The sequence below is a fragment of the Carcharhinus amblyrhynchos genome, chromosome 4 (assembly GCF_965287045.1).
Source record: "Carcharhinus amblyrhynchos chromosome 4, sCarAmb.v2.hapA, whole genome shotgun sequence".
Taxonomy (NCBI): Eukaryota; Metazoa; Chordata; class Chondrichthyes; order Carcharhiniformes; family Carcharhinidae; genus Carcharhinus; species Carcharhinus amblyrhynchos.
The window spans coordinates 100,919,417-101,054,889 of record NC_137327.1 but is presented as its reverse complement, the minus strand read 5'-3'; the positions used below and the strand labels follow the sequence as shown (position 1 = coordinate 101,054,889).

General features: G+C 42.3%; 2 protein-coding genes across 2 annotated transcripts; both read right to left on the bottom strand.

Annotated features, from left to right (window-relative positions):
• Positions 1-50,393: 50,393 nt before the first annotated feature.
• f8 (coagulation factor VIII, procoagulant component) lies at positions 50,394-131,303 on the bottom strand. The gene is made up of 25 exons (XM_080187677.1): positions 131,044-131,303; positions 130,226-130,329; positions 106,401-106,523; positions 103,195-103,407; positions 101,428-101,610; positions 97,844-98,065; positions 96,041-96,302; positions 95,222-95,402; positions 93,109-93,190; positions 90,777-90,988; positions 88,915-89,065; positions 87,535-87,744; positions 81,189-82,368; positions 74,995-75,163; positions 69,811-70,050; positions 69,269-69,497; positions 68,075-68,257; positions 67,225-67,341; positions 65,590-65,661; positions 62,191-62,276; positions 61,389-61,544; positions 57,349-57,493; positions 54,877-55,022; positions 54,463-54,645; positions 50,394-52,412 (listed from the first exon to the last, which is right to left on the bottom strand). The coding sequence occupies exons 1-25, from the start codon at positions 131,193-131,195 to the stop codon at positions 52,257-52,259; spliced, it is 5,157 nt and encodes a 1,718-aa protein (XP_080043803.1). The 5' UTR covers positions 131,196-131,303; the 3' UTR covers positions 50,394-52,256.
• Positions 120,404-122,129, bottom strand: ftsj1 (FtsJ RNA 2'-O-methyltransferase 1). The gene has a single exon (XM_080187676.1). The coding sequence runs from the start codon at positions 122,095-122,097 to the stop codon at positions 121,087-121,089; it is 1,011 nt and encodes a 336-aa protein (XP_080043802.1). The 5' UTR covers positions 122,098-122,129; the 3' UTR covers positions 120,404-121,086.
• Positions 131,304-135,473: the final 4,170 nt, after the last annotated feature.

The following is a 135,473-nucleotide window of genomic DNA, read 5'->3' as shown; positions in this document are numbered from 1 at the left end:
GCACCCCTCTCAATATCTTCCACTGCCATTTTATCATCCCCTTGCCTCCCAGTCCATTTCCAAAGGGCTGGTAAAAATTTAGCCCAATGTTTCAGGTTGATGACCTGATGAAGGTTTACCAGCATCTGCAGGATTAACTCTCAGTTTGAACCAGTGCTTGATTGAGTTCGGCAAAGACGTATCAAACCTGGAACTTCCCTGCTTTGAATGACTCTCCAGTTATCCTTGCATTGAACTCTACAAAGGTTTGAAAATAATTTCATATTAGGACAAAATTCCTTTCCAGCTGATTTTGGATTTCTCAAATTTTAGATCAGACACTTCAGAAAATAAGTCACATTCTCACATGCAGATGAATGTCATTCTTCCTAATGAAAAGGCACCTTTTACTAACCCTCTTTTATTGCTTTCCAAAAACATAATGACTTTGTAACCATGATAGCCTACACTGAAATAGCAGTAATGTCTTTGCATTTTCAATTAAAAAATCATTTTAGGGTTCAAGTAAATGTATCGGTCGCATATCCTGCAGCTTATTATTAAATTGCTACTCAGTTGAAGACTGAAAGGGAATTGTTTAAAAGATATTAATAATTATACGCTTTAAGGCGTACTGCTTAGTATCCTCCCCTACACTTGCCCATAACCTTTAGTACAGGCAACGATGCAGTAAATCATACAGCTTACGTAAAGCACAGTCTGACACAGCTTGAGCTCAGTAATGTGGGCGGGTTGTAGTGGGGGAAGGAGGGCTTGCATTAAAACCATTGTAAACATTTTGGCAATATTTGTCTGTGTGACCATAGGAGTGTATATCATAAAGGAGTACTATTGCACTGATGAGCGCCTTCAAACAACACTGGATTAGAATCTGAAGGGGAAATATTGGCTTGTGCATTGCCGTACACAGATTTACATGGTTTCACTGGGGCAGCGTGGCATACTTCAATCATACCAATGAAAAACACCACATAGCTTAGGACCTGTAATACTGCCTGTCCCAAGTGAATCAAGTTTAACAGCATGACGCAAACAAATTTCACCTCTATGTATAGATCCAGATTTTGTTTCTTATATTTGTATCACTACCTTTTTAAAAAAATCTTCCCTATCACTCCTTTCATCGCTTAATGTCTCTTGCCTTCCATTCTGTGACAGACCTTCCCTTTTGTTCTTCCCTCTCCCCCCACCTTTACCTGCCTGTAACATTCTTAGAAACCTGTTATACCGCTAATGTCTTCCAGTTCTGATGAAGGGATATTAGCCTGAAAGACTAACTTATATTTCTGACTTTACAATGCTTTACGGACCACTATGCATTTGCAACTTTTTCTGTTTTTGTTTCAGGTTTCCAGCATCCACAATATTTTGCTTTCAGATTACTAAATTGTTGGAACGGAACATTATATAAGTAGGTTTGGATTGAGATGATGAAGTACTTTATTGGATCTAACTTACGTAAGACAGTTCTGTAAATTTACTTTTTGTTTAACTCTTTATTTCGGTCCTTACATCCACAGTGGGTAAATGCTCTAACACAATAGGAAACATAAAAAGGGGAAAAATGCTAAGAAGTCTCAGCTGAAACTTTTGAACTGACAGCAAGGGAATCTGTGAGAACAGGACTGATTTTCACACTGACATTTTTCTCCCTTCCAATAAGGAAGTTTCTAGCATCCAGTCTGTGTTTTCCCTGATGGGTAATTAAGTCAGGGAATCACTTCAAGCCTCAACTCTTATCTGCGCAAACATGAATCAGATGGGTTGGTAGAGTGATAGAAGTTTTTGAAATGAATGAAAAAGTTAATTGAGCTAAAGCAACCACAAGGAAGTATCACACCACTTCCTGAAATCAGTAGATTGGGAACACACAGAGTCTTTAGATAGAGAAATACTGCAAAGGTTGCCAGGGGTAATAGCACTTACTAGTCATCTAATTCCTGTAATGTCACACCGCTACATTTTTATGAGCTTTATCAGAGGCCTTACCTGATGGGCCTGGTTGAAATGGCACCCAAGTGTTTGGGCAACGTTCCTTGTGCCTTATTTTAACAAAATCGACCCATTTATTTTGAAAGAGTAAATTAATTTGTTTAAATAACACACATAGATAAGCAGTAACCAACCACAAAAAATAATGCTCAGCTGAATTTCAATCCTCTGGATGCTTTCTGTATCTTTTTCTTGCTCATTGTTATATCTGCAATTTTTTTTGTTCATGGGATGCAAATGTCACTGACAAGTTCTCATAACACCAGGTTAAAGTCCACACTTGATCGTCAAGTGAGACTTCTTACTGTGCCCATCCCAGTTCAATGCCAACATCTTCACATCATTGACAAGGTCAGCATTTGTTGCTCATCCTTAATTGCCCTGAGAATGTGGTGCTGAGCCACCTTCTGGAACCACTGCAGTCCTCATGGAAAAGATACAATCACTGTGCTTTTAGAGAGCTCCAGGAATATGAGCCCGTGAAGGAAAGGCAATATTGTGCCAAGTTAAGATGGTTAGGAGGGAGCTGAAGCTGGCATCAATCAGCCATGATCATATTGAATGGAGGGGCAGGCTTGTAGGGCCTGGTGGCAAACTCCTGCTTCTATTTTTTGTGTCTTTGTGAGTGGCTTGGAAAGGAACATGCAATTAGTGATGTTCCAAAGTGCCCGCCTGGTCATCTCTGTCACGGGTTTGGAAGATGTTGTCGAAGGAACCTTGGTGAGTGCATCTTGTAGGTGGTACAAATGGCGGCTGTGTTTTGTCGATGTGGAGGGAACGAATGTCTAATGTGGTGGCTGGGGTGTCAGTTAAGTGGACTGCTTTGTCCCAGATGGTGATCAAGTTTTTATGGGGCTGCATTCAGGCAAATGTAGGTTATTCCATCACACTCATAACTGTGCCTTGTAGATGGCTTTGGGGAGTCAGAAAGTGAGTTACTTTCTTCACTCAAACATCTGTAGAAAGAGGCCATTTGGCTCATCGAGTCTGCACTAACTCTCTCCATCCCCGCTAATCCCCCTAACCTACACATTTTTGGGATACTAAGGGGTAATTCAACATGGTCAATCCATCTAACCTGCTCATCTTTGGACTGTGGGAGGAAACCAGAGCATCCGGAGGAAATCCATGCAGAAATGGGGAAAACATGCAAATGTTCTTTAGAGTCATAGAGGTTTACAGCATGGAAACATGCCCTTCAGCCCAACTTGTCCATGCTGCCTTTTTTTAAAATCTCTAAACTAACCCCAATTGCCTGCATTTGGCCCATATCCCTCCATACCTATCGTACCCATGTAACTATTTAAATGCTTTTTAAAGGATAAAATTGTACCTGCATCTACTACAACCTCTGGCAACTTGTTCCAGACACTCATCACCCTCTGTGTGATAAAATTGCCCCTCTGGACACTTTTGTATCTCTTCCCCCATGCTCTCCAGTTTTAGACTCTCCTACCTTACGGAAAAGATATTGACTATCTACCTTGTCTATGCCCCTCATTATTTTATAGACCTCTGTAAGGTCAACCCTCAGCCTCCTACACTCCAGAGAAAAACGCCCCAGTCTATGCAACCTCTGCTTATAACTCAATCCATCAAGTCCCAGCAGCATCCTAGTAAATCTTTTCTGCACTCTTTCTAGTTCAATAATATCCTTTCTATAATAGGGTGACCAGAATTGCACATAGTATTCCAAGTGTGGCCTTACCAATGTCTTGTACAACTTTAACGAGACGTCCCAACTCCTGTATTCAGTGTTCTGACCGATGAAACCAAGTATGCCAAATGTCTTCTTTACCACTCTGTCCACCTGTGACTCCATTTTCAAGGAGATATGAACATGTACCCCTAGATCTCTTTGTTCTGTAACTCTACCCAAAGTGCTACCATTAACTGAGTAAGTTAATGATCTAAGTATTTTCCCAATTTCATTATTGTTCACATAAACAAAGATTATTTCATGTATAAAATAGACTGTACCTCTTTAACATAAAACCAAGAAATCCTGCGTCAAGGAAAGCAATCAGTGAAGGACGTATGGTGAATAATGCAAAATTAGATTAGTATTCTGAAGATCTTGCTTCAGGTCTTGTTGAAGGACAAGGAAAATACTTGCAGAACATTCTCTCAGGGAAATAAATAGGTATAATGAAAACCACAATGTATTATATTCTACAGGGTGCGTGGAAGAAGTGGGTTTAAGGGGCACCCACTCTTTTCTTTCTCATGTGCAGTAATTATTGAAAAGATTTGACCTTTAGATCTGAATTCGTGCATGTAAATCCTGTAAATTATTACAATCCTGTTATTTATTACATGAAACTGTTGCCTCAGGCAGAAGTTATATGTTCTTTTTTTCTGACTATATTCACAACGTTTGTATGTAAGTATTTACCCTCAGAGTGATTGCCCCAATGAAATTATTCCAGTAGCAAGCATTTTTGTGAGTTTGTAAAGGAGGAAGTTTACAATACAGTTACAACTTATAGTTATCTCTGTCTCTTTCACGGCAGGCTATATTTCTTGGATGAGGTGGAGGATTCAGTTGAAGTGAAGGCTACAAGACTTCTTGAGATTGAATATCCAGGATTCTTCTCAGGTGAGCTCAAAATATCGCCGCTTGGATGACCTGTAGTGGGTTCAATGGCTTTCAGTTAATTTGTGTTTGTAGAACAGCTTCTTGCTGTTTTAAAAGCAAATAGAAAATATGACTTTCTCATCATGTGACAATTCAAAATCCTTTTCCAAACAAAATGGGTGGTTACATTGATCTTGGATCCCGTGTTGTGGAGTTCATATCTTGAGAATTTGGGACAGCCAGTGCCTTTGTATTTGAAAGACCCATTCAATTAATAATACACTTTTGAATAAGTTTCAGGAAAGGGATTAATACAGCATCAGTCAAAATGGTTCATAGAATCCTACAGTACAGAAGGAGGCCATTTGGCCCATCAAATCTGCACCAACAACAATCCCACCCCGGTCCTATCCCCATTACCCCACATATTTACCCTCCTACTCCCCCTGATGCTCAAGGGCAATTTATCATGGCCAATCAAACTATCCCCACACACCATTGGGCTGTGGAAGGAAACCGCAGCACTAGGAGAAAACCCACGCAGACATGGAGAGAATGTGCAAACTCCACACATGCAGACACCCAAGGCCTGAATTGAACCTGGTCCCTGGCGCTCTGAGGCATTAGTGCTAACCACTGTGCCAAGGTGCCATTCCTTTTGTTTCCTCTTGTGACAGGGAACTGCAAATCTACAAGAGAAGTCGGCTGATCCTTGGGCAGCCTCTTGTGATTAGTGTTTAAAATATAAAAATTAGTTTGAGGTTCAGAATGTATTGGGATGTGACAAAGCAAAGATTATACAATAAATTCCACTGAGCCTTCAATCTGACAAGCGGCGGAATTTACCCAAAAAACATTCAAGTTTCATAGTGTGAAAACAGGAATCCTCGGCCTGTGCTGGTCTTTTGGGCGAACTCGTCACCGCAATCTTCACGCACACTGTCAATATTTTTGTCAACTGGGAGCTTTGTGCCAGTCCCGGGGGAGGGGGGTGGTCATCATGGACCTATGTATGCCAGTGAAGCCAACTTTAGAGTGCTTGATTGCCCTAATCTCCTCGTGAACTGGGAGGCCTCCTCTCACCCTCCATGGACATCAGACACCAACCCCCACCCCCCCCACCACCACCACCACCATCATCAGTGGCTTTGTCCTCCCCCTTCAAACCAATATAGGACACCAGAATCCTCCTGATGAGTTCCCTGGCGGACCCCTGATAAGCCCCCCCATCATCATGACCCACTTTGCGAACCACCCCTCTATGCCCCCCCGATCAACCATCCCCCTTGCAGAGCTTGCCCTCTTACCAACCAGCCCCCTTGCAAAGCCCTCCCCTTGCAGTGCTACCCCCTGCATAAGTCCGCCATCATTCTGCGTACCCCCCATCATAGCCCTACCCCTTTTTTCACACAGAAGTTGGTGAGTATCTGGAACAAGCTGACAGAGGTGGTAGGAAAGGTGGGTACAATTTTGTCTTTTAAAAAGCGTTTAGGCAGTTACGTAGGTAAGAAGGGTATAGAAGGATATGGGTCAAATGCGGGCAGTTGGGACTAGCTTAGGAGTTTAAAAAGAAGGATGGCATGGACAAGTTGAGCCAAAGGGCCTGTTTCCATGCTGTAAACCTTTATGACTTTATCTATGGCTCTAAGACCCCACCCCAACTTAGGGCCCACCCCTTGGGCACTATCTTGGCACTCTCATGGTGCCCAATCAGGGACTGCCAAGATGCTAGGTGGGCACTGCTTAGGTGCCAGGTGGGTACAGCCAGGGTGTCTCTGCCTGGCCATGGCCCAAACCACCCAAGGGCTTCAATGGCTTCTGATGCCCTGGTCTGGCCATGCGCCTGATCTCCGTTATTGCAGAGTAGTAGTGATTCTTGCTGTTGTGATGTTTTGCCAGCGAGCAGGGAAGTATACAGGAGGGTGGAAGCAGCAAACAGTGACAAACCCAGTAAGTATGTTTAAATATAATCATTTCTATGGAAATGGGCTTCATGCCCACTAATAAGAAAGAGGCCTGGTGCTAATCCAATTTCTGGCCTCTCACACTACCTTCCCGGCTCACCATGTTGATTGATTGGTGTGGTGAGCCGGTACAATCACACCCAAAGACAGGATTAGATTTCATTCACAACCAGTTTACTTGAAACTCTGTCAATTCTGCTTTTAAACAAAACTCAGCGAAGCAAATTGTCTGATGAAACTTAAAATCTTGGAAGTTCACACAAAAAACACCATCTAGTTCGAACATTACCCTTTTGTTGTGCAGATAAAGTGTCACTGTGTATTAAAGTGACATGATGTGGAGATGCAGGTGTTGGACTGGGGTAAACACATTAAGAAGTCTCCCAATACCAGGTTAAAGTCCAACAAGTTTATTTGGTAGCACAAGCCACTAGCTTTCAGAGTGCTGCCCCTTCATCAGGTGAGTGAGAGTCGTGTTCACAACTGTTTGTGAACAGAACTCCCATTCACCTGATGAAGGGGCAGCGCTCCAAAAGCTTGTGGCTTGTGCTACCAAATAAACCTGTTGGACTTTAACCTGGTATTGGGAGACTTCTTAATGTGTGGTGGAGAAAACAAATGAATGACCTTTTGTGCTCTCAAGTCAAAGTGAGGAAGCTAATTATCAATGTACTGACATAATTAATGGACGGTGTGCATGTTGTGGGCCTGGGAGAGACCTCCCAGAGGTGTGGTTATGTAGTCCCTGCGCACTGTGAATTCCAACTAAAGTTTCTGCACCTGCAAAGCTCTGGCGGGTTGGGATGGGATAGTGACTACAAGGACAGCAGTGCCACAATGTGACCAGAGGTGATGCGATCTGCTTGAGTGGCTGAACCATCCAGGTATGGGACTCATTAACTTACTACTGGCTTCACAAAGGGCCCACAATTCTCAGGAAAGGGGTGGAACATCCATCTTGCCAGTGCCAACCCTGATGGAGGAGGAGGGACCCTAGAGCAAACCAGTCAGTAGAGGCGCTGAGCAGCTGGCAGAGAGGTTGAAGTTGTGCTGGGGCTGGTGAGTATCATAGGAACCCTCTCTCAGCAGTGGGAAAGAGCGAGTATGGCTGGGAAATGGGGGGGTGGGTGGCAAAATGGTTGTATGTGGTGTAGTGGAACTGAAAACACTACATAAGGACCATGCATCATTTGTTGCATGTCTGTGTCCCTCTTTATAGTTCATGTACACTCACCTGTCTTATTCCCCCAGCAGGTCATTCAGTAAACTGACCAGGGGTCAACCCTGAAAGTCTAGGGTGGAATTCTCCCAAAAAGATTCTCAGTGCCAAATTCACGTAAAGATTGGAGTAAATAGCGCTGCTTTTTTCAGCCGGATTTTCAAAATGAATTTCCCTCACTCTGTGCATCATAGAAAGCCCTAGCATGAATCCCATTAAAAAGCTGTGGGTGGGGCCTATTCCCACTGAAGAGGCTGGCAGCTCAGTGCTGAGTGGGCCACTGCGCACGTGTCGATCTGTCAGCACCCAGATTGGCAGGCCGATAACACTCCCCCACCCCGATGTCCACACCAATTGCTCGCTTCCCTCCCTCTGTCACTTTTGAGTATAGAACGGCAGTGGGACACCCCACCTCCACTGACTTCTTCCGGTGAGGCCTTGCCCCCATTAGGCCCTGCCCCCTCTGGCCCTGCCCCCTTGGCACTGCCTGATGCCAGGTGGGCAGTGCTAAATTGCCCATGAGCATTGTCACTTTGCCCCTTGGGCAGCCCCAGAGGGCTAGGCTGGCACTGTCAAGCTGGCAATGCACAGGGAGCCTCGACCTTACCCCCAACTCATGGGCAACCTCCATTGCCCCCCCCACTTCGCTCCAGCGGGGTCAGGCTGCCAGTTCCCTATGTTAGTGGGGAGCTGTTGTAAACCCCATTGGAGTGAAACGCTCCTGGAGGGTGGGGGGAGAGGCTAGCGGACCAGGAGACTTCAATCCAGGGGCCACTAATTAAGTGTAAACTGTATTAAAATTAGCATTAATATAATTTATTCAGCTCCATGCCGATTTCTGGCACCGGAAATCTGGTGGCCAGAGACACGAGGAGGTCATGGTGCTCAGCGGGAAGCTGGCTACATGGCCTTTGCTTGAGTCCCCCCCCCCAGCCCTGCCCACTGAGGTGGGCAGCAGAGGCCACTTCTGCTGACACCCCCCCATATCCTGGAATTGCTCCCCACCCCCCCAACGGTGTTGATATCTGAGAAGTTCTGATATCTCAGAGGGTTCACCACCCTATCTTTGCTCCACACCTGGCATCAGCTTAGATACTGGCATAAGTGCACAACAGTTGCACCAAGAGGGCTGAGTGCTGTCAAATTACTGGTGCAGCTGCCTAAGGTAGAGACAGACCAGGCCTCTGGCACTCAGAGGGGGGCAGGGCGGGAGGTTAGGTTGATGCTGAGCCTCATGGCTTCAACCAGCGGATGACCACTAAGATCATTCAGGCTACTGGAGCATCAGACATCAGTGGCCAATGGTGACAGAGGACCATTGTGCACAGCACTCGGAAGAAAGTTAAAAAGATATTCCAACACAGAAAGGGCATTAGACAGATGTGTAACATGAGTAACACGTTGCTTGACTGTTCTTTATTAGGTCATTTAATCACACAAGAGATGTTTGTTCACTGTTGTGAGTGGAATGTAGACTTTCTTGCTCAGACAACAGCTGGAAAGGAAATACATCTCTGAGCTCAAAATCAGAGGCTCGTGTATGACAAGTGTGCAGAGGCAAGCCCACAGGCTATTCCTGACAGGGCTTTATGCAATACTGGGCTGAAGGAAGTTCCTCTCTAATAGCTGGGAGAGAGGCCTGTGACTGTTTACTGAAAACACCTTAAGATCAGGGCCTCCCTCATTACCCATGCATCCAAATTTGCTCGTTGTCAGGTTATTCCACAGCAACTTGAGTCTGCTCATAATCCTCCTCATCAAGGTCATTGGACTTTCCATCTGGTGATTCTTGGTGTTTCTCCATGTCCTCATTCTCCATGTATTCTCCCTGTGACGGAACTAGGTTGTGCAGACCACAACACAATCAAAGAGACAATCTGGCATGTATTGCAATGGCTGCACGGGGACAATTAGGAGCACCTTACATTTTTACAAAACCCACAATTGTCCAGCATCTCACACTCTGTCTGATTCTATCTCTTGATGTGAACTTGAAGAATGCCTTCTCCCCCCTGAGCAAAGAGTCCATTACTACTTTGATGTGGCGGTGGGCAGAGAAATGCGATATTCTGCACAGACCTCCCACTGATAAAGTGCCTGAAGCATTGAAATTCTGGGGTCCTGTCACTTTCAATGATACAGCCATTGGGTGGCCTTCAACAAAGTTTGATGTGATCTTCCCAGCAATTAGTCACGTATAAAAGTCACTGCCTCCCTTGAAACGTATTGTTTTCTTCAACACTGGTGGTCGGTCATATCCAAATAGTTAATATATTGCCTATAGACTCTGCCAACAGGGAGTTGGCACCTCTGCTGGCACCTTGTTCACAGTACCCTCGCTAGTTTTTAATCCCTTCAGTATCTCCCTGAAGCACATGCTGATAGGGTGGCTGCTGCTGGTCCTGCCCAGCAGCCCAGTCCCCTCCCACCTTGTCTCCTCCTCTTGGACAAGCCTCCACTTGAACGGATAATCCCCATGGAATGCTCAAAGTCCAGCTGCCTGCCTTGGGAAGAGCCCACCCTAACGGATATCCCTCTAATCAACGTTGTATAGAACGTTGGTTAGGCCTCACTTGGAGTACTGCGTCCAGTTCTGGTCGCCGTACTACCGGAAGGATGTAGAGATCCTGGAGAGAGTGCAGAGGAGATTTACCAGGATGCTGCCTGGTATGGAAGGGCTGTCTTACGAGGAAAGATTGAATGAACTTGGGCTGTTTTCCCTTGAGAGACGTCGGCTGAGGGGGGATCTAATAGAGGTTTATAAGATTATGAAGGGGATAGATAGAGTAAATGGTGGTAAGCTTTTTCCACTATTAGAAATGGATAGAACGAGGGGTCACGGGCTTAGGGTAAGGGGGGCTAGGTATAAGACAAATATTAGAGGGCAGTTTTTCACGCAAAGGGTAGTGGGGGTGTGGAATGCACTGCCGAGTAAGGTGGTGGAAGCAGGCACGCTAGGGTTGTTTAAGAGTCACTTAGACAGCCACATGAGCGGGCTACATATAGGGGGATATAGTAGGCCTTACTAAACATTGTAGGCTTGGGAATACGTTTTGCCTCAGGATGTTACAGTCTTTGCCTGTTTAATAATGAATTTTTTTGTCTCCACAGGCATTTAAGTCCAGCAAGGGGCATGCATGCGGCAGGTTGTAGTGGGCTGCTGTTGGACGTTACTTCGGGAGTTGCCTATTGCTTCATGTCGTTGGTGTGCTTAAACTGGACCATCTCGAGGGCAACATGACAGCTCAGAGACTATCTCTGTTGCTGTGCGGACACATGGATTTGGGCCTGTGTCTGTGGGAGTTTGCACGTTCTCCCCGTGGTTGCGTGGGTTTCCTCCGGGTGCTCCGGTTTCCTCCCACATCCCCAAAGATGTGCTTTTAGGCTGATTGATTGGGTACTAAATTGTCCCTAAATTGGACCTCCCTGATCCTCGCACATTAGGCGTAGACTAAAATCACGATTAGGACACTGAGACAGTGGGACGGCAGCGCGGGCTCGTTGGGCCGAAGGGCCTGTTTCCTGTGCTGTGTTGTTCTTTGTTCCTTGAGCCTCTGGCAGATTACAAATCCAAGTGCCAAAGAACAAAAGTAAAGTTTATTCATCACAAGTAAGGCTTACATTAACACTGCAATGAAGTTACTGTGGAATTCCCCTTGTTGCCACAGTCGGCGCCCATTCGGGTCAATGCACCTAACCAGCACGTCTTTCTGAATGTGGGAGGAAATTGGAGTACCTGGAGGAAACACACACAAACATGGGAAGAACATGCAAACTCCACACAATGACCCAAGCCAGGAATTGAACCTGGGTCCCTGGCACTATGAAGCACCAGAGCTAACCACTATGCCATCGTGCCATCCTGACAAAGTGCAAATTCAACAAGAAACCTTCTTATTTAAACAGTCCTGTAGCCTCAGCTGCAGCATCCTCAATCCATACTGCTCTCTGCTGCGGTGGGATTTTATCTCACCTTTCAACTATCAAACCCCCTGCCTGAGGAGCCCCTTCCGCTCCATTAAATTTCATGGGTTGTGCAATATCTTCATAGAAACATAGAATCATAGAATTTCTACAGTGCAGAAGAGGCCACTTGGCCCATCGAGTCTGCACCGACTCTCCGACAGATCAACTTCCTCAGGCCCTATTCCAGTAACCCCTTGTATTTACTGCACTAAATTCCCCAACCTACACATCCTGGGACACAAAGGGGCAATTTAACATTGCTAATACACCTAACCTGCACATCTTTAGAGTGTGGGAGGAAACCAGAGGACATGGAGGAAACCTACAAGGAGAAGGTGCAAACTTCACACAGTCATTCAAGGTTGGGATTGAACCTGGGTCCCTGTTACTGTGAGGCAGCAGTGCTAACCACTCTGCCACAGTGCCATACCCAAGGATGGATCTTGACCCATTAGCACTTCAATTGATGAGATTAGTTCATAACTGGCCTTAAATGGAAGGTAGGCAGGCTTTTGAGCCTGTTCGCCTTCTGTAATATCAGAATTGGTCATAATAATGGCAGGAATCTATCCCTACATCATTAGATTTGATATTGCGATGCTTGCTCCTGGACTGTTAAATTCTGCCCCATTATCTCAGATAAGAACTGAAATAAAAAAACAAAACGCCATTGGTTGGAATCACTAATTGTACAGAGTTAAACTCTATTAGGCACAACTGAATTATGTCATGGGAATTTGATTATATTCTATCCTTTCACCTGAGTCATCTGATGTCAGCAAGGGTATGAAAGAGTTACTACTACAATTGGTCAGTGTGCTCATCATCATTTTACAGCAAGCCTCACTGGAAAGTTTGTGTGGATGTGAATGTTGAAATGTATCCGCTCATTTGTAGAGAGCATTTGTAGAGGGCTCATTACCAAATTCAGGGAATGTAATTATTGATTGAGCCAACATCCTTGGAATGTTAAAATAAACACCTAGAGAACTTCCTCCTGCCATTGTCACTGGGACACTGTCAGCTGAAGATTTTTTTAAAAAGTAAATTTAGATTCATAGCTGACATTTAAATTTGTCTCCCAACAATAGCCGATCCATTTACAATCAATGATTAGACAATAATTCCATGCACTTACGAATTCCACATTTGCTCAGATTAGGCCCTGGACCATTTCTTCTGTGCCGCATAGATCCGCTTTGCTTTGAGGTCAACAGATATGGAAAACATTTTGGCAGATTAATCCAGCTGACCGCCTCCTTCAAGGAATCTATCCCTGTTTAATCTGAATTTGGACTGGGGGAGAAGGGGGGACAACCATTTGCCATCCCATCTCCTCAGCTCAGCTGTTGGTGGTTTGTATTTCATGGGAACTTGGGGTTCTCTGGCTGTTTGGCAGACTGTTGGTTGCTTAGTTATTTTCCTTGATGTTGCTGATCATATTAAAAAATTAGTTTCTAAGTCCAAGACAACGTTTGTTCACAGAACTGTAGCCTCAAAATTCTGTTTTTGCCACTTCATGGGAATAGAATAAATGTCATGCATTGGTAGCTATCCAATAATTATCTAAACTGATAAATGTCTGGCATATTTATCCTTTCTAACTTTTATTGGTATATTAACTCATAATATGCAAATTGTGGCAGTGACGATTGACTGCATGAATTGTATGACAATGTAGAACATTTAAAGATTCACAATGTGGAGACCCTGGAGAGAGTGCAGAGGAGGTTTACCAGGATGCTGCCTGATATGGAAGGACTGGGTTATGAGGAAAGATTGGGTAAACTGTGGCTGTTCCCCTTAGAAAGACGGAGATTAAGGGGGGATCTGATAGAGGTGTATAAAATAATGAAGTGGCAGGCTTTTTCCTAGATTGGAGACAAATATCACGAGGGGTCACGAGCTAAGGGTGAGGGGGAAGAAATATAATTTGGATACTAGAGGGAGTTTTTCATACAGAGGGTCGTGGGGGTATGGAATGCACTACCAAGTAAGGTGGTGAAGGCAGGCAAGCTGGACTTGTTTAAGGTTTACTTAGGCACATGAATGAAACAGGGATGGAGGGTTATAGGAGACGGTTTTAAAAAGGGTCAGAGCCTTGGGACGATACTGGAAATGTAATGCTACATGTTAATGTCTTGTCTCTTTTAATCCGCAGGTGTGTCGGTCCACCTTGTTGTCTAACAAGGGGCATGCACGCGGGGGCCGTGCGTGAGCTGCTCTTGGATGTTTCGAGAGTGGCCTAGTACTTCGCGTCGATGTGTGTGCTTAAAACTGGACCAGCGGATGGGCACCACAACAGCTCAGTGACTATCACTGCTAGCTGTGCAGACACATGGACTTGGGCCAGTGTCTGTGGGAGTTTGCGCATTCTCCCTGTGGTTGCGTGGGTTTCCTCCGGGTGCGCCGGTTTCCTCCCACACCCCAAAGATGTGCTCTTAGGCTGATTGGTGTAACAAATTGTCCCTAATCTATTCTCCCCTGAATCTGGTTTCCAATGGGGGTACCATACTCATACACATGGGTCAAGGTAGGCATAGGAAAATGCTTTGTTAAGGTGGCGACGTGGGCTCGTTGGGCCAAAGGGCCTGTTTCCCGTGCTGCGTTGTTCTTTAATTCTTCTTCATGTTTAAAATTGTCCCTAAATTATTCTCCCCTGAATCTGGTTACAATAGGGGTACCATAAGCATAGACATGGGTCAAGGGAGGTGTAGGAAAAATGCATTGTTAAGATGGCGGCGTGGGCTCGTTGGGCTGAAGGGCCTGTTTCCCGTGCTGTGTTGATCTTTGTTCTTTGTTTGTTCTTTGTACAATGATGGGCTTCAATAAAAATTTGATTTATAAAGGCTTATAAAATTTATGGAACTCCATTGATACGCTATCTAAAATAAGTTACTGTTCGATGCAAAATGGTTGTGCTTTTAACTTTGTGATTTCCAGCACATGATCTGCTTATGGGAAGCTTATTTTTATAATATATATTTACTGAGATAATCAGTAGCAACAAATACGTAGTATATAGTGAATAACATGGATCTGACTATTGCATTGCACTGATCTTTTTTAAAAAAAAAGGCAGGGGTAAATATTCAACTTACACACCATTCAACGTGTATCTGAAAGTCATAGAAACGTAGCCTGCAATTTTTCTGGCCATGAGCGAAAATGTAGCCTGTCTTGCAATCTGGATTCTTAAATTGGATTACACAAAACTCAAACATTAACACTTTCAGTGTAGAGCAAACAAGTACTTTGAGATGCAGTGACCTGCCACACCCAACCTTACATACCTCTATGCTTCTCTGCTGCAATATCATTCAATATTATAAGTTGGCACTGGCCAGACTAATTAAAGTATATCAAACGAGAATCTCAACAGGTCTGGCAGCATCAGTAAAGAGAGAAAAGAGCTGACGTTCTGAGTCCAGATAACCCTTTGTCAAAGCCCTAAATATTAAATAGAGTATATTTTTGGAAAATAAATAGATTGTATCTGTTGCTGTGAAAATACTGGTTTCTCAACATATTGGAACAGCAACAATTCACTAGTCTTACCAAACTACTTGTGCTCTAGCTGTTTTTCAAAACTAGCTTCTCAGATGACGTACATGCCTAAGTTCGTAAATAGGAACACAATTAGACCATGTATCCCCATCAGCCAGTTTTGCCATCCAATGACCTGGATGATTTATGATCTAACTCCTGCCTTTAACCCATGTCTCTGAAGGACTTTTTGTTAATAAAAATCTAACTCAAATTTAAAATTAATAATTAATCTAGTGTCATTCCTAAATACCTACACAAACAAATTGGCTGGAAATGTTCTGTCCGACCCCTGTGGGAACGGTAATGGGCGGGACAGAAAATTTGGCAGATCATATTCCTGCCTCAGGCAGGAATTTCCAGTCCTTGGCTGCTTGTGGTTGGAAAATCCCACCCATTATTTACACCTTCATCTGAGGAGACAATAAAAATTGTATTTTGAGCAAAAGTAAGAAGAAAGTTCAGAGAAAAAGAAAACATGGACTCCTGGCATTAGAGACACACCATCTGAGAGGTACAGATTATGAAGCATTGCTCGTTCTCCAAGAAGCAGAAACATGTAAGTATGTAAAATAAAAACATGGATAAATTCAGCAGGCCTGGCAGCATCGATGGAGAAAGAAAGTGAATTCACATTTTAAGTCCATATGATTCCCTACAGAACTGAAAAGGGATAGAAATGTAATGGATTAGGTGGTTGGAGAGGAAGGTGGAGAGGTAACAGTCAGGGATAGGTGGGAGCTAAGGAGAGATTGATAAAGATATCAAGTTTTCTCTCTCTCGGGAGACTAAACAGACTGGATGACCACTTTGCAGGACATCTTATCTCCATCCACAAACTTGACCCTAACCTTCCAGTTATTTGTCATGTCTACTCAGCACCTTGCTCTCATGCCCATATATCCATCTTCAGCCTGTTGCAATGCTCCAGTGATGCCCAACGCAAACTTGAGGAACTATACCTCATCTTCCAATAAGGCACATTACAGCTCTGTAGACTCAACACAGTTCAACAGCTTCTGACAAGGTTCTTTCCCCTCCATCTTGAGCCTTTTTTCTGTTTTTAGGTTACCTTGGCTTGCCTATACAACCCCGCCACCTCCCCCACTGGACCATCTGTCCTTTGGCTTTCAGTTTTGCTTCGACTGAGCACTGGCCTTTGCTCTCCTATTAACATATCCTGCTATTTTACCTTTGTATTATTAACACTCCTTCAGTTCTGAGTGGCACCATTCACACCCTCTTTGTCTTTTGTCCATGACATCTTTGTCAATTTCTCTCCAGCTCCAACCTATCCCTAGCCTTCCACTCTGTCCCACACTCTTGTCTAATTACATAATTCATTACATTTCAATCCCTCTTCAGTTCTGTAGAAGGATCATATGGACTTGAAACATTACATTTGTTTCTCTCACCACAGATGTTGCCAAGCCTGCTGAGTCTGTCTAGCATTTTCTGTTTTTATTTCAGATTTCCCACATCCATAGTGTTTTGCTTATTACGCCTATGGGTTCAAATTCCATCACGGCAGATGGTGGAATTTGAATTCAATAAAAAATATCTGGAATTAAGAATCTACTGATGACCATGAAACTGTTGTCGATTGTCAGAAAAACCCATCTGGTTCACTAATGTCCTTTAGGGAAGGAAATCTGCTGTCCTTACCTGGTCTGGCCTACATGTGACCCCAAAGCCACAATAATGTGGTTGACTCTCAACTGCCCTCTGAAATGGCCTAGCATATCACTCAGTTGTAACAATCACTACAAAGTCTCAACAAAGAAATGAAAGCTGTTTCACAGACTAGTCAAGCGACTGCCTGACATAGTCATTCTCACAGAATCAAATCTTACAGATAACACCCCAGATACCACCATTGTCCCACTGACAGGGCAGATCCAGCAAAGATGGTGGCACAGTGGTATACAGTCAGGAGGGAGTTGTCCTGGGAGTCCTTAACATTGACTCCGGAACCCATGAATCCCATGGCTTCAGCTTAAACATGGGCAAGGAAACCTCTTACTGGGTACCACCTACTGCCCTCCTTCGGCTGATAAATCAGTACTCCTCCATGTTGAACAACACTTGGGGTAAGCACTGAGTGTGGCATGGGTGCAAAACATACTCTGGATGGGGAATTTCAATGTCCACCACCAAGACTGGCTCGGCAGCAGCACTATAGCTGGTTGGGTTCTAAAAGATACAACTGCTAATCTGGGTTTGCAGCGAGTGGTGAAGGAACCAACAACAGGAAATAACATACTTGACCTCATCCTTACCAATGCAGATGCATCTGCCTATAACAGTATTGGTAACAGTCCTTGTGCAGATGAAGTCCCACCTTCACATTAAGAATAACCTCCATCATGTTGTGTGGCACGATCACCATGCCAAATGGGACAGATTTTGAACCAATCCAGTAGCTCAGATGCTGTGGGCCATCAACAGCAGCAGAATTGTACACCAGCAGAATCTGCAACCTCATGGCCCGGCACATCCCCCACTCAACCATTACCATCAAGCCAGGGGATCAACCCTGGTTTAACGGAGAGTGAAGGTGCGCATGCCAGGAGCAGCACTAGGCATACCTAAAAATGAGGTGTCAACCTGGTGAAGCTATCAACAGGACTACTTGCATGCCAAATGGCAAAACCAGCAAGTGATAGACAGAGCCAAGCGATCCTACAATCAACAGATCTGATCTGAGTTCTGCAGTCTTTCCACATCCAGTCGAGAATGGTGGTGGACAATTAAATGACTCACTGGAGGGGGAAGCTCCACAAATTTCCCCAACCTCAATGATAGAGGAGTCCAGCACATCAGTGCAAAATATAAGGCTGAAGTATTCGCAGCCATTTTCAGTCAGAAGTGCCAAGGGAATGATCCATCTCGGCCTCCTCTGGTGGTCCTCAGCATCTCAGATGCCTTGTGCTCCAGAACTTGCCACTCCCCTGGCCAAACTCTTATGTTACAACACTGGCATCTACCCAACAATGTGGAATATTGCCCAGGTATGTCTTGTGCACAAAAAGCAGGACAAATCCAACCTGGTCAATTACTGCTCAGTCTACTCGCGATCATTAGTAAAATGATGGAAGGGGCCATCAACAGTGCTATTAAGCAGCACATGTTCAGCACTAACCTGCTCAGTGATGCCCAGTTTGGGTTTTGCCAGGATCACTCAGCTCCTGACCTCATTACAGCCTTGGCTCAAACATGGACAAAAGAGCTGAATTCCAAAGGTGAGGTGAGAGTGACAGCCCTTGACACCAAGGCCAGCATTTGACTGAGTGTGGCATCAAGGAGCCCTAGCATAACTGGAATCAATGGGTATCAGGCCTGGTTGGAGTCATACCTGGTACATAGGAAGATAGTTGGGGTTGTAGAGTGTCAGCCATTTCAGCTCCAGGACATCGCTGCAAGAGTCCCTCGTGGTAGTGTCTTAGGCCCAACAACATTCAGCTACATCAGCGCTGTTCTTTCAGTCGCTGGGTCAAAATCCTGGAATTCCCTCCCGAATGGTATTTTGGTCGAGTCACTGAAAATGGACTGCAGTGACTCAAGAAGACAGCTCACCAGAACCTTCTCAAGGGCAACTATGGATGGGCAATAAATGCTGGCCAGCCTGCAATGCCCATTTCCCATGAATAAATAAAAAAAAGCGTCTTGATCACAGAGCGTTCCATGTGAGAAACAGGGTGATGTATTTAGTCATGTTGGCCAGATTTCCATGGTTCCAATTAGGATTGAAATGGAGGTAGGGCTGGGATAAAATAGTGACCAGGTCCCAGAGCCGGAAATCCCACACCCATTGCCAGCACTGGCTATTTTCACTGGCATAGTGGAAGGGGCAGGTCGTGACTCCTGGCTGCCTGTTTAAAATTGCCGGCACAGTTTTAGAGATGTCCCATGATTTTCATGGAGGTGGCCATGATTGGGAAGGTGTTGGGGGAAGAGTGGTTATGGAGGGTTGTGAAGAGGCTGAAGGTCAGTGAGGGTGGGAGTGAGGGCCTATAAAATTGATTTGCATTACTTTATTTATTGTTTTAAGCCACTGATATTCTTAACAAGGAAACAAGTCTCGGCACAGTGCCGCCTCCACATTTGGGACCAATTCCAGCTCCATACAGCGGGCCTGTCTATTGCCCAACCCTACCACCTGATACAAAAATAGAATGGGCTTATTCAAAGTAGAGACAGGATCACAGGATCAGGAAACTTCCTGACTCTTGTTAACTATCTCAACCACGAAAATCTGACCCGGAATTTCTGACTGTGAAAATTCTTTTAAGAACATTAGCAGCAAACTGGTTCCAAGGTAAACATTTTATTAAATGACAGATTTTCACAAATCTACTTAGACTTCTTACTGAATTCACAAAAATTTTGATATTTTCCAGTATTCAGGATGATTTCTTTGCCAGCAATCAGACATGCTGAAAGTTCCCTCGAATGCCAGGGTCAGCCAGTATCACTTAGTTTAAGCAAAGCATCATTTTAGACACAATAAATAATGGGAGGCTCTATTTACAGTGCAAAGTGATACATCTGATACACTCTGAAAAGTGTTAATTAACTGATGGAGATTTCTGCTCATCGGTGAGGGACATCACAATAAAATCTGAAAAAAAATCAAATATAATTTTATTTTAAAGTGAGCTATTTAAAAGAGTCAAAATAAATTGTTCCGGTTGCTAACTGAATGAATGAGAAACACAGTTGGGAAAAGGTATAGGGTGAGGTACAGGCTTTGTCATGGGTACAGGGCATAGAAATTGGAAAGTAATTTTCCCAGACTGCATTTCTTCATATCTAATAATAAAGTCACATTGGTATCGGGTCAGGATACTCCTCAGCATCTTCTGATGGCAGCGACATAAACTGGAAAAGGAATTTAAAAGATGGAGAACGTACCTAAAGTATTTAGTGCTTGAAAGGAAGATAACATTTCAATAAATAGAAACAAAAAAGCAATAGAGAACTGCAGTCTCAAATCACTGCAGGATGCCCAGTTTTCTTCCATTTGCAGAGTTACTGCTTATTATCATAGAGTAGAGACCAAAATTTCTCCAAAGGGAGCCCATTGTATTTGAACTGTTTTCATGCAACTGTTTCACCTGAAGATAGGTGGCAATCCATAGAGATCAACTGTTCATGATCTTAATAGAGGATGGTTTGAGATGTAAAAATACCAAGAAGCACTTGAACACAAGAATTTACTACTCAATGTCAGTAAAGAAAAATGTATAATCTTTTTGGGATAGGCATGAAACCCTCTTACTTGCCCTAACCTACCCTTAAGTGTCCTGGTGCTGGTGAAATAGCATTGGAAGCAAATGATGAATATATATCTTGTTAATAAGAATGCCCTTGTCAGTGATACATTAATCCAGTCTATTGGGAAGTCCAATGCACTGCTAAATGCCACAGGACTGCTAAATGGAGCACAGAAATTAAATTTTAGTGCTGCTCTGAACCTAATAAAGGGGGATGCCCTTGGCACTGGAAAGGTGCCAGGGAAATTGGGCAGAATGCTTGGGTTTTAGAACCTTAGAACCATAGAAAATTACAGCTCAGAAACAGGCCTTTTGGCCCTTCTTGTCTGTGCCGAACCATTTTTTGCCTAGTCCCACTGACCTGCATCTGGACCATATCCCTCCACACCCCTCTCATCCATGAACCCGTCCAAACTTTTCTTAAATGTTAAAAGTGACCCCGCATTTACCACTTTATCCGGCAGCTCATTCCACACTCCCACCACTCTCTGCGTGAAGAAGCCCCCCTAATATTCCCTTTAAACTTTTCTCCTTTCACCCTTAACCTATGCCCTCTGGTTTTTTTCTCCCCTAGCCTCAGTGGAAAAAGCCTGCTTGCATTCACTCTATCTATACCCATCAAAATCTTGTACACCTCTGTCAAATCTCCCCTCATTCTTCTACACTCCAGGGAATAAAGTCCTAACCTATTCAATCTTTCTCTGTACCTCAGCTTCTCAAGTCCAGGCAACATCCTTGTGAACCTTCTCTGCACTCTTTCAACCTTATTTATATCCTTCCTGTATCTAGGTGACCAAAACTGTACACAATAATCTAAATTCGGCCTCACTAACGCCTTATATAACCTTACCATAACACTCCAACTTTTATACTCAATACTCCAATTTATAAAGGCCAAATATATCAGCATCCTCCTGGCTTCGCAAGGGAAGAAAAGCAGGAGGCAAAGCTACAAAGGCCAATTGATGGCCACCTGCCCAGAACGAAGGCTCCAGCTGGCAATGAGGACACAACTGTCAGGTCTTGGCCAAGTGGCATTGAGGAGTTAAACCCTTTGCAGGAAGTGTAGACCTCTGACCATTGGAGGATATAGCACGGAATAGAGGGGTAGGAAAGCAATAGAGGCCAGACCGTCAACACAAGATCTGCTGCTAAAGATGGAGCTACCAGGAGATGACAAAGTCGCAATGCCACACAAGACTCCAGACAGACAGTCACAGACTTCTGTGTCCCCATTGCTGAAGATCCCATGCCTTACAGCACTGGTTGCCAAGCCCTGACAGTATATGTCAATGTCACTGTGGTCTTGAACTTCTTTGCTCCTGATTCCTTTGTTAGTGGCATCTCAAAAAGGGCTAAATGTCACTGCACCTTGCTGGCCACTGATTTTCACTTTGCCAGAGTTGGACGGTACATTAATTGCACGGCAGTCATGGCTCCCCCAGCGACAGCAGGCATTGGGTTTTCCCTCCATTACTGGAGTCCCTCAGGTGTGGTCTACAATCGATTGGCCATCAAGGCACCGAGTGACTGGCTAGTGAGATCCATGAACTAGAAGGGTTTTCATTCTGACAATGCATAAGTGGTCCACAAATATAACAAGAGCTTCCTCCATGTGTATGCTTGCTTCCATAACTCCTTTATCTTCCAACAGTCCAGGCTGCCTCAAATTTTCACTCTAAATCCTAAAGTGCGTGGATGTCATGATCCATGAAAAGGACCTCCCTTCCCTCCCTTACAGCCTTCCACATGAGATCCAGGTTGACAGCGATGAAGTGAGGGACAGCACTGCTTTGGTGCCAGGTCTCTGATTGCCCTGAGACATCCTACATCTCTCTGCTGCACTGGAAGGCTGTAGTACAAGGTTCAGATCTCTCCTTCAGTACATCCAGCAGCACGAATCCTGGCTGTCACTGGAGTTTCAAATTTCCTCTGTTCCCATCCCTGCTGGCTTTAAGTGGACAGGGAAACCTGCCTCCATGTTAGGGCTCACCTGTGAAAATCTAATCTTGAATCAGTTTCCCACCCAATGTGGGTTCCTGATCTAAAAACAAACCAGTCTCCTCTTTCCCACCTCTGTGGTGAAAATTCAGCTAAAGGAATTCTCAAATGGAGAAGGAAGAGAACTTTACTCTGGATAATTCCCAATGCTCACAATAGTCAGGTTTCACAATAGCATGGCCATTGTTGCCACATATGGAGATACCCACTTAACTACTTAGTAATGATACTGTAAAGAAGCATGGGGAAACAAGAGAGAGGAGGAAAGCAAGGTGAAAATTCCTTCAATAATGGAAAAGTATTCCATCTTATTGCAGCTCCAAGTTTTATAAAGGCAAAGTGTATGTTGCAGGTGACATTTGCTAAAATATCATGTTCATAAAACAGCAAGAAATCACTTGATTATAAGGTCATGAGAACTTGGAGCTGGAGTAGTCCATTTAGTCCAGCAAGCCTGCTCAGTCATTCAATAATCATGGTTGATCTGATTGTGGCCATAACTCCACTTTCCTGTCAGTCCTCCATAACCCTTAACTGTCCGGTTGATCAAAAATCTGTCTAACTCTGTCTTAAATATATTTGATGATCCAGCCTCCACTGCTGTCTGCAGAAGAGAATCCCAAAGACCAATGACCCACCGGGAGAGGAAATTCTCCATCTCCATCCTAAATGGGAGATGCCTTGTTTTTAAAATGTTCTGCCTCATTCTCAATTCATCCACAAGAGGAAACATCCTCTCTGCATCTATTTCTGTCAAACCCCCCTTCAGGGTGTTCCAGTAAGATCACCAGTTATTCTTCTAAATTCCAATGAGTACAGGTGAACCTGCTCAACCTTTTCTCATAAGGCAGCTCCTTCAACCCAGGAATTAGCTTAGTGAACCTTCACTGAACTGCTTCCAATGAAAGTATAGCTCTCCTTAAGTAAGGAGATTGTATTTCAAGTGTGATCTCACGAGTTGCAACAAAACCTCCATACTTTTATATTCCAATCACCTTGCAATAAAGATCAACATTCCATTTACTTTTCTAATTACATGCTGTACCTGCTTGTTAATTTTTTAAAAATTCATTCATGGGACATGGGCATCACTAGTTGGCAACATTTATTGCCCATCCCTGGTTGCCCGAGGGCACTTGAAGTCAACAACATTGCTGTGGCCCTGGAGTCTCATGCAGGCCAGACAAGGTAAGGATGGCAGGTTTCCTTCTCTAAAGGACGTTAGTGAACCAGATGGTTTTTTCCAACAATCCACAATGGTTTTATAGTCATCAGTAGATTCTTAATTCTAGATAAGTTTTATTGAATTCAAATTCCACCATCTGCTGTGTTGGGATTCGAATCCAGGTTCCCAGAATATTAACTGGGTTTCTGAGTTAATAATCAATCGGTAATACCATTAGGCCATCACCTCCCCTTGTATTTTGTGCACAAGTATCCAAATGCACCGTTGTATTCTGCAGTCCCTTGGGTACAACCCACCAATAAATGGTATATCTTGATAAGCAAATGTTAAAAAAAGCAAGAGAGACTAGTTTTTTTCTGCAGCATTCTTCCGATTTTCCTAACCTCCCAACTTCATGGATTACTTATATGCAGACTTCAACTTCCCAAAACAAGATGTTTAACGACTTTAAGGGACCTTAAGATGCAGCTATACTGAGGCATGCAGAACCCACTGGAAATAGTCTTCTAGTCACCATTGTCATTTTACTTCCTGCCATTGAGCTAATTTTGGTTCCAACTTTGTTCTTTACCTTGCACTCCATGAGCTTTTACGTTTCAGGCAGTCGGCCATGTTGGAAATTATCAAAAGCCTTGCTAAGTTCTACACAGGCTACGTCAAACATGCTACCCTCATTGAACCCCCTTGTTACCTCATTAAAAATTTCAGTCAAGATTGTCAGACTCGATCTACCTTTAACAAACGCACATTGACTGTCCTTTATTAACCTGTACTTTTCTAAATTATAATATATGGTGTCTCTCTGAATTATGTCAAATAATTTGGTTATCCCATCCAATAATTTAGACTCCTCCCTTCATTTACTTCATTTCCCTCTTTCGTGAAAGAGATCACAAAGTATTCAATACAACCCTTATGCACACATAGGTTATCTTTTTGCTTTCTAATCAGGCCTATTCTTTCCTTAGTTATCCTCCTTCTCTGCGTATATAAACAAAATATTTTTGAATTTTCCTTGATCTTGCTTCCTAATATTTTTTCACGCTGTCCCTTTTCTTTCCTAATTTCATTTTAGTTTCACCCTTAGACTTCCTCTCCTCCTCTTGGTGTTACGCAGTATTAAACGTTTGGCATCTGACATAAGCTTATCTTTTTTTCCTCTTATCCAATGTGCTCCTTTGCTTCGAAGGGGATGGAGACTAGGTGGGCTGGTATCTAGATTTGGAAGTGAAACCTCTTAATATCTTCCTTGAATGCTTCCCATTGTCTTGGACACTGATTTACCTTCAAGTCCTCTTTTGCCAATGCACTTATCAAGTTAGTAAAACTGGCCTTTACTTGGTCCTTCTTAATCTTTTTTCATAACTACTCTAATCCTATGACCATGTACCACTAAAATTCTCTCCCGCCAATATCTCTTTCACCTGTCCAACTTCATTCTCTAAAACTATGTTCACAGCTACCCTTTCAAATGCACTGTAACACTATTCCAACAAACTCCTGAGCATCTCTAAAGTTTTACCCTCCATAAACCTGATGATATCCAAAATACTAAGTGTTCTAATTTGTGTCACATTCCGTTCACCCATCATTCCTTGCACATATTGATTTATACAAGCTCCCAGGTAAGCAATGCCTTTTAAAATTTTCATCCTGGTTTTCAAATTCTTACGTGGCCTCATTCCTCCTAGCTCTGTAATGTCCTTCAGACCTATAACTGTCTGAGAATTCTGCAGTCTTCTGATTCTGACCTTCTTCCCATCCTTAATTTCAATTATTCCATCGCTCCCTAAAATCAGGGTTCCTTACCTAAACTTCACTAACACATTTTCTTCCTTTAAGATGCTCCTTAAAACCTACCAGCTTGATCAAACTTTTAGCTATTATTTCCTACATGGTTTGGTGATATATCTTGATTTATAATACTCCTGTGAAACACCTTGGAATATTTTATTTGATTAGTTGAGACTGCTTTCCTCAAAGAAGTCCTTTCCTCAGTGGAAGTGAGCAAACATTCCCCTTAATACTTTATAGAATGTTAAGCACTCTTACTGCTACTGAGAAATGTTTCCTTTAACTTGCCACAAACAACCTTACAGAAGATCAAACAATATACAACCAAGTCCTCTGTGTGTGCCAAATTCCCTGGGAATGGATTCCTTCCAATTAGTCCTGGCTATGTACATTCAATTCTCTTTTTTAAGCAATTTTCCAACAGGGGTAAGAAGCAGTGCCTGGAATGGTTGCAGTTAAATGCAGCCAAACAGTCAGATTAACCTAGAAATGCCCGAATCTCTCAGTGCAGAGCTTAACATCTTTGTTCAATTTTGGAATGTTCACCGATTTTGACTGCCAGTTTTGAGGTAATTCCTTTTTTCCATAAATGAAGATTGTTGATGAGTTATCCAATTCAGACGGAGAAACAGAATGGCAGATATTATTTAAATGGTGATAGACTGAGAAATGTTGATGTACAAAGTGACCTGGGTGTACTTGTGCACCAGTCACTGAAAGCAGGCATGCAGGTGCAGCAAACGGATAAGAAGGCAAATGGTATGTTGGCCTCCATTGCAAAAGGATTTGAGTGGAGCAAGTATGGCTCACTGCAGCTGTACACGGCCTTGGTGACATTACACTTGGTGTATTGTATGCAGTTTTGGTTTCCTTACCTAAGAAAGGATATAATTGCCATAAGGAGAGTGCAGCAAACATTCACCAGACAATCCCTGGTGTGGCAGGATTGTCATATGAGGATAAGTTAGGTCAACTGGACTGGGGTTTAGAAGATTAAGAGGGGATCCCATTGAAATTCAGAGAGGGCAAGACAGACTGGATGCAGGGACGATGTTCCTCCTGGCTGGGGGAGTTTAGAACAAGAGGTCACAGTTACATGATATGGACTCGGCCACTTAGGACTGAAATGAGGAGAAATTTGTTCACTCAGAGGTTGGTGAATCTGTGGATTTCCTGACTACAGGTGTCTGTGAGGCCAAGTCACCAAATATATTTAAGAAGGAAATTATTAGATTTCTAAATACTAAAGACATCATGGAGTTTGGGGAGAGAGCAGGAGTATGGTGTTGAGATAAACACTGGAATTCTACCACCCCACCCGCCATGGAATCAGGTCAGGTGAGGGCGGACAATGGAAATATCCGTTTGACTTCATAAGAACATAAGAACATAAGAAATAGGAGCAGGAGTAGGCCATCTAGCCCTTCGAGCCTGCCCCGCCATTCAATAAGATCATGGCTGATCTGTCGTGGCTCAGTTCCACATTCCCGCCCTCTCCCCATAACCCTTAATTGCCTCGCTTATCAAAAACCCATCAACCCACGTCTTAAAAATATTTAGCGAGGTAGCCTCCACCACTTCAACGGGCAGAGAATTCCAGAGATTCATCACCCTTTGAGTGAAGAAGTTCCTCCTCAACTCCGTTCTAAACCGCCCCCCCTTTATCTTGAGGCTGTGCCCCCTAGTCCTACTGTCCTTTTTAAGCGGGAAGAGCTCTCCACCTCTATCCTATCCATCCCATTCATCATCTTATATGTCTCAATGAGATCTCCCCTCATTCTTCTAAACTCTAACGAGTACAAACCTAGTTTATTCAGCCTCTCCTCATAGCTCAACCCCCTCAACTCCGGCATCAGCCTAGTAAACCTCCTCTGCACTCCCTCCAAGGCCAAAATATCCTTGCATAAGTGCGGCGACCAAAACTGCACACAGTACTCCAGCTGCGGCCTCACCAATGCCCTATACAGCTGCAGCAAGACCTCCCTACTTTTATATTCAATCCCCCTCGCTATGAAGGCCAGCATCCCATTAGCCTTCCTGACCACCTGTTGCACCTGCAGGCTGGGTTTTTGCGACTCATGCACAAGGACCCCGAGGTCCCTCTGCACCGTCGCCTGCTGCAGTTTTTCGCCACCTAAGTAATAGTCCTTCCTACCATTATTCCTACCAAAGTGGACTACCTCACACTTGCCAACATTGAATTCCATTTGCCAGTTCCTGGCCCATTCGCCCAGCCTATCTAGATCCTTCTGCAGACTCTCCACACCCTCCGCGCAATTTGCCGTTCCACCAATCTTGGTGTCATCAGCAAATTTCGACACCATACACTCGGTTCCCTCCTCCAGATCATCTATATAAATGGTGAAATGACTTCAGGTGGGACTTTCCAGTCTCGGGTTGAGCAAGGCTGTAAAATCCCACTCAGAGGATCAGCTATGATCATACTGAATGGCGGAGCAGGCTTGAGGGTCCAAATGTCCTCCTCAGGCTTATATTTTCTATGTTTCTATTGATCCATTTAAAAACTTTGAATGCATATCTTGTACTGCTCAGAGACGCCCTTTGTCTGTGGTATATAGGTACAGGTCCATAATTTGCTGTACAGTAACTGTACAAACGAATGCTAATCTCACATTGCTTTAATTAACACCCATCGGAAAGCAAGTTCATTGTTCGCAATTTTGATTTTTGCAAGATATCGCAGAACTGTAACCCTTGCAAATGCTGGACTTTACTGTATAAGCAATGAAAATATCTCCCACTCAATAGGTTGAACTATAAAGGATTAATAAGTATATTACTTACGTAATGAAACACAGAAAACCAATAATGGCAATGACAGCAGGGATCGAGTACAGCACTGACCGAGGCATTTTAATTTTGGGGGATTGTGAGAGCATGTTGAATTTAATTTTTCCAACTGCAAAATATATTCCTCGCTTTGTTCTGTGATATGCTACGAGGGAATTACAAGGGTATATAGCTGTTACATCAAGAGCAAAATGACTGTCACACTTATAAAATAAAATATTTCCATCTTGTAACAACTGCAGGAATATTTAAATATATCTGTCACTTTGTTGGCACAATGACCACTGCGTGTAAGATTTGCTTTTTTTTTGCATGTTGGGTGACACAGAAATCGATGAATCTGGAAACAACTGTACTGAGGACTGTCTCACAAATTTTGTTCTGGTGTGTTGACACCAGAAATATTTTGAATTGGGGCATGTCCTGTTCATATGATCATGCTTAAGCCTACACCAATATGCCTCCTCAAAGGAAGAGAGCCTAAAAACAGTGTTGGCAAGGGCTTGACAAATAGGAGAAATGGAGATGAAGCATTGTCATTTAGTGTTCTTTATGACCTACGCACATTGACACATGACTGTGGTTCATCTGTTGCAGATGTTGTGTTCCAGAAGGATCCAGCTTGTAAACCAGCATCACTTGTGTCACTTTCTAATTGAATCTTGCAGAGGACTGATGGATCAGTCTCAAATCTTGGAAAGAGTGAACTCTGCTACACTATTGAATATTCTTACTAAGTCCACTGGGACACATGGTAATCAGATTCATTAGGCTTTGAAACAATTTTAGCCTAGCAAACAAAGCTACAATACTCCATCAGTGTGTAGACATAAACAGAGTACAGTCCTGAAATAGTGAAGATTAAGATGAATAATTTTACTTCTAATCTAGTTTCTTCACCCATTTGTACATCCCTATTTATTTTCATTGTGGACAATGAGAATTCTTGAGCAAGCTATAATTTGTTATACTGTGGATTTCTCCTTTTTCCTGTGTATTTCAGAGGGGATGGATTTTCAATGAGCACACAAGCCTCTGCTCTTACTGCTTTGAAATACTCTACTCTTATCAATTGTCTTTGCCAATTCCTTGCTTGCCATTTCTCTCCTGAAGGGTTTGACTCCGTGTTGTGCTATAGTTCTACTGGAACTGGTCCAACAAATCTCCCATATATGTTGTTTATGTATAAACCTGGACAGAATCGCAAAATTATTACAGTGCAGAAGGAGGCCATTTGCCCCATCATGTCTGCATTGACTCCCCAAACGGGCATCATGGCTTAATGCCATTCTCTGCCTTTTCCTAATACCCTTGCACAATACATGTTGATAAACTAACTGATCACCAAATGCATCAGACCTCCACATGATTCAGCCCTCATCCAATGTTGACAGATGTGCACTTCATGGCTGTTCACTTCTTTTTTGGGCTGAAGGGCCTGTTTCCTGTGCTGTGTTGTTCTTTTTTAACCTAAGATCAATGCAACCATCCATAATGCCCAGAGCATTGCCAAACCTGCTGTAATAAGCAACTTTTTACAAAACAAGCTGTCCTAGTACAGCTGTTACAGCTACAACACTGATATTTACCTGATAAAGTGGAAAATTGCAGAGATAAATCACAAAAAGCATGCTAAATTCAGACAGGCCATCTCATGTGAATTATCAGCAAAATAATGGAAAGAATTATCAACAGTGCTATCAAGTGATACATTCTCACTAATAATCTTCTTACTGATGCTCAATTTGGGTTCCACCAGGCTGATTTAGCTCCAAATCTCATTTCAGTCCAAACATGGACAAAAAAGCTGAGTTCCAGAGGTGAGATGGGGGTGACACCAAAGCAGTTTTTGACTGACTGCGGCATCCAGCAATCCTGATGTTAATGGGGTTGTGGGAAGTGGCTGGGGAGATGTGAGGGGTTGGCTATGATGGGTGCAGTGGCTGGGTTGGTGGTCTTCACTGACTAGAGTCATACCTAGCACAGAGAAAGGTGTCTGTAGTTGTTCAAGGTCAATCATGTCATGACAATGCCACAGATGTTCACAGAAGTTCCTCAGTGAACAGGCCCAGCCACTTTTAACTGCTTCATCTCTAACCTTTCTTAAGGTCAGAGGTGGGGGTGTTCACTGATGACTGCACATTGGTTCCATTCACAACACTTCAAATAGTGAAATATTCCATGAACACATGTTCCCACCAACCCATCCATCGCACCCCCATTTCATGAATACACATGCTGCAGATAGCTCAGGCTTGAGCTATTAGGTGGCCAGTAACATTCACACTGCTTAAGTGCCAGGTAATGACTTTCCCTTAACATTCAGTAGCATTGTCATTGCCAAAATCCCCTACCATTAACATTTGGGGGTTACCATTGACCAGAAACATAGCTAGACCAGCCCATAAATGTTTAGCTACAAGAGCAAGTCTGAAGTTTGATATTTTCTGGTGTGGCACACCTCCTGACTCCTCAAAGCTTTTAGCCCATGAGCAAAGTTCAAATTAGGCATGACTGAATAGTTGCCTGGATGAATGCTGCTCCAACAATTCTAAGGAAAACCAACACAATATAGGACAAAACACCCTGTCTAATTGGCATCCCATTCACACATTAAATGTTCACTCCCTCCATCACTAACCTCAGTAAAGACCAACAAGAGGATGCAATGCAGCAACTTCCAAGACTGCTTCAACAGCACCTTTCGAAATTGCAGCTTCAACCATCTAGAGGGGCAAGTGAAACAGGCGTGTGAGATCCACTATCACCTCCAAGTTGCCCCTTCCAGCCACACCACTATCTGGACTTGGACCCATATCATCATTCTTTCATTACCATTGGCTCAAAATCCTCAAACTCCCACCCTAACAACATTGTGGATGCACCTACATCACAGACTGCAGTAGGTTCAAGAAGGCAGCTCATTACCATTTTCTCAAGGGTGATTAGGGAGGGAAAATTAATGCTAGTTTTGCCAGTGATGCCTAGATACCATTGATGAAAACAGTGGGACAGGCTGGCCATGTATTTTTCACCTGAAGCTTTGTTTCTCTTTGATTATATGCCAAAGTTAGGAATCTTGCACAAATTTAGATTAATTTTCAAAATAATATTTTAAAAAATGCATGGTAAACAACCTGAATGAACTGAATAGGTGATGTGGGCTTGACTCATTACATGAGTCATTCTGCATACATATTAAAGAGTCTCCCCGTAGCATTACTCTGGTTATCTGGACTGTATTAGTTTTTTTTGGGAAGTCTGTCCCTCTGCATCTCCTTTATCCTGTCCAGCTCGTTTTTTTCCTGGCAGGGTTGAGAGATATTCCCTCCCTGATTTACTATCTTCAACTGTAAACAAATTAAGCTAAAACTAAATTCAAAAAGTCTTTCTACCTTAAGTGCCCCCAGTTACTCAGTAATGCTCACATACTTCTACTAGCTTATTTACTTTTCATGTCATAAACCTCTCTAAGCATAATCGAAGCATAGTTGGAACTGAACCAACCTCCACACATATAACCATCTCTATCTAGCATGAATCTAACTATAGATTTTATCTTTCCTTACACAGAAACATTAAATTAAACCCACTTAAAACCATACCTTATTTATAATGTTTACCAATACAAATATAAATCCCTTAGAATTACTTTTATTTTCCAAACACATTGAATTACAAGATGTTATTACCCTGATGCCAACAAGGAACACACACCACCCAGTGAGGAATATAGAGCTGATTACAAGAAAATAGAAGATTACAATTACAAGAAGACAAAGATAAATAAAACATTATTTTTTCATGGATGTGCATCCTGCTGGCAAGGCCAACATTTGTTGTCCATCCCTAATTGCCCTTGAATTGAATAACTTGCTAGGTCATTTCCAAGGATATTTATGAGTCAACTGCATTGCTGTGTGTCTGGAGTCACATGTGGACCAGATCGGGTATAGATGGCGATTTCCTTCCCTAAAGGAGATTAATGACGCAGATTGTTTTTATGACAATTGATAATAGCTCCATTGTCTTTCAATTCCAGACTTTATTAATGGAATTAGACAAGCTGGGATTTGAACCCATCTCCTCAATGGATCAGCCTGGCATCTAGATTGCTAGTCCAGTGATGTTACCACTATGCCATCATCCCCCTACTACAGAGAAAGAAATAACAAAGACACAGCTTTGGAGGATACAGCCGTACTAAAAGCTTTGTGTTGTGCCTGAAATATTTGTTTGAACAGACTTACTTTCAGATGGACAGGCCAGATCCCTTGTCTCACAGGTACCACAGTGAATTAAACGTACTGCAAAAGGCAAAAAAGGACTTTAGGCTGCATTCGTATATCTTGAAGATCCATCAGTCCTCATAGGATGTCACAAGAAATTTGGAAATTTACAAATAATCAAAATTATCAAGTAATTTCTGCAGTTAATTGTATATTTAAAAATATGTGCCCAGATGTCAGATTCAGTTCTGAACAGTGTTGGCCAGCCAGCATTGGTTCTGGCTGGGTTACAGTGAAGAAAGGTTTTTAAGTAGGTTAGCATGAGGCTGGATAGGTTAGAAAGAATGAAGGTGCTGATGTTAAACAAGGTATTTCTATAGCATTCCTTATGTAAGGAAAACAGAGATTAATTAGGATGGCAACAGAGAATTTATCGTAAATTTGTTTGTTAGAGTGATCCCAGGTTAAAGAGGTCAAGCTGTAGGTTTTGGTTAGATTACATTACATTGGTTAGATTGGATTCTGGTTAGGCTTAGATAGTAAGAGGAGGATTTAGACACTTACAAATCAATATATTTTGATTACTTACTATTATTTGCACAGACACACTGTTGATCTAAAGAAGAAAATATACTGTTGTGGAGAATTGCAAGAACATTCATACATTCATATTATTCATACCTATACAGCACATGCTACACCATGTTTACAAGGGAACATGATAATGATAATGTATTGCCACAATGTTTTTTGGTAATTATATTAAAGTTAGAGTATATTTTTGTGAGTTTTAAAGAATATTGTTTTATTCCCTAGTCTGCAACCCTGAGCTTGTGTGAGACAGTGCCCAGTAATCTTTGTAAGGGCCTTTGCTGGCGCTATGGGGCAGGCTTTCCCAAACTGTGGGACCGTCAGTGGAGATCTGAGTCTGCAAAGGTGGCTATGGAGAGGAGATCATATCCTGGGACAGGCTCTGAAGTCCCATGATGAAAGCTCCCAATTATTTTTTCCCACCTCACCAAAGGGCTGTGACCAAGTTTCCCATGGGCTACCTCAATGGGAATCCTGATTAGAGGAACAGGTAAGTGGTGAAGAGAGGACACGCAGCGATTGGAGGGTTGTGATGAGAAGGTGAGGCCAGGAAGTAGCCATTCTCCATGTAGAACTCACAAACACTCATTGGCGTAATGCTTCTTTGATCTGCAGCTGAGTAGGTTGACAGTGATTTAATAATTACTTGTAGGTTATGGTTTAGGCAATTTATTTTAGTAGAGTTTGCATCACAAGCAGCAAGCTTTCTGACTCTTCTGCAAATGAGAAACAAGAAGCTAGAAAATATGATGATGCTTTTCTTTAATACCAGTTCACGAGTATTTCAGTCATTTGGAAGAAAGATTAAAATGCTTCATTTGCCTAAAAGCGGTGCCAGCGAAAGCATAGTGCCAAATTACCTTAACCTGGAAGCCATTCACAAAGAATATATTGGGAAACAAAAATCGAACCTCAGAAAGAGAAGGTTTGGCAATAGCAATCTAAATTTAAGAGGGCCATAACCATCTCTGATCATGCTCAAAGAGCATCTTTGGAGGTGAACAAACAACAGATTGTGCAGATTAAAAAGCCTCAGACAGTTGCAGAAACCTTGATTTTAACTGTTGCAATCAAAATGTGTAAAATAGCTGCTCAGTGGCACAGTGGTTCGTGCTGCTGCCTCACAGCGCCAGGGACTCGGATTCAATTCTGGCCATGGATGATGATTGTCTGTGTGGGGTTTGCCCATTCTCCACATGTCTGTGTGGGCTTTCTCCAAGCATTCTAGTTTCCTCCCACACTCCAAAGGTGGGCAGGTTAGGTTGCTTGGCCAAGATAAATTGCCCCTCAGTGTCAGGGGGATTAGTAGGGTAAATATGAGGGGTTATGGAGATAGGGCCTGGATGGAAGAGTTAGTGATGGTGTTCCTTGAGTTGGCATTGAGTGAGATCTTTGTAGATGTGTGATGGAACTGTGAGAGTGTGTGGATTGTGAATGATGAGAAAACTGATTTACCACCTCACCCCCACCCCTCCAATCCCCCTGGCAGACAGAGAAGATCAATCATTCTCTTGGAGCACCGGATGGCATTTTTCTACTCATTCATTGGACATGGGTGTAGCTGGCTGGCCAGCATTTATTGCCCATCCCTGGTATCCCTTAGAGAGTAGCTGAGAGTCAACTGCATTGCTGTGGCTCTGGAGTCAGATGTAGGCCAGACCAGGTAAGGATGGCAGAGTTCCTTCCCTAAAGCAGCAGCGACCAGAGCAGTGGCACCACAGCTTGCTCTGTGTTAAGCAGGGAGGGACAAAGAGCACTAGTTACAGGAAACCTGAGAGTGAGGGGTACAGATAGGCACTTCTGTGGACGTGAAACAGATTCCAGGATGGTATGTTGCTGTCCTGGTACCAGGATCCAGGATATCTCTGAACAGACAGAAAGCATTCTGAAGGGAGAGGGTGAACAGCCAGTGGTTATGATACATATTGGTACTAATGACAAATGTAGGAAGAGTGATGAGGTCCTGCAGCAGCAGTTTAGGGAGTTAGGTAGAAAGTTAAAAAGCAGGACCTCTAGGGTTGTAATCTCAGGATTACTCCCTGTGCCATGTGCCAGTGAGGCTAGAAATAGGAAAGTAGTAAAGCTTAACATGGTTAAACAGCTGGTGTAGGAGGGAGGGTTTCAGATATTTAGACCATTGAGATCTCTTCTGGGGCAGGTGGGACCTGTACAAGAAGGATGGGTTGCATCTAAACTGGAAGGGCATAAATGTTCTGGTCGGGAGGTTTGCTAGTGTCACATGGGAGAATTTAAACTAGTTTGGCAGGGGGTTGGAAACAAAAGTAAAGGTGAATTAACTGAAGGGGAACCAGAGAGAAGGGCCAGAAGACTTAGAGAAAGAGCAGGCGGGAGATGGTTGCTAATCAAAGAGGGTCTGGTGGACAGAAGTGCATTTGTTTCAATGCGAGAAGTGTAACAGGTAAGGCAGATGAACTTAGAGCTTGGATTAGTACTTGAAACTATGATGTTGTTGCTATTACAGAGATGTGGTTAAGGGAAGGACAGAATTGGTAGCTTAATGTTTCAGGATACAGATGGTTCACATCTCTATGAAATAGAGGATAAAGGGGGATGTAAAAAGGGTGGGGGAGTTGCACTACTGGTTAAGGAGAATATCATAGCTGTACTGCGGGAGGACGCCTCAGAGGGCTCATACAGCGAGGCAATATGGGTGGAGCTCAGGAATAGAAAGGGTGTAGTCACAATGTTGGTGGTTTACTATAGGTTGCCCAACAGCCAGCCAAAGATAGAGAAATTGATATGTAGGCAGATTCTGGCAAGGTGTAAAAATAACACAGTTGTTTTGGTGGGAGATTTTAACTCTTCCTATATTGACTGTGACTCACTTAGTACTAGGGGTGTGGATGGGGTAGAGTTTTAGGGAGCATCCAGGAGGACTTCTTGAAACAGTATATAGATAGTCCAACTAGGGAAAGGGCCATACTGGGCCTGGTATTGGGGAATGAGCCCAGCCAGGTGATCAATGTTTCAGTAGGGGAGCAGTTCGGGAACAGGGGCCACAATTCAGTAAGCTTTAAGATACTGATGGATAAAGATAAGTGTAATCCTCAAGTTAAGTGTTAAATGGGGGAAGGCTAATTACAATAATATTAGGCAGGAACTGAAGAATGTAGATTAGGGGCAAATGGTTTGAGGGCAAATCAATATCTGGCATGTGAAAGGTTTTCAAGTGTAAGTTGATAAGGATTCAGGACTGGCACATTCCTGTAAGGGAAACATTTGTCAAGGCTAGGAGGCTGGGAACACATGAAGAAAGTATGGAATACAAAGAAAGTAGAAAGAAATTTCAGCAAGGAGTAAGGAGGGATAAAAGGGGTCATGAAAAGAGATTGACCAGCAGGATTAAGGAAAATCCCAAGGCTTTTTATACATATATAAAAGCAAGAGGTTAGCCAGGGAGAGGGTTGGCTTACTCCAGGACAGGGGACGGTATCTATGCATAGAGCCAGAGGCAATGGGTGAGGTATTAAATGAGTACTTTGTGTCAGTATTCACCAAAGAGAAGAATTTGGTGGATGATGAGTCTGGGAAAGGGCGTGTAGATAATTTGGGTCATGTTGAGATCAAAAAGGAGGAGGTATTGAGGATCTTGAGAAACATTAAGGTAGAGAAGACCCCAGGGCCTGATGGGATATACCCCAAAATTCTGAGAGAAACAAGGGAGGAAATTGCTGGGGCCTTGAGAGAAATCTTTGTATCCTCAATGGCCATAGGGGAAATCCCAGAGGGTTGGAGAATAGCCAATGTTGTTCCTTTGTTTAAGAGGGATAGCAAGAATAATCCAGATAATTACAGGCTGCTGAGCCTTCTATTAGTGGTAGAGAAATTACTGGAGACGATTCTTTAAGCCAGGATTTACTGTTATTTGGAAACAAGTGAACTTAGTAGCGAGAGGGAACATGGTTTTGTGAAGGGGAGGTTGCGTCTCATTAACTTGACTGAGTTTTTCGAGGAAGTGATGAAAATGATTGATGAAGGTAGGACAGTGGAAGTTGACATGGACTTCAGCAAGGTCTTTGATAAGGTCCCTCATGGTAGACTGGTGCAGAAGGTGAAGTCACATGGGGTCAGAGGTGAGCTGGCAAGGTGGATACAGAACTGGCTTGGTCATAGAAGACAGGGTAGCAATGGAAGGGTGCTTTTCTGATTGAGAGGCTGTGACAAGTGGTGTTCCTCAGGGATCAGTGCTGGGACCTTTGCTGTTTGTAATGTATATAAATGGTTTGAAGGAAAATGTGACTGGTTTGATGAATAAGTTTGTGGATGACACAAAGCTTGGTGGATTTGCGGATAGCGTTGAGGACCATCAGAGGATACAGCAGGATATAGGTCAGTTGGAGACTTGGGCGGAGAGATGGCAGATGGAGTTTAATCCGGACAAATGTGAGCCAATGCATTTTGGAAGGTATAATACAGACAGAAAATATACAGTAAATGGCAGAACCCTTACCAGTATTGATAGGCAGAGGGATTTGGGTGTACAGGTACGCAGGTCACTGAAAGTGGCAACGCAGGTGGAGAAGGTAGTCAAAAAAGTATACAGTGTTCTTGCCTTCATTGGCTGGGGCACTGAGTTTAAAAATTATCAAGTCATGTTGCAGTTTTATAGAACCTTAAGCTGCACTTAGAATATAGCGTTCAATTCTGGTTGCCACACTACCAGAAGGATGTGGAGGCTTTGGAGAGGGTACAGAAAAGATTTACCAGGATGTTGCCTGGTATGGAGGGCATTAGCTGTGAGGAGAGGTTGGAAAAACTTGGTTTGTTCTCATTGGAACAATGGAAGTTGAGTTGTAGATGTCTACAAGATTATGACAGACATGGACAGAATGGATATTCAGAAGCTTTTTCCAGGGTAGAAGAGTCAATTATTAGGGGGCATAGGTTTAAGGTGCGAGGGATAAGGTTTAAAGGAAATGAACGGGGCAAGTTTTTTTACACAGTGGGTGGTGGGTGCCTGGAACTCACTGCTGGGGGAGTTGTGGAAGCAGATACGATAGTGACTTTTAAGGGGTATCTTGACAAATACACGAATAGAATGGGAATGGAGGGATATGATCCCCAGAAGGGTAGAATAAATTAGGCTTGTACTTGTTAGAGTTTAGAAGAATGAGGGGAGATCTCATTGAGACGTATAAGATGATGAATGGGATGGATAGGATAGAGGTGGAGAGACTCTTCCCGCTCAGAAAGGATAATAGGACTAGGGGGCACAGCCTCAAGATAAAGGGGGGGCGGTTTAGAACGGAGTTGAGGAGGAACTTCTTCACTCAAAGGGTGGTGAATCTCTGGAATTCTCTGCCCGTTGAAGTGGTGGAGGCTACCTCGCTAAATATTTTTAAGACACGGGTTGATGGGTTTTTGATAAGAGAGGGGATTAAGGGTTATGGGGAGAGGGCGGGAATGTGGAACTGAGCCACAACAGATCAGCCATGACCTTATTGAATGGCGGGGCAGGCTCGAAGGGCTAGTTGGCCTACTCCTGCTCCTATTTCTTATGTTCTTATGTTATGGTTGGTGCAGGTTTGGAGGGCTGAAGGCCCTGTTCCTGCGCTGTAATTTTCTTTATTTTTTGTTCTACGTTCTAAAACACATTAGTGAACCAGATGGGTTTTTCTGACAATCAACAGTTGTTTCACAGTCTTCAGTAGATTCTTAATTTCAGATACTTTTTATTTAATTCAAAATCCACCATCAGCCGTGGCGGAATTTGAACCTGAGTCCCAGAACTTTAACTGAGTTTCTGGATTAATAGTTCACCTATAATACCACTAGGCCATCACCTCCCCATATCACTATGATGTACAGTACCCATGCTCTGGGTGAAAATCAGGGGAGACAACTCCAGCTTGGGAGGTGATGGTGGCACTGGTGGTCAGTGCCAATGGCCTGCAGAAAAGGGCAGCTAGGTGTTAGTCTACAATGCTTCCACATTTCCCATACAGAAATAATTGACTTCCATTCAACATCATCTTCCTGATAGCAGCTTCTGCTTAGGTTAGGAAAGCGATAGGATTTGGTTAGGTTAGATTGATAGGATACTTCGGTTGGGTTTGGAAGCTTAGAGTGGTTTCTGCATAAATTAGGTGAGCAGAGTAGGCTTGGATTAAACATGTTAGCTGTGTGTGTGGACATCAAAGTGCAAAGCCAAGTAATGCGACTCACAAAAACTTCAAGCTAATTTATTAGTCACATGTAGGCTTACATTCACACTGTGATGAAGGTACTGTGAATATCCCCTAGTCGTCTATTCAGGTACACTTAGGAAAAATTTAGCTTGGCCAATTCACATAGCCTGCACATCTTTGGACTGTGGGAGGAAACTGGAGCACCTGGAGGAAATCCACGCAGACATGGGGAGAACATGCAAACTACACAAAGTCACCCGAGGCCGGAATTGAACCCAGATCATTTGGTTCAAGCACTGTGCCATGGTGCCGCTGACAGTGATACATTCACTGGAAGGCAGCGGTGCTGAGCACTGTGCAAACTTAATTACTTTACATAGAATTTTCTACTCAAAAAATATACTTTATGTGTAGTTTGCCAGGCAGATGAACCACTCCTAAAACATTGTCAATTGGAACTTCAGACAGTCAACTGACAGCAGAAACAGACTCTCTCCTTCAGTATTCCCAATTCTATTGCAGGGAGACGTCTTCACTCCATGGCTCTGATTGGTTGTGTTCTAACCCTCAACATCGTTACACGGTCCCCCAAAAAATAATTTTACACTTTATAAGTGTTTAGCTAGTCCCTACAGAACAATAAGATCTGAACAACACAGACCTGGTGTAGCAGCTGCCTGAGTGAGCTGTGCATATCGCCTCACCACAGCTGTGATGGTGGTCCTCTCTGCAGGAAACATTTATCAAAATGAAAACTCCACAAATTAACAAGTAAAAATGTTTAAAAATCTGTTTTCAATGATATTTTTGTAAAAAGGAGAAAGGGAAAACTCGGAACTTACTTTTATTCTTAAAATTATTTTTCAGAAAATTATGTATTTCATTTCTAATGAAAGAAAGAACGTTTGTGGCTGGGACAAAAGAAAGTGGAAAGAAATAAGGATCAAATCAACAAGCACAGCAGCAACTAATTAAACAGACTCCAGTTACTTCTGACTATAGAATGATCTGTATAGGACAATTATTTGCAATGGAAAAAATTCCTACTAGTTGATATAGAATTTGGTACTAGGCCAAGCAGACTAAAAAGTCAAACGTTTGTTTGATTGGCTGTGGCTGTGTTTGCACAAATTAGTAAGAAGTCTTACAATATCTGACGAAGGGGCAGCGCTCCAAAAGCTAGTGGCGTTTGCTACCAAATAAACCTGTTGAACTTTAACCTGGTGTTGTGAGACTTCTTACTATGTTTACCCCAGTCCAACGCCAGCATCTTCACATCATTTGCACAAATTAACCAGGATGATCTTATGGATAGTAGGGTTGGACTCAGCTGGCATTCCGGTGAAGTTGTATAAAAGATATATGAAGGACACAGGCGAGGAGTGGATCAGAATTAACTCTAATGGATCCACAATGCAGCCTGCTGTTACTCTGCCTGAGCTTTTTGGGTGAAGTACAGCAGGGCTGCTGGGTGCAGTGGAAAGTAATTACCCAGACAATCTTGATGCTGTCACAGCAGTCTCAAAATGGAACTGTTCTTTCTCCAACATTAACATTGTTTGTCTTCATGAACATAACATGAACAAAAATATCCTTATGGAGTTGATTCCCATTTGATTTGCGTGAGTGATTCTGAGAAAAAAAATCATAAGTTTATTCTTTCCTATCACCTCCTGATTTTCAACTATCTTTGTAAAGTTTCCTAAATCTTCTACTGTGATGACAGACACAAAACATCTGTTCAATGACACCACCACTTCCATGTTTCCATTTTCAGTTCTGAGCCTCATTGTCTAGAAATCTAACACGGACTTTAATTATTCATTTCCTATTCAAATACTTGTAGAAACTTGTACTTTTTTTATATTACAAGCTAGCTTTCTCTCATACTCTTCTTTCTACCTCTTTGTTATATATTTACTCATTCTTTGCTGGTCCTTAACATCTATCCAATTTCCTGGCCTACCACTAGTCTTTGCTGATTTTGACATTTTTTTTCAATTTAATACTATCCTTGACTTCCTTAATTAGCCATGGATGATACAAATGGTTTGTTATAACAACAAACTTTACTGCAGTGACTGATTTGGTCTTCTATTTATATTAAATACCATGAAATAATACAATCTGATTTCCAGGCTCTGACTAGTGCACTCTCTGGTGTGAGAAAACAATCCAAGTTATGGAGTGATCAGCTTCCACCTTCTACACCCTTTGTGTGGCTGCATTTCTTCTGACTCTCAAAAATGCTCTGCCTTAAAGGGGACCTGGTCCTAATCTTACATGACTTTATGTAATATGCAGATATTCAGCAATTCAGGCCATATTTTTAGGCTGGAGGTCCTGTGGCACTATGGGTAGTGTCTCCTGCCTCTAAACAAGAAATTCTGTGTTCAAATACCACCCCAGGACTTGATGGACAAAGGAAGTGTGTTCACAATGTGTTTGAGATCAACCCACAAATTTTTCCAACACAAGCATGGGACAGACTCCTGGTCAGCTATTTATTGATAAAACCTCTACCATCACTCTCCTCATTTCCAGTCTATAATATGTACATATACATGAAAATACAAAGCCCCACTTGTGTTGGGCTGGTGTTCTCAGAAGCGTCTGAAGGGTTGAAGCATTGACAACTTATGCAAGATAAGAGAAGCAGCTGAACAATTTCCGTCTCCAGTGCCTCAGAATGCCTCAGAATGGACATGTACTGACAAGACAGAGGGCCGAATATGGAGTGCACCAGGGCACACCAACCTCAGCATACTTGTCCATTTGACTCTTAGCTGGGTTATGTGAGCCAAATCAATGATGTCTACATTTCCAAAGATATGCCCTATAGTGAACTTGCTATTGACATGAGACCAAAAGGTCAATCACATCTGTGGTAAAAGGGGATCTGTAAGCAAGAACTCAAGTTTACTGGGATCAGAGTCAATACATAGGAAACCTTCGCTGCTGACTTCCCAAACAATCAGGAAGGGTATGGAAAAAACAGAGGACAGAAGAAATAACCAGGTAGTAGAAATGAGAGCCCGCCAGACGGAAAAAAGCATCAGTCAACCTAGGGCTGATGTTATTCATCTGACCCAGCTGCAGAATGGACTGACATTCATGAGCCGGCCTCTACAGCTACAATGGACAATGTTGAATACAGTGACATAGACCCTGGGAACTGTCTATCACCCTAAAAGATGAACAAATGCAAATGGTTGGTTTTGGTTACAAAACGCATGAAAACATGACTTTTTCCACAGCAACTTGGATTTCCTGATGGAACTGTCACTTATCATCACATTTTTATGTGTTTATTCAGCCAATAATCATTTCAACTTTTGCCTTTCTGTTAATATTTCAGGGAATTTTGTAGACAATATCTTATCTTTTGCTGTGGTATGTGCTAACACTGGAACTGTTTGTCATACATAACTAAAGTTAAGATTAACATTAATCCTTGTCTTCCATTTTGCTATAAAAATACATACCTACCTGAAATGATTGTGGAATAGACTCATTTTTAAAATAATAAAGTATTTTAGCACACCCTATCTCTTGATTCTGTTGCTGCCCAAAAATCTATTGATCCCAGTCTTGAATATGCTCATTGACTGACAATTAATAGCTAAATTAGTACTTTGTGAGGTGTAAGTAACTCATTAACAATTTTGAACTCAAATTTCTGATCAGTAGTTTACTTAACTGAAACACAGTTCAGGGTGAGGTAGAGGTCTTCATCCTGTTTAAAGTTATTACAATCATGAGAGTCTACAGAAGGATCTAGATAGGCTGGGCGAATGGGCCAGGAAATGGCAAATGGAATTTAATGTTGGCAAGTGCGAGGTGGTCCACTTTGGTAGGAATAACGGTAGGAAGGATTATCACTTACGTGGCAAAAAACTGCAGCAGGCGACGGTGCAGAGGGACCTTGGGGTCCTTGTGCATGAGTCGCAAAAACCCAGCTTGCAGGTGCAGCAGGTGGTCAGGAAGGCTAATGGGATGCTGGCCTTCATGGCGAGGGGGATTGAATATAAAATTAGGGAGGTCTTGCTGCGGCTGTATAGGGCATTGGTGAGGCCGCAGCTGGAGTACTGTGTGCAGTTTTGGGCGCCGTACTTACGCAAGGATATTTTGGCCTTGGAGGGAGTGCAGAGGAGGTTTACTAGGCTGATACCGGAGTTGAGGGGGTTGAGCTATGAGGAGAGGCTGAATAAACTAGGCTTGTACTTGTTAGAGTTTAGAAGAATGAGGGAAGATCTCATTCAGACGTATAAGATGATGAATGGGATGGGTAGGATAGAGGTGGAGAGACTCTTCCCGGTCAGAAAGGATAATAGGACTAGGGGGCACAGCCTCAAGATAAAGGGGGGGCGGTTTAGAACGGAGTTGAGGAGGAACTTCTTCACTCAAAGGGTGGTGAATCTCTGGAATTCTGTGCCCGTTGAAGTGGTGGAGGCTACCACGCTAAATATTTTTAAGACGCGGGTTGATGGGTTTTTGATAAGAGAGGGGATTAAGGGTTATGGGGAGAGGGCGGGAATGTGGAACTGAGCCACGACAGATCAGCCATGATCTTATTGAATGGCGGGGCAGGCTCGAAGGGCTAGATGGCCTACTCCTGCTCCTATTTCTTATGTTCTTATGTTCAAAATCATTTTTAATAATCAAGTTTTGAATAATCAAATTAATCACATCAAGCAAAAGGGGAGAGGAAAAATGTACGTTTTAACTGAAAAAGCAATCAGAACAATATTTGCTCTGATGGAAGGGACTGAATGGACCATATATTTTCTCCAGCACGACTTGGGAGAACTCAAGTAGCATTTATCAGTGCAAATTTGCTGGTCTATGGAGGGGAATAGTTGGAGGACAGACCTAGATGCCAAACCTATCAGACAAACTAGATGTCAAAACCTATCAGATACACCATTTATTTTAAGTGATTTAACAATTGCAACAAAAAAGGTGAACAAAGAACAAAGAAAAGTACAGCACAGGAACAGGCCCTTCAGCCCTCCAAGCCTGTGCTGATCATGATGCCCGAACAAAACTAAACGGTCCATGTCCCTTTATTTGCTTCCTCATATGTATCATACAAATATATAAGTATTAATTATTATTATCAACAGTAAGTTATACATCATATTTTGATTTTAGAAACAGAAAATATGTGAAGTCCACAGTAGGTTGAAATTGCAGACTTGTTTTTATTCCTCCTGAAACTTCCTTCTAAATAGTAAAATAATCAAATTTATCTTGGGTCAAGGTGAGTGTTCTATGAATTCCTGATATTGTACGAAACATATACAGTTCGGAAAAAAGGTCCATACTCTGAAATATTAACTCTTTCACTCTCCATAGATATTGCCTGACCCGCACATTTCAAAAAGTTCTGTTTTTATTTTAGATTTCCAGCTTCCACCGTATTTTGCTTTTTGCATCATCAGCAGCATACCTTTCCACATTCAAGATTCTATTGCATAAGATTTTTTTCCATGTATATAGGTTTCACACAACTAAAAAAGACTTGAGCCTCATAAATGCTCAATCAGGTTAGTACTAGGTGTAATCTTACTGCAATTCTGTGCTGCAGGGAAATTTCAATCTTAGATCATCTTCTCATTGAGCATTTGGACATGACCCTAAAAACAAGCATTTTCCTAAATTGACATGCAATGAGGAATATAACAGGGACAACTGATTTAATAGGGAACATCATAGGTGTAAAGTAAACCAACATATTTATTCGCTAAATTTACACTAATCTCTAAAGTCTGAAGCAGTGCACAACACGGTGGTCCATTCCTGTACCCTGAAAATTATAAAGGAATTCCTGCAAGCTAAAATTACTCACACAATTCTGTAACATTGGGCATTTCCTCATGAATGTTTCCAATGAACGACATGTCCTGTGAAACTGAAGGCATTTTGCTCCCTTGGAGGAAAGTGTTAATTAAGGTAAGATGTGCCACATGACTACTAGCCTGTGGATATATCTGCATTTGATAATTAATGAGCTTCAAGGTGGACTGAATTTGCTTTTCACATTTCAAACAGGAAGTCCCCACGGTGGAGATTGAAGATAATCCAATCAGAGAAACCCACAGCAAAGGTAGGTGGCCAGTGCTAAAAATAATCATTATCTCCTGGTAGTTCTGAGCCAATGGATGCAGTCACATAGATCTATTTCTCCAAGATTAAGTCTAAGTAAATACTTCCTGCCAATTTATACCTGTTACCAATCTTGCTTTCAATCAAAGGGAGCTATAAAGATCCATTTTACTTTTTATGATTCAAAGGCAGTCATAGCTAGAGGTGGTCTTGGTTCTGTTCCTTTCTCCCTCTTTATCAGGCCATAAATGTGAGTAAATGACAATAAATTGATGAGCTAAGTTTGCAGAGCACTGTTAAGCACATCCAGCGAATACTCCCAACTGCTTCACACCAGACACTGTCCGCACATGTCCCCTTGTGATGTCACAGAGTCCCAAACACGTGATCACACTGGGTCAAACCATCCCGAATTCTGGGAGGGGGGGATTACCCAGAATGGCATTTTCATGTTTTGTGCAATTAGATTGATAATTGTTGGGAAAAATAAATGTATTATATTTAGGTTATACAGACCAAATGAAGTCTCACGTGAACAAATGCAGCCATACCAGTTTCTTATATGCCTAAATGTCACATTTTATAACCAACCTCTGGTTTTGTTCCAGAGTATAAGCTGATTGGCAGAGAGGGATGTTGCAGTGCGTAGCAAGTTTGTCCACTGAGAAATGGGATGCTCAGTGTGTAGTGAGTTTATCTGCGGGAAATGGGATGTTACAGTGTGTAGGGTTGGAGACAGTTGCCTTGACTCAGATTGAGAGATCATTGCCTATAATTTAAAAGGTCATTTTGGCCTCTTTAGCAGCACAATGTGAAAGCAGACTGAGATTCTTAAAACATTAATTTATGTCAGTATGCATGTATTTCATCTATGAAGCACTTCCAACAATCAAAGAAGACTGAACAGCGATGATGTAACTCTGCCATTAAATAGCCCGCCAAAGCCAGAAATACTTCAATCCAATCTGCACATTTTCTGGCAGTTGATTGTCTTTTTACTGAACACATCAAGTCTATTACCTTCAATTTGTGTCGCATAGGCAAGGCCCACACCCCCTGCTAACTATATTCCAGACTGGCATGATGGAGCCGGAAACATGATTGTCTTTGTGTCGGATAATATACACATGTGCATTTTGTTCTCATTTTTGCAGCGTATTATTCAGATTGCTGTCCACTAATACAATGCTAGTTAAATTTAGACATTGTTTGCAATTGTAAACTTTCAGTTATTGGTGCATAACAACAAGTAGATCTTTCGCTTTCATTGTGGAAAATTGCTCACATGTGTCTTGTACACAAAAAGCAGGGCAAATCCAACCCAACCAATTACTGCCCCTTCTGCCTACTCTTGATCAGCAGTCAAGTGATAGAAGGGGTCATCAACAGCGCTATGACTTGCTTTGCAATAACCTGCTCGCTGATGATCAGTTTGGGTTCACGCAGCTCCTAACTTCATTACAGCCTTGGTTCAAACATAGACCAAAGAGCTGAAATCCAGAAGTGAGGTGAGAGGAACTGCCCTTGACAACAAGGCAGCATGTGAACAAATGTAGTATTTAAGAGCCCTAAACAAAATTGGATTTAATGGAAATCATGAGCAATCTGCTGGTTCGAGTCAATTCTACTGCAAAGGAAGATGGTTGAGGTCAATCACTTCAGTTCCAGGATATAACCGCAGGAGTTCCTTGGTGTTGTGTCCCAGGCCCAAACATCTTCAGTTACTCCAGCATAAGGTCAGAAGTGGGGATGTTTGCTGATGATTGCAAAATTTTAAGCACCATTCGCAACACCTCAGAATGGCACTGTGGGTGTACCTACACCACAGGGACTGCAGTGTCTGAGAAGGCAGCTCACCACCTTTTCAAGGGCAATTAGAAATTGGCAGTAAATGCTGGTCTAGCCATTGATGCCTACATCTCATGTATGAAAAAAACTTAGCATTTTTCTGGCAAATGAATTTCCTTCTGTATTGGTCCTACCAAGGTATTACCAAGGTATATGACACTGTATTTATCCAGATTAAGTGGTATTGCCATTGTGTGACTCACATTGCAGAGATAAATAATTTTGCATTTGATTGCAGTCATTTATTGTCTTGAACCCTACACAGAGTTTAGTGTTATCTCCAAATTTACTGACCATATCAGTGTCCAGGACATTTTGCTAACAATGTTCTTCATCAAATTGTCACATATTAGACTTGTTTTCAAATTAAAGCTCATGAGATAAAATGGACAGTGGCAGCATACAAAATTAGTTCAGGGGCAGAAAGCAAAGATAATGGTGAATGGTTGTTTTTCAGACTGGAGGGAAGTATATAGTGGGATTCCTCAGGAATTTACTCTTTGATATGTTAACTATATGTTAAATTGTGCCCTATTTAGCACTTGGCTAAATAGGGCATAATTTGCTGATACCACAGACCTCAGAATGTATGTTGAGAATAGTAACAACTTGGTGAGGACATAGAGAGACTGGTGACACATAAATGAAATTAAATACAGAGGTGTGTAGTGATACATTATTAGGAAGACTAAAGAGAGGCAATATAAATTACGTGATACAATTTTAAAGTGGGTACAAGAACAGACTGACTGGATGGGAGTATATTTATAAATCTTTGCATAGGCAGGATGAGTTGAGAAAGCTGTCATATTGGATTCGATTTTCATGGTGGAGTACAAGAACAAGGAAGCAACGGTAAATCTTTATAAAACACTTGTCAGGCCATATGTTCAAGCAGTCTGTTCTGGACGCCACTTTAGGAAGAATGTGAAGCAGGTGTAAAAGAGATTAACTTGAAAGGAATGAGGGATTTCAATTACCTGGAGACACTGGGGTTGTTCTTAGAGCAAAGGTTGTAAGGGTATCTGGTAGAAATGTTCAAAGTCATGAATGGTTTTTATAGAATAAATAAAAATAAACAGCTTCCAGTAGCAGAAAGATCAATATCCAGAGGACACAGATTTGAGGTGATTGCCAAAAAAGCCAGAGACAAAATGAGGAGAATTTTTATTTTTACATAGTGAGTTGTTATATCTGGAGTGCACTACCCAAAAGGGTGGAGGAAGCAAATTCATCGGTACTATTCAAAAGAGAATTGGATAAATACTTGAATGAATAAAAATGCTGGACTTTGGGGAAAGAATAGGGAGTGGGATTTATTAAATAGCTGTACTAAATGTTGGCACAGTCACAGTAGGTCAAATGATGATCTTTCTCTGCTGTATCATTCTACCATTGAAATTCTATGATACAGTAATCAAGCACAATTTGGCCTTGAACAAACCTGTAATGGCTGTAATTTATTAACCCAGATTATTTATCTCTAAACATCGTCCCTGACATTGACACAGGCTGAGTTGCCTACAATTGCCAGGTTTATTCCCTTCCCCTTTTGGAAAATATGTTCAAAGCTGCAGTAATCTGGCATCATACCCATTTCTAAGGAGGATTGGAAGATTATGACTAGAGCCATTATTATCTCCACCTATACTTCCCTCGGCAATTTAGGAAGCATCATCCTCACCCAAACTTTATAAGAGACTTTTAGGTTCCCTTTTCTATTACCTACTATTTACTTTCATGCATTGTCTTTGCCCCTTTTATTTCCTTTTTCCATTCTTTCTCAGTACTTCCTGTATTAGCTTGGTTTCCCACTGTAAGTATCATAAGCATCCTTTATCTATTTAATTTCAATCTCTACAACCATGATGTGGAGATGCTGTCTTCAGACTGAGATAGGCACAATAAGAAGTCTCACAACATCAGGTTAAAATCAAACAGGTTTATTTGGTAGCACAAGCTTTTGGAGTGCTGCCCCTTCATCAGGTGAATCACCTGAAGAAGGGGTAGCACTCTGAAAGCTCATGAATCACCTAATGAAGGGGCAGTGCTCTAAAAGCTCGTGATACCAAATAAATCTGTTGGACTTTAAATTGTGTTGTGAGACTTCTTTCTGTGCCAATGTCTACAACAGTAGTCATCTAGAGAGCCAAAGCTTCAGATAAATACATTTTCTTCTTATGAGAATATCTCAAGTCTATAATTCCAACTAAATTTTCACTGAAGGCCTTCCATTGCTCATTTACTGATTTTACTGTAGTCATTGACTCCAATTCACCTGGGCCAGATTCTACTCACTGAAGTTAGCCCTCCTCCATTTCTTTACACATGATTGCTCCCTGTCTTTTTCTTTAATTACTGTGAACTCTATTTTTTTAATCAATGGGTTTCTCAAAACCAGATAGATAGTGTCCACGTGATTTCCCTGCTTCACTACATCTTTAATTTTCATGCCTGGAGACTCCAAGGACAAGTCCTATATGTGAACAACAGTATAGCAACTTCCAGGATTTCCATTACGTCACTGAGAAAATGTACACGCTATCACAACACAAACAGCAGGCAAATTTCAAAGTAGCAACACTGAGACTGAGGTGTTCTTTATCTAAGCTAATGTTCGTTAATGTTAGGTATTAACTGTTATTTTGGGCTTTTTATGAACATATTTCAAGGTTTGAAGTAGAAATTTCAGGATATTTGTTCAATATTGTCATTCACTTCCCTTGTGAGATTAAATGTGTTGTGGTGAATTCTTGATGATGTAAGAAGACCATAAGACATAGGAGCAGAATAAGGCCACTTGACCTATCGATTCTGCTCCGTCATTCAATCGTGGCTGATATTTTTCTCATCCCCGTTCTCCTGCCTTTTCTCCATAACTCCTGATCCCCTTATTAACCAAGAAGCAGGATCAATTGGCCATTTTTTTCCATATTTAAGGAAGTGATTTTTTTGGTTTAGAAAAAGCTGTATGCTTCTTCTACCTTGTTAGGGTTGTCATTCCTCACTAGCAAGTTGCAGCAGGTCTCTATTGATAAATGACTTACAATGCCTATCACCCTCACTGACACAGAGGGGATTAGGGACCAGGTGGGTTAGAAGTGTACTTAAAGAAAAAAATCAATTGTCAATTAGAAAGTTTTAGGGTATTTACTGAAAGATTGGAATATTTTAACACATTGTCAAAACACATCCATCCAGATGACATGATAAGTATCTGTCCATGTCTATATTTAGGTGATACTGAGGTGGATATATAAACATGTACTATGCATATGGAGGAAATACATTCACATGTGTAGGGCCATTTGAGCAGATAAACACAAGAAATTATACTCTATACAAGGAGATGAAAGAAAGTTAAATTTGCCAGTACATCTTGAAATACACAAATTGGATGACTTGTTTTAGCTTTATGAAGAACTTCAAATATTTGATGGTACTAGTTGGCAGTAAACTAGGAAACTGGACTGGATACCATAAAGTAAGTTTTGTTTGTTTCTGAATTGACTCATAGAACACATTAGTTTAAATCTGTGTAAAAAGAGAAAATGCTGGATAACCTCAGCAGCTCTGGCAGCATCTGTGGAGAGAAACAGTTCTCAGTCTTATTAAAAAATGGCGAGAAAACCATGGCTGGAACGTTAGGGCCGTTCATGCTGGTGGGATTTTCCCATCCCACTGCAGCAAACGGAGCTTTGGCTGGGCATCAAATTCCCTGGCCTCACTGCAACGGGAGCATGACATGAATGGCCCATAAGATCATGTTCCATGAGTCTCTCTGCAGAGAAACTGGTAGGTTTTCTCTCCAAATCTTACAACACCGCTAAAATAAATCGAAGGGATTTATTTCACAGTATCGTATGGGGGTTGGGGGGAGTGTGGTGGGGAGGTCCAAAAAGCCGGCAAAGCCTGGCAGCTCAGATCGGGCCGCCAACCTATATATAATCTGCCTATCCGCCAGCCCCCCACATCCCCTTCTCCAGTCGCCACGGATGTCTCAGGGGCCCTCCATCCCATCCTCGATAAGGGTTGGCACTTCTCTACCCCCATCCCAATCTTTGACCCCTTCTCCCTTCCCCCCCAACCCAATCATCCTGGCCATGCCCCTCTCCCCCAGGGGCCATACTCACCTTCGCGCCCCAGGGAGGTCCTCATGACAGGTTCATGTCTTATGTAAATGTGTTGTAAATGGCACCAGTGCCGGCACCCACTGAATGGCCAGTGGGGGATGGGGGGCAGTGGGGTGGATATGAAGTCCCAGGGACAGTGCTTGCTAATGACATGCTAATGTTTTAAATAGTGCTTTCTGCCATCCCACAGTGTGTTTCACACCAGTCCACCTTCAAGGGTCTGGTAAGATTGGAACGTGGAAACTCGCCGGTGTGAATCGCGAACCCGGATTTTAGGCACACACTGCCATTCCCACAGAGGGAGCGTGTGGGGTCAAAATTGCTCACGCACAGTTTTGGATCTTAATCCAAAGGTCCAGCACTTTCTATTTTTATTTCAGATTTCCAGCATCCACAGTATTTTGTTTTTTATTTAAATAGAGGACTGTGCAAAATAGATACAGATTGAACCTTCAACAATTATGGTATTTTCTTGGGAAGAGCAAGTAATCAGTCTTTGCTTCATAATTATTTCTGAAATCCTTAAACACATGTATAATGGAGAGGTTTTATAAAGTCTGGATACTTCTGGGAGCATCTAGAAATATTGATTTTTACATGATTGTTACTCATGGCTCATTCTGGGGAGAAACAAAGAGTGAATATAATGCATTATAACTTTGTGACCAACAGCAAGGGAATGGATGAACACGTGATCATAATCTCAATAAACCCTAGCTAACTGCAACATTTACATATATACCTTGAAATGATACACTGGAAGAAAAGCAGAACTTGGAATTCTGGCTATTTATTATTACATTTTCTTTCAAAATACTTTTTACTATATTTAGTTTTGCTCATTTTTTATACATTTATTTTCTCTTTAAAATCTCTGTTCTGTTTCGCATCCCAATACCTCGACACGTAAGGCAATATTTCGTTGCCAGGTTCGTGGAAGAATTCTCAAATACTGAGCAAATATGGGCGGATCAAAGGAGTTCTGAACATGGCTGTTACTGTCCACATTCCCTTCAAATATCTGTGGAATAAACAATTTGAGATGTACATCAGCATCTGGTCAAGGAACAGAAAATTAATTGTCATTAACACAGAGAAATCTTGTAGTGGAGCTGGGAAGAAGAGTTTACTGGTGTCCGATTGTGAAAATGAAAGAATTTATATAACACTTTTCACAACATCAGGACATCTCAAAACATTTAATAGCCAAAAAAGAACTTTTGAAATGTAGTCACTGTTGTAATGTGGAAAACATGGCAGCCAGTTTGTACATTCACACAAATGGCATTATCATTGCTGAAACCTCCACTATCAACAGCCTGGGGGTTAACCATTGACCAGAAGATGAATCAGACTAGCCATATAAATACTATGGCTATCACAGCAGGTCAAAAGTGAGGTATCCTGCAGCGAATAATTCACTTCTTAACCTCCAAAGCCCGTCCACCATCTATAAGTCAGGAGGATAATGGAATACTCTCCACTTGCATGGATTTGTGCAGCTTCAAGAAACACTCAAGGAGCCATACACAATCCAAGACAAAACAGCTCATTTGATTGCTACCCATCCACAAACATTCAATTCCTCCACCACTGACAAACAGCAGTTGCAGTGTTTGCCATCAATAAGATGCACTGCAGGAACTCACCAAAGCAGCACCTTCCAAACCCACAATCACTACCATCTAGAAGAACAAGAGCAGCAGATACCTGGGAACACTGAAGGTTCCCCTCCAAGTCACTCACCATCCTGACTTGGAAATATATCACTGTCGCTAGGTCAAAATCCTGGAACTCCTTCTCTAACAGCACTGTGGATGTATCCACACTGAAGGGACTGCATTGGTTCAAGAAAGCAGCTCAATGACAATGTTTCAATGATAAAGGACATCAGGTTGAAAACATTTGAACAATATAGTTGTTCAGATTGGAGGGAGTGGTTTTGATAGATGCTTCATGTAATGTCACAGAATCATTATGGTACAGAAGGAAGCCATTTGGCCCATTGTGATTGCATCTGCTCTCCAAACGAGCATTCCCACTTAGTGCTGTTTCCCTGCTTGTTCCCCATACCCCTGCATATTGGTTCTGTTCAAGTAATCATCTGATGCCCTCTTGATGCCTCAATTGACCTCCACTACCAGACAGTGCATTCCAGACCCCAAACATTGTGTGAATTTTTGTATCTCTCACATCAGATTTGCTTTGTTTGCAAATACTTTAAATTTGTACCCTCTTGTTCTTGATCCTTTCATGGGTGGGTACAGTTCCCCCCTATTTACTCTGTCCAACCCCCTCATGATTTTGAACATTTTGATAAAATCTTCTCTTGGCCTTCTCCTTTCACAGTAATTTCATTGCAGTGCTAATGTAAGCCTTGCTTGTGACTAATAAATAAACTTTAAACTCCCTTTTCCAAGGAGAACTGTCCCAACCTCTCTAATCTATCCTCATAACTGAAGTTTCTCATCCCTGGAACCATTTTCGTGAACTTTTCTGCACTTTCTCCAATGTGTTCACATCCCTACTAAAGTATGGCACCCAAAATGATACACAATATTTCAGCTGAGGTCTAATTAGTGTTTGATTTGTATCATTCCGGCCTCAGAATGTCTCAATTCCTGTACATCTGTCCCTTACCTCAATTAAACATACAGCGGTACTGGTATTTAGTTAACAATGTGAACTATTTTTACATTTGCTGTTTATTCATTCAACCTTGTGATTTAAGGTGCCCTGAATGCTTGCTATTATAAGAAAGCAAATGATAGTGGCCATTTTAGGAATGCAATCTCACTTCCATGTACTGATGTCAAGTTAAGCTCACTCCCGTGTCTGCTTTGTTTGGTTGGAGAGGGGGGGGAAGTGAAAATGAAGATAGGCAACAATCTCTTGGGGTTAGGAGGAGGTTGAGTACATGAAGATAGCTTCATTATGATACAGAAGGAATTCCTCAGACCACATGCAGTTTTTAATAAATGAGAACCTTGGTCAACAATTATACACACATTCCAGAAATTGCTACGAGTTTGACTTGAAGATTCTCATTATGATTTGTTTTCAGAACCTACCTTTTCCTTGAAGTTTTGTCTGTCTTTAATTACTGTCCAGTGGTTACGATTGTCACTGTATGAGATAATATACTCCTTCACAAACATTGCCCGCCCCAAGTGGCTGGCGCCTTGAGTTATAATTCCTGTAATTTTTTTTCTGTTTTGAAAGTTGATCTGAAACCATTCATGTGGATTGTTTCTCTGCAAGCAGAAAACAATTTGTGGAACTTTAATTTCACAAAATTGTCCTTCTTTTGATTACATACTGCAGCAGAAATAATATAGTAGCAATTCAAAGGATACAGTTTTTTTTTAAAAAATGCAGCCAGTTAGGAATCTGATCTCTGTGATATAAATCATTTTATAAGATTCCAGTGTGTGACTCACTCCCCAATACCCAACATGCTTTAGTTTATTTGTTTTTGATGTTACCTTTGGCACCCATGCATTTGTGAATCCCTCTTTGTTGAGACGAGCCAGTGATGGAGTCCAAGCACTCATGCTAACCCAGAAGGAGGAGGCGCTGAGTTGATGGTCTGCGATGATTCTGCTCTCCATCCCTAATGGCATCGAACAACCTAGGAAACAAAGGAGACACAGCCTGAGACCACTCTTGTCATGTTGCTGAGAAAGCTTGGTAAACTCACCATAACCTTTTAAGCAAAGGAAGAGTTTGTTTCCCTTATTGGAAATATAGGCGGGTGCAAAACAAAATGTACCTTTTGCCTATAGATTGTGATCACAGCTGCAGGCAGCTTCAAACCAGCTAAGTGTATTTCACTTCCTCTTTTATGGTTAGGAACAATGGGAGTACTTGAGGTACATTCAAGTGTGAAAGGAAAGGTAAATAAACACAACCTACTGGAGGCTGTGTGGAAAACCATTAAGCTGTCAATCAAATGACAACTAAAAGGATTGGACCGAAATTAAATAGAAAAAGTTTTTCAAAGGGTTGGAAGGTAATTCAAAGACCGGGCCACCCTTTGTAACCATTTTACAATGAGCGAGTTTGCATAATTTTCGGGTTAGTACTTCTGGACAACTGCCATGCAAATACTTGCCTGGGAAGTTCTGACAAGGATTCCCCAGTACATCTTTGGAGTACCATCCAAATCTGACACTGGGGAGCCCCGATGTCCTGGCCCAATTTGTCCAGCCAGAATAAGCTCTAAGGGCCAAATGAACTATGCTCCCATTTCTTTTGTTACATCAATATGGGTTTTGATGAATGATCATTCTTAACCCTATTTCAGTAAATCTTTTAATTTTAATCCTTTTTTCCCTCCCATAGCAATCCAATTTCTTACTAATTAGAGCAATGAACAATCAGATGATGCTTTACAAAGTCGTGACACACCTTGTGAAGGTCAATGTCTCTCAGACCTCTACTTTCCTTTATTTTTTCAAGAGGCATAGCAGAGGGAGAAAGGAAGTTAATTTATGAAGTTTTGTGAACACAACCCAAATCCTACAACCCGTCATTTGATTAACAACCTCCCATTGTTATGTTTTATCACAAAGGATTATAGACCTGTTGGTTGAGGATAGCAGAGCTATCTTCCTAATATTTAAAAACCCTCACCTGAGTTACAGGTCAAGACTATCTGTGCCTTCATTTGATTAATGTTATTTTACTAGACGCCGAAAGGGGAATTTTAAGTCAGCAGAGATTCAAAGCTGTTACCTGACTTTACAAGTAGTATGGGTTGACTTAAGGAGAGGCGATAGTCTAGTGGTATTATCACTAGATTACTAATCCAGAAACTCAGCTAATGTTCTAGGGACGTGGGTTCAAATCCTACCACAACAGATGGTGGAATTTGAATTCAATTAAAAAAATCTGGAATTAAGTATCTACTGATGACCACGAAACCATTGTCGGAAAAACCCCTTTGGTTCACTAATGATTTTCAGGGAGGGAAATCTACCATCCTCACCTGGTCTGGCCTACATATAACTCCGGAGCCACAGCAATGTGGTTGGCTCTCAACTGCCCTCCAAAGTCAACTAGGAATGGGCAATAAATGCTGGCCAGCCAGCGACACCCATGTTCCATGAATGAATGTAAAAAAAAAATAAATTTTTGTTGATGACTCAGTTGAGAAGATGGATGGGATTTTCTGGCTGTGTGTGCCCCAAGACTGGAAGTTCCTTCCCAAGGTCTATGGATCTTTAAACGGTTCTTGCTGAATTTTCTGTCCCACCTGTTGCTATTCCTGTGGTGGGCGAGGTGGTAAAGTTCCGCCCGATCAATTTGAAAACGCTGGGGAGTTTATCTCTGTCCGTGTTATTGCATCAACATGTTATATCATTAAGTCCATTCCTTAAATTTGTTGCAGAAAAAACAGCTATCTCAAAGAAGAAAGGTTGTATCTAATGTGGCAAAAGGAAGCACATGAGTGCAGTCCAGGGCAATATAATGCTTTTACCAGGTCACCCTGTCCGTTTACATTTAAAACATGTCAGATACTTGTTTTGGAAGCTCTGCCCCCTTTTTGTTGAAATTTTCTTAGTTAGTTTTAGTTTTACTCTTTTATTTGCTTTCAGACAACTCTGAACAAATGATTTATTTCTTTAGTTGTCTGATTACCGCTCCATTTGGTTCTGTGTCACTAAACCCGCTGCCATTTAATCTTGATTGCCTCCTACCATATTTTACTCTTTCCTTTTTCTTCCTGGCATTCGATTTGCTTTAAAATCAATTATATTTCAAACTTTTCTCTGTTCTGATGAAAGATTATAGCTGTGAAACTCTAACACTGTTTTTCTTTCTCCACAGATGCTGCACGAGTATTTGCATCAGTTTCTGTTTTTATTCTGCAATTGTTTTCTCATTTTTACTTCCAGTTCTGACCATTCTGGAATGAGCTTTCGTAATCACTGGGATTATATCTCTGAACTTACTCTGTAGATCGCAACCCAGCAACTCCATTCGCAGTGCTGAGGATCCCATGCTTGGCTTTGGGTATACTCTGATATACCGGGCTACGATTGGTGGATTGAAATTGTTTCTCACCTGCCCTGTTCCATCAGTGTTTCCTTTAAATATCTGGAATTCAGAAGTGGAAATGTGAAATCTTGAAAGTACTGATGTATATAGGGTTCTTAACAAAGACATCTGTTTATTATTAAATATGCTGTTAGATTAAGTCCACCATGGTTTTTCACTAATATTGAAACTACAAAAATGATCTGAAATAGATATACCGCTTACAACGCCACTTAAAATAATGTCTATTGAACCTTGGAGAAATTTATTCTTCACATTTCTTTTTCTATCAAGTTCCAAGTTTAGGAGTTTTATTTCTAACCATGTTTAAAACAAGAAAATCTCATGGTCATTATTCTTTGATGGTCATTTAACATCATCAGCTGCTGAAACTATTTGATGTATTTTTTCACCAGAGAGACTGTGGGAAAGTTAGATTACTGACCTATGAAGCTGGGCTAGCGCTTAATATAAAAAAGGATAGCAAGAGTTTTTATAAATATATAAAAAGGAAGAGGCTGGCTAGGGTGAACGTTGGTCCTTTAGAGGATGAGAAAGGGGATCTAGTGGTAGGGGATGGGGATATGGCTAAGGTATTGAATAACTTTTTTGTTTCTGTCTTCACGGAGGAGGACGTGAATAATTTGCCGGGTGTTAGTGATGGAAAAGTGGTAGGACTGGAGGGACTTAATGACATTACTGTTACTAGAGAGGCGGTGCTCGACAGACTGGAGGGGCTGATTGTGGACAAGTCCCCAGGACCGGATGGAATGCATCCGAGGGTTCTGAAAGAAATGGCGGAGGTGATAGTGGACGCCTTGGTGGTTATTTTCCAGACGTCGCTGGATTCCGGGGAAGTGCCGGAAGATTGGAAAACGGCTAATGTTACGCTGTTGTTTAAGAAGGGTGCCAGGCAAAAGGCAGGGAATTATAGGCCGGTTAGTTTAACGTCTGTGGTAGGTAAAATGTTAGAATCCGTCATTAAGGAGGAAATTGCGAGGCATCTTGAAGGGAATTGCTTGATAGAGCAGATGCAGCACGGTTTCATTAAAGGGAAGTCGTGTCTGACAAATTTACTGGAGTTCTATGAGGATGTGTCTAGGGCAGTGGATAGAGGAGAGCTGGTGGATGTGGTCTTTCTGGATTTTCAGAAGGCGTTTGACAAAGTACCTCATAAGAGGTTATTGCAGAAGGTCGGGGGACATGGAGTTGGGGGTAGGGTGTTAGCATGGATAGAGGATTGGTTGTCAAATAGGAGGCAGAGAGTGGGGGTCAACAGGTGCTATTTGGATTGGCGGATGGTGACTAGTGGAGTGCCCCAGGGGTCGGTGCTGGGGCCTCAGCTTTTTACCATTTATATAGATGATCTGGAGGAGGGAACCGAGTGTAGGGTGTCGAAATTTGCTGATGACACCAAGATTGGGGGAACGGCAAATTGTGCGGAGGGTGTGGAGAGTCTGCAGAAGGATCTAGATAGGCTGGGCGAATGGGCCAGGAACTGGCAAATGGAATTTAATGTTGGCAAGTGTGAGGTGGTCCACTTTGGTAGGAAGGACCATTACTTACGTGGCGAAAAACTGCAGCAGGCGATGGTGCAGAGGGACCTCGGGGTCCTTGTGCATGAGTCGCAAAAACCCAGCTTGCGGGTGCAGCAGGTGGTCAGGAAGGCGAATGGGATGCTGGCCTTCATAGCGAGGGGGATTGAATATAAAAGTAGGGAGGTCTTGCTGCAGCTGTATAGGGCATTGGTGAGGCCGCAGCTGGAGTGCTGTGTGCAGTTTTGGGCGCCGCACCTGCGCGAAGATATTTTGGCCTTGGAGGGAGTGCAGAGGAGGTTTACTAGGCTGATACCGGAGTTGAGGGGGTTGAGCTATGAGGAGAGGCTGAATAAACTAGGCTTGTACTCGTTAGAGTTTAGAAGAATGAGGGGAGATCTCATTGAGACGTATAAGATGATGAATGGGATGGATAGGATAGAGGTGGAGAGACTCTTCCCACTTAGAAAGGACAGTAGGACTAGGGGGCACAGCCTCAAGATAAAGGGGGGAGGCGGTTTAGAACGGAGTTGAGGAGGAACCTCTTCACTCAAAGGGTGGTGAATCTCTGGAATTCTCTGCCCGTTGAAGTGGTGGAGGCTGCCTCACTAAATATTTTTAAGACGCGGGTTGATGGGTTTTTGATAAGAGAGGGGATTAAGGGTTATGGGGAGGGGGCGGGAAAGTGGAACTGAGACACGACAGATCAGCCATGATCTTATTGAATGGCGGGGCAGGCTCGAAGGGCTAGATGGCCTACTCCTGCTCCTATTTGTTATGTTCTTATGTTCTTAGTCTAATCCTCCTCATTGTTTGACTGGAGTTTATCATGAGAACTTGCCCCCGAGGTTACCAACATCAGCCCCCCAACTCCCATATCATAAAATCATTGAATCCTACAATGCAGAAGGAGGCCATTCAGCCCATCGAGTCTGCACCAACCACAGACCAACCCAGGCCCTATCCCCATAACCCTATGAATTTATTCTAGTTAGTCTCTCTGATACTAAGAGCCCAATTTTACCATTTTCATTGTAAGTGCTGAATCTGGGCGCAATTCCGATCCAACTTGGCAATTAGCTTTCAGGCGTCCCCATACGCACTCAGACTAAAAAAAAATTGCGGGTCTGAATCGTGCTGTGGGTGGGGCTTATTGTGCCTGAAACTATTGGAGCTCTGAACTGCACATGCGCAGTTAAAAAAAAGTGAAAATTGCACCGTTGTCACATTGCTCCCAGGCTGCAGGATAAAGCGGCCTGGGAGCAATGATCCCAACAGACATTACCCCCATCCCTACAACATAACTGTCCTCCTTATTCACTCATCCCCTCTGCTACCCAGACCAATTGCGACCCTCTGCTTCCTCCTCCCCCTCCTCCCCCCCTCCACGATCGCCCATAGAGTGGCAGCGGACTCTACCTGCCCCTCAGCAGCCAATGTATAACTGTTGTGGGTCTTTGTTTGTATAAGTGTTTTCCTTTCCTTAGGCCATCTCCTTAATTACTTCATCTAACCCCTTTGTGATTTTAAACACCTCTCTTAAACTTCAGGACCCAGACATCAGGGTCAAATTGGAATTAAATGCTTGCACTGTGTGGAGAGCTGTGAATTTCCCCAAATTGGTCACATGACGGCTAGAGGGCACACTTGTTATTCAATTCAGGATGATAATGGGCGTATTATGGTGAGGGCATTAGGAAAATAGGATGCCTTTACAGGTAAGTGAGAGAGATGGTGCCCCAAGATGGAGGTGTGTTCTCTCTAACTATTTAAAATTTTAAAATAAATCAAGCCCTTAGTTATCAGGCCGGCTACCATTTTTGATGGGGAACACCAGGCAGCCTGCAGCTGCAGATGAAACCAGACAGGTGGGGAAGGCCTCATATCCCATCTGGCCAGTCCCTGGAAGGCCCTTTGCAAGCAGCTACACTGCTCCTTCAATCCAGAGACCTGGGGTCCATCGGAAAATCCCAGTTGGCCTCTGTTAACAGGCTTTAATGGGCCAACAACGCTGAATTAACTTTCTGCTTGTGAGCTGACAGTTCGACTATACCACCCAATCCAAGAGGTGGGACATAGCTAGGTATTAGGTACACCAACCAGCAGTGGAAATGCACGTGTCCATCGGACCCCATCAAAAATTCAGCCTTTTCATTCTCATACGGAAAAGTCAGAAAAACTGTATCCCATTTTATAGATTTTCATTTCCATTGTAGTGAATGGACATGGCAATTAGGATAAGGAGGGGCTGAATTGATCCTGTCCATTTTGTAATTATCATCCACATTAGCACCAGTGAATCCATTTTCCAATACTAAGGAAAATGTCCGCAGTATAATAACTTAGAAAAGGTAAAATTCAAACCTTATCTCTGAGGCATCAATTCATTTTGCTTTTGTTGTAAGAAAAATATTACTTACTTTAATGTCTAAGGTGGTATTGCTTTTGTAGTTTTTCCAGATGTAGGTGTCCTGGCTATAGGAAACATAAAAGTGATCCACATAGAGATGCTTAAAATAGTGGCGGACACCCTGTGTAATTATTCCGTGGACTAACATTGGTGTCTTTAAATCAACCTGGAAGCATATCACCAAGTCAAAGGTTAGAATTCAACAATCAATTGAAAAACTATATGTTGTTTAAGCATTTGATATCTTGAGATACTAATTTGTGTATAAAATAGCCGTAAGTGCTTATCCCATATTACAAATGGAAGGGATTCAAGTATGGGCAAAGGCAGGACATCCAAACATACCTCAAAATTTATATTTTTAAATCAGCTTACTCACTTTTTTAGAAGAACGTGTCTGAGATTAAAACAGAAAAACAATTAGTGTCCTTCCTGGATTAGTTAGTTCTCCAGTTCAAAGAGTGGAAAGTGATTATGCATCTAAATGTTCACTGGATATGTCAGTGAATAGTCACAAAGTTAGTGATAAGACTAGTGCCACAAAACTGACACCTGGACGTGGCGTTAGTGTTTTTGTCTGACAAGACTTGTTTCTTGTCATTTGCTGATTTTGAATTGGTGTATCAGTGGAAGTAGTAATGTTTCTATTTGAACTTACTGCTCCTTTAAATTTAGATGTTGCTCCTAGTTGTGTTAGCAATCTGACATTGTCTTCTCTTGATAACAAATTGTTGGGCGCAGGTTTATCATATATGTCTGAATAAAGCTTGCAATGAAATAAGTTCAGTAAAATCTTCTGGGGGCAATTGTACCTGAATCCATGGCCGACTTCCTTTGCTCCGCCAACCATTGGTGAATCCAGAGTTGTGCAACCTTGCCAATTGTGGTCCCCATTTCCCTATAAAATCCAGTAAAAGAACATAAGAACATAAGAAATAGGAGCAGGAGTAGGCCATCTAGCCCCTCGAGCCTGCCCCGCCATTCAATAAGATCATGGCTGATCTGTCGTGGCTCAGTTCCACATTCCCGCCCTCTCCCCATAACCCTTAATCCCCTTGCCTATCAAAAACCCATCAACCCGCGTCTTAAAAATATTGAGCGAGGCAGCCTCCACCACTTCAACGGGCAGAGAATTCCTGAGATTCACCACCTTTTGAGTGAAGAAGTTCCTCCTCAACTCCGTTCTAAACCGCCCCCCCTTTATCTTGAGGCTGTGCCCTCTAGTCCTACTGTCCTTTCTGAGCGGGAAGAGCCTCTCCACCTCTATCCTATCCATCCCATTCAACATGTTATATGTCTCAATGAGATCCCCCCTCATTCTTCTAAACTCTAACGAGTACAAGCCTAGTTTATTCAGCCTCTCCTCATAGCTCAACCCCCTCAACTCCGGCATCAGCCTAGTAAACCTCCTCTGCACTCCCTCCAAGGCCAAAATATCCTTGCGTAAGTGCGGCGACCAAAACTGCACACAGTACTCCAGCTGCGGCCTCACCAATGCCCTATACAGCTGCAGGAAGACCTCCCTACTTTTATATTCAATCCCCCTCGCTATGAAGGCCAGCATCCCATTAAACTTCCTGACCACCTGCTGCACCTGCAGGCTGGGATTTTGCGACTCATGCACAAGGACCCCGAGGTCCCTCTGCACCGTCGCATGCTGCAGTTTTTCGCCACGTAAGTAATAGTCCTTCCTACCATTATTCCTACCAAAGTGGACAACCTCACATTTGCCAACATTAAATTTCATTTGCCAGCTCCTGGCCCATTCGCCCAGCCTATCTAGATCCTTCTGCAGACTCTCCACACGCTCCGCACAATTTGCCGTTCCACCAATCTTGGTGTCATCAGCAAATTTCGACACCATACACTCGGTTCCCTCCTCCAGATCCAGATATATAAATGGTAAATAGCTGAGGCCCCAGCACCGACCCCTGGGGCACTCCACTAGTCACCAACCGCCAATCCGAATAGCACCCATTAACCCCCACTCTCTGCCTCCTATTTGACAGCCAATCCTCTATCCACGCTAACACCCTACCCCCAACTCCATGCCCCCTTACCTTCTGTAATAACCTCTTGTGAGGTACCTTGTCAAACGCCTTCTGAAAATCAAGAAACACCACTTCCACCGGCTCTCCTCTATCCACTGCCCTAGACACATCCTCATAGAACTCCAATAAGTTCGTCAGACACGCCTTCCCTTAACGAAACCGTGCTGCATCTGCTCTACCAAACAATACTCCTCAAGATGCCTTGCTATTTTCTCCTTGATCATGGATTCTAACATTTCTCCTACAACAGACGTTAAACTAACCGGCCTATAATTCCCCGCCTTTTGCCTGCCACCCTTCTTAAACAACGGTGTAACATTAGCCGTTTTCCAATCTTCCGGCACTTCCCCGGAATCCAGCGACATTTGGAAAATAATCACCAAGGCATCCTCAGATATTTGGGACAGCCTTATTGTCAACTTGCCAGTTGAACAAAGATTAAGAAATAGAGCTAGATAACAAGCTACCTCTTAAACCAGGTAGAATGGACATAGCATTTATGTTTGTAAATTAAAATGTAAACTAAAACCAAGAAACTTAATTAAGGGAACAAGGATTTCACTCTGAATCCCTTTCAATCATAGGAATGAATACCCACACATGACTGTTTAATAGTTTTACAAATCTAATAGTATTTTCAGTGAAATCAAAATATTTCCAACTATCTTTGTTTGAGCTTGAATGTATTTGATCTTTGCATTTGTGAACAGATGCACATAGTAGCTTCTTGAGTCTGTTATACAGACACAACTGTTCTCTCTCCTTCTCCTGTTCCATGAGGCTGCTGCCTATGTCCAAAAGTGTTTGCTCTTCACATTCAAGTCTCGATGGTGCGTACTAGTGGACTATGAAAATTCGAAGTGTAGTAAGCAATGAGGAGACTTCATGTAAGAGACTTCCATGAGGAAGTAGGCAGGCTGGAGGATTGGAACAGGTAATGTCACCAGATCAATGATTTTAAAGTTCATTCAAATTCATATAAAGCAGGATCACACCCATTTAGGGCGTAAATCTAATGATATCACTGGCAAGAACATTGTACAAACAGTGAGCGTGGGCACAAGATCACCCCCATATAAGATATGGAAGATATTTGACAGTTGGATGCTGAGAGGATGCTTCCCCTTATGGGAGTGATTAGAACTAAGGGACTGGAGTTTTATTTTCTCTTAGAGGGTTTTAGTCCCCAGAATTCTCTTCCCAGGGAGCAGTGGAGGCATGTTTTTAAGGCTGAGTTTGTCTCCTTGCTAGTCAAGAACCCATCTAAGTAGAGTCAAGATCACAGTCAGATCAGCCATGATGTTATCAAATGGTGGAGCTGGTTCAAAGGGCCAAATGGCCAACTCCTGCTCCTAACTCATACGCTTGTAGGCTTTTACTAGAAAAGATATCACAGCCAGACCTGATCTGTCCACACATGCTGTTTCTTAAGTGTGATAAATTCAACATTTTGTTCTCCACAGTACTGTTGCTGACCTAGAAATTGAACCTGACTGGACCTATTTTACCTGGCTCCATACTTACAATGCCATTTATTATACATAGCAAATCTTTTATGTATGTTTTTTAAATTTAGTTTACCAGTGTCATGATCAATTTTATGAACGCACAGTTATCCAATAAACAGAACTCACAAGACTGAAACGACATTATACTATTTTTCCTCGGCAAAGTGGTACTGAAACATAGCTCATGGAAAATAAGTTGTGTACATAGCAAATTCGAGTAGATTTTCTCTGTGAAACTGTGGGAGTCAGTTTACCAGCCTGGCAGCACCAGCATGAGGCCAGGTTATTTAACAACTGGACCTGGTTATTGTGTCGCCAGCATATCTGGGATGGCTTGCCTGCTCAGGCCTGATTTAAAATGCCATTGGGGTTTGATTGATGGCATCAGATACTGATTAGCACGTTTCAAGAAATACCCCACAGACTTCTGCTGTCTGTCTTTATCACCTGATCAAAAGAGCAGGTTAATACCAGATAGGTGGGGGTACTGGATGGTTTTCTAGTGGACAAGTAACTCAGGTCTTTGTAATTGACCTCCTGTTCAGCTTCTGTCAGGCAGGTAGGGTTAAATAAACACCCCCCTCCACTACTACCCTTCCTTCCCCCTCAGTATACAGGATTCAATCTTGTGGAAAGTAGGAATTTCACTGACCTATTTGTCCAGATGCTGAAAGTTGTGAATTTACTATTCTTCCAGTTCTTAGACCCAGGGGCATTCTGCAGTCTGAAATATGATGAACATTATTACAGTCTAAGCACAAAAGCATTATGATACTTCAGTCCAATTCATATCTCACTTGTTGATGAGAAGAACTGTTATATTCACAATTTGATTTCAATTAATTTCTTTCAGTCACTTATGCCTGGAAATTGACCTTCATGTTTAGGGAGATTAGAGGTCACTTCCTTCTCAGTTAGGAAGCTAAAACGTGGGGAAAAAAGTTACCTTGAGGGCTATTATGAACTTCTTACTTTTTGATGTCAAGAATCTGTTAACAATCTAAAGCATTTCATTAAAAAGTGATGTTTTAGATTAAAATGTCAGTGGCAGTATCTTAGGTAGTGTTCCAACCCCACTTTTGGACCATTTGACTCTCAGGGCAGGATGTGTTTCCCGACTCCTCTGTCCAAATTTGCACCCCTTGACCAAGGATGAACATCAGTCAGGAGCAGCAACTTTGGTTAATGTAGTTCCCCTAAAACATAGTACGTGGGCACTGGAAAATCAATTCTAGGTCACCTAATATTGTGGTTGAGATGAACTAACTCAGCCTGACCGGGCGTCAACCATGAGACATTCCTTGTCATTGTTATTAATTATATAAACGTGCCGAGTCATTCTCCTTTAAAGATGCGTAAAAAGGATTGAATATTTAACGTCACTGACCGAGGAAAGCAGATAGTAAACAGTGTACTTTGAAATTTCACACTGCCCTGCCAAAATATTGGCTGGAATTCTCCAGCTGTTCTTGCCAGTGGGATCTTCTGGCCTTGCTGACGGAGCACCCCCACTCTGGGTTTCCCAGCGGTATAGGATGGAGTCAATGGAAAATCCCATGAACAGCAGTGGGATCAGAAAATCCCGATGCTGATGAACAGTGCACCACCTCCTGCCGCGAGAAGCATACAATCAGGAGGCCAGAGAACCTCCCCCACCTCCGTATTACTCAATGCCACCATATGGTGACAGCACCATACTGCCTACGTAAAGGCAGACAGAAGTACACAACTTGTTATCTGATCCTATAGTTTGCAGCACGGACAGAAGAGATAGACATTGCAGTTCAAAGGGACAAGCCAGGGTGATGAACCACAGGTCATGGAGAAGCTGAACTGACTTCATGGAAGTTGCAGAGGGCAGGGAGATGCCTGCAATGGAACCTGCCCGTTTGAGAGTTCAGGGTGTGTACTCACTACCTATACCTTTATCCTGCACTGGTAAAAATTTCCAGTGCCAGGAATGGGAGCCAGGAATCGTGGAATCAGGTCCCACTCACCATTTGTAAATGGCTCCACAATCATCCTGCTTCCACGGAGATTTGGCCCCAAATCCTCCCTCAGATTAACTTTCTCCTATAACTTTTGGTGTTTTAAAACTGAATCTGAGCATCGCCTAATTTACTGCCATTAGGAACCAGAACCCCATTTCTCGATTTCTCAGAGAGGTTCCTGTCCCTGTTTACATAGTTATTCAGGTACTTGCAATGTGTTGGGTGACGTAGCATTGTCTATTCATCTTCACCTACATCACATATCCGTGACTAACACGTAGGAGAGTAATACCCACTGGCGTTGTAGACTAGGGAAATGGCACGCATCCCTTCCTGTTGGTGTTCAGCAGTCTCACACTCCACAAGCCAATAACCCACTTTGGTCGGGTACATTTCAATGGTTCCAAATGAACCTATGACAATGAATATTTTAAAATAATTCACAGAATTAAAAAAATATAAAAGCAGAAAACTACTAAGCCACATTAAAGCTACTGGCTATTAATAGCAAGGTAATATATAGGAACTTTGGCTAATTCAATTCTTCCTCTAAACCCAGTCCATGGGCACTGGAAGATCAATTGTAGGACACCTATCATCGTGAATGAGACCAGCTAACTCAGTCTGATCAACAGTGTGACCTTCCTTGTCATGGTTATTAATTATATAAACCTGCTGAGTGATTGTCAGAGATGCACCAAAAATGGAATATTTAATAACACTGATTTAAGAAAGCAGATGGATAATAAACAATGTGTTGTCAAATTTCATCACTGCTCTGCCAAAATGTTTTTTCACTCAGTGCCAAACAACATGGGCTGATGGATTGAGAGGTGACAGCACCATACTACCCATGTTAAGACACAGAGAAGGAAACTGCTGGTGACCTAATCCTACAGTATACAGCAAGAATAAGAGAGATTGACATTGCAATTTAAAAGGACAAAATATTCAGACATTAGATAATAATGGCATTAAAATCTGTGGTATACCTCTTAGAAATGGTACCTAATGTGTGGCATATCTATGTATACTATAATGAAAGGTATGGACTATATCAGGTGCACTACGTTGACAGTTGTTGTGCGTATCAAACATTGCTGTGTTATGAAGTGAAGTTTAGAAGTTATATTTTGAAATGCTTACCGGGGAATAGTGTGTAAACACCCATCCTATGCTCTTTGGATCTTCTCATTGTGAAAGGTTGGCCATGGAAATGCACGCTATAGATACCAGCAGATCCAACCACGTTTATGAGATACCAGCGGACTAATCGGTTCTGTGCCATTACCAGTCCCGGCAGGGTTTCAGCCACATGCCCATTGATAGCTGCAAGAAAAATCAAAGACAAAAGGGAAGTTACCGGATGTCTTGGAAATACAATCTAGAATTCAACAGTTAAGCAAGTTGGACATTCAACAGACCATACATTACTACTCAATCTTTGATCAGCAGAAATGGAGGCCTCCCTGGGAGATCAGGGGTAGAGGGGATGCTCCTAGGGCAGTGCCATTCTTACACCCAGGAACTGCCCACTGGACACCCTGGCGCTGCTAGCTGGGCACACAGGTAGGCCCACTGGGCAGCACCCACTGGGCAGCCAGAGGGCATGGGGCCTGAAGGGGGCGCTGCATCCTCTGCAACCACGACTGGGGAGGCTTGAGATATGCTGTGTGCTCTGCAACTGCAATAGGTGGGTGGAGGGGGGTGGGTGGGGTAGCGGATGCTGCAAACTCTGCAACCAGTGATGTCAGTTGGTCCATGCAGGCGGCGGTGTGTGGTGATTGGTCCGTGAGTGGATCGGATTGCCTGTGCAAGGTGGGGGTTGGGGGTGATCAGTCGGGGAGGTGGATCAGCCACGAATGCCAGTTGTAGCTTGGGGAGACAGTGACAGTCAGATCTCGGTGTTCACAGCTCAGGGAGATCTCAGCAAGCACAATTGTGCCCTCTGCTGTAAGCTGCCAGATTTCTGCAAGCCTCCCCTTGCTGGTGAAAAACAGATCTTGCATGATTTTTTTCATTGAGGTTAGATTTGATTTTTAACTCTCCCCAAAAAAAGTATGATTCTCTCCCATTTTCACGCTCATTCGGCACTCAGAATTTGTTTGGTAAGATCACCCCCAGTGTTCTTTTGGCCAATTGTAGCATTTTACATTTGAATCAAAGAGGACGATAGCATTTTATAACCAAAGAAAGTTTTCAGCTTGAGTTTTGTACCTCAATGTCTATTGAGCCAACTACTAGAAAATATATTCACCATGTGGCTCAGTGATAATATTCTGCCGATGCCTAATATTCTTGTATGTGGTCAAAAACTTAAATCAATTGATGGATTCTTACCGTGAAATTTATTGTTGTTTTGAAATGCAGGGTCCTCTCGTCTGACCTGACAAGGGGATTCGCAGAACATTTTGATGTTTTCTTCTAAGTACCAGCTTTTATTTTCATCGAAGGTCATGAAAAGCAGGGAGAATTCCTGAATCTTCAGCTTCCCACTAGAGATCTTGTTTAGCGTCCCTTGTCTACAGATGATGAGAGGACCAATCAAACCGGTGTGGGTGTCTCGTTCCTGATCAGAAAAACAGCACAATGTGACTCTGTAACAGTGCAGCCTGCTGCGTGTGGCCCTTTAGGCTTAAAGCATCAAAACCTTCTTCTCATTCAGCAATGGATGGAGCAAGAGATTGTTTAAATAGGAAGGTGAAAAAGCAGAAAAGTTCAATTTAGCTTAACAGATTTGAGTTAAAACTTCTCTAATGATTGTTCAAATAAATAAGGAATAAATAAATAAATTAAATAATAAATAAAGAAACAAGCCAGAAAGTCAATTCATACTGCATACAGCTCAACTCAGCAAGAGATCTTTGCAAACTTTGACTTACTGGGTTGACATCGGAATAATATGTCCAGGCTCTGCAGTCAAAGTCCTTGTCAGTGGGTGCTGAGCCCTTTACTACTTTCCAAATGTAAACCTTTGTTTTATTCGGATGAACTATATCATCAGCCTTTCTAGGCCAGTCTTGCAGCTCGTCCTCTTCATATTTGTATTCATATGGTATCTCACGTGGCACGCCATGGGCATGAATGGAGAACGGTCTGGAGGCCATATTCTTGAATTTCACCTGTATGTATATAAGAATGGAATAGATTTACACAAAGAAATGGAATAGCTGTCAAATCTACATCTTATTTATCCAGTGGTTTTGACTCTGTTGGACTTAAATCTGTCTTTTCAATCTAAAAAAAGACCAGTCTCCATTCTGAAGTTTGGAAAGGCATAACACCAATCATCTGCATTCCTGAATTAGCACCTAAATCATAAAATCTTGTAATTTCAAGCAATAATGACAGCATCTTTATTCTAGTTAGGTTATAGTTTCCAAAAGCAACAGGAGGGATTTTCCAGCATTTCTTGTTTGTGGGATCTTCCAATCTCAACACAGTTGACCCCAACCTTGGTATTGGCACCCTAAATAGTTCAAATTATTGGGATATCCATAGAGTCATAGAGGTTTACAGCATGGAAACAGACCCTTTGGCTCAACTTGTCCATGCCGCCCCTTTGTTTTTAAACCCCTAACGTAGTCCCAGTTGCTCACATTTGGCCTATATCCCTCTTACCCATGTAACTGTCTGAATGTTTTTTAAAAGACAAACTTGTACCTGCCTCTCCTACTACCTCTGGCAGCTTGTTCCAGGCACCACCATCTGTGAAAAGATTGCACCTCCGGACGCTTTTGCATCTCTCCCCTCTCAACTTAAACCTATACCCTCTAGTTTTGGACTCCCCTACCTCTAGCTAATCTATGCCCCTCATTATTTTAGTGATCTTGATAAGATCACCCCTAAGCCTCCTACGCTCCAGAGAAATAAGTCCCAGTCTATCCAGCCTCTCCTTATAACTCAATCCATCAAGTCCTGGTAGCATCCTAGTAGATCTTTTCTGTACTATTTCTAGTTTAATAATATTCTTTCTATAATAGGGTGACTAGAATTGCACACGTTATTCCAAGTGTGGCCTTACCAATGTCTTGTACAACTTCAACAAGATGTCCCAACTCCTGTATTCAATGTTCTCTTCAATGAAACCAAGCATGTCAAATGCCTTCTTCATCACTCTATCCACCTGTGACTCCACTTTCACTGAGCTATGAACATGTACCCCTCAATCTCTTTGTTCTATAACTCCCCCTAGTGCCCTACCATTAACTGAGTAAGTCCTGCCCTGGTTCAATCTACCAAAATGTATCTGCCATTCATCAGCCCACTGGCCCAATCAATCAAAATTCTGTTGCATTCAGAGATAACCTTCTTCACTGTCCACTATGCCACCAATCTTAGTTTCATCTGCAAACTTACTAACCATGCCTCCTATATCTTATCCAAATCATTAATATAAATGACAAATAATAGTGGACGCAGCACTGATCCCTGACGCACACCGCTGGTCACAGGCCTCCAGTTTGAAAAACAACCTCGACAACCACCTTCTGGCTTCTGTCATCAAGCAATTTTGTATCCATTTAGTTACCTCACCCTGGATCCCATGAGATTTAACCTTATGCAACAATCTACCATGTGGTACTTTGTCAAAGACCTTGCTAAAGTCCACGTGGACAACAACAACTGCACCGCCTTCATCTACCTTCTTGGTTATCCCTTCAAAAAACTCAATCAAATTTGTGAGACGTGATTTTCCACTCACAAAGCCATGCTGCCTGTCCCCAATCTGTCGCTGCGTCTCTAAATGCCTGTAGATCCTGTCTCCCAGAATACCTTCTAACAACTTACCTGCCACAGATGTGAGAGTCAGATGTTCCCAGGCTTTTCCCTGCAGCCCTTTTTAAACAAAGGCACCATATTTGCCACCCTCCAATCTTCAGGCACCTCACCTGTGACTATCGATGATTCAAATATCTCTGCTAGGGGACCTGTAATTTCCTCCCTTGCCTCCCACAATGTCTTGAGATATACTTATCAGGTCCCTGGAATTTATCTACCTTGATGCGCTTTAACATTTCCAGCACATCCTTCTCTTTTATATGTACACTCCTCAAGATATCATTATTTATTTCCTCAAATTCCCTAACATCAATGCCTTTCTCAACAGTAAACACTGATGAGAAATATTCATTTAAGATCTCACCCATCTCTTGTGGATCTGCAGATAGATTACCTTGTTGATTCTAAGAGGCCCTACTCTCTCCTTAGTTACTCTTTTGCTCTTTATGTATTTTGGAGAAGCTCTTTGGATTATCCTTTGCCTTATCTGCCAAAACAATCTTGTGTCTCCTTTTTGCTCTCCTGATTTTTCTCTTAACTCGACTCCTACACCTTCTATACTCTGCAAGGGATTCACTTGATCCCAGCTGCCTATGCATGTCATGTGCTTCCTTCTTCTTCTTGACCAGGGCCTCAATATCCCGAGTCATCCAGGGTTCCCTACTTCTACCGGCCTTGCCCTTCACTCTAAGAGGAATGTGCTTACCCTGACTCCTGATTAACACATTTTTGAAAGCCTCCCACTTACCCGATGTCGCTTTGTCTTCGCACAGACTCCCCCAATTAACTTCTGAAAGTCCTGTCTGATACTATCAAAATTGGCCTTGCCCCAATTTAAAATTTTAACTTTTGGGCCAGACCTATCATTCTCCACAGCTATTTTAAAACTAATAGAATTATGGTCACTGCTCCCAAAGTGTTCTCTCACGAACACTTCTGTCACCTGCCCTTCCTTATTTCCCAAGAGGAGGTCATTTTTGCCCTCTCTCTAGTGGGGCCATCCACATACTGAATGAGAAAGCCCTCTTGAATAGTCTCAACAAATTTATCTCTATTTGAGCCTCTAATACTATGGGCTGTCCCAGTCAATGTTGGGAAAGTTAAAAACCCTTACTATTACCACTCAATTTTTCTTGGAGCAATCTGTATTCTCCTTACCTATTTTCTCCTCAATTTCCCACTGACTATTTGGGAGCCTATAGTACAACCCTATCAAAGTGATTTCCCCCTTCTTATTTCTCAGTTCTATCCATGTAGTCTCAGAGACTGAACCCTCGGATATATCCCCTCTCAGTATTGCCGTGATATTTTCCCTAATCAAAAGTGCAACTCCCCCCACCTCTTACCTCCTGTTCTATCTTTTCTGTGATGTGGAGATGCCGGAGCTGGACTGGGATAAGCACAGTAAGAAGTTTCACAACACTAGGTTAAAGTCCAACAGGTTTATTTGGTAGCGAAAGCCACAAGCTTTCGGAGAGCAGCGCTCCGAAAGCTTGTGGCTTTCGCTACCAAATAAACCTGTTGGACTTTAACCTGGTGTTGTGAAACTTCTTACTATCTTTCCTATAGCATCTGTACACTGAAACATTGAGCTGCCAGTCCTGTCCCTCCCTTAGCCATGTTTCAGTAATTGCTATAATATCCCAGTCCCATGTATCCATCCATGCCCTGAGTTCATTTGCCTTGCCCATCAGGCCTCTTGCATTGAAATAAATGCAGTTTAATCCGGACTTTCCTTGCTCTCTGTCTTGCTTTTGCCTGATCTGTATGGTACGAAGAATACTGACACTGTGTTTACTATTTAATGTGCTTTCTTTATCTTCTGTGCTGTCCTCAACCTTCTTTTCCGTCTCCCCACTGCTTTGGGTCCCTGCTAAACCCCCTGCTAAACTAGTTTAAACCCTCCTGAGTAGCTTTCGCAAATCTCTCTGCTGGGATATTAGTCTCCTCCAGTTCAGGAATAACCCATCCCTCTTGAACAGGTCACCCCTTGGGTTCCTGGATGGTGGAATTGGAAAACCGTGCAAAGGTCTGTCGGCTTTGGCAGGACCAGAAGAATCTACCAGCAGCCGACGGTGAGCCAGTTCTGCTGCAAGTCAGCACAGTGGGGGGATGGAAAATTCCAGCCAATGAAATATTCCTAACAATAGATGTACAATGAGTAATTGCAACAAAATTAAATGAAATAATTATATATATAGATTGGAGAAACTGATGTTGTTTTCCTCAGGGCACAGAAGGCTAAAAGGAAATTTGAAAGAAATGGGAGACACAATGGCAATGTGGTTAGCATTGCTGCCTTACAGCGCCAGGGGCGTGGGTTTGATTTCATCCTTGGGAAACTGTTGGTGTAGAGTTTGCATGTTCTGCCCATATCTGCATGGGTTTACTCCGGTTTACTACTCAAATTCAATTAATAAAATTCGGAATTTAAAACTCATCTCAAAAATAGTGGTCATGAAACTATAATTGTTTATTGTAAAAGCTCTTCTGGCTCACAAATGTTTACCGGGGAAGGAATTCTGCAATCCTTATGTGGTTTTGCCTACATGTGACTCCACATTCTGTAGCAATGTTACTGAGTTTTAACTGTCCTCTGTACTGGTCTAGCAATCCATTCTGTTCAAGGACAATTAGGGATGTGCAACAAATGCTGGTCTTGCCAATGAGGCCCACATCCTGTGAAATAATAAGTTAAAAAAAACATTGCAACTGACAACATTGTGCAGGGAATGATGGATGCAACAAAAGCCGGAGGTGGTGGTGGTGAGGGGAAATGCATTCAGAAATATAAGGTGGAATAAGTTCTAGAGATAAGGATAGATGAGGCGATGGAGGGACTTACAAATAGAAGAATGAGGCAATTATATCGGTTACCATATTGACCCAATGAACTCTTAGAGCTGCAATGGAACTAGACTCGAAAGAATAGATTTGGTGCTGTGCAGGAAGGAGTCATTGATAGGGGAAGAAGATAACAGAAGAGTAGCAGAAAGTAGGTTAGGGTGTGAGGGGATAGGCAGGCGATTGATAACATGAACTAAGAAATTAACATGAAAAAGGATGGCCAAAAGGTAAGGGGTGATGTTCAACAAATTAAAATGAAGGAAAGACTGAGTTTCAAACTAGTTACAGAAGTATGTGGATTGGAACACATTGGATTGGTGACCTCCTGAAGTCCAGTTTAATGTGAAACTTCATTATGAATTCACATGTCAACCCTGTGAGTGATTTGCAAAGCCTCATTTTAAATCCATATATTTAATTTAAAGTTGGTGACTTACCACAATAACATCATCGACCTCTGCACGGATGACAGGCCCAAGAATGCCCAAATGTTTTTCATCTTCTCCACGGACGACGGGATATTTGAACATGCTGTCCTTATATTGCAGAAAAATTGCCTTCTTGAATCGGCTGCCAAGACTCTGGAGTGGGGATTGCTTCTTCGGTCTATGTGACATTGGTATTAAGAACATAAGAACATAAGAAATAGGAGCAGGAGTAGGCCATCTAGCCCTTCGAGCCTGCCCCGCCATTCAATAAGATCATGGCTGATCTGTCGTGGCTCAGTTCCACATTCCCGCCCTCTCCCCACAACCCTTAATCCCCTCGCTTATCAAAAACCCATCAACCCGCGTCTTAAAAATATTTAGTGAAGCAGCCTCCACCACTTCAACAGGCAGAGAATTCCAGCGGTTCACCACCCTTTGAGTGAAGAAGTTCCTCCTCAACTCCATTCTAAACTGCCCCCCCTTTATCTTGAGGCTGTGCCCCCTAGTCCTAATGTCCTTTCTGAGCGGGAAGAGTCTCTCCACCTCTATCCTATCCATCCCATTCATCATCTTATATGTCTCAATGAGATCTCCCCTCATTCTTCTAAACTCTAACGAGTACAAGCCTAGTTTATTCAGCCTCTCCTCATAGCTCAACCCCCTCAACTCCGGCATCATCCTAGTAAACCTCCTCTGCACTCCCTCCAAGGCCAAAATATCCTTGCGTAAGTGCGGCAACCAAAACTGCACACAGTACTCCAGCTGCAGCCTCACCAATGCCCTATACAGCTGCAGCAAGACCTCCCTACTTTTATATTCAATCCCCCTCGCTATGAAGGCCAGCATCCCATTAGCCTTCCTGACCACCTGCTGCACCTGCAGGCTGGGTTTTTGTGACTCATGCACAAGGACCCCGAGGTCCCTCTGCACCGTCGCCTGCTGCAGTTTTTCGCCACGTAAGTAATAGTCCTTCCTACCATTATTCCCACCAAAGTGGACCACCTCGCACTTGCCAACATTAAATTCCATTTGCCAGTTCCTGGCCCATTCGCCCAGCCTATCTAGATCCTTCTGCAGACTCTCCACACCCTCCATGCAATTTGCCGTTCCACCAATCTTGGTGTCATCAGCAAATTTCGACACCATACACTCGGTTCCCTCCTCCAGATCATCTATATAAATGGTAAATAGCTGAGGCCCCAGCACCGACCCCTGGGGCACTCCACTAGTCACCAACCGCCAATCCGAATAGCACCCATTAATCCCCACTCTCTGCCTCCTATTTGACAACCAATCCACGCTAACACCCTACCCCCAGCTCCATGCCCCCTTACCTTCTGCAATAACCTCTTGTGAGGTACCTTGTCAAACGCCTTCTGAAAATCAAGAAAGACCACATCCACCGGCTCTCCTCTATCCACCGCCCTAGACACATCCTCATAGAACTCCAATAAATTTGTCAGACATGACTTCCCCTTAATGAAACCATGCTGCGTCTGCTCTATCATGCAATTCCCCTCAAGATGCCTCGCTATTTCCTCCTTGATGATGGATTCTAACATTTAACCTACAACAGATGTTAAACTAACCGGCCTATAATTCCCTGCCTTTTGCCTACTACCGTTCTTAAACAACGGCATAACGTTAGCCGTTTTCCAATCTTCCGGCACTTCCCCGGAATCCAGCGACGTTTGGAAAATAACCACCAAGGCATCCAATATCATTTCCGCCATTTCTTTCAGAACCCTCGGATGCATTCCATCCGGTCCTGGGGACTTGTCCACAATCAGTCCCTCCAGTCTGTTGAGCACCGCCTGTCTAGTAACAATAATGTCATTGAGACCCTCCAGTCCTACCACCTTTCCATCGCTAACACCCGGCAAATTATTCACGTCCTCCTCCGTGAAGACTGAAACAAAAAAGTTATTCAAGACCTCAGCCATTTCCCCATCCCCTACCACTAAGTCCCCTCACTCATCCTCTAAGGGTCCAACGTTCACCCTAGCCAGCCTCTTCCTTTTTATATATTTATAAAAACTCTTGCTATCCTTTTTTATATTAAGTGCTAGCCCAGCTTCGTAGTTTCTCCTACCCTTCTTCATCAACTTCTTTGTCAATCTTTGTTGACATTTAAACCTCTCCCAATCCTCTTCTCGCCCACTACTCTTAGCTGCTCTAAACGCCTCCGCTTTTAATTTAACACTTTCCTTCACCTCCTTTGTTATCTGTTGAGCTGTTTAAATTTATTCCCATCAGAGCCATTAATGAATGTGACTTCTACATATATACATTTATATATTATTATTATACATATTTACATTTTTGTAAAATATCTTCAGTGTCTTGCAAATGGCAGTAATATGACCCAGTAATTCACTGGGCAGTAATCCAGTAAATACCAGAAATATTTAGTGGAATTCAAAACAACATGAAAGCAGGTGTAATGACTTTAATGGGGCCCATCATGTGTAATCCGGAACGTCCAACCGTACAGACCCATCTACTGATGCAGGAACTGCAATCAAGGCAACAATTCCTCCATCCACACTCCAACCAGAGTGAAGAACCTCATTGGACACAACCATACCCTTAACACTGCAAACCATTCTCACTGTCTCTCAGGCTAGAAAAGAAGCAAACACTCCAGGAAGCGTGGAAAACATGCAGGCCTGCAAGTGGGTGTGAAACAACGGGGCTCTAAGTCTCTCCTCCCCAGCTTACTGTTTGCAAATGTTCAATCTCTGGAAAACAAGCTAGACAAATTTACAGCCAGACTCAATTTCCAAAGAGAACTGAGGGACTGCTGTGTACTCTGTTTCTCGGGGATGTACTCACTCCTGCTTCACTAGACTGTGCCCTACAGCCAGAGGGCTTCTTAATCCATCGAATGGAACGTACAGTGGCCTCAGGCAAGGCCAGGGGAGGTGGGGTCTGCTTCCTAATCAACACCTTGTGGTGCCTAGATGTAGCAACACTGGCAACTTTCTGCTTCCCAGACCTCAAATACCTAACCTAAAGTGCCACCTAATACTTCTGCATGAGTTCACCTCCTTTATCCTGATGGCAGTTTACATTTGATCCCAGGCAGACGTGAAGATTGCGCTGGACAAAATATATACCACTACGAATAGCCTTGAGGCAAAACATCCCAAGGCCTTGTTCACCATGGCCGGGATCTTCAATTAGGCCAAGCTCAAGAGTATACTACCAAGTTACCACCAACATGTCTCCTGCTCCACCAGAGGCCCAAACATCCTAGGCCACAGCTACACAAATAAACATGCCTACTGCTCTATCGGCTGCCCATACATTGGCATGCTCCCGGCTTACAAGCAAAAACTGAAGCGGGAGAAACCATCAAAGAAAGTTGTACAATGTTGGTCTGAGCAATCAGATGATCTCCTATGGGACTGCTTGGAGTCAGTGGACCGGTCAGTATTTAAAACTCTGTGGCCAGCCTGAACAAGTAAACCACTACAGTAACTACTTCATTGGTAGTGTGTAGAAGACTGTACGCCAAAGAAGCAAATCCATGTGTTTCCCAACCGGAAACCATGGATGAACAGGACTATCCACTGCTTGCTGAAGTCCAGGTCTGACGTGTTCAAGACACTGACCTATATAAGAAAGTCAGATACGATCTAATGAGATCTATCAGAGATAACAAAAGACAGTACTGGATCAAGCTAGAGTTCCAGGCTAGCCACACTGACCCTTGCCAAGGTCTGCAAGACATAACAGGCTACAAGATGAAGGCATGTATAATCACCGGCTCCAATGCACCCCTCCCTGATGAGCTCAATGCATTGTACACTCGTTTTGAGCAAGAGATCAGCGACAGCATGCCCTCCAACCTGGAAGCCTTGAACAAACCTGTATCTGGGTCACCATTACAGATGTCAGAGCAGCTTTCTCAAAGGTCAACCCACGGAAAGCGACTGAGCCAGATGGGGTACCCAGACAAGCACTCAGATCCTGCATGGATTAGCTGGCAGGGATATTTGCAGACATCTTCAACCTCTCTTTACAACAATCTGAAGTGCCTATCTGTTTCCAGAAGATGACTATCATGCCGGTACCTAAGAAAAACCAAGCAGTATGCCTCAGTGACTGTTTGCCAGTGGCTTTAACATCCATCATTATGAAGTGCTTCAAAAAGTTAGTCATGGCATGAATCAATGGCACCACCACAACAGGTCCACAGCAGATGCCACCTCCCTGGCCATGCACTCAACCCTGGAACATCTTGATAACAAACACACCTAAGTCAGATTCCTATTTATTGACTATAGCTCAGCCTTCAACACCATTATTCCCTCGAAACTCATCTCCAAACTCTGTAGCCTGGGCCTCAGCACCTCCCTCTGTGACTGGATCCTGAATTTCCTAACTCACAGACTACAATCAGTAAGGATAGGCAACAACAGCTGTTCCACGATCATCCTCAAGACCGGTGCCCCACAAGGCTATGTTCTCAGTCCCCTACTGTACTCCTATACACCAATGACTGTGTGGCCAAATTCCTCTCCAATTTGATTTTCAAGTTTGCTGACAACACCACCATATTGGGTCGGATCTCAAACAATGACAAGACAGATTATAGGAATGAGACAGAGAATCTGATGAACTGGTGCAGCAACAATAATCTTTCCCTCAATGTCAACAAAACGAAGGAGATTGTCATCGACTTCAGGAAGTGTAAAGCAGAACACGCCCCTGTCTACCTCAATGGGGACGAAGTAGAAAGGGCTGACAGCTTCAAGTTTTTTGATGTCCAGATCACCAACAACCTGTCCTGGTCCCCCCATGCCAACAATATAGTTAAAAAAGCCTACCAATGGCTCTACTTTCTCAGAGAACTAAGGAAATTTGTCACGTCAGCTATGATTCTCACAACTTATACAGATGCACCACAGGAAACATTCCTTCTGGTTGTATTACAGCTTGATACGGCTCCTGCTCTGCCCAAGACTGCAAGGAACTACGAAAGGTTGTGAATGTAGCCCAATCCATCATGCAAACCAGCCTCCCATCCATTGACTCTGTCTACACTTCCTGCTGTCTCAGCAAAGCAGCCAGCATAATCAAGGACCCCACACACCCTGGACATTTTCTCTTCCATTTTCTGTCGGGAACAAGATACGAAAGTCTGAGGTCACATACCAACCGACTTAAGAAGAGCTTCTTCCCTGCTGCTGTCAGACTTTTAAATGGACTTACCTTGCATTAAGTTGATCTTTCTCTACACCCTAGCTATGATTGTAACACTACATTCTGCATGCTCTCATTTCCTTTTCTATGAACAGAATGCTTTGTTTGTATAGTGCGCAAGAAACAATACTTTTCACTGTATGTGACAATAATAAATCAAATCAAATCAAATCAAATTTCTTAGAATATGAGCTCCCCGATTAAGGCTCATGGCCGTGTGTCCCTGGAGAGGGAGTATGTGGTCTCTGAGAGCATTATTAATGCCTTCCTTGCTCACTGGGCACCGCAGGGACTGGGGTGTGTTACTGACTCTTTTAATTACATTTTAATTTGAGGCTTTAAGTTTTCTTTCTGCTTTGTCTTTTGTTTCAGGCAGTTCTCTTCCTTTTGGGAGCCGCCTCTTTTAAGTTGCCCTAAAGTTAATTTGAGATGGTTTATTTGGTTGGACAATAAAATATGTCCCTGATTAAGGCAGCAACGGCTGTCAATCAGGGAGACCTGCATGTGTACATAATATGGGGTGTAACTTGGCTGTGCCTACGGAGTGAATAAAATTGACTGCGGATTGGCATCTGTGAAGCTGAGACCTCAGGAGATGGTCAAGATGGATAATCCATTTGGATGAACATGCTTTGCGATCCTTCAGCCTTGTCTTTTGAGCTAATGCAGTGAACTCAAGTCATCATACAGGATGGGGACATCTATACAGCCTGTGCCTCTGGTTTATTGTTGAGTTATTCACAACTGGATTTGCAGGACTACAGAGCTTTGATTTGACCTGTTGGTTGTGGGATCACATGTGTATTATGGTACTTCCATTGTTTAGCATGTTTGTAGTCCTGAGTTGTATCTTCACCAGGTTGGTATTTTATATTGAACAAGTCACGGACTTGAACATGAGTTCGACAAGTGCAATCTATTGTTAAGTGATTACATCTAGTTATCTTATTTAATATATCCACCTTCATGAAGCAACATTGATACTCACTTACCTATGTTTGGAAGCTGTAGGTGTTTGACTGCCTTCATAATCCCATATCAGTTCTACAGCTGCAATGTAATAGTATTTAGACTGTGAATTGGAAGTTCGTGGGATGTAGCTTGGATCTTCCTCTGGGCACCACTCACGACTGGAGAAAGCTCTGAAGTTATTATCATGCAGATCTCTGTCACTGGATTCCTCACCAGCTCCACTGTTAATTTCTTCTACGTAGTCGTCATAGTCAAGAGTTTCTTCTGTATCCTGTTGGGAATTGCTTACAGTTCTTGTGGTTGACGTTTCATTAAACAATGTCCGATTAGGCGTTACAGCTTCAGATTCCACAACAGGTGCAGCTGTATAATTATCCCATAAGTTCATTGCCTCTGTTCCATTGCTAATTCCCTGATCAAGTATGAATGTTTTGTGAAGCTGCGTCTCTGTGATAACTCCATCATCCAGCTTTTGGCTTTGATTCGGTTGCAATTTGTTGGTCAATACAATTTCCTTTTTAAGATGCTGACTTTCATAGAGGAAGTCCTGTTTACCATCTGTTTGCGTAAAGGTCAGGTTAGTTTCTGGGCGATCATATAAAGGTATTTCTGTCATTTGGTTTGTTTGAACAAGATCATCCGAGCTGTTGTTTGTTTTAATTAACTCATCAACTCCTGCATTTTTACTGTGTTTATTAACTCCATTGTCCTTGGTGAAGGAAGAGTACATTTTATCAGATTCTTTTGTCTTGCTCGTTTCAGATAGATCATAGAAATCCTTTCTAACAGTTTGATTCAGTTCATTGGGATCTTTGAACAATTGGTTACTATGATTTGAAAAGCGATTTTTCTTCTTTCTTTGAGCATATCGCTTATCTAAGGTATGATGTTGTTTTTGCTTGCAATTTGACCAGATAGGGTCTTTCTCTGTTATATTTTCCATATCATCAGTCATGTTCATTAATTCCTCTAGTTCAATTTCTTCTGTTAGGTTGCTGTTGTGCCTATTGAATCCTCGTGGTCTGTAAAGAAGATGCTCAATTTCTTCTGGAAGTACATTCCCATTAGCTTCATCAGGATCAACTTCCCGAAGAAAGTCTTCCACTATTTCTGGGTCATTGTCACAGTTACGAACTCTGAACTTTGCCCTCATGCCCTGAATTTGATATTGATAATTGAGAGGTTCCAGAAGCCACAAACCTGCAGGTTGAGAGATAAAGTGAATAATAAAGTAAAACTGTAAAGTTAGGAGGAATCAATTTTTATCCAAATTGAATGCAACCGTGCATAACCAGTTTCATTTCATAACTTCTCAGTTTTGAAAGTGATATAGATGGAGGTCAGTCATAGAATAATACAACATAGAAGGAGGTCATTGGGCCCATCAATCCTCTGCTGTTATTTCAACGAGCAATTCAGATAGCTCCATTCTGCCGTTCTTTCCCATTTTCCTGACTTTTATTCTCTTTCAAGTACTTATCCTATTCCCTTTTAAAGGCTACAGTTGAATTTGTTCTGTAACAACAGATCAGGGAACATATTCCAAACTCTAATTACCCGTTGCTTTAAAATGTTACCCCTGGTTCTTTTGTTAATCACCTTCCCTTATTCCCTTATGAAGTTGATAAAGAAGGGTAGGAGAAACTATGAAGCTGGCCTAGCGCTTAATATAAAAAAGGATAGCAAGAGTATTTATAAATATATAAAAAGGAAGAGGCTGGCTAGGGTGAACGTTGGACCCTTAGAGGATGAGAGAGGGGACTTAGTGGTAGGGGATGGGGAAATGGCTGAGGTCTTGAATAACTTTTTTGTTTTGGTCTTCACGGAGGAGGACGTGAATAATTTCCCGGGTGTTAGCGATGGAAAGGTGGTAGGACTGGAGGGTCTCAATGACATTATTGTTACTAGAGAGGCGGTGCTCAACAGACTGGAGGGACTGATTGTGGACAAGTCCCCAGGACCGGATGGAATGCATCCGAGGGTTCTGAAAGAAATGGCGGAAATGATATTGGATGCCTTGGTGGTTATTTTCCAAACGTCGCTGGATTCCGGGGAAGTGCCGGAAGATTGGAAAACGGCTAACGTTATGCCGTTGTTTAAGAACGGTGGCAGGCAAAAGGCAGGGAATTATAGGCTGGTTAGTTTAACGTCTGTTGTAGGTAAAATGTTAGAATCCGTCATCAAGGAGGAAATAGCGAGGCATCTTGAGGGGAATTGCTTGATAGAGCAGACGCAGCATGGTTTCGTTAAGGGGAAGTCGTGTCTGACAAATTTATTGGAGTTCTATGAGGATGTGTCTAGGGCGGTGGATAGAGGAGAGCCGGTGGATGTGGTCTTTCTTGATTTTCAGAAGGCGTTTGACAAGGTACCTCACAAGAGGTTATTGCAGAAGGTAAGGGGGCATGGAGTTGGGGGTAGGGTGTTAGCGTGGATAGAGGATTGGTTGTCAAATAGGAGGCAGAGAGTGGGGGTTAATGGGTGCTATTCGGATTGGCGGTTGGTGACTAGTGGAGTGCCCCAGGGGTCGGTGCTGGGGCCTCAGCTATTTACCATTTATATAGATGATCTGGAGGAGGGAACCGAGTGTATGGTGTCGAAATTTGCTGATGACACCAAGATTGGTGGAACGGCAAATTGCACGGAGGGTGTGGAGAGTCTGCAGAAGGATCTAGATAGGCTGGGCGAATGGGCCAGGAACTGGCAAATGAAATTTAATGTTGGCAAGTGCGAGGTGGTCCACTTTGGTAGGAATAATGGTAGGAAGGACTATTACTTACGTGGCAAAAAACTGCAACAGGCGACGATGCAGAGGGACCTCGGGGTCCTTGTGCATGAGTCGCAAAAACCCAGCCTGCAGGTGCAGCAGGTGGTCAGGAAGGCAAATGGGATGCTGGCCTTCATAGCGAGGGGGATTGAATATAAAAGTAGGGAGGTCTTGCTGCAGCTGTTTAGGGCATTGGTGAGGCCGCAGCTGGAGTACTGTGTGCAGTTTTGGTCGCCGCACTTACGCAAGGATGTTTTGGCCTTGGAGGGAGTGCAGAGGAGGCTTACTAGGCTGATGCCGGAGTTGAGGGGGTTGAGCTATGAGGAGAGGCTGAATAAACTAGGCTTGTACTCGTTAGAGTTTAGAAGAATGAGGGGAGATCTCATTGAGACATATAAGATGATGAATGGGATGGATAAGATAGAGGTGGAGAGACTCTTCCCGCTCAGAAAGGACATTAGGACTAGGGGGCACAGCCTCAAGATAAAGGGGGGGTGGTTTAGAACGGAGTTGAGGAGGAACTTCTTCACTCAAAGGGTGGTGAATCTCTGGAATTCTCTGCCCGTTGAGGTGGTGGAGGCTGCCTCGCTCAATATTTTTAAGACGTGGGTTGATGGGTTTTTGATAAGAGAGGGGATTAAGGGTTATGGGGAGAGGGCGGGAATGTGGAACTGAGCCATGACAGATCAGCCATGATCTTATTGAATGGCGGGGCAGGCTCGAAGGGCTAGATGGCCTACTCCTGCTCCTATTTCTTATGTTCTTATGTTCTTACTCACCTGTTTCTGGTTATCGACTATTCAGCCACTGGTATTCACTCACTCCCTTTACTAACTCTATTAAAACACTTCATGATTTTAAACACCTCCACCAAAACACCTCTTCGCTGTCTCTGTTCTAAGGTGAATGTCCTGAGGTTCTCCAATCTATTCACAAACAGGAATCTCTGTGTATTCTGCATGAAAATGTAAGTATATTAAGTACTTCCTCCAGTGGGTAAGGTCGGACCTGGAACTACCAAGCCTTCTTCGAGAGACTCCCAAAGCTGCAATTTCTACCATTTTGAAGGACAAGAGCAGCTTGTAAATAGGAACACAATTGCCTTAAAGTTTTCTCCAATTTACACACCATCCTGTTTTGGACATATTTCAGCTATTCCCTCATCATTACTGGAGCAAGATCTCACTCCTACCAACAGAATGTGAGTTAAGTCAGACTTACACATTTACACATTGTAGCTGCACAACAACATTGTTTCATACTAATCTAAAAGGCCATAAACAATGACAATGGTTAAACCTCAATTAATAGTATCTTGAATGTAGAAATACACCTCAAGCTTTTCACAGAGATTTAATCAATCAAAACTGACCCAAAAATATTTGAAATAGTAATGAAGAGCTTGGTTAGCAAGAATGAGGTGGAAAGATGGAGAGGTTTTGATCAGCGAGTATCAGGGACTTAGGTAGAAAGCATGTGCACACACTACTTCTCTTGTCTGGAACTCCCCAACACAATGCTGTTGCCTAAACTCTATGTAAATGTACAGTAAGCAATTACTTGCTCAATGAAGGAACATTCATTAGCCTATGGGAAAGATGATATATGAATATATTGTTAGTCCAGTACATTTTAGGAACATTGCTTGCTTCTATGAGCCATCAAAACCAAATTCAGCATATGAATTGTGCAGTTCTGTCCAGGCGTTATATTCATTTATTATTAGTCACAAGTAGGCTTACATTAACACAGCAATTAAGTTACTGGGAAAAATTTCAAACATTCCAACATCGCACTATTAAAGGATCAGAAATAGGGACATTGTCACAACAGTGGCATAAGATAACTGCCACCTGAGAACCCAATCAAGAAATCTCTGAAATTCTCTTCCCCAAAGGTTAATGGAGGCTATATCGTTGGAAGTATTTAAAGCGAAAGTGGATAAATATTTGATAGATCGAGAAATGGAGGGTTATGGAGAACTGGCACAGAAAAGAAGTCGAAGCCAACATAGATCAGCCATGACTGTATTGAATAGAGGGAAGACTTGAAGGATCAGGTGGCCTATTCCTTCTTCTATTTCTTGTGTTCTTATTGGAATATCATAAACATTTTTCTTGAAGCCATCCTGCTGGGTGGTCAGTGCTTAGCACCTTTCAATCTGCTATTACATTCCCTGGTCTAGACAGACACATTCAGTGCTGATGTTATTATCATAACCAAAAAGAATGGACTCCATTAAAGTGAGGTATCTCTGGTTCCAAAACTGATATGCATGTTAAAATCTCTCTCTTCCTTGACTGTCTCACATCTCACCATTTATCCTATCAAATCCCATCAGGATTTCATATGTTTGAATAAGGTCACCCCTCACTCTTCCAAACTCCAAGGAATGCAGACCTAGATTATTTCGTCTGTCTTGACAGGCCAACTCTCGCATCCCAGAAATTAGCGTAGCGAATCTCCTTTGGACTGCCCCCAGTGTTACTACATCCCTTTCAAGGTAAGGGGACCAAAACTGAATGCAACATTCCAGGTGAGACTTCACCAACACCCTGTATAATTGTAACAAAATCTCCCTATTTTTTCAAATCCCCTTGCAATAAAGGCCAAAATGCCATTTGCCTTTGTAACAACTTCTTGGACCTGATTACTTGCATTTTGTGATTCATGTTGTAGAACACCTACATCGCTCTGTACTCCATTCGCCTGCAGTCTGTCTCCATTTAGATAATAATCTGCCTTTTGATTCCTCCTGCCAAAGTGCTTGACTTCACACTTTCCCACAGAAAACTTCATTTGCCAGTTTTTCACCCAGTCATCTAATCTATTCATATCCCTTTGTAGAATCGCAATATCCTCATCACAAACTGCCCTTCTAGCTACCTTCATATTATTAGCAAAGCTTATATTCTGTTCCTTCATCCAGGTTATTAATGTAAACAGTGAACAATTGCGGGCCAAGAACTGAATCATTGTAAAAAACACAAGTTCAAAAGGTCTGGCATGGCATTCAAGAAAGAGGGTCAGGAACGGTCAACCTGGCATGCAGACCTATAGTTCAAATGTGAAGGACCACTCCTGCGTGGAAGATTGTAAGTTATCTGCCAAACCTGACGGGTAATGGAACTGAGGTTTTTAAAGTAATTTAAGGATAATAATCAAATCCTGGGGATTTGGATTTAAATTGAGGAAGGTTTGGGCAGATTCACAAGGTTTTTAAGTAGAGACTTTCTAATAAGTTGTGGTTTTTTATGTGTTTAAGTGGAATCCGAGGTTAAATTATGGAGGGATTTAAATTGGACTAATGAATGGAGTGTTGTCTAGTGTCATTTACACTTGTTCATACACTTTGTATTTAGGCATGAGGTGATTTTTTAATAAACAACAATTTTGTGGTTGAGTCAAACCTGTGTCTGTGTAATTTTACCCTTTATAAATCCAAAAGTCAAAAATCATCCAGGAGGGGAAACAGGAGTGTAAACCTCTTATAGCAGTCTACTGGGAAATATGATCCTAGCCTAACTGCCAGGATCACATTTTAAGGGTTTGTGGAGCCCATGTGTCCCTGTAAAACAAGTGCAAAGCTCTGAAATACTGACCAATGTTATCCATGCCCATGCGGATTGTTTCACTGGTAAATGGGAAGAGAGTTAACACATCTTCATATACCCCATCATACTTAAAAGTTTGTCCATGGAAATAGATTGAAAGGAAGTTATCTTGAGTGCCAACTATCACGTGCCAAAAAATCATGTCTTCCTCGCAGAACTTCAACTTTGGGACATTTTCATAGACAAACCCATTAATACCTGCAAAATAGCATGCACATATACAAATCAGTGCCTGGAGTGTAACAAATACATACATGTTAATAGTGCAGAAAAGCACCCGTAGAGTGTGATTCAAATCCTGAGTCAGGACCCTGGCAACGACATTCATTTCTGGGATTCAACTCTGCATTGCACTGTTAATATTTACACATTGAAATTTTAATTGACAATCAACGTAATTGGTCCAGAATCTCATTTGCTGTCTAATTAGTGATGGAGAAGGGAAGGAGGCAGGTCCAATTTAAAGGGTGAGCAACAGTCATTGCTGTGGCTGCCGTTGTCTCAATAATAGAAGGAGAAGTTGGCATAGAGGGCGATGGATGTGGGAGGACCCCAGGCCAGGGCAGCACCCTGATCATCCCTATTTTTTCTGACATCTTACTTAAGGTGTTGCTGGAGGCAGTGGCGGCATGGAGAAGCATCATGTTCCCTGTCATTAGCATGAGAAAGCCTGCACGGCAGAGAATGAAAACATGGGCAACATGGTGGCACAGTGGTTAGCACTGCTGCCTCACAGCTCCAGGAACCTGGGTTCGATTCCCGGCTTGGGTCACTGTCTGTGTGGAGTTTGCACATTCTCCCCATGTCTGCATGGGTTTCGTCCAGGTGCTCCAGTTTCCTCACATAATCCAAAGATGTGCAGGTTAGGTTGATTGGCCATGCTAAATTGCCCCTTAATGTCCTGGGATGTGTATGTTAGTGGGATTAGCAGGATAAATATGTGGGGGTTCAAGAATAGGGCTGAGGTGGGATCGTTGTTGGTGCAGACTCGGTGAGCTGAATGGCCTCCTTCTGCACTGTAGGATTTCTATGGTTGGAGCTGGCTCAAACAGCAGAGAAGTGGAGAGGAAGAACTAGGTCATAGTGCAGGAAACATTTCAATGACTTTCTCAGGTTGGGCAAAGTGAATCCAGATATAGACCACATGGCATGCCTCCTGCTCAGCAGTCACCAGATTGCAGACTCCTGTTTTAATTAGTAGCAGCCTAATTAAAGGTAGGAGTTGAAGGATTCAATATTATTACCCTCAGATCATTCAAATGCTTCACAAATCAAATTCATGCATCAGATACATACTTCCAGAAGGATATGTACAGCATTATTTAGGGTTAGATGGCTAATGTTACTGAAACTTCGCTAATCACTCACTGTGCATTAGGTTGGAATCATAAAATTCAGGGTCACTTGGATTCACTCGTGATGGATCTTCACAGTATTTTTCAATATTATCATTTATGTACCAGCTCTTATTCTCATCAAATATGGAGAAAAAAAGGTACATAGCTTTGTCTATCTTCACCTATGAAGAAAATAGAAAGTAAAAATAAAGCTTAATTTTGCCAGAGTGGAGTTATGATAACTATCTTATCTTATAATTTGAAAGTTGAAAATGCTGCTTGTTCTGTGTCTGAAATTTGACTCTCTGAAGAGAACTCCATGGCTGTTCCAGTGATTGCCAAATCATTGCAGTTATTGTAAATCTATAATAAACATCGTTATTACATTGTGTAACCTAGTCACTCTTCTATTTTCTCATGTGTTTATAAATCTTTAGTCTCATTAGATAACCAAATGCCTTTACCTGTGATAAAATATCTTACACTGAGTTAACTCTTAATGGAAAATCCTGATGAAGGACTAAAGGCCTTGACCGTCAAATTTAAAATGACTAGGAAAGAATACAATATGGGTGGATTCCCCACTAGCTCCCGGCAAGTATCACATTGACCCGGAGATTCAATCATCGGCTGAAAAATGCGTTCCGTGCTGGTCACCGGACTTGTTCTGAACTTCCCAGGCTGTGCTGCTGACCCCAATTGAGTTCCCAGCCAGAGCGGGTGGAAGAACACAATAAATATTTAAATGGACTCCTTAGGATCTCAAGAATGGACTTGGAAGGTCGATTCAACAGCTGTCTGAGATGCTCATGTCCTTCCACTTGAAAGCCACAGAAATTGGTACAGGTCATGAAAAGCAGGGGCCTGGCAGAGTGAGCACAGAGGGGGAGCAAGCAGGCAAGTCACCACTTGAAAGTTATACTGGGGTGTCTGGGGGTCTCACAAGGTATTTATGGGTAGGGGTGCCCATGCTTGTGGTGAGGGGGGTTCCTCCCCTCATCCCCTGTCCCTCCAGGACATAGGGGTGGATGGGTTGAAGGTCAACATGCCGTGGGGTGTCTTGGCTGAATGTCCCCATGCTGTAGGGGAAAGATTCAGAGTAATCACTAAGATGCCAGTCTTGGAGAACTGACCTGTCAATATGTAGTTTAGTGACGGTTTCATGTCTCACTGTGATTTCTCCTTCCTTGATGACAATGTCATGTGCCCTGACCATCTGTAAGTCAGTATTACTCTCTAAGGAATTCATGGGTATACGGGACTTGCCCATTGTTCAGTCAGCGACTCTGACCTTTTGGCACATCTCCATTTTACTCAGTGGGGTTGTCAGGTGCAGTCGGGATTTCACCCTTTCAAGACTAACTGTGGCCCACGTACAAACTTTCTCAATGCCTCTCAGTCACAGCAGCAGACCTGGTGAAGGAGGGGGTCAGTCAAGGAGAATTACGTGAACAAACCCATTAACCGGCATCTGCTGAATCAGTGTTCTGCCATTCAACCCAAGTGACATAGAGAAATTGCTTGTTGAGTCAACTACTCATGACCCCATTAAGGATCTCACTCACAGCCAGGCCATGCAGGAGTACACCTCAATCTCCAAACAGAGTTCAGTTCAGGTGCCGTGTCAACTGTTCAACACTTCCTGACTCTTCCACCATTTAGTAAACTGTAGGTTAGTGTATCTACACATGTACTTGATATGGGTTGATTACGAATAAGTGAAATTAGTCCGACAACCTTATTGCACGGAACCAGTGCTGAAAATAACCAGTCTCCACCATTTTCCCATAGTTATTGAAACCACAACTTGATAAACATCATCAAATATCATACAAAACTCCAGGTGGCACATGATGAATAATCTCAGATTATGAATACATGTCTTCTCCTTACCAATCGTGCATTGATATCCAGCATATTTTTTGCACATATCAGCAGCGGTCCAATGAGCCCTGAGGCCATATCGCGATCCTTATCCACATTGCTGAAGTAAAATCGAGTCAGGCAGCCCAGGTCAGAGTTGGTAGGTCCATCGCTTTCAGTCACACTCCAGAAGTATGTGACGGTTTTATTGGGCTGAACACTGAGCTGTCCTACATTGCGATCTACACAGAGAATCCAACCAGAATTTGTACAGCATGCAGAATCAGCCCAATAATTGGTGAATACTAAAAAATGGCATTCATCATTCATGTCATGTGTGAATCTAACAGCCATAATTATCTATTCAGAAAACATTCCACTGAGGACATTGTCCAGCAGAACATTTACAGGTGTTGACGCAGTTGAGGTGTGGCTGCTAAGTAGGATGGAGCAGTTCTGATAACCATACATATTGTAGTAGTTTAGGAGTAACATTGTTATTCTTAATATAGTTTTAATCTCAATTATGACATTTTAAAAATAAAAAATGCGGAGAATTCTCTAAATGCTCTATTCAAAATCAACATAGCAATTTAATCAATGACAAAAAAAATGTAAAATTCTGAAATTCAGTAGAGCTGCTCAATTCATAAAACAAATAGGTGAACTCCCAGAAGTCTCATCCAATTTTCTTCACACTGAATTCCTAGCCTTTAAATGAAAAAGGTCAGTCTACACTGATATTGTAAGTTATCATGTAACACAAACATCTCAAATCGTTCATATACAATGAATAACTTCGAGGGAAAGAGACTGCTGTATGTAGGTAAATGTATTGTGCACAAGATTCCATCGATAACAATGAAATGAAGGCTCAATTATATTTATATTTGGTGTTGATGGGGATATGAAAAGAATGTAATAATAAAGCTTAGGAACAGATCATATTCATACTTTTTTGCCACTGAAGGTGCAGGGCAGGGAAAATAAACTTCTATATAAATAAAGATAAAATGAATGGAGAGACTGTATCCAACATAATTGTGAAAAATACATTGTTCTCATAATTGCAAAGAACACAATTTATATATGTATAACTTGGCTACTATTTGTTATCATCATCCTTTCTGTATGAGGTTTGACTTGCAAATAAATAACTGAGTTGATGTACATTTTACATTTATCATTAGGAACTGTATGTAAACAATATAAAAGGGAATGATAACTCTCTGAGTGGAGTGTTTCAGCAAAATGTATGTAGGTGGGTTCTTCTCTGGCCTTAAATAACTTTTCTCAGTTTATGATGTTCTTCAGTGTTAGTCTGCCACTAGCCAAAGGGAGAGAGGAAGACAAAAGTGATTTGCTCCTCAAAGCATTCCCCTCTGCTGAATATTTCTATAAAGGAAATGCATGACCAATCAATGACTAATTCCATCTCAACTGTATAATAAGTCTGCAGGGCAGAAGTCCCTTCACCAAAATCCCTTTATCTACAATCCAACAGCATACACAGAATGCTATCAGTTAGCAGTCTATCCCCGGGGGTGTCAGAGGAACTGACACTCCTGGTTAGGTACAAAGCAAAGACTCCCTGATTGGCACGTCAATTGGATTCTTGATCTTCTTCATATTCCAATAGGCCAACTTCAATGGCCTGACTCAAGTTGTTACAAACTGTATATAACAATGTTTGATTTGATTTATTATTGTCACATGTATTAGTGTATACAGTGAAAAGTATTGTATCTTGCATGCTATACTGACAAAGCATACTGTTCATGGAAAAGGAGAGGAGAGGGTGCAGAATGTAGTGTTATAATCATAGCTAGAGTATTAGAAAAGAGTTTTGAAAGCATAGAATGAGAGTAAAAGATAGAATTAGAGGGTATGCTGGGCACAGCTTGCAAGAAAACACAACGCTCTGGTGCCAGATGTATAATGTTTAATGTCTTCTTAAGCTCAGTAACATTGACAGTACAGGTCAAATTACAGTAATATGGCAGATAGATGTTTTTGACTCCTAGTTTCCTGCTCTACATGTGGCTCCAATAGTTGTCTACCAGTCCTCAGAAAATATATTTATTTCAAACACTGATAATTCCCACACCACTTGTGACCAAGTATTGGTGTCTTTTTGCATTTAGATTTGTAAATTTAAGGTAATTTGTAAATTTAAGGTAAACTAGCACATTTTTGTGTTTAACTGCATTGCAGCAGACTTTTCTTGCAACATATAAAATACAATGACATTTTTTATTACCGGTCAAAGAGAACCTCTACAGGTCCTACACATAAACCCAGGACAGTCCTTCCCTATTACAGGCTTCTTTGACCTTGTCAACCGAATAATGTTCTTTCTTACCTTCAGCTTTATGCGCCTTTATTTCTGTAAGTCCATGTGGATGAATATTGTATGGTCTGCTTGCGAGATTCTTAAAGATGATCTGTATCAGACAGAAAGAACCAAAATTTTTAGATGCAGAGTGCATGTCATTGGGAAATATGAGATGGACTTTGACAATAATACTTGATGACAGCATGCATTGAAGTTGAGCGCTGAGGTTTCATATTGCAAATAATGTTTTGATTGGCACATGTGTTCAATTCTTGTCAATGTGCAGCTTGGTGGGGAAAATGCAGGGATCAGGTGATTGTGGACAGTTCCAATACTGATGGACTTTCCAGCTTGGCGTTGACCGGGTTTTGTTAATATTGTTAGTTTATGGGGAATACAAGTTGCATCAGGGAATGGTATTGCAAAGGAGACGATATATCAGATAATGTTACAGTAACAGTTATGAATATGTTCTAGAGTTCTGCAGTGAGAGACAAATGGGGAGTGGGATGCATTAAAGTGAGTTACAAAGAGGTGCATATATATAGGGCAAGCATCCGCTTAGCTAGTGCTAGCTGTATTCTCTTAAACGCAGTTTGCCAAAGGAAGAGTAGGAAATCTGATAGATCAGTTACCACAGCAGCTCTTTATATCGAGGCACTCTATTAAGGCTGATAACAGGTATTATTGAGGAAGCATTACACTGTCCAGATTCTCTGAGTTGTGGAGTACGAGTATCAGGAGGATGTCCTCTTCCCTGTAGTTGGTGACTGTGGCCCATTAAATCATCCATTATTATAGAGAAAAGTGGCTGATCAGGTCAATGCCAGTCACACTGCTCCAAGAACATGGCTGCAGTGCAGGAATGAAATGACAAGATTGGCCTTTTCATCACATCTCTCTTACTCAATGTTAATCCCTCCACTATTTCTCTCCATGCCTTCAGCTATCTGATCCAGTGATCTGGGATTCCCTTCTTAAATCTCTCTGCCTCCCTATCTCTCTTTCCTCTATTAAGACACTCCTTACAACCTGGATCTTAACCAAGCTTTTGGCCATCTGACCCTTATAGAGCTCGATGTCAAATTTGTTTGATAACACTTCTGTGAAGTGCCTTGAAACCTTTTAACTACGTTAGAGGCAATACGTAAATGCAAGTTTTTGTTGGTAACCACGGCAGTTGCATAATGCCCTCTCTCAGGATGCCAGCACAGCTACATCTTTGTTAACTCCAACCAATGTCGACACCAGTGCCAACAGGCCATGTTGGCCCAGAAATTGCTGTGTGACCATTGTTTGAAGGGGACATTTGCATTCGAACAATGAGAGGTCATCCATCATGAGTTTTTATTTGCCATGCTGAATCTATGGGAGGGGCAATTTGTAGGAGCACTACAGTAGGTAATATAGCAATTAGGCCAAACACCATGGGCTCACATCTGGGCAATAATTAATCTAAGCATCTGTGCAAGCCAGGAAAATGATAAATCTTCCTGAAATCCTAGTGCAGTTGATTTCTGTAGTCCCTGCTGACCTTGCAATGTTAGTTGACATGATACTGATCTTTGGGCAGATCCAAATTATTCAAGGACAGAAGGGCTGGGACAGATGTTAGACCTGACAAATAGTGCAAAGGAGCAAGGATTAATCAATTCTTTAATGAACTGCTGCTAAGGGGTTCTGTCCACTTCTTAGGAATAATGAGATGTCACCTTTGACAATAGCATAAGATTTTTTGGATTGAGTATAAAGGGCATCTAGTCTGATAAGTTAATTGACATTTTAAACCATTATTGCCAAAGCAAATTCACACCCTAAAGAAAATCCAGCCAATCAACTGACTCTAACTGAACATTTTCCATTGAAAAGCATACTTAGCCTGATCTTGGGAGTTAGCTTAACTTGGACCTGTTTGACCAAATAGTTCGTTTCTGTACAGTTTATTTCTATGCTGTACCTTCTATGTAATTCTATTTAACACCCTCAAAGTTGCTTCGAGCTAAACAAAACACAAATTAAAAATTAATTTTGTTGGAAAAACACTGGTGTCACAGTTTCAATTGATAAGTTCCCCAGTAGAATGCTCTATGGCACTACATTCCTTACAGTTACAAACCATGATTATATTAGAACAATTTACCTTAAAGCGATCTCCGACCTCACCACGTAAAACTGGGCCCAAAATTCCCTTTGACGACTCTGGACCCGGTTTTTGTTTTACAACTGTGAAGGTACTATCTGTATATTCCACGTAAACAGCCTTTTTATACTTCTTCCCAATTCTGTCTGGACCCCTTTCCAGAAACTTGCCTCTTAACTCACTGAAGGGAAAAAAAGGATCATGAAGAGCAAAGATTTGGAGATGAATTTCATCAGCAAGTTATTCCTCTCATCACAGACCCTGTTAGATAGTTTATTTCTTAATTTTAATTAACTTTTAATGGTTCACTGCTTAATACCAAACTGCTGAGACATAGATAGAAGTAACCCGTAAGAATGAAGACCTGCTTATTAATTTTGTCTCCCTTCATATTGAGCAATGGTTTTCCTTTCTTCAATATAATTCACTTTCTATGCTGGGTGATGAGATGTATTGATATAATTTATTAATAGAGTCATTTTATTATCCTAGGTCATTATTGTACCATCTGTGGCAACTAACACTTCTAATTCATTGAATCTGTAACCGTTCCTCATTTCTACGCTGTGGGTGTGTCTGCTCTATATTTCTCCACTGATGTACCAGACCCTAAAGTTGGACATTCTATACGAGACACCCCCAGAATTCTTGAAGACGCCCTACTGAAGACTTCTTTCAGAAGAAGCTATTACTAGAGATGCTGTTGTAGGAGATGCATCCATTAAATTCAGCTCTACCAGTCTTACTCCTACAGGAAAAATCAGCTTGACAGGCACTTCAAGACACATCAATAAGAGAATGAAAATAGAAGGACTGTACCTGCTCACATTGTCTGGAAGAGTTGGAGCATAATCCCATTCACATTCCACAGCGGCAATATAATAAATCCACTCCATTGACCTAGTTTTGGTAACAGTTGTCCGTGGCAAGTAGTTAATTTTTAGCTGAATGTCCTTCTCATCCTCTTCCCCATATTCATAATTATTGTAATTGGCATCTTCCTCCTCTTTCCCCATTCTCCAGACGGAAGCAGAGTCCTCTTCACAGTTTCCCTTGATATTAAAGTAGGCCTTCATTCCAGCTGGTGTAACACACAGCAGCAGAAAAAGAACTTCAGAATTCTTTATGTATCCTTGATACAGCAAACTAAACATTCTCTTTGAACAAATACCCCTCTTAAGCGTTGGAACAATGGTTAGCACTGCTGCCTCACAGCACCAGGGACCTGGATTCGACACCCAACTTGGGTCACTATGTGTGGTATTTGCACATTCTCTCCATGTCTGCGTGGGTTTCCTCCGGGTGCTCCGGTTTCCTCCCACAGTCTGAAAGACACGCATAGACCTGAACAGGTGCCGGAGTGTGGCAACTAGGGGAATTTCACAGTAACTTCATTGCAGTGTTAATGTAAGCCTCATTTGTGACTAATAAATAAACTTTAAAGCTTTAAAAACAAACCCTATCCACTGTACGTGGATGGATGAATCTCCCTGTGACTTATGAATGCCTAAAAACTGAAATCATTAGCCTACTTCTATCAGTCAGCCTTCATTAGACAATTTAAAGATATGAATTAACCCATTAAAGGACAAAAAGCAGAAGGTTTCGTAAAATAATCACATTCTTGTTCACAGTCCAAAGTTAAAGTTTATGGATTTTCCTTAATAGATTTTAAACCCGTTTTTCTAATATAAATTTTAATATATATATAACTGGATCAAATATTATGATTTCCAAGCTGCTAAAAAACACAAGATTGTATCAGCAGTTTGATCCTTGCCACCCCTTTAAATTGACTTTATGGGCTTGACAATAAAGACTGAGGGCCTAGGATTGATGTTTTGCTTTTGTAAGTGCAATAGAGTAGGACTTTGACACCTAAGAATCCTAAGAATAAGCTTGGAGCACACAGTCCATACCTTTTGTCATAGCATCGGGTTACTCCTTCCAAAGATATGGATGGCATGGGAGAATAGTGGTTAGCACTACTACCTCACAGTGCCAGGGACCCGGGAGTGATTCTGGACTTGGGGGACTGTCTGTGTGGAGTTTGCACATTCTCTCTGTGTCTGTGTTGGGTTTCCTCCTGGTGCTCTGGTTTCCTCCATCAGTCCAAAGATACGTAGGTTAGGTGGATTGACCATATTAAATGCATGGGGTTATGGGGATAGGGAAGGGGAGTTGGGCCTGAGTAAGATGCTCTTTAAGCACTTTTAGGCACTGTGTCAGAGATAGAATAAAGAACCTTTCACTCTGTCTTGATTGCTACATTTCTAGCAACAGAAGAGCAGCTGAATGGCATTTTCACTTCCTGAATTTTTATGTTATCTGATTGAAAGTACTGTGAGCAGTTATGGGTTTGCTTGGTAGATGGCCTCAAACTCATTTCACCTAGGATCTGGTCTTGAATATAGATTTCCACTTAATTCTTCTGAGTGGCAAATAGACTGGTGTGTCAAGGCTGAAGGGATAGTGTACAGTTGAAAATCAAGCCCAGTTTTTTTAAAGACAAGAATTTTAAACTCTACAATCTTTTACAAGAAGTCGTAATGGTGAGCATTTTACATACTGGTTTCACATTCTTGAATTGTTACCACAGTATAATCTTGCTGTCACTCTTACCTTGTTGATGGTTAGGGTTTTGACAACTCAGTAACCATTTGTTCTCATGACTTGGGATCATTTCCGCAGTCACAAATGCTGTTGGAGCCAATTCAACTGAGACAACTCTGTGGTCACGTACTAGGAGCCCATATCCATTGAAGTAAATGGAGTACAGCTCTGGGGTGGAGCCCATTGCTATTAAATGCCAGCTGACAACTTTGGTTTTGCAAATATTCAGATCTGACAAGAAATAATACCAGAGTGATAAATGTCTTTTGAAAGGGAGATTTTAATGGAGTCGAGTCTTATCATATTCCTAAAGAGACAAATTCCACACCAAAGACTTGAGAGCTGAGTTCAGTCTATATCAAATAAACCAAAATGCACTGAAAATGAGACTGAAGTTCAAATTTTTCCAACATCTATTTCCAGCCACAAGGCCAAACAGAATCCATACTAATGCTCCAGGTGCTCCAGTTTCTGCCCACTGTCTGAAAGACGTGCTGGCTAGGTGCATTGACCCAAACAGGTGCCAAAGTGCGGTGACTAGGGGAATTTCACAATAACTTCATTGCCGTGTTAATGTAAGCCTTACTTGTGACTAATAAATAAACTTAAGTTAGTGATTCCTATTTAATTTTGGATTGTTTCTGAAATCCTAGCTAATAATATTTCCCCCCTACTCTTTCTTTCCTGGGATGATGTCACCTCACAGTGCTCCTATTTTACCATAGAAATGATGTAGAAATTTCTATAGAACCATAGAATCCTGACAGTGCAGAAGGAGGTCATTCAGCCTTTCAAGTCTGCACTGACTCTCCCAAAGGTCATTTTACCTTGGCTCACACCCACCTTATCTTTTATCGCTCTATCCCCGTAACCCCGAGCATTTATCTTTGGCACAATGGTTAGCTATGAGCCTCACAGTGGCAGGGACTGAGCTTGGATTCCCAGCTTGGGTCACTGTCTGTGTGGAGTCTGCATGTTCTCCCCGTGTCTGCATGGGTTTCCTCTGGGTGCCCCGGTTTTCTCCCATAACTCTGAAAGGCATGCTGGTTAGGTGCATTGGCCATGCTAAATTCTCCCTCAATGTACCCGAACAGGTGCTGGAATGTGGCGGCTAGGGGATTTTCACAATAACCTCATTGCAGTGTTAATATAAACCTATGTGTGACACTAATAAATAACTTCAACTTAACTTTGGACACTGAGGGGAAATTTAGCATGTCCAATCCACCTAACATGTATATCTTTGGACGTGGTTTAGTTACTGGTAGAATTATTTTAGTGAGCTCATTAAATCACTGAGGTGATTTCAGGGTAAAAGCTAGCTGAATTATTTTTAGTGTCATAGAGTCATAGAGGCTTACAGCATGGAAACAGGACCTTCAGCCCAACTTGCCCATGCTGCCTGTATTTTAATCCCTGAACTAGTTTCAATTACTCATGTTTGGCCATATCCCTCTATACCCATTTTACCCATGTAATTGTCCAAATGCTTTTTAAAAGACAAAATTTTACCCGCCTCTACTACTATCTCTGGCAGCTTGTCCCAGACACTCACCATGCTCTGTGTGAAAAAATTGCCCCTCTGGACCTTTTTGTATCTCTCCCCTCTCGCCTTAAACCCATGCCCTCTAGTTTTAGACTCCCCTACCTTTTGAAAAATAGAATCATTGAATCATAGAAATCCTACAGTGCAGAAAGAGGTCATCTGGCGCACTGATTCTGCATTGACCACAATCCCACCCAGGCCGTACCCCCATATCCCTACACATTTATCTGCTAATCCCTCTAACCCATGCATCTCAGGACGCAAAAGGGCAATTTTAGCATAGCCAATCAACCTAACCTGCATGTCTTTGGACTGTGGGAAGAAACCGGAGCACCAGAAGGAAACGCACGCAGACACGAGGAGAACGTGCAAGCTCCACACAGGCACTGACCCAAAATATATTAACTATCTAGCTGATCTATGCCCTTCATTATTTTATAGACCTCTATGAACTCACCCCTAAGCCTCCTACACTTCAAAGAAAAAAGTCCCAGTCTATCCAGCCTCTCCTTATAACTCAAACCATCAAGTCCCAGTAGCATCCTAGTAAATATTTTTTGCGCTCTTTCTAGTTTAATAATATCCTTCCTATAATAGGGTGACCAAAACTGTGCACAGTATTCCAAGTGTGGCCTTACCAATGTCTTGTAAAACTTCAACAAGACATCCCAACTCCTATATTCAATATTCTGACCAATGAAACCAAGCATGCCAAATGCCTTCTTCACCATTCTGTCCACCTGTGACTCTACTTTCAATGAGCTACGAACCTGTACCCTTGGATCTCTTTGTTTATAACTCTCCCCAGTGCCCTACCATTAGCTGAGTAAGTCCTATCTTGATTCGATCAACCAAAATGCATCGCCTCACATTTATCTAAATTAAACTCCATCTGCCATTTGTCAGCCCGTTGGACCAATTGATCAAGATCCCATTGAACTCCAGATAACCTTCTTCACTGTCCACTATGCCACCAATCTTGGTGTTATCTGCAAACTTATTAACCATGCCTACTAAATTCTTATCCAAATCATTAATATAAATGACAGATAACAATGGACCCATCTCCAATCCCTGAGGCACACTGTTGGTCACAAGCCTCCAGCTTGAAAAATAACCCTCTACAACCACCCTCTGGCTTCTGTTGTCAAACCAATTTTGTATCCATTTGGCTACCTCACCCTAGATCCCGTGAGATTTAGCCTTATGCAACAACCTACCATGTAGTGCCTTGGAGGAACCTTACAACTTTAATCCAAGAAGCTGTGATTATTACCTCATGGCATAAACTAATTAAACTATCAAAATCTAAAGAGTTTTGAACACCAATCTGTCATCTTCCCCTTCTCCTTTTCAAGACTATATTGATTAGGTATGCCCAAATTTTATGTGTCCGTGGGTTGCTTAGGTGCAACATGAGACACGTATATAAAAGATAAATTCAGGTTCCCAATAATTTGCAGGTTATGACAAGTTTATGATACTAATAGAGATTTATATTTGGAATGAATGTTCAGAACAGGTCTGAACAACAGGAAACCCAGTTGACGATGGCAGGACCAGAAGATCCCGCCATTGGCCAATGGTGGGCTGGCTCCGTCACCATGAAACATGTGGTGAGACCACGTGGAAAATCCTACCCTAGGTCTAATTTTAAGATAGTGGCCTCTTTTTCTGGATTCCTCCACCAGAAATACTTTATAAAGTACTTCACTGTTCTTAGAACATCAATTAGATCATCCCACTGCCAAACTAAATTTGGACAACCTGTTCACTTAATTTAACTCTCCAACTCAAAAATTGTTCTGGTGAATGTGCCCTGTGCTTCCCCAAGCTCAACATACTGTTCCCTGAGATAGGGTGCCCAAAACTGCATGCAGGAATCCAAATGGGACCTGACCAAAGTTCTGTACAACTTATATCATTTCCAACATACTTGTGATAAAAGGCCAATATTTCATTAGACTTTTTGATTACTTCTTTTGTTTGGTTGTAATTTCACACATTAATAAAAATCTGGTACCATGAGAAATGTGTCTGTACCCACCTGGTAAGGAAACATTGACATAGCCATTTATTGAGTACATTGAACCGTTGACTTTCTGAGGGCCAAGAATTCTGTATCTGATCCTGTCTGTTTCAAGATACATGCTTTTACTTTCATCAATGATTGAGAACAAAAGCACAAACTCCTGTCGATTGATTTGCTTTCCAAGTTCATTTAGAGTCCCTGAAGTGACAATGTTTACAATTTAGAAATTATATTTTTATCTAAAATAAAAACATCTTTTAACTGAAAATGCAGATTTCATTTATTTGTAGAAAAATATTGCATAATGGGGGAGTAAGGAAGGAAAATCCTAGTAAGTAAGAGAAAATCTAATAGGTTAGTCAAGATTTTAAATCATTAGATATTTAAAGCACGGCAGAACTACCAGCATTAAAGTAAATGAGTTATACAGTAAGAGATTTAAACAAGTGGTAATGATTTATAAAATATATGCTGATATTTTGAATATATTTTAAATGTATTTTAAATGTATTTTATAGAATCATCGTTCACTTTAGCCAAAGGCAAGTTACCTCAAGGCATGCTGGTCAAGGGCACAAGGACATTCTAAAGGAGCAATGAGACCTTAGAAATGTGAAAGTTTTATCTGCAAAGTTTCTAGTGGTGGAACACTTAAGGCAACTTTATGAATAGGGCTAATTCTTTGTCCAGATAGGACATATGCTTTCCAAATGTGGAAATGCGTGTTCGTCTTGTTTGGCTGAGGTTGTGGAATTAGCTAGGGGGAACCTTACCTCTAACCTTTGAGGTCAGGCGTCTGGGGTTGCTAAGCGATACAGGAAGTAGAGTTAGCCAGGACAGAAGTTAGCTTCAGGATTCTATGGACTAATAAAATTCCATTATGCCAGAAGCTGAGATGCAATTGGCTAAAGTATATGACAGGTGTTATTAATGACTTTTATGAATTGAAGGTGATGGTTTTAAAGCTAATGAAAGGTGGGTAAATCTGATAAGTAAAGTCTATAATTGATCTGTTTTGAATTGTACATGGCAGAATTCATTGGAGAGGTCTGCCTGCTCTATCTTTGGAGGAGCTCAATCCTTTGATGAGTTTCCTATCAGCTGCTGGTCAAATAAGTTACATCTTTAAACTGAGACATTGGCTTTCCTGAGACTTTGTATTGTCTGAAGCTTCTGATGTTACCTGGTCACCTTGCAAAAACCTGCTACAGAGACCATGCCCATTACCTAGTTACCTCCGCCAGAATTTTGCCAATGGATTGGTGGATGGTGGGTGGCTGCCTGTCTTTAGGCCACCTGGCTGTGGCACTGAAGGGTATGGCACTCTCTTGTACTGGTGCCTTTGCTGAATGGAGATATTACTCAATGATAATCACCATACCTGCTTGTCCCCCCTCCCAGCCATCCTATCACAGACCTCCACCTCCCTTGCCTAGGCCTGCCAGTTCAGCCTCAATGAAACTGGCACACTTATCATTCAGTCCAGTCACTCCCATGGCTGCCTTTCAAGGACTGACTACAGACCCAACAGTGGTAGTCACTCCAAAGACGCTGCTTAGTCAGGAGAGCTAACAAGCAGGGAGCTCTGGGAAATGGTGCATCCTTCTGAATGGGGTTGGAAGCTACAACCTCAGGTGATTAGCAGTCTGATAACTGTAATCTCAGTTCCTTGCTTCCCTGTCCAGAGACGGTGGGTTCACCCTCAAGTCTTTCACCAGGTGACAATGCCACTGCCTCCACAAAAAAAATCCAGCATTAGTCCTGCACCTAATTCACACTCACCTTGCTTACATACAAGCATTGCTCCAATTAATCCTGAGTTGAAATCCCTCACAGGATCCACACGTGAAGAATAGGTGTAAGTAAGACAATTGGAATCACCATTCATTGGACCAAGATTCTCGGTTATTTCCCAGACATATACGTATTCACCACTGGGTGCCACAATGTCATCTTTCTTCTCGGGCATGGATGTGTGGTCATTGTATGAAGCGCCTTAGTACAGAATGTTCTTAATTAAAAACAACTCACAAAAAGGTATAAGGGAAATGTCGAGGAAAGTAATTGTAATGATCTCTTTGTTAATGTTAGGCAAAATGTTCATAAGTATTAAACTGTCAAACTAGCCAATTACTGTGCACAATGGTTTACGATATATATTGATAAATATTAAGAATTGTGCGTTAACTTAAACCATCTGATTGTAATGATCTGACTTGAGCTTTACGAATTAATCTTCATTTGGCTTTAGCTCCAATCTTACTATGAAGAACAAACATGTTTACCACCACTGTGGCAATTATAGAGGCCGTAAAGTCATAGAGGTTTACAACATAGAAACAGACTCTTCGGCCCAACTTGTCCATGCCATCCCTATTTTTTTTAATCCTTAAGTTAATCCCATTTATCAGCATTTGGCCCATATCCCCCTATACCCATCATACCCGTGTAACTATCTAAATGCTTTTCAAAAGATAAAATTTTACCCGCCTCTACTATTACCTCTGGTAGCTTGTTCCAGACACTCACCACTGTCTGTGAGAAAAAATTGCCCCTCTGGACACTGTTATATCTCTCCCCTCTCACCTTAAACCTATGTTCTCTAGTTTTAAACTCCCCTGCCTGTGAGAAAAGATATTGACTATCTACCTTGTCTATGCCCCTCATTATTTTATAGACCTCTATAAGGTCACCCCTCAGCCTCCTGTGCTCCAGGGAAAAAGTACCAGTCTTTTCAGCCTCTCCTTATAACTCAATCCATCAAGTCCCGGTAACATCCTAGTAAATCTTTTCTGCATCTTTCTAGTTTAATAATATCCTTTCTATAATAGGATGTCCAGAATTGCAAATAGTATTCCAAGTGTGGCCTTACCAATGTCTTGTACAACTTCAACAAAACGTTCCAACTCCTGTACTCAATGTTCTGACCAATGAAACCAAGAATGCCAAATGCCTTCTTCACTACTCTGTCCACCTATGACTCCACTGTCAAGGGGCTATGAACATATACCCCTAGATCTCTTTGTTCTGTAACTCTCCCCAACGCCCTACCATTAACTGAGTAAGTCCTGCCCTTGTTCAATCTACCAAAATGCATTACCTCGCATTTATCTAAATTAAACTCCATTTGCCATTCGTCAGCCCACTGGTCCAATTGATCAAACTCCCGCTGCAGTTGGAGATAACCTTCCTCACTGTCCACCATGTCACCATGTTAATGTCATCTGCAAACTTATTAATCATCCCCCCCATATTCTCATCCAACAATTAATAGACTTGTTTGACTTTTAATGAATTTCATTGTCATTGAGCCAAAAGGGCCTGTGAAGAAGACAAAAGAATAGCACTAGAATTTTTGTCTCACATGGTGGGGGGTTGGGGGGGTGAGGTAATGATTGTATTTGCTGGTGGTTTACTCGAGTAGGTGTATTTATGTTACCTAACCGAATGGAGAGAGTTAATCTGTATTCTTTCATATAGCACTTAGAAAGGCTATGGTTCTGCATGTCTTATCCATTCATTTAACTTGAAATCAGGTAGACTTTTCTTAGCAATGCAGTGACAAAGAGATACATCCTGCTTTTTTCTGCTATTGATATGGTAGGTGCTCAATTTCTAGGGTATTCTGATTCAATCTAATCAGTCTAATGACGTCAGCTTCAGGTGCCATAGATTCAATAACATTGGCATTGTGCATTTTCTTTTCATGTCTTTACTCTGTTAAGTTTGTGTCCACAGACAGCGATTTCTGAGTATTCATCTGTTCTAGCTTTAGGGTATTATGGCTTAACATGTAATTGCATAGGGTTTATCTGTGCTTGTTTTTGTTCACATATTTGAATTTGTTCACATTTTGTTCACAATGTGGACAAAGCCACATTGGCACCTCTTCTCAGTGTCAGCTTTGTTCAGAATTAGGAGGCTATGTGTTCAAGGTCAACATCAAAACTTGAGCATAAGCTCTTCCATACATGAAGGTGAAGGCTTGAATATTTTTAGCAGCACTATCTGATAATAATGAAATGAGTCTAACGCGTTACCACAGAATTGACACTTTAAATCCTTTCCTATGTATTACTTTTTTAATTCATTTATGGCATGTGAGCATTTCTTGCTAGGCCAGCATTTATTGTCTATTTTGAGTTGCCGTTGAGAAGGTGATGGTGAGTTGCCTTCTTCAACCACTGCTGTCCCTGAGGTATAGGTAAACCCACAGTGCTGTTAGGGAGGGAGTTCTAGTATTTTGACTTAGCGACAGTGAAGGCACAACAATAGATTTCCAAATCAGGATGATGAGTGACTTGGATGGGAACCTCCAGGTGGTGGTGTTTCCTGGTATCAGTTACTGTTGTCCTTCTAGGTGGTAATGGTCATGGGTTTGGAAGGTACCATCTAAGGGACCTTAGTGAGTTCATGCAGTGCATCTTGTAGATGGTACACATGCAGTTTGTTGATGGTGAAGGGATTGAATGTTTATGGAAAGTATAGCAATCAAGCGGGTTGCTTTGTCCTGGATGGTGTCAAGCTTCTTGAGAATTGTTGGAGCTACACTCATTCAGGCAAGTGATGAGTATTATACTACACTTCTGACTTGTGCCTTGTAAATGGTGGACAGGCTTTGGGGAGTTAGGAGATGAGTTACCTGCTGCAGGACTCCTTGTCTTTGTTTTGCTCTCGGAGCCATGGTATTGATATGGCTAGTCCAGTTCAGTTTCTGGTTAATGTTAACCCTCAGGATGTTGATCATGGGCTATTACTACTTATCATGAAGAAAGTGCAAAATGAGTTTTGCAGAAATGTCTCATGTTGATTTTCACATTTAGTGAACAGAGAATTGTAACAAATATTCATTTTAAGGGTATTTTTCTGTGCTGTATACCTCAATGACTCTATGGTTTTACAATATGTTAATATACAATTATTATTATACAGTTGTTTTGCTAATTATCACAAAGCTTGTCAATTAATTAAAGCTGTGTTGGACTCACCTTCAGACATTTTCCAGTAGGATATCCCAAATGGGTGAATACTGTAAGGCCGTGAGGCTAGGTTCTTAAAGTGGATTATCACTTTGTCATTAACTTCTGCTCTGATTGTGGGACCGAGAATGCCTAGGAGATACAGCAATCTGTGAGGCATTTACTTCTAGTATAGTAGTGATACGATGCAGAGCTTAATCCCCTTTACCTCACTTCGTAATCTGGCAAAATGTTTGGGAAGGTGTTAACTGTTCTATATTAACATTCAGAGGTCTATTAAATAAAGACTTGACATGTGCTTTAAGTGAATAAGTAACAAGTTATTTTATTTAACCAACCCTGAACCTTTAACTAAACCAGTAACATATCAATTAAAGGAAAGTTTGACTGTAATGCTGTTCAAATAAATACAAGGACCATTCATTTACCAAAACAGTAATAACAGAATTTTAGTCATTCTCAAAGACTATACAACCAGGCTTGATGGCTTTCAGAAAAGATTTGGCATTCTTCTGTAGTTATCCATTGCCTGTAAGCATTGTCTGATTTGGTACTTTTCGCTGGTTAAATGGTGAGTTCTCTGAAGACATATCTGATGCTAGCAGGGTTAAGAAATGTTTTAATTGATCTAACTGCTCTTAACTGCTTCAGTTGACCTGGCCCTGGCCCTGGTTCTAGAGATGTTATTCTGAGATGGTTGTTGCTCTGGCCTTTATACTTGCAATGACCTTGCAATCTTCTTACACCACGATTGGTCTGAGGTTATTGACAACAGCATATTCAAATCTGAAAGGCTCTTAATAGCTGATTACCTTTTTTAAACTGATAGGCTATTAAAATGCAGAAGTCTGTTACTAAGGCAACCCTGATGCTTGGTCCAAGAAACAAATGTTGTAATTGTGTGTACTCTGCATCCAAGCACTGAATGCAAAACCAGCTTTTAAAAGGACCACACACCATTTTCTTTCCCTCTAGCATTTTTACAGTTCTTTACACACATGCTTTACATCTTTATGCACTAAGCTTCACACCAGTAGGATGACAAAATATATATTTAAATTTTTGTATTTTAGTAATCTCTAGTTGATAACTGAAGGTGGAGTAGAAATCCTATATTTTTTCCGTTTCTTTTCATTCACAGGACAGCATCCAACATTTGTCATGAATTTAAGTCAAAAGAGTAAGCAGAAAGGACTCGGGAAGTATTCTGTCACATTACCCAGTGCCTTTAACTAAATAAAAGCTTTAATATATCAAATGTCATACTATGAGCTCTAGTTAAATAAAATATGCTCTTGGTATCATGATGGACATGTCAGGAAGGTGCTGATACAGACTACAAAGACCAGGGTAGCAGAAATCCATACAATGAAAGATTAGGCATTTAATGTGGGGCATAGAGCAATTATTTGAGATCTATGATTTTGCTTTATTACTCATTGTGCAGTAGAATTTGCCAGACATTATTGCAAGTTTTTCTCGCTGTCACCTTTTCTGAACTCTTCCGAAAATAACCAATAAATACCTAACAGATCACTTATCTCCAGTGACAGAGTCAGAACTGTCCTCCTGCTCTGAGTAACTCAGATTAATTAAGGGGATCATTGTCCAAGTCCAAAACAAAGAGGAAAGATTTCTCAGAAGGATAATAGTCATCTATCAAACTCATCAGGGACCTGTCTCCTCAGGAACTCCTGGATAAGTTCAAGATGAACTTTGAAGGCCTCTGGATCAAACTGTGGATTTCCATATTTTTCTGAGAGTTCCGATGTAACAATTACAAAGAAAGCAAAGACAAAATTAGTTGGTCCAGCCACATTCCTAGGAGGCTCCTTGAGTCTGACATTTCATTGTACTCCTGTTTTCAAGTTTAATTAATTGGCATTTCCCCTAAAGGATTGGATATGCAATTAGGTGAGTTAATGAAAATTAGCCTGGTACCAGCTAGGGTATTGCAATTGGCCTCAGCATCCATGAACAATGGAGTCAAAAATGAGCGTGTGTTCTCTCTCCTGATAAATATCAAGTGACCCACAGAATACACAGGTCTGGGGTCATCTATAATGCTCTTCATGTTTGGTTATATCAGTGACAATTGTTACTTAGGTTTAGAAAATGGGCACTTGGGTACAGTATTAGAAGGCACAGTGCACATATTGAACAATATCGCAGTAAAAGTCAACACATTCAGGACAGGCTGAGAAATAAGGGTCAAACGTTGAAAGGAAAAGAAAGTCTTGACATCAATTCCAGGCAACTGTATAGACACAAATATAATTCACATAAAAAAAGTCACACAGTGACCCTTCATGACATTTTCCGGCAAAAACTGAAATGCATGGTTGACTTGTTTTGTTTGTTTTTTCTGGCCATTCTGAGGGGAAATGCTGTCAGTTGATGGATATGCTGCATAATTGACTGTGAATAGCATGAGACCCAAGCTATTTTACTTGGCAATAGCTTCCATAAAGAGCTGAGTCAAAGTAGATTGTGAGAGAAGGGAAGAGGTCACACTTAGGCCATGTGCTTTGAAGATTTCCGAGTGCTTTTGACGGATCAGCGTATTTGATGCTTCTCTTCGATAGAAGTAATTTTTACAGACTTATACTTGCTAGATATGCAGCAAATTCTGAAATACTACTGAAAACAAATTACTGTTGAAGAAACCTCACATTGAATTGAGGACAAACAATAACAGAAAAATCTGTGCAGTGCTATGGCACAAATATATTGGGACAATTGCACTGCCAAACAGATTTGGAAGTCTGATTTCTGCTGCTCAATTACTGATTTCAGTTAAATTACTGAAAGAAGTTCAGAAGAGTAATTTTTTCCCTGGGGGTGGAGAGAGTAAGAAATGCTAGAGGGAAAGTTGTTCTCTCCCTGTAATCCATACCTTCTACTGAATAGTTCAGAGCTGTCTTTATGAACTTGAGGGCATGTTCCTTATGGTGATCTGGCCCCTTTAAAGGTTGAGCTCCTGAAAAGGTTACATGACCAGGCTGACCAATGAGGAACTGAGTTGGGGTTTGACTTCAATATGTCTGGGCTTGTTCCAACAGTTAAACCCTGGAGGCATGACTCCAAGCATCAAATCTGCATTCCTCTGGAAATAGCTATTACTGTTAATAAACATTCTTTGTTAGTTAATAACTGATGGAGCCAAGTTACTACATTTGGTGATGAAGTAAAAAGCAGCAAGTGTGCTTGGAACATAGTCAGCATAGAAGCTGGTACAGTCAAAGTCAACCTAGTTAATAACTGGTAGAGCCAAGTTACTACATTTGATGATGAAGTAAAAAGCAGCAAGTATGCTTGGAACATAGTCAGCATAGAAGCTGGTACAGTCAAAGTCAAGCTTTTAAAGTGAAAAAGAGCTGCAAAGGTGCCTGTACTGGGAGAATGGATCACTTTTACTCCTCTGCAGAGGGATGGGTATAGTACATTGAGCGTTCAGTGTTTTTCAAAGCCAAAGGAATTGAGGAGGGAAAGAAGAAGATATCACTAAGTGTGTGTGGGACCCAAGCCTATAATTTGATCTATAGCCTTACGTCCCCAACATGTCCAATGCAAGCTCCTTTAATGAAATTAAACAGTTGATAAAAGGTCACTACCACCCACCAAGCCGTCCGTAATTTTATAGTAATTTAGTTCTAACTCAATGGGGAGAGACCCAGCACATATAGCAAGAATCAAGAAAATTGTGGAATATTGTGACTTTGGGACATTAAATGAGGTACTGAGGGATTGTTTGGTTTGTGAAGTAAATGATGAGGCAATACAAAGAAAACTGCTGGCAGAAACTGGAATTGATTTTAAAAAGATGTTGGGAATAGCGTTAGCCAGGAACAGCACTGAGGAAGGTGTGCAAGAACTTTAAAAGCATGCAAAATTGCACATTTCCAAAAGTTATGGCACCACGTTGACCGTCTATGATAGTAAGTTCCACATTTTCACCACATTCTGGGTACAGAAATTCCTTCTGAATTTGCTTTTTGATTTCTTGACCATTAATTTAAATTGTTGACTTCTAATTTTGCTCTTCCCATGAAGTGGAAAAGTTATCCCTGTGCCAACTCTTTCACAACCTTTCTTAATTTTAAAAGCTTCTGTCAGATCACCCATCCGTCTTCTTCTTCCAAGAGAAAACAAAGCCAGACGATTCATTGCTTCCTGATGTAACTTTGTAATTCTTTGGTCATCCTTGTAAATCCTTTGTGAACCCACCTCTTGCGCCTCCATATTCTATTTATAACGTTCTTCTTATGAACATGGTGATCAGGATTATACACAATACGCCAAGTGTGGTTTAACCAATGTTTGAACCAATTTTTTCAATTCTAACCCTTTAGAAATAAACTCTAGTGCTTGATTTACATTTATTTTGGTATTTTTGACCCATATCATAACTTTAATTATTTTTCTATTTGAAATTACTAATTCATTTACTATAGTATTTAGATTCTTCCAGGTAAGCTGTGACCTTCCTACTTTTGTAACCAAAATGCAATGCCTCACCCATAGCTATGTTGAAATTAATTTGTCAACTATATGCGTATTCTGGAAGTTTATTAATACTGTCTTTTAATTTGATATAGTATTCAGTGCTCATGAGCCCTCCCAATTTGGTGTTACCTGCAAACTGGAATCAAAAACTGGATTTCTAAAAGTCTAAATCATTAATACAAATTGTGAATAATTGTGATCACAGCACAGCATATGTTCTACTGTCACCATTCTGAAAGCTTCTCCATACCTCAACTCTGCACTATCTTGTAGCCAGCTAATTATCTATTCTGTTCATTGTCTCATCTGCCCAGACCTTAGTCATGCAAGATGTCAGCTTAATTTTTTTTATCAAAATGAAATACCTCACCTTTAGCAATGCTGAAATCAATTTGTCAATTACATGCCTATTCTGCAAGATGTCATATTAAATGATATCTTAGCATAGATCTTTTGGAAATCTAGATATGTGTACTAGATTACCCTTCTGTTACCACTTCAAAAAGTTCAGTGAGGTTGGTCAAGCAAGACTCTACCTTTTGAAATCAATTTTAATTATTCATTACTACATTTTTTGGCTTTGAGTGCCACAAAATTAGGCTGCTCATATTTACAGTGCTACAGGTGCCATTGTTGTTCCACAGTGATGTCTTCAGCATACTTCTGCTGTGAGTCATGCTCAATGCAATTGTGGAGAGGGCATTAGTATGGGTACAGGAAGCCTGCCCCAGAATATGCAGAGTAGATAGTTTGTGATTTCAATCAGTGTGTACCATTTAATTGATGACTGCACTGCTGCACGATAGCTGGGTCAAAATCCTGGTAACTCCCTTCTTAATAGCTCCATGAGTGTATCTACACAATATGGACTGCAGCAGTACAGGAAGTTAGCTCATCACTATCCTCTCAAGGGCAATTATTGCTGGCCTAGCCTAGCCAGCAATGCCCACATCCTATGAATGAATCAATACGTGTATTCAAAGAGACACTTGGTTCAGTGAAGGGAGTTCAAGTGAAACTCAAGGTAAAGTGCGATAGTCAACCAAAACAATCTCAAAGCAAGAGTGGTGCCATTTGCGATTCATCACAAGGTTGAAGAAGAATTAGTATGGCTTGTTAATACTTGTGTGCTAAAGCTGGTTACAATGAGTGACTGGACTATCTCCATCATACCTGTCATTATACCAAATAGTTCAGTTTGTTTTTGTGGTAATTTTAAAACTATCATAAATCCAGTGTTGTGTGCTGATCAATACCTACTTGGTTTGCTGGATTCTCAGGTGAGCAGAAATTCAGCAAGATTGATCTTTCACAAGCATATTTACAGATGAATGCAGCCTCTGAATCTGAACCATTGCTTAACATTGTTGCTCATAAGGTCTTTTTCGCATAGGCCTATTCCAATGATCAATGGCTCAGAGTTTAAGTGGCCTCTCTGGTGTACAATTTTATCTGGATGACATTGTAATTAGAGGCTCCAGTGAACAGGGCACCTGAATAATTTAGAAGCAACATTGGACCACCTTCAAGCAGATAGTCTGCATCACAAAGAAAAGTGTGACTTTTTCCAGATGTAGTCCAGTATTTGGGTTGTTATTTAGAGTAAAGGCCGACATACAGCACCTAAAAAGATGAATTTTTTTTAGAAGCACCACTCCTAATAAATGTGATGCAATTAGGGCCTTTTATAAGATTAGTAAATTATGACAAACATATTCATAGCTACATTATTGAAGCCATTCCATAATTTATTATGTAAGAAACAGACATGAGACTAGACAACAGAATGTAAGAAAGATACAAGGATGTCAAAGATGCTTTGCAAAAGTTTGAAGTATTGGTTCATTTTAATCCAAAGCTACCATTACTCCTTGCTAGTAGATCATTTGCCTGTGACAGCTTCTCAAATCCAGAGACATACTAAAAATGATCCTTCAATGGAGAACATAATGGATATACTGGAGTTCTATGAGGATGTGTCTAGGGCAGTGGATAGAGGAGAGCCAGTGGATGTGGTCTTTCTGGATTTTCAGAAGGCGTTTGACAAGGTACCTCACAAGAGGTTATTGCAGAAGGTCAGGGGGCATGGAGTTGGGGGTAGGGTGTTAGCGTGGATAGAGGATTGGTTGTCAAATAGGAGGCAGAGAGTGGGGGTCAATGGGTGCTATTCGGATTGGCGGTTGGTGACTAGTGGGGTGCCCCAGGGGTCGGTGCTGGGGCCTCAGCTATTTACCATTTATATAGATGATCTGGAGGAGGGAACCGAGTGTAGGGTGTCGAAATTTGCTGATGACACCAAGATTGGGGGAAAGGCAAATTGTGCGGAGGGTGTGGAGAGTCTGCAGAAGGATCTAGATAGGCTAGGCGAATGGGCCAGGAAATGGCAAATGGAATTTAATGTTGGCAAGTGTGAGGTGGTCCACTTTGGTAGGAAGAATGGTAGGAAGGACTATTACTTACGTGGCGAAAAACTGCAGCAGGCGACGGTGCAGAGGGACCTCAGGGTCCTCGTGCATGAGTCGCAAAAACCCAGCTTGCAGGTGCAGCAGGTGGTCAGGAAGGCGAATGGGATGCTGGCCTTCATAGCGAGGGGGATTGAATATAAAAGTAGGGAGGTCTTGCTGCAGCTGTATAGGGCATTGGTGAGGCCGCAGCTGGAGTACTGTGTGCAGTTTTGGGCGCCGCGCCTGCGCAAGGATATTTTGGCCTTGGAGGGAGTGCAGAGGAGGTTTACTAGGCTGATACCGGAGTTGAGGGGGTTGAGCTATGAGGAGAGGCTGAATAAACTAGGCTTGTACTCGTTAGAGTTTAGAAGAATGAGGGGAGATCTCATTGAGACATATAAGATGATGAATGGGATGGATAGGATAGAGGTGGAGAGACTCTTCCCGCTCAAAAAAGACAGTAGGACTAGGGGGCACAGCCTCAAGATAAAGGGGAGGCGGTTTAGAACGGAGTTGAGGAGGAACTTCTTCACTCAAAGGGTGGTGAATCTCTGGAATTCTCTGCCCGTTGAAGTGGTGGAGGCTGCCTCGCTAAATATTTTTAAGAAGCGGGTTGATGGGTTCTTGATATGAGAGGGGATTAAGGGTTATGGGGAGAGGGTGGGAAAGTGGAACTGAGCCACGACAGATCAGCCATGATCTTATTGAATGGCGGGGCAGGCTCGAAGGGCTAGATGGCCTACTCCTGCTCCTATTTCTTATGTTCTTATGTATTGAAAGGAGCAAAAGGAATTTGATGATCAGCCATGATCAGCGAGCTCGAAGGCCCGAATGGCCTACTCCTTCTCTAGTTTCTATGCTAATAGCTGGAATGCATCATTCGCATCCTGATTTGAAACATAATGTCAAGAAAGTTTGAGTTGATTGTTTAAGGTGGGTGTATATTGTGGGGAATCCAAGTGACCACTGCTCCTAATCTGTGTGGACGAGTTCATGAACAACTATATGAAGGGCATCCTGGTGTAATCCTGATGAAGGAATTCGTATGTAGTTAGTTTTGGTGTCTGGGTCTGGATACTCAGATCGAAGAGAAAGCGGAACAATGTCAATCCTATGCACGAATAAATACACCAACGCTATCTCCTTTATACCCATGGGAATGGCCTAAAGTGTCATGGCAACGATTTCATGTAGATTTTGCTGGCCTGTTTGAGGGTTACATGTTCTTAGTCATAATTAAACTAATATTACATCTGAATAAACCACTGAAAAAAATTGACAAAATCCTTACAAGATTTGGTATACCAGAACAGATTGGCAGCAATAATGTTTACCATTTAAGAACATAAGAAATAACATAAGAAATAAGAGCAGGAGTAGGCCATCTAGCCCTTCGAGCCTGCTCCGCCATTCAATAAGATCATGGCTGATCTGAAGTGGATCCGTTCCACTTTCTCGCTTTCTCCCCATAACCCTTAATTCCCTTGTCTGTCAAAAACCTATCTACCCGTGACTTAAATATATTTAGCGAGGTAGCCTCCACCACTTCAACGTTGTCTCCCTGGTGCCAGGGTCAAGGACGTGTCTGAGTGGTTGCAGGACATTCTTAAGGGGGAGGGTGAGCAGCCAGAGGTCATTGTACATGTTGGTACCAATGACATACATAAGAAAAAGGATGAGATCCTGAAGAGTGATATGAGTTAGGCAGAAGGCTAAATTGCAGCACCTCAAAGGTCGTAATTTCCAGACTATTGCTGGTGCCACATGCTAATGAGAGTAGGAATAGGAAGATTAGGCAGATGAATGCATGGCTTGAGAGGTAATGCAAAGGGCAGGGATTTAGATTTGTCGATCACTGGGATCTTTTCTGGGGAAGGGGTGACCTGTTCAAGAGGGACAGGTTATATCTGAACTGAAGGGGGACTAACATCCTAGCAAGGAGATTTGCTGGAGCCACTCAGGAGGGTTTAAATAGTTTGGCAGGGGAGTGGGACCCAAAGCAGTAGGGAGACAGAAGAGAAGTTTGAGGACAGTACAGAAGGTAAAGAGAGGACATTATGTAGTAAAGGCAGTGTTAGTAATCCTAGTACCAGACAGATCAGGCAAAAGCAAGACAGACAGCAATGGAAATCCAGATTAAACTGCATTTATTTCAATGCAAGAGGCCTAATGGGCAAGGCAGATGAACTCAGGGCAGGGATGGGTACATGGGACTAAGATATTGTAGCAATTAGTGAAACATGGCTGAGGGACAGGACTGGCAGCTCAACATTCCAGGGTATAGATACTATAGGAAAGAGTGAACAGGAGGTAAGGAAGGGGGGGGGTGTTGCAGTTTTGATTAGGGAGAACATCACAGCTGTACTGAGAGGAGATATATGAGGATTCACCTTCTATGGGTAGAATTGAAAAATAAGGGGAAATCACTTTGATAGGGTTATACTCTAGGCCCCCAAAAAGTCAGCAGGAAATTGAGGAACAAAAATGTTAGATAATAGATAGCCCCAAGAAAAATAGAGTGATAATAGTAGGGGATTTTAACTTTCCTAACATTGACTGGGACCATAGTATTACAGGCTTGGATGGAGTGAAATTTGTTGAATATATTCAGGAGGAATTCCTCATTCAGTACGTGGATGGCCCAACTAGAGAGGGGGCAAAACTTGACCTCCTCTTGGGAAATAAGGAAGGCAGGTGACAGATGTGTTAGTGAAGGATCACACTGGGACCAGTGACCATAATTTCATTAGTTTTAAGATAGCTATGGAAAATGATAAGTCTGGCCAAAAAGTAAAAACTCTAAATTGGGGCAAAGCCAATTTTGATGGTATCAGGCAGGAACTTCCAAAAGTTAATTGGAGGCGTCTATTGGCAGGCAAAGGGACATCTGGTAAGTGGGGAACTTTCAAAAGTGTGTTAACCAGGGTTCAGAATAAGCACATTCCTCTTAGAGTGAAGGGCATGGCTGGTACAAGTAGGGAACACTGGATGACTCGGAATATTGAGGGTCTGGTCAAGAATAAGGAGGCACATGACATGCATAGGCAGCTGGGATCAAGTGAATCCCTTGAAGAGTATAAAGGATATAGAAGTGGAGTTGAGGGAAATCAAGAGGGTAAAAAGGCATCATGAGACTGCTTTGGCAGATAAGGCAAAGGAGAATCCAAAGAGCTCCTGCAAATACATAAAGGGCAAGAGTAACTAGGGAGAGAGAGGGGCCTCTTAAAGATCAACAAGGTCATCTATGTGCAGATCCACAAGAAATGGGTGATACCCTAAATAAATATTTCTCATCAGTATTTACTGTTGAGAAAATCATGGATGGGGAACTTGGGGAAATAAACAGTGATGTCTTGAGGAGTGTACAAATAACTGAAAAGGAAATGCTGGAAGTCTTAAAGCGCATCAAGGTAGATAAATCCCTGGGACCCGATGAAATGTACCCCATGACATTGTGGGAGGCTAGGGAGGAAATTGTGGGTCCCCTAGCAGAGATATTTCAATTATCAACCACCACAGGTGAGGTGCCTGAAGATTTGAGGTTGGCAAATGTTGCACCTTTGTTTAAAAAGAGCTGCAGGGAAAAGTCTGGGAATTACAGGCCAGTAAGCCTCATATCTGTAGTGCGTTAAGTTTTAGAACATATCCTGAGACAGGATCTACAGGCATTTAGAGAAGGAAGGACTGATTATGAGTGGAAAATCATGTCTCACAAATTTGATTGAGTCTTCTGAAGGGGTAACCAAGGTTGATGATGGCAGTGCAGTTGATGTTGTCTACATGGACTTTAGAAAGGCCTTTGACAAAGTACTGCATGGTAGGTTGCTGCAAAAGATTAACTGTCTCAGGATCCAGGGTGAGTTGGCCAAATGGATACAAAATTGGTTTGAAAACAGAAGCCAAAGGGTAGTTATAGAAGGTTGTTTTTCAAACTGGAGGCCTGTGACCACCGGTGTGCTTCAGGGATCAGTGCTATTATTTATCATTTATATAAATGATTTGGATGAGAATTTAAGACGCATAGTTAGTAAGTTTGCAGATGACACCAATATTGGTGGCATAGTGGACAGTGAAGGCTAGCTCTAATGGCAATGGGATCTTGATCAACTGGGCCAGTAGGCTGATGAATAGGAGATGTAGTTTAATTTAGATGAAGGCAAGGTGATACATTTTCGCTGATCAAACTCAGTTAATGGTAGGGCGTTAGGGAGAGTTATAAAGAGATTTAGGGGTACATGTTCTTAGCGCATTGAAAAAGTGGAGTCACAGGTGGACAGAATGGTGAAGAAGGCATTCAGCATGCTTGGTTTCATTGGTGAGAACATTGAATACAGGAGTTGGGACATCTTGAAATTATACAAGACATTGGTAAGGCCACACTTGGAATATTGTCTGCAATTCTGGTCGCCCTATTATAGAAAGGATATTATTAAACGAGAAAGATTGCAGAAAAGATTTACTAGGATGCTCCCAGGTCTTGATGGTTTGATTTATAAGGAGAGGCTAAATACACTGGGACTTTTTCTCTGGAGTGTAAAGGCTTAGGGGTGATATTTTAGAGGTCTATAAAATAACAAGGGGCATAGATCAGCTAGGTAGTCAACATCTTTTCCCAAAGACAGTGGAATCTATACTAGAGGGTATAAGTTTGAGAGGGGGGAGGTACAAAAGTGTCCAGAGGGGTAATTGGTTAACAGAGGGTGGTGAGTGTGTGGAACAAGCTGCCAGAGGTAGTAGTAGAGGCGGGTACAAGTGTATTTTTAAAAGCATTTAGACAGTTACATGAGTAAGATGGGTATAGAGGGATGTAGACCAAATGTGGACAATTGGGACTATCTTAGTGGTAAAAACTAGGTGGCATGTACAAATTGGGCCAAAGAGCCTGTTTCATGCTATAAACTGCAATGACTCCACGACAATGAAAAAAATTGCAGCTCAACACTCCAGCTAATGCTCTGAACCTTGCACATGTTGAACAGGCAGCCACACCTATCAGAAGTGCTACTTAAATGGTTATTGTAAGAAGTCTCATAACACTAGGTTTAACTCCAACAGGTTTATTTGGTATCATGACTTTTCAGAGCACTGCTCCTTCATCAGGTGAATGGAAAGTTGGGTTCACAGACAAGGCATATATAGACAAAGACTCAATTGCAAGATAATGGTTGGAATGCAAAGTCTTTACAGATAATCAAGTCTTTACAAGTACAGACAATGCAAGTAGAGAGAGGTTTAATCAGATTAAAGAGGTTTGAGTTGTCTCAAGCCAGGACAGTTAGAAGAATTTTGCAAGTCCACGCCAAATGGTGGGGGTTACATGTAGTGCGACATGAACCCAAGATCCTGGTTGAGGCCATCCTCACATGTGCAGAACTTAGCTATCAGTTTCTGCTCGGCAATTCTGTGTTGTCATGTGTCTTGAAAGCCGTCTTGGAGAACGCTTACCCGAAGATCAAAGGCTGAATGCCCTTGACTGCTGATTAAATGGTTATCAATTACTTTCAGATTAATTACTGATTGATTTCTATCAGCTGTTGTCGAGTTTGAGTAAAAAGTATTCTTCTCATTTCTTTACTCACTATGAGCTGTCTGGTGTTTCATACTTTTAAAAAGCTGCTGAAGTCCATAGGGAATGGTGTGCTACATTCTGAAGGACTAGGTTCAGACTGCAAGGATTCTGCCAATTACTTGCTTCCAGTTATGGGTAGTTTTTATTCCCCTTGACCTATACCATGACAGAGAGGATGAGCAGAGGCAAAGCAGATGAGAATAATTTGTTGGAAGAGGTAGGAACAGAAAGGGAAAAGGATCCTCAGAGGGAAGGCGTATCAGTTCGAGGTCTTCAAGGAGAAATCCTCCGACCTCAAACATCAACATGGAAGTGTGTCAAACATCTTCGTTTCATTGATGAAGTGTTCACTGAAATCTGCCGCCACCTTTGCAGAATCAGAGCAAGGGCAACCGTAGCTGTGAAGGTGAACATGATGATGAGTTTTTACATAACCAGTTACAACATCTCTCAGTTCACAATCCATCCTTGCATAAGGTAATTGAAGCTCTCTGTGTAAATAAAGTTGAATTTGCTTCAAACTCTGTTCATGCAGAGAAGCAGGCAAAAGCGACAAAAAAAGTGAAAAGAATACTTACTACTCAAATCCAAAGCAGAGAATGATAGGCGCGTTTTTCCAGGTCCGCTATGCTTCTCGAGTAATGCAGCAGGCTGGGAGACATCAGCAGGGGCCTGCAGCAGAACTCACGATTGCAACGTGATTAGTGAGCCCAGGATAGTAGTCTCCGAGCTTGCTAGTGTCTCCCCCCAACACCTGCCAGGAGAGTTCCCACCAGTGGGGATTACAACTGGTCCTCATCAATGGGGACCAAGGCTAATCACCATACTAGTGGGGACAGAGGCAATTGAGGCCTCCCTGAGAGATCGGGTATAGAGGTGCCTCTTGCGCAGTTCCAGCCTGGCACTGCCCATTGAGATCAGTGGCCTACTCAGCACTATGCTGCCAGCCTCTGCAGGGGGAATAGGCCATGTACCCATCTACTACAGGTGTGAATACCCCAAGGCACTCTGAAGCATGGAGTGCCAGCGATTCGTAAAACTACAAACACCCAAAAGACAGGTGAGAAAGTCTCCCGATTTCCAGCTGGTTGGGCACTTCGTTTTCTTTGGGAAAGTCCCGCTGACATTTGTCATCAAGTGTGGGTAGAGAAGTCCATTGGAACCCAATGTCAGCAGACCTGCATGACATGCACAGCTTCTTCCAGACTACTAAGACTTCCCAAGGACATCATTTCTCATCCTTCTGACCTGAAGATGCCAATACTCTTTTCAAAAATGACAGCTATCCCAGACTGTTGGATGGAGCATTACTGAAACCTTTTCAGTCAGGATTCAACAGTGCGACATAAAACCATCAAAACAACCGCTCAGTTTGACAGATTAAATTTGGAAATACTGCCAACACTTGCTGAGATACAAAAGGTTATCCAACAGATGAAGCAGAACAAAGCATGTAATCCAGACAACATTCCTGCAGAAATCTCGATCAAACTTCCTCAATGTCATCGTTGTTTCACTTTTCAAGAATCAACTTATGGAAGCAATGGAGGCCTCCTTTTATGTATTGTGGGGAAAATTCTCATATGAATCCTCCAACCTGTCACCCTGACACCCAGTATGGTTTCTGGCAATATAGTTGGGACCACAGACAAGATCTTTGTCATTCAACAAATCCAAGAAAAAAAAAGTGCCTGGAATGATGTAAAGAGCTCTACATGGTCTTTATTAATCTGTCAGAGGCCTTTGGTTTAATCAGTCCAGATGCCCTTAGGAAAGTCCCCCAGAGACTTGGATGTCTGCAAAATGTATCACTATCCTGCGATTCCAACACAATGGTATATGAACAACCACCCATTGCATTGGATTGGGCACCAAACGTTTTGCATATAGATGGACATCAAGAAAGGCTGTGTGATTACAAAAGCTCGCTCAACTTTTCTGCTCAGCCTGTTCACGGAACTCATTCATGACCCAACTTCTACAAAGGCTCATGATTGAGTTTCAACTCGACAGGAAAGCCTTTCAACCCCAACAGGCTGAGAGCCAAGACAAAAATGAACCTCCAATACATCAACTTACAATTTGCCGATTTTTTTAAAAAAAAGTTACACTATCGATTGCTCGTCAGTTTTAAAACAAACAGCAAACGTGCAGCTTTTGAATAAAACGTTCAAGTTCAGAGTTGATCTTGGATTGTAACATCTTCCTGGGGCTGAGCCACAGACAGGTTTCCGAAAGCAGCTGCCACGTCGCTGTGCTCGGCCTGGGTGAGCGGGGGGTCCGGCCGCTCGGACAGCGAGGGGGCTTGCTCCTTGGCCAGCAGGTTACTCCTCTTCAAGAGGCAGGCCTGCTGATAGGGAGGGCGGATGGGAGGCTGGGCGGGTGGCGTGTAGGTGTACTCCTGAGCGGGATCCAGCTGCAGCGGGTAGGTCCGGTCCGAGTCGTAGGCGCTGAGGTCGCCGCACGCCAGGAAGGGCACGATGAGGCGGTTGGGGCCTTCCAGCTGGTTGAAGTCCACGTCGTAGCAGTGGTCCAGGAGGGGGTTGGACATGTTGGGGACGTAGCCCTCGGGCGGAGAGTAGCCGCGGCACACCACGAACGCCTCGATGCTGGAGTGGCGGCTGCTCCGCGGCTTGGCGCAAATCACCTCGCCGAAGAAGATCTTCAGCTGCGAGTACAGCAGCGTGACATCCTTCCCCCGGAAAATCTTGGCCACAAAGGTGCCGCCGTGCTTCAGCACATGGGTGGTGATGTTGAGCGCCGCCAGCAGCAGCTGGGCCTGGATGTACTCATCGATATCGTGCAGCCCCGTCACGTCGGGCGCTCCGTCGCACACCACCAGGTCCGCCGCCTGCCCCTCAAAGTGTCTGATAATCTCCTGCGCCGTCGATAGCTTGGTGATGTCTCCCTGGATCTGGATGACCCCGGAGAGCGGCGCCATGGCCTGCAGGTCCACCGCCACGATCTTGGTCTCCGAGCCGCCCCCACCTTCCCGCTTCAGCTTGCGGCTCAGGACCTGGCTCCAGCTCCCGGGAGCGGCGCACAGATCCACCGCCCTGCACACCCCCTGGAAAAGGTTATACTCCTCGTCCAGGTGCAGCAGCTTAAAGGCGCTCCTCGCCCGCCACCCGCCCTCCTTGGCCAGGCGGTAATAGATGTCGCGTTTGTCCTTCGAGGAACGTCCCATCCTCACCCGGCGGCCATATTGAAAGCCGTGCTGCGCAGCCGCCCGCACCCCTTTCTACCCCTCCCCCTCCTCCACAACACCCCCCGCACCCCCTCCCCTCCCCCTCCCCCCCCGCACCCCCTCCCCCTCCCCTCCCCCTCGCACCCCTTTCTACCCCTCCCCCTCCTCCACAACCCCTTCTCCTCCCCTTCCCCCGCACCCCCTCCCCTCCCCCTCCTCCACAACCCCCTCCCCTCCCCCCCCGCACCCCCTCTCCTCCCCCTCCCCCCCGCACCCCCTCTCCTCCCCCTCCCCCCCGCACCCCCTCTCCTCCCCCTCCCCCCCGCACCCCCTCTCCTCCCCCCCCGCACCCCCTCTCCTCCCCCCCCGCACCCCCTCTCCTCCCCCCCCCCGCACCCCCTCTCCTCTCCTCCCCCCCCGCACCCCCTCTCCTCCCCCCCCCGCACCCCCTCTCCTCCCCCCCCGCACCCCCTCTCCTCCCCCCCCGCACCCCCTCTCCTCCCCCCCCGCACCCCCTCTCCTCCCCCCCCCGCACCCCCTCTCCTCCCCCCCCGCACCCCCTCTCCTCCCCCTCCTCCCCCCCCCCCCCCGCCCATCCGTTTCGTCTGTTTAGCCCGCTCGCGCCCCCCCCGCCCATTTCGCCCCCATGCCCGATTTTATTTAAAGTTTTCTTATTAATCACAAGTAGGCCTCCATTAACACTAACGTGGCATAACCCTTGAACTGGGGTGGGCACAGAAAGAAGTCTCATAACACAACAGGTTAAAATCCAACAGGTTTATTTTCCCAGCACTGCTGCTTCATCAGGTGATAGGTTTCACAAGCCTGGCAATTTGCAACAAATGAGTCTCTGTATGAATGCACCTGTCCACTCACCTGATGAAAGAGCAGCGCTCAGAAAGCTCATTCTACCAAATAAGCCTGTTGGACTTCAACCTACTGTTGTGAGACTTCTTACTGTACATTAACACTGCAATGAAGTTACTGTGAAAATCCCCTACTCACCACACTCTGATGCCTGTTTGGGTACACTGAGAGAGAATTTAGCATAGCCAGTGCATCTAACAAGCACGTCTTTAGGGCTGTGGGAGGAAACTGGAGGAAATCCATGCAGACACAGGGAGAATGTGCAGTCTCCACACAGATAGTGACCCAAGCCGGGAATCAAACCTGGGTCTTTGGCACTGTGAAGCAGCAGTACTAACCATTGTGCCACTATGCTGATTCGGGGGGTAGGAGTGGATTGTGCAGTTGTGGCCCACAATCCAATTGACATTCAGACCACCCTCAATCCCTTCAAAAGGGTTGATTTCTCAACATTAACAAGACCCAACACCTCCACCAACCCTCTTTTGGCCAAGCAGCTAGATCTCCAATTATTGCTATTGATGGGGAGACTTTAAAAGTTGGTGAACACTTCCTGTATCTTGGCAACCACCTTTCTCAAAAGGCCCTGATCGAAGAGAAGATCCAACTCAGAATCAGCTGTACCAGTGCAGACAAAAGAAAATTGTATAGCCAGGATTTCGACAACAGAGGTATCTAGAGAGTGACAAAGACTTCAGTCTACAAATGTTATTGTTGTCACCATCCTTCTACCAGACAGTGAGACTTGGGTCACCCACCAAAGGCACCTCTGAGCACAAGAGAATTCACACTAATAGATCCCTGCAGGGTACTCGAAGTCAAGTGGGAAGACAGGTGAACAAAGCTCAGCACCCCCACCAAACTTGCTCATTAAGTATGTGCAACCATGATTATGCAAAATCAGCTTTGCTTGTCTGGGCATTGCATCCATATGCCAAATAATTGGCTTCCAAAGGAGATGCTCTTTCCGCAACTTAAGGCTGGCACCTAATTTTAAGGAGGACAGAGAAAGTGTTTTGAGAACACCCTGAAGGTCTTATTGGAAAGAAGGACGAAGCTGTGATGAAGGGTCATCCAGACTTGAAACATTTGCTCTGTTCTCTCTCCACAAATGCTGTCAGACCTGCTGAGGTTTTCCAGCATTTTCTGTTTTTGTTTCACATTCCAGCATCAGCAGTATTTTGCTTTTATGCTGGTTAAGTGCATTGGCCACGCTAAATTCTCCCCCCATGTACCTGAATAGGTGCCAGAGTGTGGCAATTTGGAGATTTTCACAGTAACTTCATTGCAGTGTTAACGTAAGCCTATCTATTTCAGCCTTGGCTCTCAGCCTGTTGAGTTAAAACTCAATCATGACTGCTTGTGGAAGTTGGGTCATGAATGAGTTCCATGAACAGGCTGAGCAGAAAGTTGCAGAAAGCAATCACATAGCCTTTCTTGATGTCCACTGTACAAAAACAACCAATCCATTGTAATGGGTGGTTGGTATCATAACATTGTGCTTGAATCACAGGATTGTAATACATTTTGCAGACATCCAAGTCTCTGGAGGACTTTCCTAAGGGCATCACGACTGGTTAAACCAAAGGCTTCTGACAAATCACTAAAGGCTATGCAGAGCTCTTTATGTTGTTCCAGATACTTTCCTTGGATTTGTCGAATGACAAAGATCTTGTCTGTGATCCCACTGGATTGCCAGAAACCACACTGGGTCCCTGGAAGAATGTCTTCGTTGGCAGGTTGGAGGATTCATATATCATTTTCCTCACAGTACATAAAAGGAGGTCTCTATTGTTCCCATAAGTTGATTCTTGAAAAATGAAACAATGATGACATTGTGGAAGTCTATAGCACCTCTTCTGCTCAGACTGTTGTAAAAATGTCTGAGAGTTTGAGCGAGATTTCTGCAGAATGTTGTCCAGACCACGTGCTTCGTTATTCTTCAGCTGTTAGATAGCCTTGAAAGATTCAGTTGTGGTTTTCAGAAGAAAATTAGATAAGCACCTGAAAGGTTTTTTTAAATGCAATGTTCTGAGTTAAGGGTAGGTGGGTGGGATTATCTGAATTAGATTTAGAAAGTTTACACAGACTCAGTGGGCCAAATGGCCACCTTCAGTTCCATACTGCTCTGTGACTATAATCCTACAACAAATCCTGATTTTTCTCTCTTACCTTTCTTAAATAGTGGAATAGCATGCGCCATTTTCCAATTTAAATGATAGTTTATCAAGAAGTCTTTGGAAGATTATAGTTAGGGCATTTGCAATTTTCTCACCTCTTCTTGAAAGCTATGCACTAAGAATAATCTAGTCCTGGGATTTGCCACTCTATAATGCCTTTACTTTCTTCATAACCTTTATTTTTATAAAATGAATTTTGGTGAGTCCCAGTCCCTGATTCAATGAAGATTCTTCGAGATTTCTGCCATGCTGACCTCTTCTAATGTAAATCGTGACACAAGTAATTGTTTAAAATGTCCACCATTTCCTTGCCATTGACAATATTGTCACCATCTTTTCTCAGAGTCCACATTGCTTCTGACCACTTTTTTTCTAATTGTGATTTTTGTGTTGATATTGATATGCCTCGCAAGTTCCTTTTCATACTCCTTTTTTGTAGCTCTAACCATCTATTTTGTTATCTTTGCTTGTCTCTGTATTGTTCCCATTTTCCAGGGTCTGCATCTTTCATTGAAATTTTGTATCTTTTTCTTTTGGTTTGATGTTGTCTGTTATCTCTTTAGTCATCTATGCCAGTTTATTTTTGGCAAGCAGAACTTTTGTCTATTAAGTTCTCTATTAAATTCTTTTTTGAACATCTCCCACTGTTGTTCTTCTGTCATTTCCCCAATTAACAGATTTGCCCAGTTTACTGTGGACAGTATCTGTCACATTGCATTGAAGTCAGCTTTGCCTAAATCTAGAATCTTGAGAGCTGTTTTGCATTTCTGCCTTTCAGACATTGCGTTTAATTTGTTCATATTATGATCAACATCACAGAAATGTCACACAGTGTTAAATCTGGCTCATTGCTCATTTCCAAATCTAACACAGCCTGTCCCTTTGTTGGTTCTAGGACATTGTTTTAGAAAACTACCCTGGTCACTCTCAAGAAGTTAACAACCTTTTTCACATGTAACAGCTTGTTTGTCCCAATCTATATGGAAGTTAAAAAAAACTCCGATTAAAACCACACTGTTTTTGCTAAGTACTTGTCTAACCTCTGCCTTTATGTAATCTATCATCTCACCGTTACTGCCTGGGAGCATAAGTGGATTCCACAACAATCTTCAATCCTTTGCTTTTTCTTAATTCTATCTATAATACCTCCACTGTCTGCTTAGCTCTCATCATATCCTTCTTTAACTTTGAACTGATTTATTCTTTAATCACTAACACTAATCTCCCCCTATCACTGGCACCATTTCCCGATCTTTACAGTAGAGTTTATAATTTGGTATATTTACTTTCCAGTGCTGACTGTCTTGCAGCCATGTATCAATTATGCTACTGTATCACAGCCTCCAAGTTGAAATTTTGCCTGTAATTCATTCAATTTGTTTGTTGCACCTCGTGCATTTATATCAAGGTGCTTATTTGAGCCATACACTATAATCTGTCCTTTAGCTCCAAAACCATTTTTCACTTTAATTACTTTATATTTCAATTTACCTTTACCTATAATGCATATGACACAATTTCTGATTGTTACTCTATTCTCTCCCTTTCGTCTGTTCTTGTTTTACCACCCTTTCCACCTGAGTCTTCCATCCCAACCAACCCCCACACACCCGTTTACTAGTTAAACGTCCTGGTGAGTGCCCTATTTATCCTCTGCTAGGACCTTGGTCACATGTTCCTTTTTTTCCTCAAAACCAGGGCCACTTTACTGTTCCACATCACACCTTTAACCACACGTTCACCTCTCTAATCAGCTTCTCCCCATGCCACATTGCATGTTGCTGAGGTAATAATCTAAAGATTATGAACTGGATTTTATGACCATGCTCGACCCGAAACAGGAAAATACTGCTCGAGGTCAATGGACCTTCCCATTGTCCATCCCTCACCTACTCCAATTCACATGGTGGTGGGGCAGTAAAATTCCGGCATGTAACTCTTGAGGTTCTCCTCTTTAATTAAACTTATTATTCAGGGTATTCTCCACATAAGATCCTTTTGCTTATTCTTCCCTATTTTCTGCATCCCAACATCCATTACAATGACAGGATCCTTCCCTGCCCTCCCCAGTATTTTGTTTGAACCACTTCAAGATGTCTTTCATACTGGCATCTGGCAGGCAGCATACATATGAGACTTTCAATCCTGTTCACAAATGATTCACCCTTCTAATTATTGAATCCCTTACAACAAACACATTTACTATCCCTCCTCCCTGCTTTTGACAAGCTCCTGCTCCATGGTGCCATGGCCTGCATTCTGACTCTTCTCTCAGTCTTTATCCTTATCCTCACAAGTAATAAGTACTTTGTATCTGCTGATCTTCATTGTTTATTTTACCTCGATTTCCTTTACTTTGCACACTATCAGTTACACCAACCCAGTTTTGAACCTGCACCTCTCTACCAGATGTGACAGGTCTGAACCAAATGTCCAGACACTATTCCCCCACTATATGTCAGAGTCTCTCCAACTTTCTCTCCAGCTCAATGGCCTGAATTTTCACATCCCTGCCAACTTCAGCAGGCCCTATGCCATTTCAATCCCAAATGAGTTTTGACATAAGGCAGGACATGTTCCTGCACTGAGAGAAACGTCATCTTGGAGTGTTGCTGGCCAATCGGTCCCTTCAGGAATAGCACTGCAATTTCTGAAAGAGGGACTGCAGGGAGCTGCCTGGAATGAAATCCTGGGAACTGGAGTAGACATAAGTGGCAGGGTCCTAGAGTGTGGAGGGTAGGGAGTGCCTGGGGGGAATCATGAGGGTGATTGGGGACCCCAAAGAATAGACCAGGGGAGGGAAGTCTGGAGGTCTCTGGTCCTTAGGGAGAGAGTGCCGTAAGTTAGAAGGGGTATTCTGATGGAAGTGTTCTCCAATGCCCCTTGGTTTGTCATTGGCCCGTAAGTCTAAAAATTGGGGATAGGTAGGAAAAGCCCTTAAAGCGACTATTAAGTGGCCAGTTAAGGGCCTTAAGTGGGACAAGGAGAGCTTCCCATTTGAGGCATTGCCGTCGCAGCCTCAGTGAGGTCAGGGTGAGCTGGATCCCAGAGGGAATCGCATTTTTGTAATTTCAGGCTGTCCCCACCCTCCTCAGAACCCACTGGGGTGGCAGCACGGGAACATACAATTCAGCCAGAGAGGTTTAAGTTGAAGATATCTACTGGAGATGTTTTCAATATGGAGTCTCTGTCCACGAACACAAAAATAGCAGCCTAGACACACATCTTGCTCCAGCATATCTCAACCTAGAGTATTTATTCTACTTTTTAGTTTGTTGAAGGTTTCTTTTCTTTTGTTACACACTAATTTGCACATGAACGCTAAAGCACAGGATCAAGATTTTAAATATTACATAAACCACTGTAATTATTGGAGGAAAAGACAATATCTCTTCACTCACTGCTCTGCGTTCAGACTTGCACTATATTCCCAATTTTTTTGCATTCTGTTATGATGTACACTTTTTATTATCACCGTGTGGTGACACCACAGCAAACAGAGAGTGGTGAACAGGAGCTATCTGATGAACATATGGTACATACATCTTTCTGAGTTGCAAACAGGAGTTAAGTGGTGACATTGCATGTCATGAAAGTATTGCTGCCACATGAAAAGTGATGGAGGACACATTGGGGTGCTGAAATTAAGTTTCTGCAACCCTGGAGAAGTCCTAGAGTACTTGGCAGCGAATACATCAGAATTGTCATGGCTTGCTGCATTCTGTGAAACCTTGCCATCGTGAGGGCCTTGTCACTGGATATACAATGAATGACTGAGATGGAAGAGGAGGAGGAAGACATGAGCAAACAACACATCTTATTTCTGGTCAAGCTGTCTGTGATTGACTACAGTATCAGTAAACACAACCCAAGTTCCCCATCCACCAGACATTCCACCTTACCTTCCCTGTGTTATTGAATGTCTCACTCTCACCTTCACCGCAATGTAAAAACAAAAGCTACCATGAAGCAAACATTTTAAATTAAATCTATAAATCAAACTATTCAATATTCCATAGAAGAGTCAAGGAATCCCTTTGCACATTTCCTTAGTGATGTCTTGCATTTGCCTTTGCCTGTACTTGTGCTCCTAGCAGTGTCACCAGTGGCAGCAGCATGGCGTTTGGATGGCTGCTGGCTTTCTGTGGGGGAGATTGCACGTGACCTTGCAGAATGATATTGAAGAGCCCTAGAAGGGCTGGTTTCTGGCTGTGGCAAATCAGCATGTGTGCCAGTGAAATGGGCTGGCTGGCTGGCAGCAGTATGGGTATTGGCAAAGCAGGAGGATGAATGCTGTCAGTCTGAAAGAGATCAGCTGGCTAATGATGGAAGGTGCCACTGCCACTCCCATGGGGTGTGATCATAATGTGTTGGAGGAAAGGTTGCTGCATTGCTGTGGCAGCCTGATATCCTCTCTGCACCTTAGTTTATGTAGCTATGTTGGCAACAGCTTGAGCTTGCATGAGAACAATCTGAGCAGTCACTGAATAGTATGTTTAGTGCTGGGAAGTGCACTATGGTCATTTAACTGAGTAAACAGTTAGAATCTGAGAAGTTTTGCACTCGTTCAGGAGTTGTCCAGTTTTTCCCCCTGACCTGCGCCCCCCCCCCTACCCCCCCACAAAAGATCATTTTTTTCTTACTCTTTTATTTTTCCTGGTGTTGATATTAATATTAGTTGATGTTGAACTGACTGGTGCATACGTGCCTGGATATGTTTTATTTCCTTGTTTAAATATAGGTACAACGGTAGCTGTACACCAGTCTTCTTGAACTACACCTTTTTCTAACAAACAGATATATGCAACACTGCACTTTCCGTCCCTTTCCCAGATTCATCTGAGCCAAAAAGTAAACAAAATGAGTCTGGGGATTTCCATAACCAAGCAGTAGTAGAAAATGTTCCACTCCAGTGCCAGTTAAAAAGCATTTCTTCACTATCAGCACAGAAAAAAAACCGGCGTTAAAAAGAAATTCAACAGACCTATGAAGTGCAAGAACAGCAGTGAAAGAGGAATACCCACAGAGCAATTTAGTAATGTCATGTTGATGCTCACAACAGGTGGAAATTTCTTTCTTACCCATCCAATCAGGCTTTGGTTCTGGTGTGAGGAATGAAGAATCTTTGAATTCCACAAAAACTGCCTTCCTGTACTGAGGAAATGTTCTGGGAGAATATTGTGACCTGCACAGAAACAAAATGCAAACATTTATTTCGTTTGTCATTTTGTTGGGTTATCCTGAATTATTCATCAGCTCTGATTAACTTGTGATCCCAGAAACAATGCTATAGTTTTAAGTTTATTTATTAGTGTCACAAGTAAGCTTACATTAACACCGCGATTAAGGTACTGTGAAAGTCTGCTAGTCGCCACATTCCAACGCCTGTTCAAGTACACTGAGGGAGAACTTAGCACGGTCATTCACCCAACCAGCATGTCTTTTGGAAAATTGCAAAGCTGCAATGATATTGGCTCCACACAAAATTTCCCTGTCTCATTCTGTGTCTCATCAGGGCGGCATACCTGAGATCAGATCTCAAGGTAGTGGCAAAGCACTATTGAACTGCCCTATGCATGAATAATATTTAAAATAATGATAAATACAGTTGCAAAATCCAAAGCAAATGCTTTTTGCCAAAAAGAGGATTTCAGAGTTGGGGTATTAAATATTTCAATATTTTCACTGTTACCAGCTTTTGTCTTGGAGTGTAAAACAGAAATTAACGGATTCATTGCACAGTCAATCGAACTACAAGTCAGTACACAGATTGGCACTATTCTCCAAGGGAAAGACATGGAAGTACAAAAAATAACAACCATTTAAATCTGTAGATCTGGAATTATTGTTACAGGTATTTCATTTTGATATTAGCTGAAAACAAATGTAAAATTCTCACCTCAGATTTCCAGCCCCCAGCCTTGATAGGAGATTGCTGCTTCTGTAATCCCAGTTAAACTCCACTGCTGCAATGTAATGCTTCCTCACTGTCATTGAAGAATCTTTGATAAGGAGAAGGACCAAAAACACGCAGAAAGCCACGGCTCTCATTCTGTGCTTGGCAGTTAATGCTTGGGAAATGGTCCCGTCTATGCCACAGTTTCCCAGTTATTTGCTAAGAACGACAGCCGCACTACAATTAATTAGGGATGGATTACAGAAAATTACACTGACTCTTTGAAGAAAGCAAAACATCCCCAGGAAAGCAATCAAATGGCAGGAACTCTTAAGGAACATTGGGTCAGCATTTTGGCATCAGATCAAAATGTATTACAATTTGCAATTAACAAGAAGTATCCAGAAATTGACTCAAGCCACCAGGAAGTGCCTAATACACCGTTCCTTACGACAACATATAACTCCAGCTAAACTTTTATAGTGATGCAAATAGGAGAGTGAACATATTTCTAGTTTGCAGTAAGGATGCAAGAAGGATCTGTCTTATCATCAGTAACTCATTACAAAATCACAATGAGGGATTTTTCTTTTCATGAGTTTTCAATTTATTAAACTGTTGAACTATAATTCAAGGAGGGCTAAATTACTGAATGTGGATGCAGAGAACTTTGTGCTGCCTGTAAATTTGTCCGGCCAGTGCAAATCTTGCTGTTTATTGGTCAAACACATCAGAGAGGGACCAATATTGTGAGTGGCTCACTCCACTTAAAGCTCACTGTTTAAAGTTAGCCCATACTTTTCAAAGGGGACGTACATTTTGTCGAAAAAGTGCAAGAAGTCATGGTTGAAGAGAATCTAACCTAGGAAAGTGAAAGATATTAGAATAGGGGAAAAAGCAGACTCCAAGGTTTTTGGAGACTGTGCTGGATGTCTTGGTGGAAAGGGGAGAGGTGTCTTGAATATTCAGGAAGTTAGGAGGCACATAGTCAAAAAGGCAGTGGGAGCTGATAGCTGCGGATGTTAATGCCGGGGTGGAGCCCACAGGAGCTGGAGAAAGAGCCTCAAGATGTTTGAGGTTAGTCAAGGTCAGTGAATGCATTTTCAAACGCCATGTCCCACTAACTGCACCACCAACTCAAATCACCACACCCCCACCAATCACCCACTAACAATTTCCATTAGTACTTAACATTCATATGCCCTTAAAACAGTATTCAACCATGACAGCCATATGACCCAAACACATTGTGCCACATTCAAGGACACACACCCTCTCACATGCATGACAAGGTGGCAGGAGGAAAACAAAGGGAGATATGTATGCCTGCTTGTCCTGACCGTCATGGAGAAGATGCACTGACTGTTACAGGACTGGCCTTACTGAGACTGTGACCAGCAACAGGAATGAAATCATTTAATATGACAGTATCCTCATGGCTGCTACTCCTTTTCACAACATAGTTCCGATTTACAAGCTGCAAATGGAGCAAGCATATATTCTTAATTTCCACATCACAATCTTACTGTTGTGCCTTCTATCTGAGAGGTGCAGACCTGGTCAGGCAATGGAGTAACACCAATAAGGTGAGTGATGATGAAGCTGCACCATCACTTCGTTCGGCACAGCCACCAGATCAGATATCTTAGAGGAGAGCTGGGAACTGTTAGTGGGCTACTGCAAGAGCATGGGGCAAAGAGGACTGACTATGACATCTCACTGAAGGGCAAGGCCCCACAGAAATTCCATTGCTGAGGACTCAGATGAGCACTTTGGTGGTGCAACCTATGAAAGAAGGCTGATGGGTCTGCACACTTGGCAATGGGAGGGCCTGCGACAATGCCTGCAGTTAAATGTCAGGAAGCAAGGAGTCCAACACCACCTTTGAACAGGGCTTAGCACAGAATTTGGACCACATACTTTCCAGTGTGCAAGTGATGGTCAACCCTGTTTGTATACTTAGGAAGCTATCCACGATGCAGTGTCTGATGGTCAATGTTGCAACTTTCATTGCAACACAAGCAGTAATTACCCAATGAAGACAGCATGACCACTACCAAGATACTAGGCATTGACTTGTACAGTACACTGCCTACAATCACACATCGGTTGGCTGCAGAGAACTGCGAACAGTTGAAATACTGCTAGTCTAGTCTGGAAGGAATCAGGCACATATATATTCATCATCAAAGTCATTTTCACAGCTACTGATAATGCAGTCCTTGTCCTGCTCTGAGATTAGTGTTCCACTACAGCAGGTGGTTCATTGCAGAGAGGATGTCCTCACTGAATTACAGACATCTCATACATTGTTCCTCACTGAGGCTCAAATCAGTGAATTCTCCCTGAATGCCTTGGGCAAATGTGGCCTCCTACTAAAGGCCCTTCTCCTCTTCCTCCCTTTTCGAGTACCTTGTTCTGAGTCGTTTATGTTCATTCTCAAATTTGCTCTATTCCAAGGGATGTTTACTAATGCACTCTTGTCTGAAAGCTATTGGTTTGTATGAAAGGCTTTAAGTCAGCAAGAAGAGCTTCAACACCTGCCATACCACTCCCTGTAGACAGTTATAACTTGAAACAATTACAGGAAGAACCAAACACTTGTAGCAATGGCCAGAAGAAATTGAGCAAAAACTAATCTGCAAGTAATTGTTTTGAGTAGCATTAGTAGGAAGGGGGAGGGGTCTTTCTGCTGTTGAACATGCGTTTAGCTGTGTGAGGTTAACAGTAGGCATTGGCTGCGCATTCAACTCCAAAATCAGCATTGCATGCTGATTGACATCATGATCTGCCAGATCTGCATACTTAATATGACATTCATTATGGCCATAAATGCTTGCATAAACATGATACTCAGAGTGATTCACTCCATTAGTGTGGTGTGGTCAATTTGTGAGTTTTAAGGTCAGTTGTAGTGCCCAAGAAACAATCAATAATGACCCCAATAATGGCCTTGATTTTCTAGCCAGTGGTAAAACAAGAGCATTGATTATCCTTTCTTTAATTGGGTGTGGACATTGCTGCTAAGACCATCATTTATTACCCATTCCTACTTGCCCTTGTGAAGGAGTTTGTGAGCTGCTTTTTTGAAGCACTGCAATTCATTTGGTGTTGGCACACACACAATGTTAGAGTTCCAGGATTTTTACCCAGTGACAGTGAATTAACATTGATATATTTCCAAGTCAGAATAGTGTGTGACTTGGAGGGGAGCTTATAGTTAGTGGTATTCCCATGTATTTGCTTGACCTTGTAGGTGGTAGTGGTTGTTGATTTGGAAGATGCTTTCTCAGGAGCCTCGGTGAGTTGTTGAAGTGAATCTTGATTATGGTAGATGTTGTTGCCACCATGTGTCGGTGGTGGAGAGGGTGAAGGTTTAAAGTGGTTGTTGGAGTGCCAAACAAATGGGCTGCTTTGTTCCGGATGGTTTCTTGAGTATTGTTGGTACCACATTCATGCAGGCAAGTGAAGACTATGCTATCGCTCTCCTGATCTGTGTCTTGTAGATGGTGGACAGGCTTGTGGAGTCAGGAGGTGAGTTAGTTAGCTCAGGATTCCCAGTCTCTGATCTGTTCTTGTCACAGTATTTATATGCTGGTCTTGTTCAGTTTCTGCTCATGGTAACCCCATAGTTGGTAACTGTGGGGGATTTAACAGTGGTAATGCCATTGAATGTTAAAGAGGGATGGTTAGATTATTCTGTCTTGTTGAGAATGGTCATTGCTTGGCACTTGTGTGGTGTGAAAGTTATCTGCCACTTGTCACTTCAAGTTTGAATGTTGTCCAGGTCTTGCTATGTACGAAAATTGTAAAATTCAGCTTTAGAGCCAAGGGTTCCATTTTTGCCTGTAAATTATTCTGCAACAGAATATACACTGTTACTGTCCAGCAGAGGGTGCTCCATTAACCTCAATACCCTTTACATGCGCAAACCAACATACATTGCAAACCAACCGCATTGTTGGGAATGCTACAGACCCAATATTAAGCAGGTAAGTGTGTCAGCAAACCTCAGGCTCTCTCTATCTACCTATGTCAATTATTCTAGCATAACTTTCAGAATATAGCCAGCCTGTTTTGCTTAAAGACTGAACCATGCCTCGCGTTCTCAGTGTTAGCTTTTCCCTGCACTACTAAAATGTGATGATTTTGGATGCCAAGTGAAGTTTTGCTTTGTTCTTTCATTTTGTGTTGTGTTTTCTTCTTCATTCAGGAATGTGAGTGTCAATGCATGGCAACACCAGCATTTGTTGACCATCGCAACTACCGTAGATAAAGTAGTTGTTTGACATCTTGAACTGCTGCAGTCTGTGTGGCTAAGATACTCCCAGTATTGTTAGGTGAGGAGTTAGAGTCAGAGAAATCATAGAGGTTTACAGCAAGGAAACAGGCCCTTTGGCCAACTTGTCCATGCCGCCCAGTTTTTACCAATA

Coding starts and splice junctions, on each gene's coding strand:
- ftsj1 (XM_080187676.1), bottom strand. CDS start 122,097: ATGGGACGTTCCTCGAAGGACAAACGCGACATCTATTACCGCCTGGCC.
- f8 (XM_080187677.1), bottom strand. CDS start 131,195: ATGAGAGCCGTGGCTTTCTGCGTGTTTTTGGTCCTTCTCCTTATCAAA. Junction 93,191..95,221: donor AGGTCGGAGATCGCTTTAAG/GTAAATTGTTCT, acceptor TGTCTGATACAG/ATCATCTTTAAGAATCTCGC. Junction 70,051..74,994: donor AGGTCGATGATGTTATTGTG/GTAAGTCACCAA, acceptor ATATACATACAG/GTGAAATTCAAGAATATGGC.